The sequence below is a fragment of the Phyllostomus discolor genome, chromosome 6 (assembly GCF_004126475.2).
Source record: "Phyllostomus discolor isolate MPI-MPIP mPhyDis1 chromosome 6, mPhyDis1.pri.v3, whole genome shotgun sequence".
Taxonomy (NCBI): Eukaryota; Metazoa; Chordata; class Mammalia; order Chiroptera; family Phyllostomidae; genus Phyllostomus; species Phyllostomus discolor.
This window is the reverse complement of record NC_040908.2, coordinates 13,676,206-13,820,384: the sequence shown is the minus strand read 5'-3', so window position 1 is coordinate 13,820,384 and position 144,179 is coordinate 13,676,206. Positions and strand designations below refer to the sequence as shown.

At 44.2% G+C, this 144,179-nt stretch overlaps 3 protein-coding genes and 1 pseudogene across 4 annotated transcripts in view; 2 read left to right on the top strand and 2 right to left on the bottom strand.

Moving 5' to 3' along the window:
• The window catches only part of HADHA (hydroxyacyl-CoA dehydrogenase trifunctional multienzyme complex subunit alpha), a 35,027-nt gene extending 1,808 nt beyond the window's left edge, over nt 1-33,219 (top strand). The window contains exons 2-20 of the mRNA XM_028516669.2: nt 5,041-5,082; nt 5,175-5,245; nt 6,471-6,604; nt 8,422-8,560; nt 9,752-9,871; nt 11,147-11,249; nt 14,998-15,120; nt 15,764-15,882; nt 17,799-17,855; nt 19,584-19,693; nt 22,509-22,643; nt 24,550-24,721; nt 28,054-28,140; nt 29,584-29,724; nt 30,152-30,220; nt 30,970-31,165; nt 31,868-31,982; nt 32,498-32,643; nt 32,731-33,219. Of these exons, the coding sequence (XP_028372470.1) occupies nt 5,041-5,082; nt 5,175-5,245; nt 6,471-6,604; nt 8,422-8,560; nt 9,752-9,871; nt 11,147-11,249; nt 14,998-15,120; nt 15,764-15,882; nt 17,799-17,855; nt 19,584-19,693; nt 22,509-22,643; nt 24,550-24,721; nt 28,054-28,140; nt 29,584-29,724; nt 30,152-30,220; nt 30,970-31,165; nt 31,868-31,982; nt 32,498-32,643; nt 32,731-32,876 (2,225 nt within the window). The 3' untranslated portion in view covers nt 32,877-33,219. The remainder of the gene's footprint in view (nt 1-5,040; nt 5,083-5,174; nt 5,246-6,470; nt 6,605-8,421; nt 8,561-9,751; nt 9,872-11,146; nt 11,250-14,997; nt 15,121-15,763; nt 15,883-17,798; nt 17,856-19,583; nt 19,694-22,508; nt 22,644-24,549; nt 24,722-28,053; nt 28,141-29,583; nt 29,725-30,151; nt 30,221-30,969; nt 31,166-31,867; nt 31,983-32,497; nt 32,644-32,730) is intronic.
• On the bottom strand, nt 32,959-47,953 carry GAREM2 (GRB2 associated regulator of MAPK1 subtype 2). 2 transcript variants are annotated; one of them, XM_036027739.1, is made up of 6 exons: nt 47,708-47,953; nt 44,729-44,869; nt 40,193-40,344; nt 38,409-39,434; nt 37,335-37,504; nt 32,959-36,785 (listed from the first exon to the last, which is right to left on the bottom strand). In XM_036027739.1, exons 1-6 carry the CDS (start codon nt 47,817-47,819, stop codon nt 35,759-35,761), a joined length of 2,628 nt encoding a protein of 875 aa, XP_035883632.1. In that variant the 5' UTR covers nt 47,820-47,953; the 3' UTR covers nt 32,959-35,758. The 2 variants fall into 2 exon arrangements, with proteins under 2 accessions (XP_035883632.1, XP_028371921.1); XM_028516120.2 differs by having other exon boundaries at nt 40,193-40,323.
• Nucleotides 47,954-68,776: 20,823 nt separating this feature from the next.
• On the bottom strand, nt 68,777-134,350 carry RAB10 (RAB10, member RAS oncogene family). The gene is made up of 6 exons (XM_028514579.2): nt 133,700-134,350; nt 83,024-83,084; nt 78,177-78,315; nt 74,848-74,937; nt 73,637-73,738; nt 68,777-71,340 (listed from the first exon to the last, which is right to left on the bottom strand). The coding sequence occupies exons 1-6, from the start codon at nt 133,824-133,826 to the stop codon at nt 71,257-71,259; spliced, it is 603 nt and encodes a 200-aa protein (XP_028370380.1). The 5' UTR covers nt 133,827-134,350; the 3' UTR covers nt 68,777-71,256.
• Nucleotides 98,447-99,353, top strand: LOC114498590 (annotated as a pseudogene).
• Nucleotides 134,351-144,179: the final 9,829 nt, after the last annotated feature.

Sequence of the window (144,179 nt, the reverse complement as noted above, 5' to 3'; positions counted from 1 at the left end):
CTAACTGCATGACTGGGCAAATACCTTACTGTCACTGGGTTTTATTTTCTTCAACTGTAAAATGAATGATTGAGACTGTGAATTTACTTTCAAAGGAGAAATTTCCTCTCAGAAGAGTCTGGATTTCAGTCTGGCTCCGTCTTTTACTATTTGATGATTTGGGCAATTAATTTCTATCTTTGTTCTCACTTGTGAAATGGAGAATAATCTCACCTTGTGAGCATTAAAGGAGTCACTCTAGATGTAAAGCACTTTTTTTAAAGTGCTCAGTAAATGTTAGCTATTACTAACTTCCTGCCCTGAGGAACTATGATTTCATATATCCGAGAATTTTTGAAAAGAATTTTTACATTTTACATGTGTAACTAAGTTACAAGCTTAGTTTTTCTATTTTTTAACACACAAATATATACACATACATTTTTACATTTTGTTTTCACCAGTAAGAAACTATGGCTCATTATAGATACTGCCACTTTTAATAGCAATTTACAAATTTTGAAAAAATGTTTAGAGAGTGAATTGTAACAAGTGGTAAAATGTTTTCATAGGAAATGGATTAGAGGCAAATACTTTAGAAGGCATATTTAAATTTAACCCTTACTTCTTAATCCTAGTATGTTCTTGATCCTGTCTCTTTGAATGTTGAGGAAAACTGTTGGTTGTAACAACCAATGTAACATTTTCATATTTGAAATTTGTGTCAGCATAATCTAACTTTCTCTACTGCTGTAGTCTTAACCCTTGGAGGTGTCTTCTTGAATTACATTGTTAAAATGATTAAAAAGTGGGACAAAGGTTTCTCTCTTGCTGGCATGAGAGATATAGGCTAAAGGTCACGGGGCGGCTCTCACGTACCGTATTTTTAGGACTATAAGACGCAGACACACCGGACCATAAGACACACCTAGGTTTTAGAGGAGGAAAATAGGGGGTATTTTTTTTGAAGCAAAAAATGTGGTGAAATATGTAATAACCTGTGACTCCGCTCCACTGCCACCCCCCCACAGTGAGCCAGGTAAGCTACATTCAGACTATAAGACACACCTCCTTTTTCCTCCCAAATTTGAGGGGAAGTGCGTCTTATAGTCCAAAAAATACGGTAAGCTCTGTGGGTTAAGTAGTAGGTAAGACGAGATTCCAAAAGCAAAACTGACTTGTACTACAACTTGACCGTGTTTTGGAATTCTTTTCCAGATACGTTTTCACACGTACTGATTTTTCTCTTTGTTTTTTTATCTCAGTTGATTTAGAGGAGGTATTGTGTATGTGCTAATTCGTGTGTAGGCAGTGAAGGCAGGTTAGTGGGTAAGAGTTTAAAATGGTTTAAAATATAAGCTAATGAGCACCAACCTGTTTTCCCAAATATCTGGTCTTTCAAATAGCAACCCATGCCCAAGCCCCCCCACCAGCTCTATTTTCTTTTCTGTGTAGGTACTTATCTTTTAACATACATATTTACATATTTGTTTCTGTTTTTTAATCTGCCTTTTCACCCAACCCTCCCACTGCATTCCCAGCCAATCCATTCCCCCACTTGAATCTGCTTTACCCTGTTTGAGTTAGAATTGCCTATTCTAGGCAGTTGCCCCTCCCGCTGAAATTTCTACTTTATTGGCAACCTGCTTTTTATGCCAGGCTTATTTTCACCTCTTATTCATCTCTACTGAGTAGGAACTAACTCTTCCCAGATATCACTTCACCTGCTGCCATACAGTTGCAAGCTCCACAAAAGCAGGGACTGTTGTCTTTGCCTGCTCCAGGTGCCCAGAGTGTGTGGCACTTGGTAGGGCACAGTGCATGTTTTGTTGTTGCACGAAGAATGACCGTGAGGTGATGTTGGAAAAGACAACGGTTCAGGAGGGGAAACACCTGCTACAGATTCAGTGATTAGAGAACAAAACGGTAGATCATGAAGATAAAATGTTTCGCAGAGAAGGGAAAGAACATTGTAGACGATTTGGAAATAAGGCTCTGTGGGAAAGGTTGGAGCCAGGATACAAGTATAAAGAAGGAAGAGTGAAAAATACAGATGATGCAGATTTCAAGCGATGGAAAAGCAAAGAAGGGACACATATCATTAGTCAAGCAGAGGCACAGGGGATTGAGGAAGTAGCTGGCTGCTTCTCTCCGTTTACTTTGGTGTGGCACTGTGACTTACAGAAACTTCACAATCGTTACGTGACTTGTATTCTTTATGAGAACACTGAAATGCACTAAGAGAGTTGTGTGTGGCCAGTCAGCTGGTAAAGGATAAACCTGACGGTCAAGCACAAGCCTTTGACCTTCAGGCCCCTCATCTTTGCTCTAGAGGGGCCTGACTTGGATTGCTTGAAGAAGCAATGCCAGACACCACAGGTCACATCGTTGTGGTTCTGGTGCCATCTACACAGTTTTCTTTTCCTTTTGAATAACGTGTTGCTTTGCCTTTCAAAATAGCAAGATCCTTGGCTACTATTTATGGCCCTCTCCTAATCCACTCCCCTGTCAGTGGGTTCGGATCCACAGTTTCCATGGGCCCACATGTTTACTATCTACTTCAGTTAACCTTTTTTTAAAAAGACAGATGCTGAGGCCCAGTCCCCTTAAATTCTGGTTTTGTGATCCCAGGTTATCTGTCACCCAGGGATTCATGAGTATACTCGAGCCTTCCCGGCTGATTCTCATACCCAGCATGGTTCTGGAATCACTTTTCAGCGCTGCTCTGGGAATCCCAGACCTGCTGGATATGTTAAATAGCTGTCTCGTGTGTAACAGTTTGGCCCTGTACGACAGTGTTCCGCCCCAGAGGGGTCCCTGCCGCCTGGGCAGATGTGGACATTCTAACTCAGGAACCGGGTGTGGTTCTAGAGTTTGTTCCTAAGTCACGTAGACAGACCTTTTGGTTGAGTCGATTTCTAAAATTGCATTTAGAATACCACGATAACATAAAGCGACCAAAAGTCATTTGATTTTATCGTCCATTGTCCTTGATTAGCATTACATGCTAAGGCAAAGTCTTATTAGACTCTGGGTTGGACGTGCCAGACAGAGGGAGGGATTTAGAGAACGAGAGGGCAGGAACAGAGAGACAGACAGCCACAGGCTGGTGCAAAGGTTGTAGGGATTTTAGCTTTAAAAAAATAATTATAAAAGTACTCCTAAGCTAGTAGACATTCCACACTCTCCTAAATTATGTTTGGGGATTCCAAGACTATATAGCCCCTAATGTAGCCCAAATGTAGTATATTTTGATGAAAATTAGAAAGTTTTATTTTTTAATTCTTTTTTTAGATTTTATTTATTTATTTTTAGAGAGGGAAGGGAGGGAGAGAGAGACAGAGACAGAGACATCAATGTGCGGTTGCTGGGGGCCGTGGCCTGCAACCCAGGCATGTGCCCTGACTGGGAATCAAACCTGCGATGCTTTGGTTTGCAGCCCACACTCAATCCAGTGAGCTATGCCAGCCAGGGCAAGAAACAAAGTTTTAATGCCAGTAATAAAAATTAAATAATATTTAGGGAAAGCTGGTATAATTAGAGGAGATACCCGAAGAAACCACTGGTTATTATTTAAGTACTAGTTCTTTACCGCATCCAATATTACTTTCAAACTCACACCTTTTCCCGGGCACAAGTGTTTCATGTGTACTGCTGTTACAGTTGTCAGTTACTAAGGGACGATTTGTTTTTATTTTTAGACCCAGAGAAAGAGAAAACTTTTTCCTGTGACGATTGGACAAGATTTGGAAGATGTGTGTGGGGAGGAGTAGGAGTTAAAGAGGTATATAGGAGATAGGGTTTGAGGTTGACCATACGTGTGAAAGGCAAGGGAAGAAAGAGCAGGGTGGTTTGGAAGTTGTAATAAGGGGTGTTAACTCTGTGCTGGCCTCGGAGCATCTGGGTTACAGCCTCGAGCCAGGTGTGCAGATGACAGCACAGCAGAGGTGAGCCTTTAGTGCTAGAAAGGAGGTTGGGTAATGCCCAGAGCAAACGTGGAGTGTTTCCCTAGAAATCCCCAGTGTCCGTTCCTTCTGCTCAGAGTCCAGATTGGAGGACCCTCGGTTGGGACTTCTTGTGATGGTTTTTGCTCAGAAGATCGTCTCAGCAGCAGCGGGCTGGAGAGCCTTAAGTGGTGCAGTGGCTGGGAAAGAGGAAGGAGAGCAGCTGGTCCTCGTCATCCCCAGATAACAAAGTGTCTTTGGTGGCGAGCATGTAGACTTTTCTCATTGAAAATGCTTAAAACAACAAAGAGTGATGTGGACTGTTTTATTTATTAGTCCCTAGTGCCCCTTGATTTTACTTTTGATAACACTGGAAACTCCATCTCTCTGTAAAAACGCAAGAGGATGTGGCTGAAGAACAGGGTTGAGATACATTTGGAATGCATTTGGAACTGACACTATGGATTACTTTGTAGATAAGTTGTTTCTTAGTGTATACATTTCCTATCGGAGCCGTAACAAGTTCCCTCAAATTGAGTGTCTGAGACACTACAGACACTAATTCAGCCTCTGGCAGTTACGGATGTCAGAAATGAGTCTCACTGGGCTCAAATCGAAGGTGCTGGCGGGGCTGCGTTCACTCTGAATGCCGTAAGAGAGGATCTGTTTCCTTGCCTTTTCTAGAGGCTGCCTGCATTTCTCAACCTCTTCGAAGCCAGCAAAATGCAACCAGGTCCTCCTCGAGCTGCCATCTCTCTGGTGCTCTTCGCCTCTCTCTCTCCATTCGTGGTCCCATTGGGCCCAACTGGGTAACCCCGGATAATCATCCTACGCTTAAGGTCACCTCATGAGCAACCCTGATTCCCCTTTGCTGTGTGACCTCACGTACTCTCAGGTTCTAGGGACGTGGACGCCTTCGAGGGGCCATTCTTCTTCCTCCCACACTTGGTATCCAGATAATCGTTTGACCTGGTCATTGAAACAAACAAAGATACGACAGTGGTCACAGTACGGCCTAGAACGCATTGTCCTGATGTTGTTTTCCTGTTACGTATAACAGGTACTCCGGAAATACCGCTTTGTGAAATAATTAAGTTTGAACTCTTTTTTCTTACAGGTTATATTTGCCGCAACTTTACAAGGTCGTCTGCATTGCTCTGTAAGTTTAATTTCTTACTAACACATTTACGTTGCTTTGTAGATTTATCTAGCAATAAAAATGTCTACAAATGATTTTCTTTCTGTTTTTAGCCAGAACCCATATTAACTATGGACTCAAAGGGGATGTGGCAGTTGTCCGAATTAACTCCCCCAACTCAAAGGTACCTACTCTAACTCGCTGTGGTTCGTTTCTCCTAACTACCTTTGTGAACGCGGTCCCCATTGGAAAGACAGAAACCCACCAGTCTGGCGGTAACCTTCTCATAGGAATTTACGGTTTTGGTGGTTAAATTAGTTTGACAGGTTGCCACAGGAATAGAGTTTTCTGAGGCAGAGGTCCGTGTTTAAGAATTCTTTCTAGTTGACCTCAGGTGTCAGATTAACACCAAGGATGAATAAAACCAGCCTGCTGCTGCAGTGTGGAATGACGACTGATTAGATAAGAGTTGACTTATGAAATAAGAATCAAAGGACAGTTTTTGTCTGGGAGAATCAACACTGACCACCTTAACTGTGAGACTGTTTAACCTGGTTTCTTGGTTACCTGCCTGACGGAAGAGTCAGCTGGGTTAAATGTGGTCGTCAAGCTTCCCGAGGGACTTGGACGACTCAGTGGGGTTCATATATCGGAGGTCAGGTCTGTGCAAAGTGGAGCTGTATTTGTTTCCGGCAACTTCAGCAAAGCACATAGCATTAATCTGGTCTCTGCCAAGAAGAGCTTTGTCGCAGGAGCTCACGAAAGCCCCATCTAAAGTTGCCGTAAAGATTTCGTATTCCAGAACTCTTGGCACCAGAGGCCTAGACGAAATGGGAGGACCTCGGTGGAAGCAGCAAACAACTGTCACAAGTCAAGGAAAGCGGATAGGGCCCCTCCCTGGAGGAGCTCTGGGCGCCCACTGACCCGTGGTTCCAACAACACAGCTGTGGTAGGGCATGTTAAAACGGTGAAGGGAAAAATCCCTTCTGTCTCAAACCCATAAATAACTACTTTTAACATTTAATCCACTTTCAACTAAGTGTTTATGGAATTAAGATCACACTATATACCTGATTTTGATTTTTTTTCCCCTAATGTTATGTAAATTTTTTCCACGCCAGTCAATATTTGTAGGCTGACTTATAACCTGTAAGCTCTTAGGAATGTGACCCTGGGTTCCTCCTTGGAGTGGACCTGTTTTTAAGGCTGGGGTTGCTCATAGTCATCAAAACTGCCTGAACAGAAAGTCACTGGGTATTGGATTTTTTCCCACTGCCTCTCTTTCTTCTAACAGTGCATTTCTGATGGATAAACATATTTCCTACCATCAAAATAGCAGCTGATGGTGGCCTGTGCCTCTGGTTCTTCAAATTTAAACCCTTAGATTTATATGTATTTCTCTTCGACAGGTAAACACACTGAATAAAGAACTACAGGCAGAGTTCATAGAAGTAATGAATGAAATCTGGGCAAATGATCAAGTCAGAAGTGCCGTCCTTATCTCAGCAAAGCCAGGCTGCTTTGTTGCAGGTGCTGACATCAAGTAAGTTTTAATAAAGTTGATTTAAAAGCCAGGGGCAGCGGGTAGGTGGGGCTGGTTGCTTAAGCCATGTAAGACGAAATATAGACTTTCCTTAAAGAATTTGAAAGCAGTTCAAATTCCTGTTTGAGTAGAATACAAAAATACTATGAAATTAGACTAACAATGAGATGCCACTTCAAAAGCTTGAAAATATGTTAGCAAGGACTTGGGGAAATGAAAAAGTTAATATATTACCGGTAGGAATGCCTGTCGGCACAGCCACTTTGGGAGCAGTTCAGCAGCATTTAGTGAGAATGCAAATGCAGGTATCGTAAAATCTAGTGATACCTCTTCTGGGTATGTTCGCTAGAGAAATCCTCCCCTTTGTGTTTAAGGACCCATGTACAAGGGTGTTCAGTCCCATGTAGCCCAAACTAGAATTTGAAACAAGCTAACTGTCCATCATTAGGGCAAAGGATAAGGAAAATGTGGAACAGGATGCTACAAAACAGTTCGAAGGAATTAACTAGATCCACGACATCATACTAGAGGTCAAAAACATCATGTTAAGTTTTTTTTTTTTTTTAAGGCAAACTTATGGAGTGACTCACACAGTGTATACTTTACGTAAAAGTCTTTAAACCACACACGGAACGCTTCTCTAATACCTGTGGGCGCAGACGGGTGGCTGCCCTGGAGGGCTGGAGGGCGGGCGCACACAGACGTGAGCGCGGCGTCTCCCGGCGAGTGAGGGGCGGGTAGGCCCCGAGGAGCGCGTCAGAGGGGACCTGACTGATGCGGCCAGGAGTTTCTTTCCCTCGTGAAATGACCGACTGCGCGCCTCTGAAACCTGTGTACAACTCTTTAAAGCACATATAAGGAGAAATGCTACATCAGTGTTAGTTTAATGGGTTGGATTTTAACACTTAATTCTGCCAAAATATGGGTACTTGTTATTCTTTGTACTTTAGGCAACGGAAACTAATATTGCCAGCTTAGTAATTTGTCCTTAAAGTGCTTGTATATCTTTAAACCGTGCTGTGCATTGCGTGCCCTTTTTTGTTTATGTAATTAGAAATTTACAAGCGTTCTGTTCAATGTTTAATTTTTAGAAAAACTTATCTGTATCAAATGCTTTGTCTTGTAGCCAAGTTATCTGAACCCAGTGAGACCCTGATGTGCTGCAGCTAGCCACATCCATAAGGGGATACTGCGGCTCCCACAAGGCTAGCTGAGTGGTGCCCGGGATGTAAAATGACAGGAAACTGGTTGTCTTTGGGCACAGGTGCAAACGTCACAGCTTAAATGTGTTCAGAAACAAAGCAGGCAATGAAGCAAACTGAAATTAAAGGACACTGATTCCTTTATCATAGCAGATCTTTTTTGGTCCTTAGGGGATCTATTGAAGATTTTAGATCCCTCTCATCGATTTGAGAGCTTTCTTTTTCTGTGATGTGGATTGCTGCTTAATCTGAAACCTACCTGATAGAAAAATATCTTTAACCTGATAGTGGAAGTATTTACCAGAAGATGATTTTCTCATGTTCAGAGCTTCAAAATCTAATGATTTGTTCATGGGAATGAAAATAAAATTGCGCAACATGTTCTGTTTCACGTTCTCTGGATCCAGAAACTCAGAGCACTCTATAGAGAGAGACGGTGGTGTCACTGATTCTAGTGCTGAGGCAGAACCTTCCTTAAACTTCCGAGTGTTCGAAGGTGCGCCGGCACGCACCGATGTAGGGTCAGATGAGGGAGTGGTGCACGAGGTCTTTGACAGGGGAGGCCACCGTCTCATCTCCGGGTTGTTTCTGCTCTTGCTTCCGTGCTCACTGCAGCATGATAGCTTCTTGCAAGACCCCTGAAGAGGTGAGAGAACTATCACAGGAAGGTCAGAGGATGTTTGAGAAACTCGAGAAGTCTACAAAGCCTATTGTGGCAGCCATCAGTGGATCCTGCTTGGGAGGAGGCCTCGAGGTACGTACGCATTTCTTACGGAGGCACTGCTCAGCTCATCGGGAGGGTGCTCCAGCGGTAAAACTTCAGGCAGTCTTTTGCCAGAGAAAAGTCCTCGGAGAACCACCTTTCTTTTTACTTAGTAAACTTCTGGATCTGTTTTAATCCTTGTTCTCATGGCACAGAGCATGTGAACCAAAGTGTGAGGTTTTCATGTATAAACAGAAGATCTCTACTAGATCTCTTAGGTCCCTCTTGATTCTGAAAATTGGATTCAAGTTTGCAGGGTGGAGATTCAGAAGTATGATGTGTGCTCTTGAGCTGCTTAAGCCTGGCTGAGACACACAAAGCCTAATGCACACTGCAGTGCTCTGTGAGCAGCAAGGATGGCAAATAGTAAAAGATTTGATGGAAGAGATGCTTACTAGACTGGGGCATGTAGGAAAAAGGAAAGGGGAAAGAAAATGACAGTCATCAAGCATCTCTCACATGCGGGGCTCTATGCTGGACACGCTCGCAATAATTAATTAGGGGAACCTGTGCCTGGCCCTCTGCAATCGGCAGAATTTGATTACCCGGAGCGTTCTGCATATGGTGAGGTGTGGGCAAATGCAAGGATAAGTAAAGCCTCTTAGGACATCCTAAGTCGGCCTCCTTTATTGAAAAGGAGAGTCTCGAGGGTACAGGGCCTCTTAACCTGTGGTACATACACGGTTGTGTGTGCGTTTTTCCACTGAGAGCTTCCATAGCTTTCAGCAGAATTTTCAGGAAATCTGCAACCCAAAAAGACGTTGATAAATTAAGGGAAAAGTATGACATGAAGCTGGGAAAGGTAAATTGTGGAAAGCATCAAATGCCAGCCTAAGGAATTACGGCTTATTCTGTGGGCACATTCCTGTTCTAAGGAAGTCGTGTTTGGCCCTGACCGCCGTGGCCCAAGTTGGCCGGGCGTTGTCCCACAAAGCGAAAGGTTGCCAGTCGGAGGTCTGGTCAGGGCACATGGCAGGGTTGCAGGGTCGGTACCACAGGCAGCCAGCCGGTGTTTCTCTCTCACATGAATGTTTCTCTCCTTCTCTTTCTCCCTCCCTTCTCCTCGCTCTAAAATAAATAAAATCTTTTTTTTTAAAAAAGTAAATTTTAAACCCTCACAGATCCTAAGGTGTTGTAAAGTTACATTTTCTAACATTCTAATTTCCTTTCATTTGTTTGCAGCTTGCCATTTCATGCCAATACCGAATAGCAACAAAAGATAAGAAAACAGTACTAGGCGTCCCTGAAGTCTTGCTGGGCCTCTTACCAGGCGCGGGAGGCACACAGAGACTGCCCAAACTGGTGAGTGTAAACCGTCCTGTGAGCTTCAGAACCTTGGTGCTAATGTGCCCCTTTAGGTCTGTGTTTGTTCATACGAAAGGCATAAACATGTGCATTTACTATAGAATTTAGAAACCAAATAAAATATTAATATTTAGGATCAAGAACAGATTTCTGTTTTGGTATTTTTTCAATTCTACTTTGAATTTATTTTTTTTTCAATTTCTTGATTATAATTACTAATCAGGGTTCTTTGTTAGTCCCTGAAGAAGGATGAAGATAAATAAGATGCATGTCTTGCCTCTCTGGTGCTTATAGTTTCATCTGTTCCTTCCGTGCACAGTACCACCTCACCAGTTTTGCAAATCCATGGGTCATATTTCATAATAAATAGAAGGGGCAGACCTTTTCCCCGATTTGGATGATCTCGTCGTTGTATTCTATAGAACCAAAAGAGGCCCGTTAGAGTCTTAAATTCTTAAGGAGAGGAGGAGGAGGGTCAGACTGTCCGTCTGGAGGCTGCAGAGCGATCTTAATGTCAAACTCCAGAGCTCACCAAACCTCACAGCTTCTGGCGCCATAGGTTCCTTGATGAAAACAAGGCTCAGCAGAAACACTCTTTGGAGGGAAGTTGATACGTGGTGGGCACAGGAAAATAGGAAGAAGGTTTTATATGTTAATTCCCTGATAGTAAATAGTATACATGCCTTCATGGGAATTGTCAAGAAGATTTATCCAAAGAATGATTGATTAGCCAGTGTGCGTGTAGAAAATACTGCCAAGTTTCTGTTGTTTTACTGTGGTTGGTATTTGAATGTTGCTAGGAGCCATTCTTCTAGTATCTACATAAGAAACTCTTGGCTGAGTTCAATTTTTGTTAAGCCTAAAACCCTTTCTAAAGATGTTGTCAAAACAACCAGGTTTCTCAGAGTCTCTCCTAGTTCCCACAGAGGAATTTTAAATGTTATGTACTATGTGATAAAGAAGACACTTAGAATGCCGTGCATACACAATTTTAGGATACGTGAAATTATTTCTCCACTTTATTAATTGTATTAATAGAACTCTTGCATATTGAATTAAAAGAAGAGCTATAAAAAAAAAAAAGCTATAAAGACATTGTTGCTTTAGCTGAAGATTTCTAATCCCAGAAGTTACCTAAATGTGATAAATAGCACAAAAATTTGGTTTGCCTTTTCTCACTTGAGTATTTATTTTGCTCAGTTGAATGATTTGTAAACTGTAATTGTCACCGATACTTTCTCCTCTGTGCCCTGACCCTTGCCTGCATGTTAGGTGAGCATACCTTCCGCTTTTGACATGATGCTGACTGGCAGGAACATCCGTGCAGACAGAGCAAAAAGAATGGGACTGGTTGACCAATTAGTGGAACCGCTGGGTAAGAGTGGGCATGCCTTAGAATTGAGTCTTATACACTTATTTATTTTCTTAAAGAGTTGATATCTTGAATATTGATTAGACTGAGACTCAAACTCTTAAGGAGTGAGTCATCATTCTGAAGAGTGAAGTTTCCTAAAAATTATGAAACTAAATCATTTCAACATCACCCAAGTTTCTATTTTACTTTATTTATAATTTGGACATCAGGAGTACAGAATTGAATCGTCATTATTTTTGGTTATTAAATTACCTGTATCATTATCCATGATAACCCACCTTCCTTTTCTGTTTCTATTTTAATAATACAATAAACTCATGAAACAACCTGAGAATATTAACAATAATTGTCACCTCCTAATGTACTACTTCCCCGCATATAATTCCTTTGCCTCCCCTCACCCAAGGAAACCACTATTCTAGATTGTGTGTTCATCACCCTCTTTTATTTCTTAAAAATCAGCATTATGGAGATGTTATTTGCGTAATAATAAATTCACCACTTTTTGAAGTACAATTTGAATTTAGACAAATGTATGTAACTGTGTAAACACAATCGTGATCATTCAATAGAACATTTTAGTATGTAGGGTTTTTGTATCTTTCATTTAGTGTAATGCTTTTGGTCTTCATCCATGTTGTTGCATGTATCAGCAGCTTGTCCCTTCTTACTGCTGAGGGTTATTCCATTATGTAGCTACACCATGATTTGGATACCCACTCACCAAATGATGGACAGCGGGTTGTTTCCCATTCGCGGCTGTTCTGAATGCGGACCTGTATTTCATTTCTATTTGACAAACATCAGAGAGTAGATTGACTGGACCATGTGATAGATGTGTGTTGAGCTTTTAAGAAATGGCCAAACTGTTTTCCCAAAGTGGTAATACCATTTTGCACTCCTGCCGGCATCATTTGAGGGCTGGCAACATGGGTTCTATTACAGTTACCAACCACTTGGCATGGCCAGTCTTTTTTAATTGTAGACATTTTAATAGGAGTGTCGCGCTGTCTCGTTGTCGTTGTAATCTGTACCTTCCTGATCACCAAAGACACTGCGTTTCTTTCATGCGTTTATTCGCTTCTGTGTATATTCTGGTGAAGTGTCCGAATGTTTTACCCATTTGTTTGGGTTTGGTTTTGTTTTTTTATTGAGTTTTCAGAGTTCTTTATATATCAGGATACAAGTCCTTTGTGAGATTCGTGATTTTCAAATATTTTCTCCCTGTCTGTGGCTTGCCTTTCATTATCTCAAAGCAGAAATTCTTGAATTTCAGTGAAGTCCAAAGTCCTCATGTATGGATCATACTCTTGGTGTTGCATCTAGGAGATCTTTTTCTAACAAGATCACAGAGATTTTCTCCTGCGTTTCCTTCCAGAAGTTTCGTAGGTTAGCTCTTACGTTTTGGTCCATGATCCTTTTCAAGTTAATTTTTGTATATGATGTGAGGTAAAGATTGAGGGTGTTTTCTGTTTGTTTGTTTGTTTGTTTGTTGGCACAAGAATATCCAAACGTCCTCACACAGTTTGTTGGGAAGACTCGTCTTTCCCCACTGAACTACCCGGACACCTTGGTTGGAACCAGTTGACCCTCTGTGTTTGCGTCTGTATCTGGATTTCCTGTTTCCAGTTCCCTGTGTATCTTTACTCAAGCCAGTGGCACGCTGTCTTGATGGCTGTGTTTTTTTAATAACGCTTGAAATCAGGTAGTGTGACCCTCTCTAACTTGGCTCTCTTCTTTCAAAATTACTTCACCTCTACTAGTTTCTTTACAGTCTCACATAAACTTCGTGGTCATCGTAGCCCTGTCTGTGAAAATCCCTGCGCAGACTCTGACTGACACTGCACTGGTTCACTGTGTCCGATGGGGGGACGGACATCTTTAAGATGCTGAGCCTTCTCGTCGGGAACGTGGTGTAGCCTCTGGCTGAGCCATCTGCAGTTTCTCCCAGCAGTGTCTTCTCCTTTTCATTGGACAGATCTTGCCCACACTTGGTTAAATTTATGCCATACTTTACTTTTCTACTTTCATTTCTCATTACTAGTTACTACTATGTAAATATAATTGATTCTTATACATATAGACCTTGTTTTCTGTGATTTTGCCAAATTGACTAGTTCTGTTAGCTTTTTCTGTAGATTCCTAAGGCCCCTCTGCATAAATAATCACGTTGTCTACAAACAAAGACACTTTGACTTCTTCCTTTCCCATCTGGACATTCATTTCTCTTTCTTGGCCGGCTGCAGGTGGCTCAGACCTTCGTCGGGGTGACACTAGTTAGAAGTGGGAAGGCGGCTGCGGTTAACATGCCCCAGTGTCAGGGGGAAGCGTTCACCCTGGTGCTGTGGGGCGTGTAATGGCAGCTGGGTAGCTTTTTCTTGGTGCCCTTGATCAGATTGTGGGGTTCCCTTTCATTTATATTTTGTTGAGAACAGATGTTGAATTTTGTCAAATAGTGTTTCTGCTTTTATTGAGATGATTGTGTGTTTTTTTTTTCTTTTTTTAGTCTGTTGGTCACGTCAGTTACCTTGACTTTTGACTGTTGAACTAGCTTTGCATTCCTGGAATAAGATCCACTTAGTCGTGATGTACTGAATTGTTGGCTGGATCAGCCAAAATGTGTGAAGGATTTTTATGTCTGGTTATGAGAGGTAATGGCCTCAGCGATAGTTTTCTTGTGATATTTCTGCCTGCTCTTCTTATCAGGATAATGCCGGTTTCATAAAATGGGTTGGAAAATCTTCTCTTCTCTTCTATGGAAGACTTTGTGTAGAATTGGTATTATTTCTTCCTTAAATCCTTTATAGAATTCACTGGTGACTCTAAGTCGTAGACTTGGAGTTTTCTTTTGGGAAGGTTTTCACCAATGAATTCAGTTTCCCTGATAGATACAGGGCTATTTGGGTTTTCCATTTCTTGAGTGAGCTGTGGCTGTATGTTTTGAAGTGATTTTGTCTGTTTGATTTCACTTACCAAAGTTATTGCAATAAAGTTTTTCATAATACTTCAAAATTATTCTTTTAATGTCTTTATACTCTGGAATGATGTCTCCTTTTTCATTCCTGACATTGATAATACATGTTTCCTCTCTTCCTTATGAGTCTGGCTAGAAATGTATTAACTTTATTGATCTTCTTTAAGAACCAGCTTTTAGTTTCATTGATATTTTTTCTGGTATGTTTGTTTGCTATTTTATTGGTTTCGGCGATCATTCTTTCTTTCTGCTTGCTTTGGATTTAATTTACTCTTTTTCTAGTTTCTCAAGGTAGAACCTTACATCATTGATTTTAGGCCTTTCTTCTTTTTAACATACACATTTAAAACTATAGATTTCCCTCTTAGCATTACTTCTTTATCTGCATGTTTTAATGTTATGTTTTCACTTCCCTGAATGTCAAAATATTTTCTGATTTTTTTTGTGATTTTTTTCTTGGACCCACGGTGTGATTTAGAGGTGTGTTAATTCCCAGGTATTTGGGGGATGTGTCAGGTACCTTCCTGTTATGGATTGCTAGTCTAAGTTTGTCGTGGCCACAGTGCAGTGCGTCCTCACCTGCCCGGTCCCAGGGGTCCCCGTCTGGGAGGCGTAGTCCATGACTCCTCCCCCTTCCGGTCCCTGTCCTGACTGACACAGAAAGCAGCACTGGAATCGAGCACCAGTGCCTCTGGCTTTGGCCAGCTGGGCGTTTGCCTCCCTGGGACTGATCTAAGCCCGGTTTGCATCCCAGTCTGTTGTTCCCTTTTACAGGACCAGGAATCAAACCTCCAGAGGAACGGACAGTTGAATACCTAGAAGAAGTTGCAGTTACTTTTGCCAAAGGACTAGCTGATAAGAAAATCTCCTTAAAGAGAAACAAGGGATTGATGGAAAGTGAGTGCTGTTGTTAAAAAACAAGGCAATGCTTCTTTGCAAGGAGTTTAACTTTATTTGCTGTAAATTTTAAGTGAGGAAGAGGTAAGCGAATTATTTACTAGAAGCCTGAGGTCAGCTTCAAGGGGCGCAACAGCTCTGCTCTGGGTCAGGTCCTGATCCTTGCACTGCCTGGTTAAAAACATTGTTTAGCCCTGGCTGGCATAGTTCAGTGGATTGAGCGCGGGCTGTGAACCAAAGTGTCACAGGTTCGATTCCCAGCCAGGGTACATGCCTGGGTTGCAGGCCATAACCCCCAGCAACCGCACATAGATGTTTCTCTCTCTCTATCTCCCTCCCTTCCCTCTCTAAAAAATAAATAAATAAATAAAATCTTTAAAAAATATATTGTTTAAAACCTTCTTCAGAAAATTTTTAACATGAGTACAAAAGGAGAATACTACAAGACCTAGCTTTAGAATTTATCAACTAATGAAACTATGTTTAAAGGAGTGCTTAGATTGAAGGTTAGATTTTGTACATCAGAGTAAAGAGCAGTCCTTTCAGAGAGCTGGAACTCCTGCATTTTTATGGCGTTGACAGGACAAACTGACAAGGAATTTGCTCGTTGCCGGTAAGTATCTAAAAGCATTTTACCTTCCAGGGCTGACATCGTTCGCCATGAGTATTCCGTTCGTCAGGGAACAAGTGTACAAAAGGGTGGAAGAACAAGTACGAAAGCAGACCAAAGGCCTGTATCCTGCACCTCTGAGGATAATCGACGTGAGTCTCTTTCCCGCACTCTCAGGTCCCGTGCATTTTCTGCCTTGGTGTAGCTCAGTGCCCTTCGTGGCCGCGCTGGACTGCGTGTGCCAGCACAGAAGTTCTTCGTTCTGCTGTTAAAGTACCTGCCAAAAATAAGGGAAGAACACAGCAAGCTATAGAGAGTCTTATAAACTGATGTATTCGGGGATAACACATCATACTTATTAGTTGATGAGTTTAAAGCCGTCAGTTATAAACCAGGATGGAACGTATGTCACGTCAGTGTGACAAGGCCAGTAAAATACTGAGCATTTACAGAAAGGTAGCTGAAACAAAAAATGGTGGCTGTATTCTATCCTTTGTCAAAACCATCGTCGGTACCTCCCGTGTCTCCTGAACTTCCTCACTGCCATAATTACAGAAAAGCTGTAACGATGTTGAGAGGTTCTGCACAGAACAAAGAGAACAGATGAAATGATCATAGGGCTGAAGAAACTTTTGTCTAAAGGTAGACTTTGAAACAGAACTCTTTGATCTGGAAAATCTAAGATTAAGAGAGCATATCACTGAGGACCTCAGAACTGGAGCCTGGGTGAGTCTCCAGGTATACCTTGAGCAGGAGACACCATGGCACATAAATGTGAAACGTGATCCCCTACCTCCATTCAGTTCCCAGTCCGGGCCGGGGAGCTGGGACGTGTGTATGTGGTGAGGCAGACAACAGTGGAAGTGACATTATAAAGTACCGTCGGAGTTTCGCCAGGTAGTTGGGACAGAGGAAGGTTGCCGAGCACGGCGGAGGGAACAGTCACCGTGAGCCGGAGAGCTCGGGAAGAGCGGAGCTGGGCCTGCGCCCTGGGAAACAGGGAGGGAGTAGGTGAGGGAACGTGGCTCCAGGCAGGCAGAGCGCGCGTTGTGAGCACAGTTACAGGAGGTGGGAAATGGTAGGCTCTTCAAGGGACCTAAAATGAGGTCAGTTTTTGTAGGAGGACAGCGAAGTGTCGGCAGAACGGCAGATCCAAGCTAGATTTCAGAAGGCCGGTCAATAATGCATAAAGAAATTTGACCTTGGTTCTGTATAGACCACAGAGAACCATTTTCATGGTAGTGAATAAAAAATGGATTAGAAATGAGAGCCATGAATTCAGAAGCCACCTTGGTAACCCCGACTCGAAGTTCGAACAAGACCCTGAGATGTAACAGTAAAAGCAGGAAGGCAGTGAGAGACGCACCAAAGGCAGGCAGGAGGTAAGTCTGAGAAGTGCTGAGTGTAGGTATTTGAGGAAATTCAAGCGTCAATAGTGGAGACGGAGACGTCAGTCAGGGTGTAGGTCTGTTTGTTTGTTCTAATTTGTCATTCCCATAAGCTCCAGTGATTGAGTGCGGGCTCATTTCTTCACCTGTTCTGTTTGCCATTGCACTTAGGATAGAACTCACCCCAAACATTAAATTCAGTTTCATTCAGTTCATGACTAATGTGGTCAGCTGGGCGAGGAGTCCGAGGAGGAGAGCGGGAGGGAGAAGAGGCCGAGAGGGCGGCCTTGGGGATCTGCCCGCCTGCTCCTAGAGGACGGGCGAAAGGCTGGGCGGGCCGTCCAAGCGGACTTGGGAAGGGGCGGCACGACTCTCTCTGACCGAAAAATAGGGTTCCAAGGTGGATGAGGAGGTGGAGTTCGAGCTATATAGAACCTCTTTGTTTTCCTATTCTGACTTTTTTTTTATTCTATCTATTTCCTTCCATTTTCTGATGGGCTTGGCTCTAGCTTCCGAGACAGAGAAGGAAGTCAGCCTAAGTAGCCACCAGGCACTAAGTCCTCTCCTTTTCCTCACTCCAGTCCAGTCTTTCAAAACTACCGCTAGCGGTTTTGTTCCGCGTGCTCGTGCATCCCGCCGGTCCACTCCAACAGTGAACACATGTTCCGTGTGTTTTTTAGGTGGTGAAAACGGGGCTTGAACAAGGGAAAGAGGCTGGCTATCTCGCCGAATCGCAGGTAAAGCTCTTTTTTCTTTTTCCGATTTTTTTTTGTTATTAGATACAAAAAAAACACAAAGATCTAAAATGGTATAAAACTGAAAAAAAGAAAAAGCATCCAAAGTCTAGTGAAACTTTTTCTCCAGTGGTTAACATTTCTCCCGGTAGATCTCAGCAGGCAGGTGGCTGCAAGAGAGCGCTGGTGGCCCCGGGTGTTTGAACTTGCTCTCAGTGACGAAGGTAGTGAGAATAACCAGGGAGAGCGGGGGCCGAGGTACAATCCTTTCGGAATGAAGCGTGGACGTTTTGTTCTGTGGTCAGGCCAGTCTTGTTGTGATAAATTGAAAACATCGGTAGATAAGTCCCATCCTTACTTGTTTGGGGCTAGAGATACACTTTGAAGCCCAGCCTCTCTCTGGTGAATGAGAAAGTGAAAAGAAATGTTTCGTACCCGCTAAAAGAAAGAAGAGAAGAGACACAGGAACCAGCCTCACTCCTTGCATTTTCTGAGTCAGCGATGTGGCACATTTAAGTGGTTTGGCTTGTTTCTAAGTTTTAAGCCATCACTGAAGAATGATTATTCTTTGATAATAGAACAAAAAGTCTGCAAAGAGCTTAGGACAGGTTCCAGAAGAAACATGCCCTGTACTTCGTTGCTTATTGCTGTGTACTTCTGCTTCCTCCTTTCCTGTCACAACCAGCTGTATGTAGCTGTCTGCACAGGAAAGTGGAAGCATGTTTTATGAATCAAAATTGTGAGCGTCATACTCAGTATTTCCTGTCTATTGTGCTTTGCGCAACCCACTAAGTTCATGACTGCTAATAGATTTCTACCCACAGTTTGAAAATTGCTGGGGGGTTTTCTTTATTTTTTATCTTTTTGAAAATCACTGGTTTATTGAATAAAACCTACTAAGTCAAGATTAGTAAAGCATTCATTCTGTAGAACATTGTTTAATGTTTTACTAGGACCTAATAGCAACTTGATTAGAGGGATTCCTTCTTTGAAATGCTATTTGAAACCATTTAATTATACCAATAAATTCTAGTGTTATTGCTGGTGACAATAGCTAACACAGAGACCCTAGTCATTTTCCTGGTGTTCTCATTCAGTCCCCCCACACTGTAAAATAGGCATTGTTTTTCCGTTTTGTAAGGATGGAGCAAGCTCCACAGCTGGAAAATGGCAGGGCCAGGGTTCAGACCCAGCTCTGTCAAACCCAGGCCCTAAATCTCATGCTCCCCCACACTGGCCTGAGACTTGTTCTCCGTAAGTGGCATGGGGCTCTTTAAAGGTGGCGTGGGCCACCTGCTGGGGGCCAGCGGAAAGAGCTGGAGGTGGACGTCATAGCGCTCGGGTCCCCCTTCCATCTCTGTCACTCTGAGGCAGCGTGACTCTGAGCAGAGTCACTCAGCGTTCCTGGGCCGCCTCTTCCCGATCCTCAGAAGGAGGGGCGGGTTGAGAGTATCATGAAGATCCATTTTGGCTCCGACACCCCCGTTCCATGAGAAGGGTCACCACGGCGCTAGCGTAGAGAACGGGAGCGCAGCCGCATCCAAAACCTTGTCAGAGCAGCGGTCGGACAGCGCTGCAGATGGGCGGGGAAGGGGCACCCGTGGGGACAGACCCCGCAGCACAGGCGCCGCCCGACCTAAGGAGCTGCAGCTTTGCACACGTTGCCTCTGCTTCCCAGAGAAACCGAGACTGTGACGTTCTACCTCTTTCTGTGCCTTTTTCACATTTCAGAAATTTGGGGAGCTCGCGATGACCAAAGAATCAAAGGCCTTGATAGGGTTGTACCACGGCCAAGTCGTGTGCAAGAAGAATAAATTTGGAACTCCGCAGAAGGAGGTCAAGTAAGTTAAACTCCACCCGAGAAGCCCTCTTGGGTCTCGTGATGCGCTAAGCTTGCAGCCGTGTTTGAGGGTCTGCAGAGCTAGGTCTGTATCTTCAACTTGCCGTAAACTCCTTCTGTCCTCCTGAGCACATCCGGTGCCCCTTCCTACCAGGAGCTTCTCGGCTGTCAAAGTGCGGCCCGTGCCGAGTTTTCTCCAGCCCTCCCTGGTGGTTCCTGTGCGGGCTCCCTTGGCTCGCCACTGATGTTCCCGGGGAGTCTGGTCTAGGTGCCCCCTTCCCGAACCAAACACGCACACTGTGCCGTTGGATGATCTCGTCTCTCCCCGTGACTTCAGATGCCGTTTCTGGGAACTCCCACCTCTGCCCCATTAAAGAACATAAAGCCTTATTCTAACTGCTAAAGGCTCATTCTTCTTTTTGCTTACAGCCTAAGCATCTGAGACTCTACTTGCCTGTTTCACATGTATTCTCTGCAGCAAGCCTTTCAATGTTACGCTTCCTAACGAGCTCTTCAGCATTTTTCATTTAATAACACCTCCAAACTCACCGTCTCGCTCAGTGGTTCTCAGCCTGGGTGGCGTTGCTCACCAGGGGACATTTAACAGTGTCTGGGGATGTTTTGGTTGTCACAGGTGGAGAAGGAGGGATGCCACTGGCAAATAGTGGCCAGGGGCCAGGGATGCTGCTAAGCATCCCGGAGTTCAGCCCCCCACAGCGAAGAATCATTCGGTCCAAAATGTCAGTAGTGCCCAGGTTGAGAAATACTCTTCTAGATGAATGACAGTGAGGGATTTAAGAAAAGCAGCTAATGTTACCACCATCTCTGTCCCTTCACCTTCAAGGAGATTTCAATTCAAAATAGAAGGTAAAACAGGCAAGAAATCTGGATGACAGATGAGAGGGTAGGCTTCCAGACAGACTGTGAACTGCGGCTGTAACTGCCCGGCACACGTGGCAGCCAGCATCCTCTGGGTGCGTTCGCCTCACCTAGCACGGGCAGCGTCTTGCGTTCAGTGGGCGAGGTCAGCTCCTTCCATGTTGACGGCGGCCACCTGAATCTGCACCTGCTCACGGGTCCTGCAGAAATCACACAGATGGACAGGGACGACAGGGCCACCCATTCCCCATGCACGGCACAGACAGAGCACAGCTAGTGCTGCTAGATTCTGTTATACGAGAGGGAGAGGCTGCGCTTCGCAGTAGAAGAGGGTGCTCTTCAATTTACAGACCTAAGTAGCCGCTCCAGCTCCTGTTCCTGTCTGCCTGTAACACTACGAGTGTGTGCACCTGGAGAAGGTGGTGGTGTGTGCCAGATACAACAAAAAGACAGGCAACAGCCATGTAAGACAAATAGAAGAAGAAAAAAATGAGGATCAGAATACTTCAGCTTATGAAAATTCTCCCCCAAAAAATATCCACAATGAAGAGGAAAATTTATGACAGAACACTTCCAAACTTGAATTAAATATCCTTAAAACAAGCATTTGCAGATAAGAAAACAGAATCACCTGACCCAAAATTTAAAACTCAGAACTAAATGGGTAGAAAAATGTGATCTAAGAGTCGGCCTAACTGGAAAAATAAATTGAAGAAAAGGTAATATCTAAAAATGAAGAATGGATTATAACGCACCCAAGGCAGAATAGGTTGAGTTGAAAATCTAATAAAAAGCATTGAAAAAAGCGTGCCCCCCCCTACTTTCCCAGTCATTTGGGAGTCATTTATGAAACAAATTTTAAATTTTGAAGCAGTAAATGTATCAATCTTTTTTCAGCCCCGTTCTTTACATTTCTCCACCCTATTTTCTCATAGTTCTCCAATTATTTAACACTCACGTATAAGTACTTTTATTATTTTAAAACTACATTTGAAAGATGCTCCCAGGACTTAAAATTAAGTTTCCTTGTGGGTCATGGATATGATTTTTTAATTATAATCAGAATTGTTAGGAATGAAATTTTATCCTGCATTATTGTGCTATAAACTTGGCCTTCTCTTATGAAGGAAATTGTTGTGGGAAAAATTTATGTAGTTGCTATGGGACTGTCCATATTGTTCCAGAACTACAGAAAACTAAAAGTAACCAGATACAGACCCTCAAAAATCTTAGAATGTAATTGAGGAGACAAAAATAACGGTCATGAGGCCATTCCAAGATACTGTCGAGTGAGCCAAGCAATCCTGACAAGTTCAAGAGGAATTCGGGACCGGACGAGGCAGGATCTCGCATGGATGCGGGTCTGGGGGGGAGGGGGGAGGTCTGGAAGCAGAGAAGGCACCAAGAGACTCTGGAACTAATCTGAGTAAGGGGTGATAACGGCACACATTTCGGGAGCAAAGAAAGATGACTGGGAAGTGGTAAAATCACTGAGGAAGATGGAGCTGGAGGAAGAGCAGCCAGTCTTGGGGCACGTCACTGCACACAGCGGGCTTTTCTCTGGCAAACGAAAATACTTCTGTCAACTCAGGCATAAACCAAGTTTTCAGTGATCTCAGGCATGACGGAAGACCAGTTTTTCTTTTTTTCTTTCTTACTGGATTTATTGGGGTGACATTAGTTAATCAAATTATATATGGGTTTCAGGTGTGCAATTCTAATGGGTAGGCCCATTCTTGTAGACCTAGTGGATTTTTGCATTCCACTTAGGAAAATCAGTCATTTATTAAAGGTGTATCCTTACAGATAAAAATTATGGGAAATGCCTTATTGTTGTGCCTGCTTCGGTTGGTCTATTAAATGACAACGGGGACGGCCCCCCACTTGCACTGAAAGGGCTAAAAGTTGCTGAAAGTCCTTCCGTCCTTGCCTTCCAGGCACCTGTCCGTTCTTGGCGCAGGGCTGATGGGGGCCGGCATCGCCCAGGTCTCCGTGGACAAGGGCATAAAGACGACGCTCAAAGACGCTACGCTGGGCGGGCTGAGCCGAGGACAGCAGCAGGTGTTCAAAGGGTAAGGCCACCTTCTGCCTTTGCTGGGGGTCAGAACAGTTTGGGGGGTGTTTTTGCCATCACAGATTCCTTTTTCCTGAACACAGTGAAAACGAGATACTCCATAGTGAAGTTTCCTTTGATTTTTGGGAACACTAATGCCTTCCTTCACTTTGTGTTGGTACAGGTATTATTAACCGTTAGCATCATTAAGTGTGGAAAAAAAACTTTTAGATATCTCAAAATGCCATTTACTTTGGGCTTGGAGGTCAGGCTAGAACTCTAGCCTGACAAGTGGCGTTTGTGAGTGTCGACAGTTCCTGTGTGAACAGCTGCGTGGCTGGCGCACGCTGAAGCGGCAGGGCTGTCCCCGTGGAGGGAGCTCGGGTCTGGGGGTCAGGCAGCGTGGGGCCACTGCACGTGGAGGCAGGACCGAGCTAGGGCTCCTGAACTCGTATTTGTTGACCGGCGTTGCTGTAGAGGAACAGGTAACTGGTTTGGTTCCGCAGTGTCCGAGGCTTTACAAGATTGTCTCCATCTTCTGAATTAGCAAGAATAAAAATTGTTCTCCCTCCCGCTTGCCCATCCCTTACCCCCCCTCCCCCCCACACACACTGCCTGTTCTGCAGAGGGGAAGCGGGCAGCGGCAGCTTCACCAAACTGGGGGTTGGTTTCGGCTCAATTCTCTGCTCCCCTGTCATAGGCTAGCTGGCTGCACTTGGACCGTCCTGCACGTGACTTTCAGCTGAGTGAGCATTTTTTGTTTCTTAAGTGGACTGTGTAGCTTAAGCATGGTTTCACCCCTTTTGTGCAGAGCAGCTCAGATGTTGTCACCATAATGCTTTCCAGGACCTGGCGGGTTTAATCATTTGGGCAGATCATTTTAAGATAGCAAGGAGTCGGAGTCAAGGAAAGGGTGAGTGCTGGGTGCAGCGTTGCCTGAGACCGGACCGCAAGCGCCCCGCACAGCACTGCACACAGCCCCGTAGAGAGAGCTTGCTGCCATCAGATAGCTCCTGCCCTCGACCCCTTTTGGGTCCAGGTACTCTTGTGTCCTTTTTGCCTTAGAAACATCAGGCTCTGGTGACTGTCCCTCAGCGGACTGCTGACTAGGGAACCAAACCTACATTTGGTTTCATTAGGCATTAGATTTAGAGCAACTAATAATATTTTGAACTTCTGGTTCAAAATATTTTGATTGCTGACCACTGACATGGTTGTCGGCAACCAGCAGTTTTGAACCCATACTTTTAAGGCTTGAATTCTTCTTTGAACTTCTTTGAATCGTGTGGCTTTTTTTTTTTAAGAGAATTTTATTTTAATGAAAGTATTTGCTTTTTGAGCTAGCTCCTTCCCCCACCATTAGAAAGTAGTTTTATCACTAAAAAGCAATTATCTTGTAGTTTTAAGGAAATTAGTGAATGGGTTTAGCTTCATTCTTCATTCAGAGGAAAACTCGCAGCCATTTATTCTGAAAACGTGCTCAGATGACAACCTGAGAAAGCCTGTCCTCCTGGGCAGTAAGAGATCATCGGGTAAGTGTCTGCGTAGCAGGCACCCTCCTTAGCCCTCTGTGAGAAACGAGGAACCTTGAGCTAATGTTTTATGCGATCACTACAATATGCTGTTAGGCATTGACCGGGATGCAGATTAAGAATATAAGAAATAATTCTTGGTCTCTGTCCTCTAGAAGATTGTAATTACAGAATAACAGAATGATGTATAAGCAAGTGTAATGTGGGCCCGGGGTTACCTGTGTGAACCCTGTGCCCTGCTAACCTGGTACCTGGTCGCTTGACCGCAAGTGCCCTGAGCCCTTCCGCCGTGCGAGCTCCCTCACAGCGGGGGGTGCTGCCTGGCCCATGGGCACTCCATAAACGTTCGTTTCCTGCTCTTCCCCTCTGACTGGAAATGTGGTTTTTTCCTAGATTGAATGATAAAGTGAAGAAGAAAGCTCTGACGTCATTTGAAAGAGACTTCATTTTCAGCAACTTGACTGGGCAGCTTGATTACCAGGGTTTTGAAAAGTCCGACATGGTGATTGAAGCCGTTTTTGAGGACCTCAATCTTAAGCACAAAGTGCTAAAGGAAGTAGAAGCGGTAAGTACGGGGCCGGTCGTGCTTGAATCCTGGCGCAGTGAGTGTGCGGAGGACACGGGGACGGCGTTGTTGAAGGAGCTGTTAGAAGCTCGCGGTTCTTTCTGTAGGGCTCTTCATTTCCAAGCCTGAGTTTCTATTGAGCTCGTACACACTGCATGTGCTATAAAGGTCAGTTCTGAGTCCTACAGGGAGAAAATCAAGTAGCTTTTTATCCTAAGCACAAGGCTTGCTAGCTTCTGTCACCCAAACACACAAGTAGCCTTGTGGAGGACAGCCAGTTGTCTCGCTACTTGGGGGCGGCCATAGCCATAACCAAACTTCTTCAGGTCTGAGCGGCAAAGGAAAGGGGAGAAGCAGCTTCTCCAGGCAGGGTTCAAATGTCTGTTTTGTGGAAATACTGCTTTCGTCTTTGTTCCGGAGGCTCTGCGTAGCCAGTTCTTGAGATGCGGTGACGTGAACGAAACAAGTACTTGTGGGGTAGAGTCTGGAAGAGAAGAAAGGGCTGTGGCCCAGGCGTGAGACAGAGCCAGGCCCAGCCCGGCCTGCACGCGGGAGAACAGACTGTGGCTGGTAAACCATGTGGACGAGGCGGCCCTGACTCGGCAGCATGCTCGGTGCCCTTGAGCTGCTTGTCGGGGTGAGGGCTGCCCCTGCTCCGAAGACCGAGTCTCAGGAGGGTCAGGAACCGAAGGCAGGCAGCTCGGTTTGGCACAGGTGCCACTCGTGAGACACAGGTTCCTCGGATCCTTTTCTTTAGACACAGTGCGATGCTGGCTGTCGCTGAGGAACAGAGTTCAGGGAACCTGGGTGGACTTGCGTTCCTTCTCTGCTGGGTGGCACTGCAGCCCAGATGTGTAGCTGACGTTCCCAGGGCCCCGCTGAGCCAGTGACAGGTAGCCTGTGGGGAGCGGCAGAAGCAGGCACGGCCGGAGTGGAGGGAGGGGAAGCTACCAGCTGACCAGGTGATGATACTTGCTTTTGGGAAACCTGGGTTTGGGAGGATCAGGATGGAGGAAAGTTTGTTAGTTTAGCCGTTGGGAAGCCAGTGGTCAAGGAAACGGGAAGAGAGACCAGATCGAGGGAAGCACAGACTAGGACAGATCAGTAGAGCAGTTCCCATGGAAACAGAGAGGGTATCTTTGGAGGAAAGAGATGGGCGGAGCCTCAGAGGGAAAGAGAAGCAGAGCAGGGGGCGGGACATGAGGGGAGTGATCAGAGAGAGGGGAAAGGGAGGGCTCTCAGGGAATCACCGATTTTTAGTAGACAATAAGAAGAAAAGAGGTGCTAGCTTTGGGGAGGAAGATTATTACTAAAGGTAAAATCCAAAATGCTGGAGATCTTAGTTTCTTATGTAACATGTCAGATGCCTGTACTTTCTTAGTGAAGCTAGTGAAATCATCTAAGGTAGGAGATACTCAAAGTTACTCAGAGAAGAGAAGAGAAGAGTGAGGTCTTGTTAGGAGGTCATCAAGGTCATCAGAACAGACCGTTAGGTCAAGTTCATCTTCTCATCTGCATTTTCTATGTGAGAAAAACGTACAGCTGCATGTCCATGACACTTTGAGGATTGAAAACGTCTCTTCCTCTTCTCAGAACTAAACTCACTCCTTTGACATTCTTCAAAATCCTTGTCTCCGGGCCCCTCACGGTCCCGATGGTCCCTCCTAGTGTCTTCATCACGTCCCGGTGCTCTGTGTCCGTGCGACAAACCACTGCGACCACAGTCCACAGCTCTGCAGTGTGGGCGGGGCCTTGTAGCGGCAGCTGGTCCTTCACTCCGTGGTTTCGCAGGCAGCTGAGAGCCTGGTCGGGGCACGCAGTGCTCCTCCGAGTGGCCTCCCTCCGAGTGGCCTGTCCTCACTTGGCGGTCTGGCCAGGCGTGGTGGTCTGTAGCAGGGCCGCTGGCTTCCAGGAGAGCAAAAGCAGAGGCTACCGGGCTCCTTAGGGCTGGGCCTGGAGCCAGCACGGTCACTTCTGCCGCGTCCCATTGGTGAAAGCACGTCACAGGCTAGCCCGGGTGCAGGGGCCGGGGAAACAGACTCTGCCTCTGGGTGGGGGTCTGACAGGCACGTACGGAAGGGGAAGAGCTGTCGCCACCCACATTCGGAGACGTCGGTCTGCTCTTCATGAAAAATTTTACCACTGGCCTGGGACACTGTAGCGCTGTATTGTAGCTTGAGACTAGTTAGCTTTCTTACAGCCATGCTCTGCGGCCAGCTCACCTCATACTTGGATTAACCCAAGTCGTGGGATCTTTATCACAAGCTCACTGCCAGTTCAGGTCTTGTCCATCAGGTGCCTATCCAGTTCTTCCCGCCCCCCACCCCCTTTTCTTTTTAAATCTTTATGCAGTACTTTATTACCTTTATCCCCATTACAATTGATCTTATTTTACACTCAGCTTTCCAGTGTGCCGACGCATCCCGAACCTTGACTCTCATCTTTGTTAGGATCCTGCCAGTCCTACATTCTCGCAGATGCAAAGTGTGCTTTCTATGTCCGCACGAGGCCTCTGAACGCGATGAGAATAAGTTGGGGTCGTGGACAGAATGCTGGGAGGGGCCACACAGAGACTCTTCTCCAGGCTGATGGAGCTAATAGTTAACAGACCCGTCGTGTCCTGGAGATGCTTCTGCGGTGCTGCACCGCCTCCTAGGGACCCAGAGTGCCAGTGAGATGGGCGTGCCCCTCGTGGCTTATTCTTCCAAAGGTGAAAGGTGGACGTGTCGTCAGCTCTCATGCTTGAGGGCAGATCCAAACAAGGAGAGGGATTGACACCCATGTTGGATCTTTTTTTTTTTTAAAGATTTTATTTACTTATTTTTAAAGATGGGAAGGGAGAGAGAGAAACACAAATGTGTGGTTGCCTCTCACACGCCCCCCTAATGGGGACCTGGCCTGCAACCCAGACATGTGCCCTGACAGGGAATCAAACTGGCGACCCTGTGCTTTGCAATCTGGTGCTCAATCCACTGAGCCACGCCAGCCAGGGCCCATGATGGATCTTGAGGTAAATGAGATTTGATTCAAGGCCGTCTTCTCAGTGTTTATCCAAGGTCTCTCACATACCAGCTGTTGGGGTGCAGTCTCCAGACTAGGATGAGGTGGTTTGTGATGGGCCGTAACCAGAGGGCTGGACGGGAAGGAGCGAGGCCAGCACAGCTGCCCAGCACAGCTGCCCCGGGAATCGTGGATGTCGGCGCGTGGGGTCTGCCGCCTGAGCAGTTCTGGCTGAGGCGACAGGCTGTGCCTGGCAACACTCCTTAGCCTCCTTGGACTCGAGTCATCTCCCAGGCCTGCTCGACACACTCTTAGACACTACTCCTCCGCAGGTGATCCCGGAGCACTGCATCTTTGCCAGCAACACGTCGGCTCTCCCAATCAATGAAATCGCCGCTGTCAGCAAAAGACCCGAGAAGGTAAGTTCTAAAGAGAGGAAATCCCTGGAAGGCTTTACGGCTTCGGGCTCACTGGTGAAGGGAGTGGTGTGGGTTATGAAGTGAATGCGGGTGACGGTGTGTTCCCCAAAACTGGGCACAGCAGAGGCTAGTCCCACGACCAGCGTGCCATGCAGGAACAAGTGACGCACAAGTAAAGATACCTTTACAGGTGATTTGCAGCCCTACTGGGTGTTGTTATTCGGGTTTAGACTGTGAAACCTACCCTTACCACAGTTGGACAGTGAAAGGCAGGCCCTGAGAGGGGGGTCCTCCAGAATGTCACCTCAGCTCCATGGCGGACTCCGGCGACCATCCAGGGTAGAGTTGGTTCTTACTCCGGGCTCAGGAATGGAGGGTCGGAGCGCGTGGTGGGATGTCCCCCTGTGAGGTAACTTCGGCCTTCAGCCCAGGGCATGAAGCACTGGGGGTGGATGCACTTTCGGCAACGGGAAATGAGGCCGAGAAATTTTATCTTTGGGCTTCTGCTGTCTGCCAGAGCGACCGAGGGAAAGGAACGACACTCAGGGAGAAGTAACACAGCTCAGCTCTCGGGAGCCTCCAGTTGGCCTCACCTGACCCGAACCAGCCAAGAGCAGGCGGGAAGTATTTGAAGGATTTGAAAAGGCTCACACATAATCCATGCACTAAAAAACACAGAAGCCGCCTCATTCCTATTGCAGTCGCTGTTTCCTAGCAGTCAGCAGGTTAGGGCCTGGTAGAGGCAGGCTCGGTGATGGCAGGGAAAGGTCCCAGGGAGATGTGGCAGCTGACAGTGTGACACTAGGGAGGGCACAGAAGCAGCAGGAAGGCAGGTGGACAGCCCTGGCCGGGTCTCATCACTCGGAGCATCTCCGCCGCAGTGGAAACCGGCGAAGGCGGTGTCTCGTTCTCCCCGGTGGGGTGGGGTGAGCATCGCGCTTTGCCATCCAGCCTGCAGGTGTCCTGGATAACTGTTATCACCTGCCAGCCTTGTAGCATTGGCATTTAGGGAAGGCCAGAGGGGACAAGTAGGGTGACCAGCCATCTCAGTCTGCCAGGGTCTGACAGCTTTCCACCCACCCCCTTCTCCCCCCAAAAAGCTGGACCCTCACCTAAACCGTCAGCTTTGTTAATGTGAGTGGGACCTTCACTCTTCCCTCATGAATCCAGTTTGGCCTCCAGCTGTCGCTTTCGTGCCGGTTGTTGGTAGGATCAGTCGCCCTTAGCAAAAAGCCCAGGGAGCGGATGGAAGAGGAGTCCAGTGAGCGCCCCCTGACCCTCCGACCCTGGGCCAGAGAGCCGTGGAGCCGACCCATGTGACTGTAGCAAGCAGTGTCCCTGCACCCCAGCCGCCTTTCTCCCCACGGCTTTCCCGGCAGAAAAGGGTGCAGCTGGGCTCCCTTCTCAATGCTCAGTCTCTTGGCTGCCTGTTCCCCGTGCCAGGTGATCGGCATGCACTACTTCTCTCCTGTGGACAAGATGCAGCTGCTGGAGATCATCACAACGGAGAAAACATCTAAAGACACAAGTGCTTCCGCTGTAGCCGTGGGCCTCAGGCAGGGGAAGGTCATCATCGTGGTTAAGGTGAGGCTGTGTAACAGCGGCAGGCTGGGGAAGTTTTATTAAGACCCCTTATACCTCCGGGCTTGTTTAAAACTCCTCCGGGTCAAACACACCAACTTCAGACATGATTTCCCCCGGTCGGCTACAACCTGGATAGTGGTGCTGACTGTACCACCGAGTCAGGGTCAGAGTGGGGTGTTGGGGACGTGGCAGGCTCCCCCAGCTGTTCCAGACCTTTCGGGCGACCGTGAAACCACGTGCTGTGCTCTGGGATTCAAGCCGTGCCACCCTGGCTGTGGCCTCCCTCTCAAGTCTCGTTTAAGGATTCTGATTGAGGTTATAATCACGTTGAACTTTGAAATGAGGTCTGGGGAAGGGAGGCTGCCTTCAGACTCGGGTAGTGCCCACAACAGAGTGGCCACCAAGTTCACGGTCTCTCCCTTGGCAGGACGGACCTGGCTTCTACACCACGAGGTGTCTCGCACCCATGATGTCTGAAGTCCTCCGAATTCTCCAGGTTGGTGTTGCGCTCGGAATGTCTGCGGTGTCTTCCACTCCTTAGACCGGTCCTCCGCACCGGTAGTGTCAGGAAGAGGAGCAAGCCGCCTCCTAATACACCAGCTCCCGGCTCTTCTCCAAGGAGGCCCGTGTGTGCCCTCCCTTTCTGCAAGCGGTGGGAAGTCGTGGGCGGGCGGCAGCATCTTAGCTCTGCTCCCTTAGCTTCCTCCCTGCTGCATGAGGCCAGAGGCCTCCCAGCATGCTCTCCCGTGCTGTGTCTGCACCCCCGTTGAGTCAGGGACCGTCCAGAACAGGGTCCACCTGGCCTGACTGGTGCTACATCTGCCTCTGTGCAAGCCAGCCCCTCCGGTGGCCGTACGGATCATTCGCCAGGCCCTTAGACACAGGGATCCCGGGGCTCCGCGGCACTGCTCCTCGGCAGTGCCTCTTCTCCCAGTCATGGAAGCCAGCCCAGTCTGCCATGGAATCTTGTTGCTACTGAGATTCAGAATTGCAGACAACAGGGACATGAAATATTTGCTCATCTCGAGCCTTCCTTAAAGGGCTACAGGTTAGGGAAGGCTCAGACATTGCCCTTGTGACTCCTACGCGTCTTACGTTTCCCCGAGTGCAACAGCGCCGGCCCTGGGCAGCACCCAGAGGAGAGGCCGGTGTTGTGCAGGGCTGTTTCTGAAGGCGAGCACAGGGAGCCCTCGTGGGGGTCAGAGATGGCCTTCCCCTGAGGTCCCCGCTTCCCTTCCCATTCAGGAAGGAGTGGGCCCCAAGAAGCTGGACTCCCTGACCACAAGCTTTGGTTTTCCTGTCGGTGCTGCCACGCTGGTGGATGAAGTTGGCGTGGATGTAGCGAAACACGTATCGGAAGATCTAGGCAAAGCCTTTGGGGAGAGATTTGGAGGTGGAAGCCCAGAACTGCTGAAACAGATGGTGTCCAAGGGCTTCCTGGGTGAGTAGCCTCAAAGAAACATGACTAGCACCATTTATCACAGAGTTCTGAGCAGTTTCTTGAGACCAGAGAGTTCCAGAAGGCCCGTGTGTGTTTGCTAAACGTGGAGCCTGCTGTCACCAGGGCTTTCAAAACTGATTTCATGACCACGCTCCTTAGCCTGGGCCTGCAGATTGGGGACAAAGGCAGAGCTCTGGCCTCCCGAAGCTCCGCCATTACTGGCCCAGGTTACGCCAGATCGACAGGCACTTTCCTCCCGCCCAAGGCCTCTCTCCACCTGCTCCCGCACTAGCAAGCTTGCATCGGCCTTTACCATGTTGTCTGGCCGCCCGTGTGCAGAAAGGGAAACCTCTGCACAGTGAGTCCACAGCTGAGGCCCACCAGAGGGAGGCGGCTCTCTCTTCTGGCAAAGTAGCAGCAGAATGGGAGCAAGGGCCTGAGCATCCTAGGGCCTGGGGTTGCACATCTGGACACTAAAACTCACCCGCTGGCCTTTCCCGTCCAGACGCACAGATTTCCAGGAAACAAGATCATTTTCCTTGTCTGTGAACTCTCCTGACACACACTAGCTTCCTAGGGGTAACTAGAAATACACATTCAGGAATACAGGAGAGAGGCGGGAGCTTTACAGCCAACCAGCAAAAAAAGATCCTGCTCAGGCCCAGGCTCTGAGGGTTTTAACTAGACCTTTCCTGCTTTTAGGTCGCAAGTCTGGGAAGGGCTTTTATGTCTACCAGGAGGGCGTGAAGAGTAAGAACTTGAATTCCGACATGGACAGTGTTTTGGCGGGTCTGCAGATGCCTCCTAAGGCTGAAGTGTAAGTCAGTTTGAGTGGCTGGCGGCATGGAAACATTTCTCATCAGCCCAGAGCTCCTGGGCCCCCTCCCACCTTGGTTACAGTCACTGGGCCTGACCCAGAGCACGCCCCCCAATGCGGGCCCAGCACTGTGCACTTGGGCCTTCCGCGCGCCAGCTCGTTCTCTGCCACCACCCAGGGAGCGGCAGCCAAACCTTGGGGAGGCCTCTGCTCCAGCCTTCCCACCCAAGGTCCTGGAGAGCAGCTTGGGGGGCTGAGTACCCCAGGCCCTTAGGCTCCAAACCCCTTCTCGTCACTTGGAACTGACCATTGCTGACGTCAGGGAACACGGGTTACCTGCTCTGTGGCAGGCCCTGTTCTGGGGGCCCAGTTTCTGGCTGGTTAGGGCATCAGCGCTGTGCTGCAGTCTGCAGTCCTTCCCCGGGACGGGCGGGCCCTTGCCTTTTCCCGAGTGGCTCCTGCTACCCTCCCCTCCCGCTCTTCTGCCACCTGAACGTCTCTCTCCCTGGGGACAGGTCCTCTGACGAAGACATCCAGTACCGCCTGGTGACCAGGTTCGTGAACGAGGCTGCCCTGTGCCTGCAGGAAGGCATCTTGGCCACCCCCGCAGAGGGAGACATCGGAGCGGTCTTCGGGCTCGGCTTCCCCCCCTGCCTTGGAGGTCGGTCGTGCGGGTTGGGAAGGCAGCCGGCTCTGCCCCGGAGCTCCTGTTGCTCTCCGCCTCACCCGCGTCCTGTCTCCCCCTCAGGGCCCTTCCGCTTCGTGGACCTGTTCGGCGCGCAGAAGGTCGTGGACCGGCTCCGGAAGTACGAGGCCGCCTACGGGAAACAGTTCACCCCGTGCCAGCTGCTCATTGACCACGCCAACAGCCCCAACAAGAAGTTTTACCAGTGAGCGGCCGTCACCCGCCCGCCCACCCACTAACCCCGACTCCCAGCAGCGCTGGCTCTCCAGTGGAGTGGCGTCTCGATTTTCAGTAACCTCAAGGGAAACAGACTCTGGCGTTGGGTGTGTACCTTGATTCAAGTGCCTTCAGCTACGACTGTCCCTCCCTCCTGGTGAAGTCTGGCTGTGTTTGCACTTCATGTTGGGAGGTGGGACCCGCTGTCCTTGTGAATATGTAAGCCCCAAGACCCGGAGTGGCCGCTTTCCTGCCTGGAGGCGGGCCGCGGCCAACAGCGGTATATGCATTTGGCCAAACACAGGATAACAATAAAAACCAAACTTATTTATCAGCCTCCCTGCCTGCCTGTTCCTTTTTCTCCTGTCTTGTGCTTCTGCTTTTGCTTTAAACCCCTCCTTCAAGGACTGAGCTAGAACCAGCCCCTGTGTGTGTGGGATAAGAAGTGTTGAAAGTTCTACGCAGCACCTGAAGAGAGAGACTGTGATGATCAAAGGTGGTGCTTTATGAGGCTAAGCCTTTTAGACCTGACTGTATTTAGCTGCTTTGGCTGGGCTTCTGCGTACAGCGGGGACGCGGCCCCGGCTAACCGGAGCAGCAGCAGGGCGATAGGTGTGGAGGACCAGGACGGAAAGCAGACTTCTCTCCCAGCACGGCACCTCCTTGTCACACAGTTTTACCCAGCTTAACCAGAGGAGAGAGCGTTTCCCTGGCCGGTGCATCCTGCACATCTCGGCTGCCCCTGAGCGTGGAGACGGCCTGCAGTGATCAGAGGCAGCGTGGGGGAGCCCACAAGGGCGGCCGAGTCAGCCCCCCGCCACCCCACTCTGCTAGACCCTCCACTCCGCCCCTGCCCCCCCGGCATGCAGTTTCCCCACACGTGTTCTGGCAGAAGCGGAGCCCAGTCTGGGTAAGCGGCATCCGGGCTCTTAACTCCGTCTGGCGGAAGGATCTGCGTGGAGTGTGCAGAATCAAATCAAGTCCCATCACTGCGCCTTCTGGACTTCCGTCCGGCCTCTGTTCCGATTGCAAGCACTTCAGATACTGCCCGGCCCAGTTCTGCTGATGGCACTGGCAGGCAAAGTCCTTTAACCCTGGCCCTACCGAACACCGATGCTTGGCGGCTAGGAAGCCAGGCTCTGAGACCACGTCATCTCTGAGCTGGGGTTTTCAGATGACCAACAGAAGACAGAGAACTAATCCCTGGCACCACGGCCACTCACAGGCTTCTAAATGTGGGGGTCTGAGAGCCCAAGGCAGGCGTTCGGCCAGCACAGGGAGTTGAACTTGGGCCCCGGCTGGGGGCATGGAGCTTTGAAGTCGGGCCGCGTGTGCACACACCGTCCCAGCGTCCCATATCCATTGCTCCTCCAAAGGAAGAAAGCAGCCGACACCCAGAGCCCCGCCTGCGCTATCCCTCAGCGGTCTAGCGTTTATTTCACCAGCCCCGGAGGGTTCATTCGGTGCTGGGCAAGGAAACCAGAAGTCTCCACATTGGGTTCTGTGCTCTATTTCCCCATCCCCCTTCCCTCAGAGCTGAGGCAGCCTGCCCAGGGCACCAGCACCAGCAAGGCTTTGCTACACTTGAGACAGAAAAAGGAAATAAATACTTAGGTTGGCTAGGTAAGGCAGAAGAGAAGGCCGGCACCTCTGCAGCCTGGCACTAGTGAGCGTGAGGATCGGTGTGGTCCCGGGCAGGTGAGGCAGGGATGGGCAGGGGGGTGGGGAGTTGTACACAGTGGCCAACCTGCTCTGGGTGCCAAGCAGGTGACCGCGCTGGAGACCCAGGGCACCAAGACCTGCCCTGACACATGTGAGGGGGTGCAGGGGGCCTGAGCTCCAGGGGAGAAAAGGCAGGTTTTTCCAAGCCACTGAGCTTTCTCTCTCCCACCCGTACCCCCTGTGCACCAGTGACAGGAAACCAGGGAAGGACGCTAGGGGTTTGCCCGAGGCGAGGGGTGGGGGCAGGAGACGGGTGCAAGTGAGAGTGGTTGAAAACCACTTGCCTTTAGGATCAAGGAGCAGCGGACCAAATCCACCTGCTCTTCCACGGAGTCAGGGTCTTGGCAGACTGGCCCGACCCGGCAGGACAGAGCGGGGCCTGCTGCATTGAGTTCAAGGGAGAACCCAGGACATGAGCGGAGCATCTGCTCCCCTGACTAGACAAGTACCTCAAACGCAGAGCTGTGCTCCTCCAAAGTCATCACCCACGAGCCAGAGCCCAGGGGTGGAGCCTCGAGCTGTGGTGGCATGGGCTTGTCCTTGATACACTTGTGCTCAGGGCCAGGGACCGCCCCATGGTAGAGCAGAGGGGGAGGGGGAGGGCGTGGCAGAGGTCCCAAAATTGACACCCCAACTCTGGGGCAGCTTAGGCCAGAAGCCCCCAGAGCTCAGGGGAGAGAGGGCACTTGGGAGTTTGTGCTTAAATTACGGACCAGCTTCCCTTGTCTCTAACCTGAACCTACAAAACAGAAGTGCCCGATGTCTATGAAGCCCTGCAGCAGGGCGTGGGAGAGTGTGAGGTCCCACGGAGGCCACCTTTCGACCCCACCGTGGGAATCGCAGCAAATGCCTGACCAGGTCTGGGTGCACCCCAGGGCCTCCCGCCCTCTCCCCACCTACTCTGCACGCACAAAGGCAGGCCGTCCCCATGCAGGGGTGTGGCCCCAGAGGACCCCATTCCTAAGGGTGTCTCCCCTGGACTCACAGATAGCTAGCTACCTAGCATCCTCAGTCTCGGCACAGATTCTCCCCGCACGCAGGCAGGACCCGCCCCCGGGGTTCCCCACTGCAGCCCCGCGGCTGGCCAGCGTTCTCTGGCAGCCCCGCGGCTTCTCTGCCAGCGTTCAGGTTCTGCAGCTCCAAGCCGGGAAGGTCAGATCTTGGGCCGCCAGCCTTTGATGAACTGCATGATCTTCTTGACCTGAAGCTTGGTGAGGTGGAAGTCGTCTGCCAGGATGTCCTCACTGAGCTGCACAAAGATGCTGCCGTCAATGCGTTCTCGGGCAAAGAAGCTCACCACGTCCTCCGAGAGCCCGATGAAACGCAGGCTGCGGGAGACCTCCTCCAGGGAGAGCGCAGACAGGTCAGCGGGGGGCTGCCAGGAAGGATCCCGGCCTCCCCAGCCTGTGGCCCCGTCCCGGGGACTGGCAGGAGGCCCTTCCAGGCACCCTTGGTTGAGGAGGAGTCGTGCTCCACCTGCCTTGGGCCCCTTCAGGGCCACTGGTGACAGTGGCGCGGACGCCTGCCGCAGCACTAAACCTTCCGGCTCTGAAACCTTGGGGGGTCCAAGCGGTGAGAGGCGGGGTCCGGATCCAGGTACCCCCACGGCTCTGGGCTCCTGGCAGCGCAGCACCTCAGGCTCCGGAGAACCACCCTGCCCCAGCTCAAAGGGATCAAAGGGCTCCAGGGCTGGTTCCTGCCACTCAGAGGAAGAGGAAGAGGAGGTGGGGCCCGAGGAGGTGGAAGCAGCTGAATAGGCCTGGCCTGGCGACCCTGGGCCTGGGGAATACGCAGGGCTGGAGGTAGCCACGGCCCCCGAAACGGCTGTGGGCCCAGAAGAGGGGCCCGCTGAAGGGCCCGAGGGGTACGCAGGCCCAGAAAAGGGGTTGAGAGCTCCAAATGGAGCAAAGCGTTTCTGGGGCTGAGAGGGCTTGAAGAGCGGCGGGCAGCCATGGTAGGTCTTGACGGGGGTGTCGGCCCCCAGGAGGGAGGCAGCTCGACTGCTCAGGGGCTCTGCAAGGGCCCGTGAGGCCTGGCTGGGCTGCGTGGTGGAGGGCGGGGGCCCCGAGGGTGGGCGGCTGGAGGACTCGCCCACTTTGCAGTCTCCCCAGGTGCATGGGTAGCAATAGAGGGAGTAGGCATCTGGCGACGGGGAGCCGCTGCCACTGCGGGAACCCGTCCTGTGGGCAGAGAGACAGACACACATGGAGGGGTCGGACAGAGCAGGGGGCAATGTGCCGGGGTCACACGTGACACTGCAAACCACCGCTCTGCCAGCTCACAGAGGCTGCCGCCCTGCTCCCTGCAACACGGGCCCGTACCCCAGCCCTCAGGCCCGAGCCCCTCTGGGGTTGCTCGCTTCTTTCTTCAGGCACCCCCAGCCCCAGGAAAAAGGAAATGAAACTGAACTGCACAAAAAATTTAGACAGCAAGGAACACATCATCCTGTGGCAGAGCTCCAGTCTAGAAGGGCCCAGAGCAGCGTTCCCGTCCGGTCCTCGCGTTCAGGAAAGCAGCAAGCTGACGCAGGACAGTGGAGAGGAAGTCGCTGGGCCTCGGGCCCCCAAACCCAAACCCCACTGCCCTCCCTCTCCGTACTGCCCAGGGACTTGCACCCCCTGGACCCCCAGGCCGAAGTCTTCCTCTTCCCCAGCACTGACTCCCTCCCTGCTCTCCCCTGCCTCCAGCCACTGTGGAGGACCCAGGACCAGGAGAAGGAAGGGACTCACCCATCCTGGAGGCCAGAGGAGTAGTAGGAGAGGCTGGAGCTGGGTGAATGGACGGGCTGTAGCTTGGGGAAGCGCGGGGGCACTGGGGGGCTGCCCGAGAGCCGCCCGCCGCCACTGCCACCCCGGGGGGGCACAGGCGGGGCGTTGAGCAGGCGGCACTCCTCCTTCACCTGCGGAGGAAGAGCCGTGGCTCCACCTGTCCCCAGGCAGCTGACACTCCTCATCTACCCCTTCCCAGCAACCGGGAGACTGACACTTGGCCCCACTTTGCAAAGAGGCTGCCTTACCTTCCACTCCACCTCCTCACCCCGCCACCCTCCCCTCCACCCCTTCTCCTCTCTCCAGCCTGCCTCGCCTATCAGGGGCCCACAACACAGTCTCCTCCTGCTTTGGAAATCCTTCATGAATGTAAAAGAATATAGAAAAGTGGGTTCAAAAACAGTCATAAAAAAAAAAGGAAAGGAGAGAGAAAATGCATGAGGGGGCGGAACTACAGTAGCTGCCATCTGGATCCCTTCCTTACAGGTCAGATACTCAAAGTGGACACCCTGGGATGTCCGTGGACGCCGTCCACATCCTGCGGACAGGGGCGGCTGGGAAACCGCACTGACCACAGACGAACAGGCGTCCTCAGTGCGGGATTCTCAGAGCCCTGACCTGCGGGTGCTCTGGGACTCCGAAGGGAAGCAGAGCGGAGGGCGGAAGTCCCACACTTGTTTTCTCAACTTGGTTCCCCGTAGACCCTTCTTCTCCCCAGACAACTTCCAAGGCTGCTCTGCGGAACCTTCTGGGTATCGCTGTTCTGGACTCATCGCCACTTTTCTGTGGCTCGGGACCTGCTCGCATTCCCGTCCCACAACTCCCACGCCACCGTCCCTGGTACCCCGAACTACACATGCTCTTGTGACCCTTTCCCCTACATATCGGCCACCCTCTGTCACACACTCCAAGGGTTGGGCGCCCAGGAAAGTTCCCTTTTCGGGCCCAAACGGAGCGTCCTGGCGAGTCCCTCCCTGGAGGACAGAGCTCGGCGCCTTGCCCTGCACCCTTCAGCCCTCAACCGCGTCCACTCACCGCCTCGGATTTGGGAGGCACGGGAGGCGGCTGCGTCTCGGGCTCCAGGCGTGGCGGCCCCGGGGCCCCGAAGGAGATGAGGTCGGGCCCCGGGGGCGGCCGGGTCCGGCCCTCGGCAAGGCCCTCAGCAGCCTGGTGTGCCCACAGCTCCTCGTAAGGGATCTCGGCGGGCGAGGCTGTGGGCTCTGGCGCGCCAGCCCAGTCGGGGCTCACGTACTCCTGGTCGCTGTCGCCGGGCGGGCTGGGGGCGCGGGCGGGCGCGGGGGCGCGCTGGGGCGCAGGCAGGCACAAGCGCGCGCGGCGCGGGCTGGCGCAGTCGTCGGCCAGCTCCGCGGGCGCCTCGCGCACCGCGGTGGAGTACTCGTCGGGGTCGAAGCGCTCGCGGCAGTAGGAGGCGCTGTCGCGCACCAGGCGCTCCACGCGCGGGTCCCCGGCCAGCAGGCCCTGCGGCAGCGCGAAGCGCGGCGTGTCGGTGAGCAGCAGGAAGTGCAGGGGCGCCGGGCCCTCGCGGCGCAGCGCCAGCCCCAGCACCACGGTCTTGGAGATGATGCTGACCAGCTTGTAGCAGTGGCCCTCCCGCACCGGGTGCAGGTCGTAGGGGTTGCGCGGAGGCCGGCTGGGCACCAGCACGTTCACGGGGAGCCGCACGCGCTCAATGATGGCGCGCACTGTGTGCTCGCCCTCCTGCATCTGCAGCTCCAGCGGGCTGCGTGTGCTGAAGCGGCCCTGGCACTGGAAGGGCAGGCTCAGGCTCTCGTTGGTGCGGTGGTTCATGCAGATGAGGCACGGCATCTTGCCTTTGATGGGCCGGGCGCCCCCGCCCGCGGCCCCTGCGCCCCCTGGCCCGCCCACTCCGGCCAGGGCCCCGGCCCGGCCCAGCTTGCGCAGCAGGGTGGTGAAGCGCGAGCGCTCCTTGGTGGTCTTGGCGCACAGGATCTCGGCCTGGCCCATGAGAGTGAGCTCATCGCCCGCGTGCAGCGTGAAGTTGTACACCTCGCTGTCCTCGCTGAACTCTCCCGACACCACCTGGGGATCCCAGAAATGGCGAGGCCTGAGCCAGGGCCCCAGGGAAAGCCAGCCCTGTGCGAACCTCCAGGACCCAGGAGGGGAGCCTCTGGGTCCTCCCAAAGCTGGGACCAGATCTATAGCACTTGACAAGGGGGCGCGAGGGTGACGGGCGGGGTCAGGGGCCCACATCCCATCCTGGAGAGGCCACACAGTGGCTGTGCAGCCTTCAGTGAGTCACCTCTGGGGCCTTAATGATCTAGTAACACTTGGAAGAGTTGCTCTAAGGGCTAACTAGGCTACATGTATAGCAACATACTTCAAACATAATAAGTGACAACCTTTATCCTTATCTTTATAATCTGGATGATAATAATACTCCATCCACTCAACAAGGCAACTGAGCAGTGAATTGTTGGATAAGAAAAGGGTCTGCAAAGAGCTCCGGTACACAGTGGAGGACAGTCTGCACCCATCACCCCCACTGGTGCACACCGAGGACAGGCTTCCCTGCAGGTCTCTAAGTCAGGGCAGGACCCTCCGCACTCTTCCTCCTGCTTCATCACCTCTCGCAGGAAGTTCTTTGGCCCACTGGGCCGTAACATCCGGCTCCTCTGTCATGGCCTGATTTTGCCCGAGGCCCTCAAGGGGCTGTCAGAAGTCACAATGGGATCCCTGGTAACTCCTGGACCCTAAGGTAACCCTCCAGCCACGGTCAGAGTTGCTCTGAAGGGAAGGGGCAGCCTGAGGACACCATGCCTGGTGCCAGAAAGACTGACCTTGACACTGAAGGTGATGGCTTCCATCACAAAGATGCGGTCGGGGAAGACACTGGCCACCTCCTCCACGCTGCTGAAGTACCTCACTGGCTCCCGCACATCCCGGGCCTGTTCCAGGAGCTTGAACTTCCCTGCACGGGAGGAAATGCAGGCTGCTAGGGTGAGCCTGCTTGCTGGGATCCTGGCCTGCATCCCAAGAGGCCTTGTGGCCCCTACTTGCTGTTCCCCTCGCCTCAGCCAGCCCCTCTGGAACTCAGGAGGGCAGAAGGGTGGGTTTGCACCAGTACGGGGTAGAAGGAGCTGGTTAGCTGGCTCAAGCCTCAGCAGGAGGTGAGCACAGGTCCCTAACAACGAGAGCACAGCTCTGTCCCTGTGGAGAGCTGTGGGTGTGCAATGAGGCTGGCGACTGTCTTCCCAGAGACGCCCAAGTGCAAACTGGAGCCCAAATACTTGGACGCAGAGCTGGCCTTGGACCAAGCATCCCTGTGGCATTGGGGGTGCTGGCTCCTAGCTTGCTCCCAGCCCCACTCTGACTTGCTACGACTCTAGAAAAGTCCCGTCCCCTCTCTGGGCCTCCAAGTCCTCATCTGAGGAGGTTGGGACAGATGGCATCGGGCCCCACCTGGACCTGGCATGCTGTGCATTTGCCTTGGGTTGCTGATGCACACCGATACACTGGGCAGACCGGGGCCCAGCCCCAGGCCTTGGAGGCCCAGGGAGAGCCACTGTTCCCAGAACCCGCCCTCGTCCAACACCCAGCTCAACTGTCCCAGAGGCCTCTCGTCTGAACCCAGCAACGCCTCCTGCAGATGAGGCCTTCCCACCCGCGGCCTGGGGCTGTGTGGTTTGGCTGGCTCAGCAGACGCCTCCAGCAGACTCGGACTTTAAAGAACGGCGATAATCCACAAGGCTGACACCCCTGAGTCACTGTCTCACCCCACTGGCCACACACACTCTACGTGCCCGCCACATGAGCACAGGGACAGGCCGTGCCCCGCTCTGACATCTGGACAGATGGCTTCTTCTCAGGCCTGACACGGGAGGAAGGGTCTCGTCTAGGTGAGGGGACAACAGGCTGAGACAAGACTAGGTGACTCTTCAGCTTCTGTGGCCCTCTGGTGGTTGCTTGGGTCACCGTACATTCATCTGCTCACTCCGCAGACATTTATGGAGCGCCCGCCCGCCCGCCTGCTCTGTGCCAGACCCCAGGCTAGCCCGACCGAGGCTGCAGATCTGTGCAAAATACAGCCAGCTCCCCAAGACTTCCAGATACAGTGGATGTGACCGGGGGCACCCAGTGATGGCAGGATGTGACAAGTGCTACAACAGACTCGTGACAAAAGAGCTAGAGGACCACCGGACTGGAGGAAAGCTGCCTGGCAGTTTGAAAGGACCTTAAGAATGAAAAGAGTTTCACAAAACACCAGTCCGTGAGGAAGAGAATGAGTGAAAACAGAATCACAAGAGCAGACGGCCTGCCCCTAGTGGGGGGCGCCCGGAGGGTAGGACTTCAGGAGAGCGATGACAGGGGGGAAGTGGACAGCCCCTTGGGCTGTGCCAAGAAGCCCACAGAGGGAGGTTCATCAGCCTGGGGTGACTCACGAGGGGCCGGTGGGAAGGAAGGGACTCGGGCTACCAGCCTGGTTGGAAACGGAGCCAGCAGGGCTGTGAAGCAAAAGTGGAGCCCAGAAGAATCAGGCCGTGGGGCAGGGGCTGGGGCAGCCTGGCTGGAAGCACAGGCTCAAGATCACACGCCCGCAAGAGGCAGGGAGTGTGGCTCAGAGAAGATGAAGAGAGGGTCTTAACCCTTTGGGGGCTCTCTTCCCAGAAAAATGCCCAGTGTACTCCTAGCATGGACACATGCCATTCTGCACATGGCGCCAGGGTTCCTGGAGCCCCCAAACCCAGAGAGAAACGGAGAGTGAGACCCAGCCTTCCCCCCAGTGCAGGGTGCGAGCGGCAGAGGGCCAAGGACAGGGCCTGTGGCATCGACATCTAGCAGCAGGAAGAGACGTGAAGTAAAGAAAAAGAAGAGGAAATGCCCAGCATAGAGCTGGGAGGAGAGGCCCCGGCTCCTGCTCTAACCACCCTGAGACCCCGGTGGGAAGAGGCCCAAAGGTGCCACAGCTCTGTCGGGTGGAGGGATAAACTAGGGAGAGGACCGGGCAAGGAGCCCGGATCTGGGGTCAGGGGGCAGGAATCAGGCTCTTCTACCACCCAACAGCGAGTAGTGCCCCGCCCCCACCCGACCTCCTCCCACCGTATTCGCACACAAACCCCCCAACCACAAGCAGCCAAGTGGGGAGAAATGCCCGCTGCCCCCCTGTGGGGAGCGCAGGAGCCAAACCAGGGCTGGAGCCAGGGGAGGATGTGGCAGGCAAGATCGATGTAACCATGGTAGCCAGCACCACCCCCTCCGCTGCAGCCTGGGGCCCAGCACCGGTCATTACTGCCCAGAGGAAGGAAGAGAGACCTCCCGGGAGTGATGCTCCGGCCCCTGGAAGCCTTTTCCTCCCCCTGCAGCCCCCCCAGGGGCAGCTTCCTCTCCTGCCTCCCCCTGCGTGAGACCCGAGGTCCCCGCGACTCTAGGGACCTGCCCAACCCGAGCCCGTCCATCCTCCCCTGTCCCTCTTTCCCAGAACACAACTGTGCTGGCCGGAGGACCCCGTCCAGCCTGAAAGGGAGTCGCGCCTACCACCCCTCCTCCCAGCACCTGACCCACGGCAGACGCTCGGTAAAGAATGGAGGAGGACATATGCACAGAGTGTGGGGTCAGGACGGGCCAGGTTGAATTCCAGCTCTGCCCCCGACCAGCTGTATGACCTTGAGCAAATTACTGGGTCTCGCTGGGCTCGCGTTTTCCCATCCGTAAAATGGAAGCATGCTACTTAGCTCCCAGGGTGCGTCTGCCCGGGCTCCTACGGGCCCTGGGCCGACGCTGCGGAAGCAGCCTGGCCCGGCAGGGCGGGTGCGGGGCTGTCTCGGAGGAGCCGGGTGTCCCCATCCCCTGGGCAGCGGGCGGGCTGAAGACCCGGCCCCTCCGCCCTCCTCCCCTTCCCCAGCTTCGTGGCCGCCGCTCTCTCCGAGGTCCGAAGCCGGCCGCCCCTGCCCACACACACAATTATTAATTCATTAAGAGGAACCAGTTCCAAGCTGTGCACTCAGCTTCCTCGTTAACCCACCAGCCGCCCGGCCCCTCCCCCTCCTAGAGGGCCTCGACCTCCCCTCCCCCACCCTGGCCGACCAGTCCACCGGAAAGACGGAGTGGGCGGCCGCATCCCTGCAGCCAGCTGTCACCCCACGACCGCGCCGTACGCGCGCACTCGGGGAACAAGTGCTAGGAGCCCCGCCCCCGGACTCGGCTCCTTAGAAGGCTCCGTGCCTTGGTTTCCCAGATAAACTAAAGTGGCACAGTCCCTTAAGTCACATTTCAGTCGATGAGGGCTGTCTTTGCTTGTTTGATCCCAAGAAGACGACCTGGGTGGGACCTCTCCCAGGCTGGGAGTTCCTAGCTCCGGCAGGCCCCCTCGAGGACCTCAGGCCCAGCACAGAGCCCAGTCCCAGGTCAGAAAGACACCTGAGAGGGCACCCCAACCTCTTCGATGTAAAGAGCAGAAGTTTGTGACAGCTCAGTCCCCGCCCTCGGGCTCGGGGAGACCCAGGCAGGACCAGAGGGGGAACAGCGGTGCCAGCGAGGAAGGGACCGTGAGCCTTCCAGGCACACAGGGGCCGGACCTTGGGGGGGGGCGGGGAAGAGGGGGGGCGGTTAACACACAGCACTGAGCAGGCTACTGTCGTTCCTGGGGCCTGTTTCCTTGTGAGTTCAGTGGGAGGGCTGGACTTTCTTTTTTTAGCAGCGTGATCCTTTCTTCAAACAAAATCGTACACCATGTGTCACCCAGCCCAAAGTGGGAGTTCACTCGCGTGATCTTAGTTAAAAGTCTAAAAGTTTAACACTCAGTTATAAAGCCAATCAACGAAAACAATGAGGTTAACACTAAAATTGGGGGAAACCAGATCAAAGCGTTAACCCATGCCACCCCAATAAACTCCATAAAAGGAGAAAATGGTAATAACGGAAGATGAGAGCTGACGCATGCAGCCCGATGACCAGCCCGGGCACCTCTGGGTCCTGAGGGGTTTCGGTCGCACAGCACCGAGCCGCCAGGGTGGGGGAGGTGTCTTCTTTGAGGGTCGTACAGAAACGGGTTAATGAGGCAGCTCCGGGTTGGATTTGTAGCAGTGTAAGACTGTGGGTATCTTTTTTTAAATCAGTTTAAAACCTACTTTAAAATAGAATGTGAATCAATGCTTTGCAACCAGAAACTGGGGGCTGCACCCAGGAGTGTGAAAACCACTGGGCCCTAACCTTAACCCTAACCCCAACCCTGACCCTGACTCCAACCCTACCCCTAACCCCACCCCTGCCAGCCCTGTCCTCCCTCAGCCCACAGCTTCCCCCACGCCTTCCCTCCCCCCTACCCTCCGGCCTACTGCCCCCACCAGCTCTGCACCATCTGTCCCCGGCTGGCACACCTGGGTACTGCAGGGGGATGTCAATCTTGGGCCCGATGACGTAGTGGCCTTCCTCCAGGGTGTGGGCTGTCACTGTGGTCCACTGGCGGCAGGAGTGAATGAGCAGGATGTCTCGCTCACTGACGCCCTCGGCATACTCCCCTGGGAAGGGAAAGAAGGAGGGAAGAGGAAGGGAAAAGAGAAAACACTAGGAGGGGCAGAAAGAATAGGCAGGATGACCTGCTCACCTTCTCACCAAGACCCTCCCCGGGGATGGCACCCCCACCCCGTGATCCCTGTCCAGGTCGGCAAAGCAATGCTCTAGGGACAGGCGGACTGCCAGCTGTGGCCTCAGGGCAGAGTCAAGCCCCTCTCGCAGGGCTCAGGCTCCTGACGGGGCCCTAGCAACCAGCCCAGCCGCTGTTCTTCATTCATCATTTGACTAGTCTGCCTGCTGTCCCAGGCCCCGTGCTGGGGCCAGGGCCTCCCAGCAGATGAGGCCGGCCCCCAGCCTCCAGGACCCCTTACGCTCGCCCGTAGGGAAGTGGAAAAAGATGCAAACAAAGAATACAGGCCAAGTGTGAGGCACGGAGCGGAGGGTGGCCAGGCTCGCAGAGGAGAGCACAGACTAGCTGAGGGTGGGGTGAGAACGGGAGACGCTACTGGGCAGCAGACACTCAGGTGGGCCTCAGCACCGCCCCCAAGCCAGTGGCTGGGCCGGGCAGGAGGGTCTGGCCGGAGGACTGGAGAGACCCCTGGTGGGGCCGTCTGCTGTAGGTCCCAGCTGAGAGGGCTCCCCTAGAGCCTTGGGCCACTTGGACCAGGAGAGGGGCAGGGCTCACAAGAGCTGACTCCTCGGTGTCTTACGGCAGCCCCTTCCCCCCATGCCACAGGGCTCTCCTGCTTTCAGGGGACCTCAGAGGAGAAGCTCTTTCTTGGCCTTCCCCCTGTCAGCCCCTCATGCTCTCAGTGTCTGGAACGCAGCGATGACTGCAGGAGAAGGGGGTGGATTTAGAGGTGAGGAGGGGGGCTGGTTCTGGGGGAAGAGGCACAGGGGCAGAGGTGCTGAGGGGGCCCTGGGCCCCTGGAGGCTCCAACCCCAGCAACGGTTTCCAGGGGAGCAGGAGGGGCTGGCCCGGCTTCCAGGAAGCTGGTGGAGCTGTCTCCTGGCTGCAGCTGGTGGGCAGGGTGGGGGTGGGGATGCCTCCTTCCCAGCCCCCTCAGACACAACTTACCAAACGTCTGCCATCCCACCCAATGGGAATTGATTGCTCTCATGGCTAGATGCCCCATGAAGGGGGCGTGGGGGATGTGCTCAGGGCTGTGGGGAGACCTGGCGTTCCCACCGTGTGTGTTTTGGGGGGATCTGGGCCTGCCTTCTGGGGCAGCAGAAGGTCTGCTACTCTGCAACCTCCTCTTAAAGCTCTCCTAAGCCCCAGCCCACCCTTCTGCACACCCACAGCCACGGGTCGTAGTAACAGTTGAACCAGCACAGCCACCTGGCCCACAGTGACAGGGGCTTGTCACTCCAGTGGCCCAACTCGATCCTATGGTCCCACTAAGAGGCCCCTTCTAAATGCATATGGCACACAGGGACCTCCAAGACACACTTTCGATCACATATTTACACTCACAGTGACAACAGCCACAGACACCACTGTCACAGACAGCTGGGCCATCCCACCAGTTGCTGGTTTGCTCTCTCATTCATTCATTCACTCAGGGGGTCAGCCCCGCCACAATGTTTGTTGGGCAGGATGCCCCGCTTGTGGATCCTGCAGCCCAGTGCGAAGACGACACACTAACCATTTATATCAGGTGCGCACAGTCGGAGCGAGTCGGGGTGCCAGGAGTATCAAGGGAGCCCAGAGGAGGCCCGGCCACACTGAGGAGCTCAGAAAGGACCCTCCCCAGGAGAGAGAGGGATGCCAAGGAGGACGTGTGGGAAGGGGCCGGCAAATCCCTTTCACGCGCCGACGTACACATCCCTGCTGCCGACAAGCACCGTCTCGGGGTCACATGCTGATGGTCCCAAGAACAAGACGTCGGTCTGCAGGGCACCCCTGTCCGACGGCCCGGGTATGGTCGCTGACGCTCCCTGTGCCCACTCCGGGCCGCCGCGGGTCGGAGGAGGGGCTGCCGCCCCCGCGGAGAGGAGAGGAGACTGTGGCCTGGGCCCCATTAGCATTCAGGGAAGCGAGTGTGCCAACGCGGGCCAAACCCCTATTCTTCTCACACACAAAACCCCCGGACTGGCTGCCAGCCCCGGCTCCTGCCCCTCCCCCAGCCAAGCGGCCACCCCCCCCCCCCCCCGCAAACTGTCCCCTCGCTCCGTGTAGCCTCCAGGCGTCCCCTCTCCGGCCCCCAGGCGAGGTTCCATCCTCAGGGCAGCCCAGGCCCTCGCGCCCCAAGGAGAAGTGGGGCAAGATGTGGGGGGAGGGCTAGGGGCTCCAGGACACGCCCGGAGGGAGGACTCGCTCGTTTGGGCCTCTTCTCCAGGTGGCCTGCTCGCCCCGGCCCAGAGGTGCTCCGGAGACGCGCAAGGAGGATGCGAGAAGGGTCCCGAGAACGGCCGAGAGGGGCTGGGGGGCGGCGGCGGTGGGAAGACGGGCCTCAGGGGTGCGGGAGGTTTGAGGTGAGAGGTGGGAGACAAAGGGACGGAGGGGGCGCGGCCCAGCCGGGGGTGTGAGGGCGGCGAGGGAAGGGGCGCACCGACGGGGCGGGCGCGGTGGCTCGGCCCTGCTCCGGTTCCAGCTGGGCCGGCACACTGCGTCGCAGGCCCGTCCCAGGCCGTGTCCTGGTTTCTGTCCCAGAGCCGTCCGCGGGGCGCCGGACGAGGCAGACCCTCGGTTGGTGGGCCCCTGGTCTCCGGCGGAGACGCGCCAGGAGCTGCGCAGCGCGCGTGCCGAGCGGGGGCGCATGGGGGCCCCGCCGGCACCTGCCCGCAGAGTTCCAGGCTCCCCTGCGGACCCCGGCCGCCCTTCTCAGCGCCCCCGGTACCTGGCCCGAGGCAGGCGAGCGTAGGCAGGCGGCAGCGGCTGACGATGAGGTCCAGCGGGAAGGCGACCACGCTCCAGCGCAGGCCGGCCAGGCCGGCCGCCAGCTTGTCCATGGCATGGGCGCCTCCCGGGACGCCGTCCCGGGCCCCCGACGGCCAGTCCCGCGCGGCGCGGGCTCCTGCGCCCGCCGCCACCTCCTGGGGCCGCCGCGGCGCTCCCCGCCTGGCGGCCCGGCCGGGCTGCGAGAGTCACGTGGCCGGACTCCCCGCGGGGCGCCGGCCCCCGCCCCTCGCCCCACCCCCCGGCCCGCCGCCGCCGCCAAGTCCCGCCTCTCCGCCGGCCCCGGCCGCCCGCCCCCTCCGCGAGCGTCCAGGTGACAGCCGGGGACCGAGAATCCGAGGCGGGAGCCTGGAGAGAAAACCGAGACGCGAGGCGGCATCTGCGGGGCAGGGTGGGGGGGGTCGGCCTGCCCCGCCCAGCGGAGTGGGTCGGGGTCGGGGTCTGCCTCTCCCCGCCGGGCCGCGAGCGGCGCCACCCTCTTTCGCTGAGCCGCGGCCTCCCGGGGCGCCGCGCCCCCGCCCCGGATCCTGCTCCGCTTCCCACGGCTCCTGCCCTGAATTCAGCCGCTGCAACCCCAGCAGCGGTCGCTGCCCCTGGGACATTTATCATGTCCGGCTTCACGCAGCCCGGCGAGGCCGCCGCGTTAAACCCACTTACTGACCAGCAGACTGAGGCTCCAGCGACAAGTGGCCGCGGGGACTTGAATCTAGTTTTGGCTACACGTCCTACTGCCTCCCCTGGTCGTCGCCGCCACCTCGGCCCCCACCGCAGAGCAAGTCCCAAGTTTCCAGCGCCCCGGTACCGGTCTTCCCAAGTCCTGTGAGCCACCGGCTCCCACTTGGTAAGTGAGGAAAATGGGGTGCAGGGGTCACCCGGGTGGCGTCCCCTCTCCGATGGTCCCGTCTCTTAATTTGCTCTTCCTTTTCTGCTCTACTCACCTCCTCCGTGCAACCCTTCTTGTCTTGGGCTCCGGGGCTCCTCTCGAGAAGCCCTTCCCAGAGGCTGCGGTGGCCCGGGCCTGGCCACCTGGCCTCCGCACCGCCTTCCCCTGGATGTGCCTGTGGCGCCTCTGCAGGCGATGCGGGCCGGTGCAGGCCTGTCGCGGGACGAGCCCGCAGCGACGGCTCCGTGGCGGTCCAGACGCTGCAAGGGCTCGGAGGACTAGTCCCCGCCTCAGTAGCCTGGAGAGACTCCCCAACACATGCACGCAAAGTCCCCTTTTCCCAGATGACTGACATCCCTCCCCCGGCCACCGCGCCTGTGGCCCGAGCCCCAAGACAGGTGGCGCCAGGTGAGATGAACACGACTTCTCAGCCCAAAGAGACAGTTCCCATCATCGTGCGATCTCCGTCTTTTGCAAAGGAAGGAATCGGAGACTCCAAGAGTGGAAATGCTTTGCTCCAAGGTCACACCGCAAGAACGAAGCAGAGCCATGATCCGAAGGCAGGTCCCTCGCGGCCAGCGCTAACTCCAAACCCGGGCTCGGCCGGGGCACCGCCGCGGGGGCTGAGCAGATGCCCGCAGGCCTTTCTCCGCCTTCCGCCCCAGAGGTGTGACCTGGGGTAACCCGGCTGGGCGAGAGGCCCACGCTCGCCTGGGTCGGTGGGAGGGGAGGTGGGTACCCTAGGGACGTGGGTACAAGAGGAGAAAATGAAAGCGTCTAGAAGGGAATGGAGGGTCTGAAGCGGGAGGAGGAGAAGGTGGAAAGAAGTCGGTGAATGAAAAGGGATTTAACTTAAAGTCACTTTCTTTTCCCTGAAGACTCTCCCTTGAGCAGGGCGACCACACTGGGACCCTTCTGAGAGTGAAGGGTTAGTTTTCACGGCTGTTTTTGTAGATTCCTTGAGACCATAAAGAACAATTTTACTCGATCCTCTCCAATCTGGACGATTTTCACTCTGTGCCTAACCGCCACGCTGGCACGGACCCCCAGGCCTGTGTTGACCGGGAGAGGTGACAGCGACGTCCCCGCCTTGTTCCCGATCTTAGAAGGAACGTCTTCGGTGTTTCACCGTTAAGTACATGTAGGGTTTTTATGGATGAGCTCCTTCAGTTTGAGAAAGTTCCTTTCTGTACCTACTATTTTATTGTTTTCTGTGCATCGCTCTTTTGTTGCTGTTGTTCCCTGGTTCTTCTGTCTGGTACCTTGTGTCAAGTTTTAGCATTTTTTCTTTACTGAATGTCTTGGTGTAACGCTGGCTAATAACATTACATAAATTTCAGGTGTGCAACTTTATAATATGTCATCTGCATACCCCGCTGTGTGCTCACCACCCAGACTAGTCTCCTCCGTCCACCTTGTCACCACATATGTGACGCCCTCTGCCCTCTTCACGGGTTCCCCGCCCCTCCTGGTGACCACCAGCATGCGTTGTCCATATCACTGAGCTAGTTGCTTGTTTTGTGTGTTCATTTGTTGCTTCTTATTTTATAGCCCAAATATGAATGAAACCATATGATTCTTGTCCCTTTTCTGTCTTATTTCACTTAGCACGATACTCTCAAGGTCCTTCCAAGTTATCACAAATAGCAGCATTTCATCCTTTTATGGCTGAGGAGTGTTCCACTGTATATATGTGACATATCTTCTTTGTCCAATCCGCTGTTGAAGGACAGTTCATTTCCATGTCTTGGCCATTGTGAATAAGGCTACAATGAACATAGGGATACATACATCTTTATGAACAAATGTTTTCAAATTTTTCAGGTAGATACTCAGAAGAGGGGTTTCTGGGTCATACGTTAACTCGATTCTTAATTTTTTTTTTACTTTTATCAATATTTATATTATGCTGAATTTATTTCCAGGCCATACGTTTTTGTTTCTTCAGTTTCTTCTGGCCTGAGCCCCAAGGGAATTTATTTATTTATTTATTTTAAGAGAGGGGAAGAGAGGGAGAGAAACACAGATGTGTGAGAGATCCAGCGATCAGTTGGATCTCTCACCCCCAACTGGGAACCTGGCCCGCAACCCAGGCCTATGCCCTGACTGGGAATCAAACCTGCAACCATTCAGTTCAGGGGCCCTGATTGGGAATTGAACTGGTGACCCTTTGGTTCTCAGCCTGCACTCAGTCCACTGAGCCACACCAGCCGGGCCCTTCTGGGATACCATATTCGTCTGTGCAGCCTCCTCTCCTGGTTTAGGGACAATCTGCTCCTCCTCAGGAAGGATCATCTCCATGTGGCAGGGAGGGCCCATGCGTGGGCTGGTCTGCCCATAAGCTCTGTAAGTTCTGTTCTAAGTTCTGTTCTGCATCTCAGGCACTTTGAACTTTGTTCGCCTGGATGTGCTTGATGACCACAGAGGCTACAGCCAAAGCGTTAAGTTCAGCATTACTCTCTGCATTTTTAAGCACGTGTGGCAGAAATTCAGCATTCTTCTTGGGCCACCGACCCTCTGTCCAGCCCCCCCATTTGCTCTGAGTGCACCTGCCAGCCCCATCGCTGTAACAGCAGAACAGCACACATTGCTCCTGTGAAGTGACGTCTTTCAGATACTCGGTGATTTTTCAGATGTGTATATGCCTGATGGCCTGAACAGTTTCATGACCATTCTTAAAGTGAGCACGAAGATTTGAACCTCTTGATCTGCATGATTTTTGTACGGTTTTCTGGGTCAAGGAAAAGCAAACCATTTTCAGAGGTCACCTTTGGCTACTTTCGGGAAGAACCTATTCCTTAATTTTTTTTAACCTTTTTTAAATCCTCACTTGAGGACATTTTTTCGTTGCTTTTTTAGAGAGAGAGGAAAGGAGAGAGAGAAACATCAATGTGAGAGACATTGATTGGCTGCCTCCTGTACACTCCTGGACCAGGGATCACATACATCCAGACCAGGGATTGAACCTGCAACCCAGGTATGTGCCCTGACCGAGAATTGAATTCGCTACTTTTTGGTTACAGGATGATGCTCCTACCAACTGAGCCATACCAGCCAGAGTAATCTTAATGTTCTGAGGAACCTCTGCACTGTTTTCCACAGTGGCTGCACCCGTCTGCATTCCCACCAGCAGCGTGTGAGGGCCCCCTTTTCTCCGCATCCTCCCTCCCCGCCATGTGCTATCTCTTGTCTTACTGATAACGGCCATTCTAACACGTGTGAGGTGGCATCGTTGTGGTTTCGACTGGCCTTTTCCTTATAACTAGTGATGTTGGGCATCTTTTCATATATCTGTGGGCCACCTGTGTCTTCCTTGGATCTTCTTTTTTTAAAAAAATCTGTTTTATTTTTCTATTGGCTTTTCAGTGAAATACTTATTTCCCCCTTTGGGGGGAGCTACTATAGGAATTACATTATCCATTCTTAAATGTTCACGGTCTATATAGAGTTAATGTTGTACTGCTTCGGATTAAATGTAGAAAATGTGTAACACAGATCCATTTCTTCCCTCTCCGGTGTATTGTGTTTAGTGCTGTGTGTAGTACCTCTACATGTAGTTTCTTAACCCCACAAGACAATGTCCTTAAAGAGATACACAGCCCTAACATGACTCCTAGTCCTGCAAAGCGAAAGGTTGCCGGTTGATTGCAGGGCAGGGCACCTGCCTAGGTTTCTGGTTCAGTCCCCGGTTCGGGCGTGTGGGAGAGACAACCAATCAGTGTTTCTCTCCTTCTCTCTCCCCTTCCCTTCCCCCACTCTCTAAAATCGATAAGCATGTCCTCAGATGAGGAATTTTTTCAAACCAGTTCAATTTGTTGATGTTCAGCCCTCATCACAGTCAGTCACGTGTGTGGGGTTTCTTTTTCCTCAGTTCCCTACAATGAAAAACAGTTCATCGGAGGTTTTCTTTCTTATTTCTGTGGTGAGAATTATAAAATGTCTTAAAATGGTGCAAAGTAGGAAATAACTATAATTTGATTGACTCCTGTAATTTACCTAATGCAGTTTATTATGCAAGGAAATACAGAAAGGACCCTATTTAGGGGGTTTTTTTTTGCATGTTTATATTTTATGATAAAAAAGAGAATGTTCCTGGCTGGCATAGCTCAGTGGATTGAGCGCGGGCTGTGAACCAAAGTGTCGCAGGTTTGATTCCCAGCAAGGGTACATGCCTGGGTTGCAGCCCATGACCCCCAGCAACCGCACATCGATGTTTCTCTCTTTCTCTCTATCTCCCTCCCTTCCCTCTCTAAAAATAAATAAATAAATAAATAAATAAAAATCTTTTTTAAAAAAGAGAGAATGTTACGGGGATAAAGAGGACTTGAAATCCAATCCTCACCTACAGATTATTCCTGAAATGCGCCTTTCTAAAAATAAGTAACTCATGAAATATTTATTTCAGGAAGCTAGAATTATGGTCAAAAGTGCTGAACACAGAAAATCAAACCATGCCTCTTACAAGTTGGGTATTTTTTAATGGATATGCTTTATTTTCAAGTGAATAATGCATGTTTATCTAAAACAAATAAAACATTTGACTCTCGGCAGTATTTCAAACTTAAGAAAAAAGTAATAAGCCCTGGCTGATGTGGCTCAGTGACTTGAGCACTGGCCTGAGAACCAAAAGGTCTCCAGTTTGATTCCCAGCCAGGGCACACACCTGGGTTGCAGGCCAGGCCCCCAGTAGGGGGTGTGCCAGAGACGATCACACACTGATGTTTCTCTCCCTCTCCTTCTCCCTCCTTTCCTCTCTCTAAAAATGAATAAAGTCTTTTTTTTAAAAAAGTCACATCTTAGTTTCTTCCTTTTTTTTTTTACTCTCTTGGAATGATTTTATTGATAACAAGTCTTATCTATTTTTATTTATTTTTTTAAAGATTTTATTTCTTTATTTTTAGAGAGAGGGGAAGGGAGGGAGAAAGAGAGGGAGAGAAACATTTATGTGTGGTTGCCCCTCAAGCGCCCTCTATTGGGGCCCTGCCCTGCAACCCAGGCATGTACCCTGGACTGGGACTCGAACTGGTGACTCTTTGGTTTGCAGTCCGGCGCTCAGTCCACTGATCATTGTTGTGTTTTTGGGGGTTGTTTTTTTTTAAGATTTTTTATTTATTCACTTTTAGAGAGGGAAGGGAGGGAGAAAGAGAGAGAGAGAAACATCAATGTGCAGTTGCTGGGCCTGCAACCCAGGCATGTGCCCTGACTGGGAATCGAACCTCGACACTTTGGTTCGCAGCCCGCACTCAATCCACTGAGCTATGCCAGCCAGGGCAATTGTTTTTTTTTTTGTTTTTTTTTTTAAGAAAGAAGAAAAGTAATAAATGGTCAACATGTTTTATTCTTTTAACTATTTCATATTTTTAATTCTGTAAATTCTAATTAAGCTTCGCAACCACTAAGACATGTTTTAAACTGAAGCTTCATTATCCTTTTCATCTCTTGCACTTAAATGGTGCTGTTTATTTTCACAAGCTGACAACTTTCAGAATCCTTCAAAAATGACTTCATTCAAACTGTTTCCCATAAGAGAGATGTTTGTGCTAGTTTTCTTTCATACCATTCAGAACGGCATTTGCCTAAATAAACATTTCAGATGGACTTGGTGTCATCAGGACCCAAGGGACAGCACATGATGAAGCAAAACTATAAAAATTGCTCAACATCATCTGTGTAAATCATTGAGAATGAACTGAGGATCTAACAGATTTGTTTGCTGAGAGGGATTGTCCCATAACCCAAGAGCAATGGAACGAAAGATCAGTGGAAGAAAATAGAGAACCCAGAAAAACACACACAAATATAACAGCTGATCTTTTTTAAATTTTATTTTTCAATTACAGTTTAAACTCAATATAATTTTATTACTTTCAGGTAATCAGCTGATCTTTGACAAAGGAGCAAAGGTGATTTAATGCTGAAAGAAAAATAACCTTTCAACAAATTGTGCTGGAATAGTAATAGGACATTCACATAAAAAATAATCTAGACGCAGACCTTACACCCTTCACAACATTCATCCTAAATGGACCCTAGATCTAAACATAAAACACACAATTATAGAACTTGTAGAAGACAACATAAGAGAAAATCTAAGTGAACTGGGTTGGCCGATGACTTTTTAGAAACGACCCCAAAAGGACAACCCATGAAAGAGATTGGTAAGTTGGACTTCGTTAACATTAGAAATGTCTGCATTTCCAGTCTGAGAAACAGACCGAGCTGGGGCAATATTCATGGGGCAGAGCGTTCGCGCCCTCCAAGATCTGAGGCAGGGCAGGGCCTGTCAGAGGTCAGAACGGGAACAGGGGACACGTTGAGGACTTCGGATGTTATTCCGAGTGAGACAGGGAGCCTTTCAGCTATTTCCAGAGGAACCTCGTGGTGACCTACATGTTTTCAGGGTCATGCTGTCTGCCATGTGGAGAAGAGCCCGTGGGCGAGGGAGGAAGCAGACCTGTTTGGGCTCTTGGGTTGTCACTCACTTGGATGGCAGATGGGCCAGGTAGAGCCGTGGCTGGCAGTGAGACGTGGCGGGCTGTGGGCACCGTGGAACGTACAACCCCATGGGATGTGCTGATGAGCTGGACGTGAGGCGTGGGCGAGATCTGAGGGTGGTCAGAGCACTGGGAAGGATGGCACTGCCCTTTCTGAGATGGGGAGGCTGTGGGAAGCCTTTGGTGGGGACTTTGTTTTAGGACAGTAAACCGGTTGGGGAGTCATCGGGACACACATGGCGTCTAAAGACATGAACTTGGAGGAAGTTCCCTGGGGCATGGGTGCAGATGAAGTGGCCCCATAGCTGAGTCCTGAGACACTGCAACACTCAGAGGTGGAGAAGATGCAGACACCAGCTGGACTGAGGAGGACCAGTGAGGCGGGCAGAAAGCAGTGGCCTGGGAGCCAGGTGAACGAGGGTTTTAGGAAGGAGAGGGATTAAGTGAGCCAGCGTCTCAGGTTGGGCACCGAGGCTATGACCCTGGTGAGAGCCCCCCTGGTGTGGCAGGGATGAAGCCCCGATTCTAACGGACAGAAGAGGGAGAGCGGGAGAAGGATTGGAGGGGAGTATCCAGATGGCTCTTTCAGGGAGTTTTGCCGTGAAAGGGAACAGAGAAATGGGGTGGGAGCTGGAGGCGGAGGGCTGTGGGGTCTGGAACCAAGGGAGAGTGTTTTTATATTTGATATTCACGATATCTCAGCAAGTTTCACGTTGGTCATTTTTCCTACTCCTGTGTGAAGCACTATGCTCTTAAAAGGGATTTCCCCTGTGACCGGGGGCCACATCAGTCTCGCGGTTGCCTTCAAAGGGCTGAATATAACTTTAGGACTGTATAATCGTAACTACTCCGTAACAGTTAAGCGAGAGCTTGGCGCTGCCCCCGGGTAGAAACGAGGTGCTGAGCCGGATAAAACAAGATGAAGGGCCGGATTCCACCCGCGGGCCTTGTGTTTGCCACCTGTGCACTAGACCGTGACTTGAGCCCACTGATTTGCCATGTCAGCAGTTCTGCCAAAAACATCTCTATTGTCCCCGATAAGGAATACTAGTTTGCTTGTGCTGTCAAAATGGAGTGCTGTGTTGTGGGTGTGAACAACATACGTTTTCACTTATACAGTTCTGGAAGCTCACAGTTTGAGATCAGGTTGTGAGCTGGATTGTTTTCACCTGAGGACCCTGTCCTTGTCTCGCAGGTGAGCGTGTTTAAACTTCTTGTCCCCAGGTGTTTCCTCTCTGCTTCTCTGCGACCTGAGCATTTGGTAAAGGCTCCACTTTTATTGGACTAGGACCCACCCAAATGAACTCACTTCACATGATTTCCCTAAAACTCTCAATCCAGATACAGGCACGCTGTGACGTAAAGGGCCTTTAGACTTCAAAGTGTGAGTTTGGAAAACACATTGGAGCTCTTAACGCACTCCCCTGCTCGGCTGGAGAGACCTACACAGAAATGAGGCTGCAGGTGGAAAGATGTGCATATGTAACATATTCATATTTACAGATGGATAAAACAAGGTGGAGGGCCGGACTGGGCCCGCAGGCCTTGTGTTTGCCCCCTGTGCTCCGTACTCTTGTGTGTCAACTACAAGAGGTGGAGCGGGGGAGCGACGGAGAGAGATCCTCCCTGTTCTAAGTGGGGTTTGCAGCCCCTTCTCTAGAAAACATTTTCTTTCCGAATTATCCACTCGTTTTTGTCAACACGAAACATTTGCCGGGAGGTTATAACAGCGTCCTCTGCCATTACTGCAGCCAGTTTAAAAAGAAGTCGAAGGGTTTTTACCCCGCTTTCTGCTTCTCATCGAGTGCGAGGACTGGCCAGAGCCCGGGAGAGAAGGTTTTACTCTCTCGCAGTGTCTGTGCCTCGCTGCGCCAGCTCTCGGGTGAGTGCAGAGGCCCTGAGGCAAAGGGGGAACAGCCTGGCTGAAGGAGAGCCACCTGGATGCCCAGCTCAGGTACTGTCAGCTGCGGGGTCACGAGCGTGTCTTGTGGCAGCATCTCCGGGCGTCTGTAAACTAGAGCCTGAAACACGATGTCTAAGTGGCCTGTTTGTCCCTTTGGTGGTTCTTGGTTTCTTAGAACTTGACTATGCATTTAAATGCATGTTTTTCTTGTATTTCTAGGTGTCTGCAGTGGGGGAAAGGAAGCTGGTCAGGTTTGCTGCTGGACTTAAAGCATGGACGGACGTGAAGCTTGACCCACCGTCGTTCATTCACTCGCTCATTTAACGTTACTTACTGAGCACCTACTGTGTGCCAGGAGCAGGTCGGCTGGGGGCCCCGGGCCAGCAAGGCCGGACCCGCCCTGCCCTCGGAGAGCCTTCTCCCTGACTGATGGGAAGCTTTCCTCATTGTGTGCACGTGGTCCCCCAGCTGCGTAACCTGCGTCAGCACAACCTCCTGCACGTGTTTCCCTGGAGACCACGACCTCCCTCCAGGTCCTCCCCAGGTGGGCTGCTTCCCGGCCGGCCGGCCGGCCAGCCAGCCACACAGCCCTCCAGCGCTGGTTTCCGGGGGCTCAGCCTCCCTCCTTCCCCGTGGACTTTTTCATTTTGCCGGAGTATGTCCTCTAGTGGATCCCCGAGCAGGGGAGCGAGGGGGAAGCACGTATCTGCCGCATTTCATGTTTGACAGGTGATTCCAGTAAGACTAGGATTCTACATGGAAAGTTCTTTTCACTCGGAATTTTGAAGATAATCCCCATTGTTTTCTAGGTCTCCAGATTACTTTAAGAAAATTTATGCCGTTCAGGCTCGTGATTCTTTGTATGTGATCTATTTTTTCCCCTGTGGATGCTTTTTAAATTTTTTAATTGTTTACCCAGGATGTTCTGAAATGCCAAGATGGCTTTCCTCTGTGTGTGCCTGCGTGTGCACGTGTGTGCGCACGCGTGTGTGTGCACTGGGCCCTTTCAGTCTGGAGACTAGTCCTCAGTTTGGGGGTGTTTTCTTGTACTCTCCCTCAGACAGTCACCCTCCTTCTGCGGTCCTCTATTTTCTTTTTCTGGACCTCCAATAATCCAGGGAATTTGGCCCTCGGATTGGCTGGCCCTCTACAGTTCCTCCTCATTTCCATCTCTCTGTTCTGTTGGTTTGTGTTTTCCTTCCTGGGACATTTCCTCGGCTTGTGTCTTCTCTTGAACTTTTTATTTCCACTGACAGTTTTTATTTTAGTGAATTACATCTCATTCGTTGTTCCTGTAGCATCCTATGCTTGCCTTATGCATTTCATGTCATGCCATATCCAAAAACATTAATTAAAGTGAGTGTGGGGTCTTTCATTGGTTTTCTGCATTTTTTTATTTCCTTTTTTGTTGTTTTATTCTCTCTTTTCTGTTAACACAAAGCCCTGAATGTCTGAATGAAAATATCTGCTAAATCTGGGTGTCAGCTGTGGGAATCTTCATGTTTTCTATACTTTCCTACATGTTAGGGTGATGTCCTATGTACATGTGCTTTGGGCAGAATGGAGACTTCAGGCATGTTCTTCTGCCTGGGTGGCAGGAGACCTTCAACGCGGAATGATCTGCAGCGAGCTGGCCTCGTAGTTGGTGAACTTCCAACCACCCGTGTTGAGTCTCTTGCCTTGAGCCAGGTTTTCCAGAAAACACCTTCCTGAGTCTTCTTCTACCTTTGGTACCTGGGTACCAAAATCCTGGGCAAGGGAGAAGGAACGAATCTGAGGGGGCCTCACTTGAGAAGCCACTGTGGACTGAACCCCTTGCTTTTGGTCCGGTGCCTCGTCTCCACTTTCCCCCGTGTCTGGCGTTCTTGAGCCTGGAGGCTGTGTCGTTCCGATTCTGCACATAATAAACATCTAGGAGGGGTGGTGGCAACTCCGAGCTGCAAAAGGTGGAAAGGGGGGGGGGGTCCCATTACTTAATACAGACTCTCTACCCACCCCCCGTTTTTAATCTACCGCCTGCCACATGTCCGACTTCCCCGTGGTAACTGATGTCTCTGAATCCTGGAGCTCTTGGGACTTGGGGAGAATTTGCCCACTTTTTATCATGTTTCCCCCCTTGACACAGCTAGGCTGCAACTTCTGTCCCACAGCAGTTAGCTCTGTCTGTTTTCCATCTCCCATTTTCTTAGATTTTATTTATTTATTTTTAGAGAGGGGGAAGGGAGGGAGAAAGAGAGGGAGAGAAACATCGATCAGCTGATCAGGAATTGAACTGGTGACCTTTTGGTTCGCAGGCTGGTCCCCGTAAATTCTTCATGATGGGTCTCAGACTGATGGGCTCAGAGGAAGTGTGAGGTGACACACTGAAGACATGCAGTTCCCAAGAATGGTCACAAGGTGGCTCAAGGACTCTGTTTAATTTACAGTTTCTCCATACCCAGCCCTGCCAACCTGGGAGTTCAGAGTATTGTGTGTTGGTTAATCCAGCAGAGGGGAACCCCGGAACCACAGAGTATTTACACTAGACTGAGTCTCCAAGGACTTCCTAGTCCACCTCCCAGGATCAGAGATCCACAGGACACAACCCATGTATCCTGTATCTGGAGATAGTTGGTAGGAATAGCCTTGGACTTGAATGTTAAGGTTCTTTTAGTTATATTCGAAGTTGCTTTTAAATTGGAATACAAATGTGAGTGCATGCAAGTGAGGGTGGGTGGGAACAAGGAGGCCAGCACCACCCCTGCTGACTGTGCTCGACAGAAGGAAGCAGGAAAAAAAGAGTCTCTGGCTCATTTACCCTGAGTCCCCGAGCTCCCGCGGCAGGGGCACCCACGCCCTGGGTGCTGTGCAGACACAGAGCGGATGAGAGAGAGGCCCCGCCCACCAGAGTGTACAATCTGGTGAGTAGATGGGTCAACAGAAGACAGCCACAAGGAAAGAAGTATGCAATGAATGCCCAACACAAATGCAGGGCAAATGTGCTCTTACCGGTATGGAGAAGGGAGAGGTCACTTCCCTGCTCAGGAGTGGGGAGTATTCTTGCTGGTGGGTCTCGGGAAGCCCTTGGAAGAACAGTATGTAACGGCCCTTCTCAAGTTTAACTGTGGAGTCTAATTCACTAGGGCTGTGTGCGTGTGTGCCGAGATTCTGTGTTTCTAACAAGCACCCAGTTGCCTCCGGTGTGGCTGGTCTGAGGACTGCACTTTGAGTGGGAGGGTGTAGGCATTGGCTCATGAACTTGGCCACAAACACGTATCACACAGGAAGTGAAAAACAAACAAAAAGCAAAAAGCTACTGACATGCCAATCTCACCCTAGAGATCCTGTGTTAGTTGCGCTGGGGTACAGCCTTGGCACTGATATTTTTAAAAGCACTTCCCAAGTGATTTTTTAAAAAATATTTTTAAATTTTTCAATTACAGTTAACATACAATGTTATATTAGTTTCAGGTGTACACACCAGTGACTAGACGTTATACAACTTACTAAGTGATCATCCCAATATGTCTAGTACTTGTCTAACACCAGTTATTAGAATATCATTGACTATATTCCCTATGCTGTACTTTAGATCCCCATGACTATTCTGTAACAACCAATTTGTACGTCTTAATCCCGTCACCTTTTTCGCCCATCCTCCCACCCTCCTCTCATCTGGCAACTGTCAAAATGTTCTCTTGTATTTATGAGTCTGTTGCTGTTCTGCTTCACTTATTTTTTTTAGATTCATTTATTAACAGATATGTATTTGTTGCCATTTTTTTTTCACATTTTGTATCTTTTTCTTTCTTCTTCTTAAAGAAGACCCTCTAACATTTCATATAATACTGGTTTGGTGATGAAGAACTCCTTTAGCTTTACTTTATATGGGAAGTACTTCATCTGCCTTTGATTCTAAATGATAGCTTTGCTGGACAGAGTGATCTAGGTTGTAGGTCCTTGCTTTTCATCACTTTGAATACTTCTTGTCAATCCCTTCTGGCCTGCAAAGTTTCTGTAGAGAAACAGCCAACAATCTTATGGGAACTCCCCTGTGGGTAACCAACTGCTTTACTCTTGCTGGTTTTTTAAAAAATCATTTTTAAGTGCATTGATTGTGTAAATATGTGAGAGAGAGACACACACACACACAGAGAAACATTGTCACTTCACCCACATGTGCATTCAGTGGTTGACTCTTGCATGTGCACTGACTGGATGGGACCTGCAGCCCTGGCGCATCAGCACGATGCTCCAACCAGACGAGCTACCCAGCCAGGACCCCTTGCTGCTTTTAACATTCTCTTTGTCTTCAACTTTTTGCACTTTCATTATGATGTGTCTCGGTGTCACCTCTTTGGGTTCATCTGGTTTGGGATTGTCTGTGCTTCCTGCACTTGTATGTCTAGTTCCTTCACCAGGTTCAGAAAGTTTTCTGTAATTATTTTTTAAAACAGGTTTTCCATTAATTTCTCTTTCTCGTCTTCTGGCACTCCTATGATGCAAATGCTAGTACTCTTGAGGTTGTCCCAGAGGCAACTTATACTATCTTCATTTAAATTTTTTTTTCTTTTTGCTACTCTGCTTGGTGCTTTTTTTTTTGCTTCCTTATATTCCAAATTACTGATTCAATTCTCAGCTTCATCTACTCTACCCTGTAAATTATTCTTTCAGTTATTGTGTCCTTCCTATCTGGGTTTTTTTTTCCGGTTGTCCTTTTTGATGCTGTTGAAATTCTAAGTTCATTTACCTTCCCCTAAGTTCATTGAGCATCCTTATAACCAGCGTTTTGAACTCTGCATCTAGTAGATTGCTTGTCTCTATTTTGTTTAGTTCTTTTTCTGGAGGTTTTTTTCTGTTCTTTTATTTGGTCCATGTTTCTTTTTTGTCTCCTCATTTTGGTAGCCTCTCTGTTTGTTCCTGTGTATTAGATACAGCTGCTACATCTCCCAGGCTTGGTAGAATGGCCCAATGTAGTAGGTGTCCTGTAGGGTCCAGTGACACACCTTCCCTGATCACCCAAGCTGGTCACTCCAATTGCGTCCCCACCCCCACTGGGCTATGTACCCTCTCCTGTTGTAGTACTGCCTTCATTGCTGTTGGCATGTCAATGGGAGGAGTTTACCCCCAGGCTGATCCACTGCAAGAACTGACCTCACCACCAACACTGTGGAGGACCAGCTGTGCAGGGGCCCGCCCCCCAGAGCAGGGCTTACTTCAGCAGGGCTCTGGTGCCTGCCGAGTCTGCCCCTTGAGTGTGTCACTGTGGAGGTGTTTTTGTGGTGTTTCAATGTGGTCTGAAGCTGTCCACTGGGTGCGCTGGCTCTGGGGCCTCCCTGGAGGTGCAGGGCAAGGTCGGCTGCCGCTTGTGTTCTGCCCAGGGCCTCCCGGTTTGAGTTACAAAGTGATTTGCAGCTGCCTGCTATCTTTGCGTGGCCCAAGCTGCAAACCATGGCCAGCTGCTGCTGGCTCAGGCCTGGGGCCTGTTAGCGAGAGGTATGGGGCATGCTGAGGCCAGATGCCACCTGTTTCAGGGATTTTAGGAAAGTCTGAAGCATGAGCCCAGATAAGCCATTCATATGGAAAGGCACTGAAAACAGCTTGGGTGGTCTCAAAAGTTTGGTGGGGCGGGGTCTCAGGGAATCACCAGAACAGAGCAAACAGTGATAGCCAGTTTGATGGAGACTCAGATATAGCACCCACCTGCCCTCTCTTGGGGGAGGACTCATCAAAGCAATAATGGCCCCTGCCAACACTTCTGTTTGGGAGAAAGTTCCCCAGCTCTCGCCCCGGTGCCAGACACTTCAGCTCCTCCCTACATGTCTCTGGTGCCTTTCAAGCTGCTGCCCCAGTGGTGGAGCTCACCAGGAGTGAGTCTGAGAAGTCTGAGCACAGGCCCTTTAAGGGGAAATACCTGGGGCTCGAGAAGCCATCTCACTCAGCCTCTATCCCCATCAGTTTTTGCAGCCAGAAGTTACGAACACTTTTCCTGGCACTGGAACCCCAGACTTGGGGGCCTGGTGTGGGTCTAGGACCCCTCACTCCTCAGGGGGCACCTCCAAGCTAAGATATCCCTCCTGATTTTTATCTGCCATACATGGGTGGGGGACCAGCCCCTTCTGCTCTCTGCCCCTGCTACCAGTCTCCACGTGGCTTCTTTAAATCCCTAGTTGTAGGACTTCCATTCATCCAGATTTCAGGCAGTTCTGAATGATGGCTGTTGTGTAATTTAGCTGTAATTCTGATATGGCTGTGGGAGGATTCAAGTAGCGCAGCTCCCTACACCGCCATCTTGACTGGAAGTCACCTCAGGTGATTCCTATATGCAATTAAATTTGAGCATCACGAGCAGAGCAGACATTAGTCATTCTTTTTGTCCAACCAGCACCTGACTCCATTGCAGCATCAGAGCTCACCCCTCACTACTGAATCTGAAGACAAGATCCTCCTTCCCCCACTCCCCTGCCATATGGAACGTGGGCACCTATTCTGGGCTTCACCCAACCAAACCACCCGACTTCGCAGCAGCAACTACTGAAACAAAACAGCGGAGGCGACCCAGCATCCACCTTATTAGCAAGGATTTTGCATTGGTGGCAGCTATATTTCCAGAGGTAACAGGGACAGTTCTTGGAGCGTAAGGCTCAGCCGCAGGGACTGCAGGGCCTCGGCCGACCCATTTTGCTGAGCCTGATCTTGAGCTTTGGTCTTGGCTGCGCAGACTCTGAAACCGTTTCTGTGGTCCCGGAGATTGTGAGCTACCCGATATAATTTTAAACACACACAGAGCCTTTTATGCTTAAGTATAATACAAGATTTAAAACCCACACAAAACAAATGTATAGATTAGTGAATTAAGACAAACTCCTCTGTAAACAACATCCATGTCAGAAGACAGGATTTAGTGTCCCTGACAGTCCCTTTATAACTCTATTTATAACTCCTCCCTCCCTGCTAAAAATAGCCCTCTCCTGACTTTGAAGGTCATCATTTTCTTAATTTTCTTTACAGTATATTACCTCTGCATTTTTCTGAACACATAAAGGTTTAGTTTTGCCTGTTTTTTTTTGTCTTTTATTTGCATTCTCTTTCTCTCCCCACTAAAATTTCAATGTTGAAAACAGTGAATCAATTATTCCGCAAAATTTATCAGTATGTTGTTTTTTTTTTACTTGATGTAGTCTGGTATGTTCCTCTGTCCTCAGATTTCCTATAAATTGGTAGCAGGGTCTGGAACAGAGGAGTGATGTGGGCTGTGACACTTTTGGGCACGGTCTCATCATAGGAAGTACTTACTGTGCACCTTAGGGCACAACACGTCTGGATGTCTTCATTTCATTGGGTCTTTGTGATGGTAGCAGCCATCCTTAAAAGGGGCCAGGGCAGAAAGGGCATTTAAAATGAATGACTTTTGGGAAAGATAACTGGACCCTTAGAATACATAGGAGATAAATACTTTTCGGTACTTAGTACCAAAAGTACAAAAGCATGGAAGGCAGTGCTTTGGGGTGTGGTACAAATCTCTCCAAGAGATAGGAGTCGCTCCCTTGGGGGTGTTTTATGACAAATGGATTGTTTGAGGAGGCATGCTTTCCCCCAGGGAGATGAGGAATTTCGAAAACTCGAATAACTTCAGCTCAAAATAACTGACATGCCATGATAGTTTATTCTGTCCCCCATCACTGTTTGGTTACCAGCAGTACGGTCTGCTTAGGAAAGTGTGGACAAAAAAGGGGTCTATGGAAAGGAACCTCAGAAGGTGATCTGATCACAGACTGAGCAGGTCTCTAAGCAAGCGGGTCATGGTGGGTAGTCATGCCCCAGGTATACAATTTATCTAGCAAAAACGTCTATCTTTGCCTCGAGCAAGCCCTGTCCACTGTTTTGGTGTTCAACTCTGAAATGTCTCTTTTCATATCCCTCAAGAGAACAGTCTTCACTACCTTGTAATACTTTTTCTCACCTGCACGTCACCTCCCTTACTTCCCTCCAAATGCATAAAAGAAGCTGACTTCTTTCCATGGGAAAAGGGCCCAGACTATCCAAGTCTTCACAGAGCGTAAAGTGGATCCCACGTTTGCTTGCTATGGAAGGTTTAGCCACTGCTCTCAAGTTGGCTTGCACAGGATTCAAGTTCCTGCTGGTTATTTTGGCGTTCCACACATCGCACGCCCCTTTACTTCCCTGTGTTCTTGTGCACAGAGGCTGATGTTACGCAGCTCCTGTGGGTCAGACGTTCGTCCCTACCCGCTTGTGCTTGGGGGTTTGTGGGACTACCTGTCAACTAGTTTTGCTATCCTAGTCACTGTTTTTATGAATTTGTGCAAAATGAAAAATCATGCCACTACCACCTTCTTATAAAAATCCAACTTAAGTATCCTTTTAATAAACGTTCTCCACTGTTTAAATGAGCCAAAGTTAGGTTTTTACCACTTGCAGCTAAAGGGCCAACACTGTGGCAGAGGAGTGCTGATAAAGCAAAGGGGTGGGAAAAGCGACTCTGTTGCCGGACCCGTTTTGAGGCCTGCGAGTAGCTGAGTGGGTTGCGTAGCACTTCGGTTGAAAGGTAAGGCTGTCACAATGGGCTGGGGGCTGGAGAAGGTCCCCAACTGTTGGTTGGATCCCTGACAGATCCTGGCTGTCGGTTCTGGAGCAGGAGACGGGGCGTTCAGAAGAGGAACATTCTCACCTGTGCAAGATGGACTGGCTGATCCGTGAGGGGATTAACGCAGTGGCCCGGAAGAGAGGTGCAGGTACCAAAACCCGACAGCGGGAATGCCAAAGGGAAGACAGAAGGTAACGTAAGAAAACTGAACAGGACTAGATGACCGTGAGGGGAAGAGCCCCATAGCTGAGTGATTAGAAAGTAAGACAAGCACAAAACTATTCATGTAGCCTCCCACACGACTGACCCAGAATTTAAACTTGAAAAGCCATACCTATTCTAGGCAAACAGAGCTAGCCCGTGCTAAGGGGGAGGAGTGACCAGCTCACGGCCCAATGTTCTCACAGCTGCGGAACGTGCACATCGTAAACAAAGGCCCGGAGCAGCGGCCTCCTACCCCACAGATGACTTCAAATCTGCCTCCCTCACCGCAGCCAGCTCGCCTGGAGGAGGTGCCGCTGTCTCTTCGTCCAGGTAATTGCACTCCAGTATCTGCCTTCAGAATCTCCCAGACCTGAATTGTCTGACAATGTGAAACTCAGGAGGCCTTAATGGGATCCTTCAGGCCCTTCATAAGAGGCACAGTTGCCCTGCCCAGGTAGGTCAGTTGGTTAGAGCATCATCTGGATACCCCGAAGTCATGGGTTCGATCCCCCATCAGGGCACATACAAGACTCAACCAATGGAGGTATAAATGGGTGAGTCGATGTTTCTCAACTCTGTAATAAAGTGATGACCTCTCCTTTGAGTCCTGTCATTGTTCTAGTAATATCAGCTCTGCTTCCTGCACTTCTGGTATCTAAAGCAAATGGCCCCTTCCCATTTAGTGCTGAAACCCTGCACTTGGAGCGCCCCTCTGGGGAGTTAATCTTGGATTGATTCCTCTCTAGCTCCAGTCAAAAGACCAATTGAGGCCATTTCACAATCTAGTAAGAATGTGAATTACCCTTTCTTTCAGAAGCAATAAACTGTCTATATCAAGTAAAATCACCATAAAACTACAAACCTAGACTTTTTAAAGCTCCCTGTAGAAACATCACCATCAATTCACGATTTACTCTTGCATTTTTACTGAAATTTTTAAAAAGTGATAGAGGCATATGAGCAATTTTTTACATTTTTATGAATTTGCATTGGAGGCATTTTCACTTTGTGAATGACCCTTAATGGTATAAAGTTATGAATTTTATGCTATAGGTTTTCTGTCCTTGTCACCCGTGAATGCTCTTTAACTGGATGCAATAGGAATATATCACCTCTCCTCTCTCAATGCTGGAAATCTCACACCTGAACTCACATGTCCCAGAAAAGCTCAGAGCCCTCGTCTGCCCTCCGTGACCCTTGATCTTACATTGAGGCATCGCATACTGCACCACCAGTCTTTATTTAAACGATTGCAAAGCCATCTGGGAAGCCAGCATAAACTATATGCAGCTGCCTTCTTCCCCCTCCCCTATATTTTGAGTTATTTCACCACTGTTACTCATTCAAAAAGACCCTCTCCAAGTTTATCCTCAGGAAGCCAATGAAGACAATTGTGAAAAGCAACTGCCTTTGTTACTTTCAGCCAAAAGATGGTGTGACGGAGGGACACACAGAATTAAACAGGTGGTGAGAGGTAGGTAGTGGGGTTTAAATAAAGCAAGAGCAGTAAACTGAGCTAAATACTTTTCAAGGGCATTACTCTGTTAGAAGGTACCAAAGTTAGGCTAAATGGTTCCATTAAATAGGTAAGATTACATTCTACCACTCTGTCCTGCTGCCGGCTCCTGCACGTTTATCACCACACTTACAATCATGAGGACCAAACCACAGGACCGCATCCTGAGAAACTGCCATGAGTGAAGGCCCACTGGTGTCAGGCGTGGCTTCAGAACCCAGCTCCAGCACCAACTGGCTGTGAAACCTTAATCTGACTTTGTAATAACTTAATCTGACTTTGTACACCGGGTACTACTTCACCAGGTTGCTGATGACATGACCCAAAGAACCTGAGTGCCATAGCACCCAGCAAGCTTCTACTAGGCAGGACTTTCCCCTTCGCACATTCCCTAGAACCCGTTTCTCTTCCAACCTCCCTAGACTTGTTTTCCTCATGCTGCTGCCGAGGCGGCGTATCAGGTCTCCCAACTGCCTATCACACTGTCCAGTTGGACTTAGTTTCTCACGTAAGTATGTTTCTGATCTGCCCATGGGCCTTTCTAACCATAACCCTCAGCCAACCAATCCACATTATCTAAGAACCCATTCACGTTCTTCCTCCCTCAAGAGCCACCCCCACTATTCTTGCTCTTTATTCTTTCAACTAGTTCAACTGGACTTGCTCTTCTGTTAATACAGCACTTAAAATCTGGATCACAACTATCTGGCTCTTGTATATGCACAGCTGATTGTTAATTGCTTTTGCTTCTAAACTAGCTTATGTATTTCAGAGTAGAGACCACCTTCTACTTTCCCGTACCAATCACAGAAGCAGAATCCCAGGCCTCACCCAGACACAACAAAGCAGAAGCGCGCGGGGAGTGAATGGGGAAGCATTAGGAATACTCCGGGTGATTCTCATGAACAGTATGAGAAAACCTCTACACACCGCCCTTCCAGCAGAGAGAATCTTGTCAACCAATCTTCACTTATTGACTAACAGGGCCTTAATACAGGATTAAACATCTCCTTCCCCAATATTCTATATGAAAAAGATGTCTCATGTTATGGTTCACAAAGAAGGTAGGAAATACCTCGCTCTTCAGCTACGAGTCACTGCAAAAAGGATTCGGCCTCCAGTCTGGCGAGTCTGCCTCAGTGCCCAAGGGTAGCCGACTCCAGCGTGGCGAGCCGGCAAGGGACTAGGACTGTGGTGTATGTCTTCTGACGCCAGGATGCTTCTGCTTTACTGTCCTAGACGTAAGGCTACTTTTTAATGTAGTTTCTCACCAAAGGTACTTCTTGCAGTTGCCTTCCCAGTTTTCCTGAAGTTGAGAAAGTTACTTCCTTTCTTTTTCTGCCTTCTAATACTCATTCTACATTGTTCCCAAAGCAATCCTCCATTTTCAACTCCACAAATAAATGAAAACCAAGCCACACAGTTGGAAATCAAGTTTTGTTTTTATATGAACAGAAGTAGACCATCTAGAAATATTTCAGTTTATTTAAATTGTTAAGTAGAATATGAAACCGAATTTGTAGCTAGTACCAGAGAATGGACTGAACTGTTTGGTATTTAATGAGAGAGAACAGCTTCTACACAGGATCCCAAGAGACTTACAGAAAAAGGGGCAAAGCCCTAATATTAAGCAAATAAAACTCATGTTTCAAACAGGTTATACAAAAATTGATTTATACTCCATTTCCCTTTTTTTTGATATTTAGAAAGTGCAGATTTAACAAAAGGTAGCCATACCCTTTCTATGTACAATGCCGATTATAATTATGCGAACAAAACTGTCAGTCCGTTACCCAAAAACTCCCAGTGCTTAGCTCTCAAACCTTAAGTCACTGACTGAATTGAATGAGTCAAGATTAAAAATAAAAAAAAAACTGCCACATTCCAGATAAAGGAAAGCAACAAACACACCAAAATTAATTAACAGCAGTAGGTTTAACCTTAAAACTTTTCAAGAAGCCTAACATCATTTCATTATTTTTTTTTTTTAGTGGAAAATTCGGGGTTATTTGGCAATGCTGCTTTTACTAGGAGTAAACAATGATAAAGTCAAGGGAGGGGGAAGCTAGGAACAACCACCAGCGGGGCATATAAACCTGCTTTGAGGGCACTATCTGAACACACTCGCAGGCATTCGTAGCAGATACGTCCCTACTTGTTTATGTGAGCCAAGGGGGCATTAAAATGCTGTCCACAACACAGAAAGGCTTTTCAATGGAAGCTGCTGTCCTAAACTCAGCCTCTGCTAGAAATGAATCATGCTATTCACAATTATTTCAACAAAGGTATCATCTTAGGATGCTAGCAGCGTAGCAAACTTAACTACCCTACCCTAATGATAAGCAATGAAGCAAAACTAGAAAAATGAAGTGAGGGACAGGGGGGGGGAAGGACAGGGTTAGAGATGGCTAGAGATCTGATCTTTACATGAAAAAGCCTTTTGTTGTCCTTTTTCTGACTCCATGGTAATTAATACAAGTTCTCCAAAGGGATGTGAGAGGACTTAAAATTAATAATACACTAAGGTATTTCTAAATCTTAAGGTGAAGATAACTTAACACTGAAAAAGTGTTCTTCGAAGGCCAAATCTCAATATATTTGGCAAACAGGTTAATAAATTTCACTCCTCCTTCCCACCTTTTCCCCCACAACCTTTACTGGGCTACCAAACTGCTAGAGGAGTTGCCAAAACAGAGGCTACCCAAATTCGGGTTACAGATTTACTCTAGGAAAGTGAATAGGCTATATACCTAATTAGAAAGACGAACCACGACACCCTCCAAACACTAGTGCATGCAATGAACTCTTCCATTTCATAAACGCAATGGCTACGGGAACCAAGAGGGAAAGGGAAGACGAGCATGAAGTTCAACAGCAAATGTTAAGGATCTGGGGCACAGATGTTAGGGGAGACACAAAATGAGGGGAAGACACAATTAACTGACATTTGAATAAGTAGGCAGTTAGAATTTTCTTTCAGTTTACTTAGCAAGTTAAATCAGTGCTTTATGTTAAACTCGACAAACCTACCAGTTTGCCCCTTCCATTTTAAAGTAACTCATACCACGAGGTGGTGGGGAGGGAAAAGCAAATAAAGCAGCATGCAGGAAGACAACAAACACAAGGAGAAAGTGGCCAAGAAGAAGAACCGGTGGCAGGAATAGTTTTAAACATCCAGGCCACTTAGTATGAGTCTCGGCAAACCAAAGCTGTCACTTCTGCGCTATCCTTTGTCCTCAATTAACTACTTGGAAAATTACAGCCAAGCGAACTATAAACATTTTAATGGTTTATGTTTGGATGTCTCCTGCACGTGCTTCCATCAAAACAAAACAAAACCAAACAAAAAAAAAAAAAAAAAAAAAAAAAAAGGAAAAACCAAAGTTCCTTTCCACATAAGGCACGGGACAAAATTAATCCCATTTACATATTCAAGGCGAAAATGAGTGTTTTCCTGGCTTTTGTTTCTTTCGCTATTACATGTCTATAGATTAAAGGGACTCAAGCACATTCTCCATGACAGAAAATTCCACTGTTGTACAAAATAAAATTGTTAATTCTAACTTTTATTCTTATACAATTTGCAGAATAGAGTTGAAATGATTGCTATAAGTTTTAATGTTGATAAGAACTGGACTATAATACAACTGAAATGCAGTGGTGAGCTGAGCAAGTACATTTAAAAATGAAGTCACAGACATGATTTTTCTATACACTTTCTTTTGTTTAAAGAAAATTATAAAGTCAGCAAGCAGTCACAGATGAAAGAACAAATAAAATAGGTGGACTGGATAGTTAAGATGAGGAACAAAAATAGCTATTTAGAGTTAAAAATGGACAGAGTGGTTTATTTTGCAGCAAGAGAAAACAGGGTGGTGGATGGCAACTGATGGAACGGGAGGGCGCTCAGCAGCATTTGCTCTTCCAGCCCGTCACGCCGCCTCCGCTGCTGATATCTACATTTTCGCTGTTGGGCTCTTTTACAGGGGTCTGCAACAAACACACAAGGAGAGCAACCCATGAAAAACCACTGCCACAGATAAATCAAGATTCAACAGAAATACTCTCATAAATGCTAATTTATGTAACAGAATGCAATTACAGTCATGAGACAGGTTTTCTCCCCTGTGCAAAGTAGAGATTTGGAAGCTTTATTCTTGGTATTCATTTTGCTTGCTTTCTCCAAGCTGTGAAATATCTAGTGGCCTCCCAGCACTCCTCTGAAACCTCTGAAAAGCTTCTGAAACCCTCCCTGCCCCTGACACTTCTGCAGAGCAATGTGTTAGCTCCCAGCCCCTGACCCCTGAGGACTTAGCACTAAAAGGCATTATCAGGCATGTGCATAAAACTAATGTCAGGTCATGTCTAACTTCAGAAAAGTGAAACAGCCCTTTTCTGTGTGGCTGCTTGCCTTCTGAGACTGAAGTCTGCATTACAAAAATGATTTTTCTTTTATCAACTCAGGAGAAAAAGTACTGCACAAAAAGTTGCTAGTCAAAAACCACCACTGTGTTTCACACCTAATGTTAAGCAAATTTATGTTTGATGTTTTAACTCAGAGTACCAGATTGAAAAATGTGTGAAAAAAATGCTACCTTTATCTGGGCCTGCCTACATGGGAAAGATGCTACACTGAGATCTTTATTTATTGGTGTAGCCATACTTTTTAACCTTTAATATGAAAACAAGGAAGATCTACCTCAGTGGGACACAGATCACACAATGACAATACAGCACTATTTTTTTTGATATAGCACTATTTTTTAAAAATGCAAAGACTGATGAGAAAATCAAGGAACACAGTACGGGCAGAAATAAAAAACAGTAAAGACCAAATTATTCAGAAAGAGAAAGAACAGAGACAAGGGTATTTCAACAAGTTTGTGACAAGTTCTGTAAATCCTGGAATAATTTTTCACTGTGATCCACCAATCTCTGACAAATACTTTCTACCAATTCAGGATGCTGTCCTGTATCGCCCTCCTCTTCCTGTCACCGCTGCACTGGAGGAATCAGGATGTAAGAGTTCACATCCTTCCTTCCATCTTTGTTTGCTAAACATAACCAAATGCTGTGTGACCATGCCACTACATTATGATGCTAAACATGTGTGTGTGTGTTGAATAATTTAAAAAATAAGATCACACTACACAATTATATCCTAACTTGCTTTTTATTGCTCACTTAACCTGCAGGATGCTGGCAGACGAGGAAGGGCACAGGCTTTGTTTTACAGTCACTCTGAACAGCAGTGACTGAGGCCTGTTTTACCCAGTTCAAACACTCAACCATGGTTAACAGATACCATTTCACTCTGAAAATTAAGTTGCTTGGTTTCTCTGAGATCTTACTAGATTTTTATTTGATATTCTACCTCTATTGCAGTTTACATTGTGTGCATGTGCATACATATATTTTTAAAATATTTGGGTTGGTTTTTTGAAAAATAAAAGCTGAAAGGTTACCAGAAGCAATGAAATTTTCTCTTATACAATGTTTCTCCTTTTAAGATTTGTGTCAGATTTTCTCTAATTTTATTTGCATATAAATTACTACAGACTGAACAGAGAATTCAGGACTCATAACCAAATCTACTCATTTGAGGGAAAATATGAAAATCAGATCTCCCAATTTTGCCACCAGTTACTTGCACTGGTAAGTTTTGGGGTTTTACAAATGAAACACAGAAACTAACCTTGAGGTAAAATGAATCCCCTGAGATCACATTTTCAGCCTAATTTTTATTATTCTTTTTACACGACAGATTGAAATGACTGGCTAAATAAAATCTGGGGGTGGATCTACTCTGTTTATTCTGCATATAATATATACACACCCTTTACTAGCACATGAGAATAACTATACAGAAGAATAGTGATTCTGGAGCAATAACTACAGAATATTCACCTCTTATCTTAAATTTTAAAAAATGATCTATGGAAATGCAAAGGAAGAGAAATGAATCCAAAAGTAAACAGAAAAGCAACAACACAATGGACCAGACAAGAAGCTGGGAAAAAGAGTAGGCACTTAGGGACTAGAGAGTAAGTGTGGGAGCTCAGGACAGGAACTATTACTACTGACTAGATCCTACAGAGTTCCACATGGCCCTCTGCTCTCCCAGTTCCTTAATTCGCTTTCGAGGATTAGGTACTGGTGATGGTTAAATGTTCCAAAACAGTATCACCCAAACCCACGTTTTGTATGTAAATCTAGTACTTAGAAAAGACCAGGTGTTTAACTATGAAACTGAGTGCCTTAACTGTAAATAAAAACAGGAACTTACCTTTCGAAGGATATCTTCAGCTAATGTGAGAAAGGCCTTTTCGATGTTTATATTTGCTTTTGCACTAGTCTCAAAAAATCTAATACCATGCTCCTTTGCAATCTAAAATAGAAGCAAAATGTCATCACGAAATTATCAAGTACAGGTTGCCAACTGATGACTTTGGCATCTTAGCGCCAACAATAATATTACGGTCAAGGCAGCAGTTCCTAGTAGCTTACATAACACAGTTTATTTCAATGGGTCCACATTCAAACAGTCAAGCTCTTTAAAAATAAACAAACAAAAATAATAAAAGAATCTTCTAAGAGCTCACTTCAGGTATTCTAAAACAAGTACAGTTGAATCCTGAACAACACGGCTCTTGGGTGTGCGGACTTTTTCCACATTTGGCCCTTTGGATCCCTGGGTTTTGCACCCGCAGATGCAGGGCCCACTGTATGCATTATCCTATGCCATTTTATGTAAGAGACTTGTGTCTTTGGATTCTGGGATCCACAGAGGGCCCTGCAGCCAATTCCCTGCAGATACTGAGGGACAACTGCAGTCAAGTTTTTGGGGAGTCTAAAGTCATACATGGATTTTCAACGGCACAGGGGTGAGGCATCGGCACGTTGTTCAAGGGTCGACTGTATCTTACTCCAGGGGGAAACTTGAGAGAAGTTCAAAGTGACTTAGGCGGTGTCTAGTTTCTGCTTGTCACAGGCAACTGATTATCAATCTATGGAATCATTAATTGATACATTTCTCTGATGTCTTAAATCTTAAAATTTGACAATCAGTAACTTGTATTTTCCCCTTTGTAGCTTAACTAAGGCTAAAAATGGTACTGCCACAGATTTAACTCTATAACTGTTGGACACATACTGAAGTAAGTTCACTCATAAATGACTCCTTCCAACAGCATTAAAAACTGACGCGCACAGCCTGGGGCACCCCATTATCACTACTGTAAAAACAATCATGCGCAACGCCATCTTCACAAAGAAAGGGCAGCACATTAGTTTCATTCAGAGCTTTTTTTTTAGTTGTTGATTTTTAGAGAGGAAGGGAGAGAGAGAAACATTGATTTGTTGTTCCACTTATTTATGTATTCATTGGTTGATTCTTGTATGTGCTGACCGGGGATTGAACCCGCAACCTTGGTCTGTCAGGGCTACGCTCTAACCAACTGAGCTACCCAGCCAGGAAGCTCATTCAGAACTCTTTACCTGTTCTCCTTTTCCTTTAGGTACAACTCTTTTATCATCCATATCACACTTGTTTCCTAGTAACATTCTTTCCACATCTTCATTGGCATGCTAAAATGGAATAAAAATTTTATTTACACAATCCCATGAATTATGACTAACTACCCCCCCACAAATGACTTTCCCTCAATATATGATATCAATAGTCTGAAAGTTCTAAAGGAATTACCCCCAAATCATCCCATGCTAAGAGCTTATACAAATTCTTAAATTACCCAGGAAAACACAACGAAGACATAATCCCTGTCAAACATTATTTCCCACGGCACGAGGCTGCCTGATTACTACATATGTTCTCACCAAAAGAAGAGAGAGGCAAAAGAGAGCTGAAGCCGAATCTCTCGTCCATAATCCAAATCCAAGCTGGATCACGATTTTAGGTAATGGGTATAATCCTATAGAAGCATTAATTAGAAATTCTACAGAGCCCTTAAAGTCTCAAAAAGCTACTCTGCTAAGGCACAAGAACCCATGCAGAAGAATCAGTTAAAAACAAGTGTGTGTTCCATCAAAATCCTAATGAAATCTTTTGCACAAATAGAAAATTCATATGGAATCTCAAGGGACCCTGGATAGTCAAAACTATCTTGACAAGGTATAAGGTTGAAGATTTATACTTATTTCTTCATTTCAAAACTTACTGCAAAGCTACAGTCATCAAAACTGTGCTACTGGCATAAAGCAGACATACGGATGACCGAAATAGAAAGCACAGAAATAAACTCATATATACAGTCAAATGATTTTGAACTCAATGACAAGAATCTCAATGACAAGAATCTCAAGACCATTCAATGGGAAAAAGATAATCTTCAACAAATGGCGTTAGGAATACTACATAGCAACATGTAGAAGAATGAAGTTGTACCCTTAACTTACATCATATATAAAAATGAACTCAAAATGAATCAGACCTAAATATGAGTGTAAGACTTGTAAGTATAAAACTCTTAGAAAACACGAAAAGTTTTATGATTTGACAATGATTTACTATTTGACAATGATTTCTTGGATATAACACCAAAAGCATAAGCAAGAAAAAATTATACTTCATCATAATTAAAAACTTGAGTGAGTCAATGGTAATGTTATCGAAGTGAAAAAACCACCCATGGAAGGAGAAAAATAGCTGCAAATCACATGTATCTTTGGTCCAATGCACCTGTCCCCGAATGTCCCACTGCCGAGGCAGTTAGGTTCTCTGGATTCCAAGAGTACTTTGAGTTTCGATTTATCTTAAATTTGAATCCATCACACTCTTTCCAGCAGCCCCCTTCTTTATCTGGATGACTTCTACTCATCTCTTCAGGCCTCAGTTTAAATGTCATTCCTCATTTCAAGATGGTTTGGCTATTCAGGGCCATCTGCATTACCATATGAATTTTAGGATGAGCTTTTCAATTTCCACCAAAAGCAGTTGACTGGGATTAACTGAGTTTGTAGATCACATTGGGCAGTGCTGCGATCTTAACAATATGAAGTCTTCTCACCGATATACATGGGATGTCTTCCCAGTTATTTAAATCATCTTTAAATTCTTTCAATGTTTTACAGTCTCAGTGTACATATCTTCCTTCTTTGGTTAAGTTTTCACATTTTTTTGATGCTTTGGTAAATGGAATTATATTCTTAATTTCATCTTTGTATTATTCAGTTCGAGTGTACAGAAACACAACTGATTTTGTATACTGATCTTGCTCCCTGCAACCTTACAGAACTTGCTAACTGGTGGTGCTAAGATAAGTGGGGACACCCCTCACCCCCAGAAATGGGGGAGGGATTTGAGCTGCGCATGCGTGACTGGAGATTTGGCCCCCCTGTTGAACATGGCAGCTGGAAGAGGAGCAAAGGCCAACATGGCTGATACTGGCCCTCACTGGTCGGAAGGCTGGACATTCCCACTGGCTTTCAGCATGCATGGGATTCTGGGAGAGGACTTTGGAAGCCGAGTGTGCCGGGAAGCAAAAACGCTGTTGGTTCTTTCCCCTTCCCCAGGCAGGGGGCATGTCATTGGTCCCCAGAGCGCCTGTCAATGATGGCCAGTACAGGCCTACGAGCAGAGGCCTGGGGGCACAGACACCGAAAGATGCCTGAATCTGAACAGCAAACAGAGACCAGCTAAGCCACCCATGTTTATGATACTTCCGTGTGGGAAAAGAGGTTCCTGGTGCAACCCTGAACTGGGCTGGCAGAGGGTCACAGGGTGATTTTTCTTTGGGTCCTTGGAGGGAACGGGCTTTGAGGCAGAAACTCGCCGTCATTTCCAAAGACCTTGTTGGTAACAGTCAGCACTGTGAACAGGTTTTAGTTCTTGTGTTATTTCCAGTTCTTGAACCTATACAGTCGTTGTAATGAGACTGCTTTTGTTGTCATGCTCTGACTTTTTCGTTCCCCTTACTTCTGTTACCCAGATATTTTTGGCAGAAACTTTCCATTAAATAAAAGATTCCTTTCTTTTCTACCCACCTCCGTCTTTGGAGGTTTGCCTGGTAGACAGTGAACCCCATACTGGGTGGGGTCGGTAACACTCGTAGCTGATTTTTTGTTGTATGTGTATGGATTCCTCGGGACTTACTATATACAAGATCACTCAGAAACAGACTTTAGCTTCACAGTCTTGGTGCCCCCGTTTGTCTGTCTGCTAGAACCTCCAGTACAATGCTGAAGAGCAGTGACCAGAACAGGCATCCCTGTCATTTTCTTGATCTTAGGGGAGCAGGTCTGACGTTGCCTGTGGGATTTTCACAGATGTCCTTTATTATGCTAAGAGAGTTCTCTTCCATTTCTAGTTTGTTGAGTGTTTTTATCATGAAAAGGTGTTGGATTTTGTCAAGTGTTTTTCCTATATCTTTTGAAATGATCACATGGTATTTCTGTTATTCATATGGTAAATTACACTGATTTTTTGATATGTTAAACCACCCCTGCATTCCTAGGTAAATTCCTCTTGGGGACCCTAAAGTCCCCACAGCCCATGGTTGGGGGATAGGGGAAGGAGATGATACAATATTGAAAATACTTTGCATAACAAAAGGTATGTAAAACCATTGGTAGCTTCTATTTGGGGCCATCTTACAGGATAGCTATAGAGAGTTTTTGGGTAGCTTAGTAATTGCCTTGAATGAAGTTCTAGATAGACATGCCCCAAAATTTAAGAAAAAGGTAAAAAATATTAAAAATTTAAAAAGTAGAAATGCTCAATAATAATACATTATATACTAAAGATCAAGTAGAATACTTTTTCTTCTCAACCAAGCACATGAAGGGTTTATGCAATCTTTAGGTCTCACCTCATCTATGTTTCTAAGCCATTTGCTGATGTTTTCAAAGCTTTTGCCGTTGGTGATGTCGTATACTAGCATGATACCCATTGCTCCTCGGTAGTAGGAGGTTGTGATGGTGTGAAATCGCTCCTGGCCCGCCGTATCCCTGAAATAAACAACAATAATGTGTGAGCATTTTGATATTACTATATTCTAGATAAAAGGTGAAACTGTAGAATAGTTTGTTAGAATATAGATTAATATCCACTCTACGCCAAACATGCAAAATACAGCCACCACTAACTTAATTCTTAATTGGTAAACCATTATGGTTATTCATAAACATGTATGTCTATATAAAACCTTTTAGTCAAAGCAAATTAATGACCAACCTATACTGGATGAAAAACTGGAAGGAAAACAATAAAAAGTGACCAAAAAAACCTCCTGAAGTTATGTTAAAATAAACACCAGTAAATGTGATAAAAACTCTTGGAGTTCCATTTTTAAGTGGTCTAGCTCTATAATATAATGTGGAAATTTTAGAACATTAAAGGACTACACCAAAGTATAACCACATCTACTTTTATAATCATTAGAATCATTTTAAAGATAATCTTATTTATAAATAAGACAACATGTAAATAGTACTTTTCAATACCTTCAAAACCAATGATTTAAGACATATAATTTACTCCTTTAATTTTTCCCTCTTGTTTGCATCACCACTTTCTTCCTTTTATAGATCATTCTCATCAGCACAAACATGTTTTGAAGATTTTATTTATGGACCCAAAGAAGACCACACGAAAACACATCATAATTAAAGTGCCAAAGGTTAAAGATGAAGAGAGAATATTAAAAGCAGCAAGAGAAACACAGAGAGTTACCTACAAAGGAGTTCCAGCAAGACTGTCAGCTGATTTCTCAAAAGAAACTTTGGAGGCTAGAAGGGACTGGCAAGAAGTATTCAAAGTCATGAAAAGCAAGGACTTACAACCTAGATAACTCTATCCAGCAAAGCTATCATTTAGAATCAAAGGGCATATAAAGAGCTTCCAGAAGCTGAAGGAGTTCATCATTATGAAGCCATTATTACATGAAATGTTAAAGGGACTTTCTATTTAAGAAAAAGATCAAAATTATTAACTTTAAAATGGCAACAAACTCACAACTATCAACAACTGAATCTGAAAATACAAACTAAGCAAACAAGCAGAACAAGGTACCCTTGTCCTGAAATCTCATTATACCAGTTCATATCAATTGTTAAGGCAATTAACAATGTACTTCAAACCAGAACAGAGCCCTTGTCCCACTACTCCTAGGCTAATTGGTGACCCTTTGCCCAGGACTAAAAATAGTCACAGCTGCTTTTTCATCGGTCAAGTTATTTTTAGGTTTGCCCACACACATACACCCAGGTCTAAGGACAGTAGGTTGATTCCAATAAGCAAAAGCAGATGTTGAATTATAGTGACAATGTTTTTATGTCACCATATAAGGTTTTTAAGTCTGTTGACAAAACTCTGCACTTGACTTTCCTCTTCCATTAAGTTTTTTTTCCTTCTAAGCCTATGTATAATAATCAGGTTTCTGAAATTATAAACCAATGATGATAGAATTCTCATTACATAAACAGATACAGTTGAGAGAATATTTTTTCCCATTGACATATTACAAAAGGAGTGATATATTCCTAGCAACAAAATAGCTTATTTTCTTAATTATTAGGCCCACAGAGTCAAGGAAGCTGTGTCCTCTAGCTGCTATCATGACAGTTATTTTTAGTCTGGGCACCAACAACACTGGAACAGGCCAGAAACATTATTAATCTGTTTTGTAAGTCAAGGACCCCATGTTTAAATTAGGATGTCAAATTTCTCAGGCTCAGTTTTTTTTTTAACAAGATCTGGATTTCCTCATCGATACGCAATGTCTCCACATCCAAAATGCCCTAAGTTTAAATTGCCTGGTGTCTGCCTGCCCTATGGAGTTTACAATTCTGTGGGGACAGGAATAAACAAACAAATATATGATCCCAAATTGTGACAAATGCCAACAAGGTAACCAGGGTGGCATGATGAAGAATAAGATAAGGAAGGAAGTAATCTAGATAGAATGATCAGGGTGGTCCTCTCTATAAAGCTGATGCTTAAGGTAAGAAATATGAACAGAAATTAACCAAAGTCATTCTGTCAACAAATACTTACTGAGTATATACATTTGCCAGGCTCTGTTCTAGGTGGTGGTTATAGAACCACAAACTAAGACAGATGGGACCCCACCCTCAAAAAGCTTACATTCTGCCCTGATTGGTATGGCTCAGTGGGTTGGGTGTAGTCATGAAAACCGAAAGGTCGCCAGTTCGATTCCCAGCCAACTGGTGTTTCTCCCACACATCCACATTTCTCTCCCTCTTTCTCTCTCCCCTTCTCCTCTCTCTAAAGATAAGTGCATAAATCTTTTTTAAAAACGCTTACATTTCAGCCAGGGTACATGCCTGGGTTGCAGGCCATAACCCCCAGCAACCGCACATTGATGTTTCTCTCTCTCCCTCCCTTCCCTCTCTAAAAATAAATAAATAAAAAATCTTTAAACAACAAAAAAGTCGCTTACATTCGAAAATAAACTATGACAAAGAGAAACTAGGATAAACATGATAGTGCTGGGAGGAGCAGGCTACTTTAGCTAGTTATCACCAAGTCCTCTCTCCGAGAGTACACTGAATTGAGATCTGACTGAGAGAAGACAGCAGGGCAAAGATGTGATAAAGAACATTTCAAGTAGAAGAAACAGTTGATGTGCAAAGGCCCCGAAATGGGACCATGCCTGGCATGCTCAAGGGAGAAATGAAATGGCCATAGTGAGCAGAGCAACGTTGGTGAGAGCCGAGGTCAGTGGGGCAGGAGCCAGGACCCGGAGTGAACTGTATCCCTGCTGAAACAGGAAGTCTCTGGACTAGAGTGGTACTGCAGAATGCTCAGTCTAGCTAGTGCTGGGAGAAGTGCACGGTTAGGGGGTTGAGGATCATCTACAGGGCATGTACTAAAGTCCTAAACTGGAAAAGCACGTGCCTTTTTCATGGAATTGAAAGGAGATCAGTTGTAGGCAGAAATAATGTACACAAAGGAGGTCAGAAATGTGGGCAAGGACCCACTCTGTAAACTGTGGTAAGAAATTTGGATTTGGAATTTGCACTTTTATTTGAAATGCAATGGAAAGTCAAAACGGCTATAAATGGGGGAAGGAATGAAAACCATGACTAGGATTTATACTTGAAAAAGGCTGCACTGGCCATTCTGCAGAAAAACTACTGGAAGAAGGCAAAAGGGAACAATGACCTGCTGGGATGATTTGAAGAAGTAATGTAATGATGCCTTCGACTAAGGTAGGTAACAGTGGAGAGGGCAAACAAACTGTGTATGAATTCTAGATACATTTTGGAGGCCTGCTAAATTAAATGTTGGGGTGAAGGGAATGAGAAGCAAGGATGACCTAAGTCTCTGGTACCTGACAAAGGTAAACAGGTAATTCTTCTATAATGGGACACTAATGATTTTTGGTGACTATGGCAAGCGTCTCTGACCACCCCCTCAAAAGGAAGGGAAGGGAAGGGAGGAGAAGGGAGGGGAGGGGGAAAGGGAAAGGGAAAGGCTGACTTGAAGTAACTCATTATAGCTGTTTTCCTGGCAGGAACTGCCATTCCATGGAAAATGTAGATCACAGAAGATACTGTGGTGGAACTTTCTGGAAATCTGGGATTTTAAAAGCTGGAGAAACATTTCTATCAGCCAAACAAGCTAGTTTTAGTCCCACAGACGTGTGCCGTGGCCAGGGTGAGACCCATCCCCACCCCTGTGCAACACAGACTAAAGAATCCTAGAAAGAAAGCAAGAAAGGAAGATCATGCGAATAAAGAAAAGTAACACATTAATGAGACATGAATTGTGCCTCAACAGAAACTAGATAAACATTTCATAATAAATCATTGTTGTATATAGTAAATATAAAAGAAAAAAGAAAAATAAGACAAAACTTGAGCATAGACTGAAGAAAGTTTCCAAACCTAAAATTTAATAACAAAATAGGAACTTTTCATGTTGAAACAAGAATCTGAATATATGCATTTAAAATTACTAGTTTAATTTTAAAGTCTATGATTCATACTTGGTACAAACTTAAAAGAATTTTATTGTACTTCTAGAGGGAGCAAACTCTATAGAGACTAACAAAAATAATGTCTATAGGAAGTTACAAATGCGTTAAAGAAAATAAATATTTTAGCTTAAGCATGTCAGAGCATCAAAAGAATTATATTGATTTTTTATGTCCCCCCGGCAGGGTAGCTCAGTTGGTTAGAATGTCATCCTGATACATCAAGGTTGTGGGTTCAATTTCCGGTGAGAGCACACACAGGAATCATCCAATGAATGCATAAATAAGTAGAACAACAAATTGATGCTTCTCTCTCTTTCCCTTCCTTTCTCTAAAAATTAGTAATAAAACAACCACCCTTTTATATCGAGTGTGAGCAAAGTATGTGCTAGAGGCTTTACAAAGATTATTTCATGAAATCCTTGTAACAATCTTTTGAGATGGGTGCTATTATCTCCATTTTCCATATGAAGATGTAAGTGTCTCACAGTGGGTATGTAACTTGCCCAAACTCACACCGTAAGTGGAAAATATAAAATACTCAGCCAGATCTCATGGCCTCCAAAGTCCATGGCAATAATTTCCATACTTTACTTTCTGAAAGGAGGCCACCTGATGGCTGGCTTTAGAAAGAAGTCTCCCAGAATCTAAACAAGTGATAAGGCCTTCAGGCTTGGCATTCTACTACATAAGGTGAATAAATTAGCATCACTTACCATATCTGTAGCTTGATCTTCTTTCCTTGTAATTCAACTGTTTTGATCTTAAAGTCTATTCCTACAACATAGAAAAAAAATAGGTAAAAATTGTATCTGAACTGTAGTATACTAAAATTAACTGGAATAAAAACACTTTTAAAATCCTTTTGTGTATGTTTGGCCCTGGATATTCACTAAGTATGCAATTCTGAACAAATGTGTCACATTTTAAATCCAAATGATAATAAAAGATCCAAGATGGTAGATGAAATAGTTATATAGAAAAAGTTGGTTCTTACAATTAGAAAATAAAAAACTACAATTTAAAATATTTAATGCAAAGGAACAAAAAGTTTCCTAGTAGGAAAAAATACAGTCTTCCTAGCCTGCAGAGCAAAGGGAATCTATGAGAAAGAAAAATCTTTAGTTTAGTCCCATTATGTTTCCCATACCCAACAAAAAAAGGAGGGTTGGGGAGCATTTGCCTGACATTTACAAACCTCAGTTTACAAAGTCTCTAGGCTCATACTGTGTCTGCACTTGGTTTAGCTTTTATAAACACCGGTCTTTGTCTGTGGACAAAAGAGTTCTATGGAAAGAAACCTCACAGGGTGATCTGGTCATCAATTCCTAACTGGGCAGGTCATGGTGGGGAGTCACCCCTAAGGCTTACAACTTCTTTAATAATAAAAGGCCTATCTTTGCCTAAGAAAGCCCTGCCCATAGCTTCTGTCCACCTAGGTTAACACATCTTTGCAATGCCTCTTCTCAGACCCCTCCCTCTAAAGCACGAGCACCCTTCCAGAGAGTACACAATCTTAACTGTCCTGTAATCCAACGCCCACCCGCCTTCATTATCTTCCTTACATTTGCTTCTTAATCCCAAAAGCATAAAAGAAACTACAAGAACTAGTAGTCTCTGAATCATTTGAGAGCTTGCTTTGTCGTGGGTTTTGGCTCAAATAAACTCTTATGAAGAATATTCCAGTTACACATACAATTTGTTAACTAATCCCAATGACAAACGTGACAACAAATATTATTTCAGAAAATTTTTCTGAAGAAAGGTTAAATTAGGACACAGTCTGAAAACTCTAATCCCTCTGGGATGGAAACCAAGTACAACCGGAAAACGTCTAAGAATTCAGGCGGTTTTAGACAAAGGCACCTAACTGTTTAAGATACAAACCTCATACTAGATTCCTTGAGGTTCCCTCTGACCTCACGATCTCACTGTTGTCCATCCTCAAACTAATTAGTAGTTGAAGCAATTCCTCATTCTTTTCTGCACAAAAACTCTCCTGGTATGTTTACCTATCTGGTCACTCTTCAATCTTCATTACTGGTTTCTCAACTCTCTGACCTTTTCTAAAAATTGCAATGAACTCTTCTTTTCTATCTTCATTCCCTTGATTTTCCAAAATTTCATGGCTTTAAATTCCACATACACACTGATAACTCTCAAATTTGATCACCGCCCTAACCTCTCCCCTGAACTTCAAACTTGAGATATCCAACTGCTCATTGCCTACCTCCAAATACCATCTTTCACGAAGACTAGCAAAAGTGCTTAAAATAGTCTATAAAGCCCTACACTCTCTGCCTACCTCCCCTCCCTTTCCACCCTGTCCTCATCCTTTCTTACATCTTACCCTCATCTAGCTAGCTGTATTGGTGTCCTTGTTGTTCCACACACAGAACTGGCAGACTTCCACCTCAAGGTCTTGGTATATATGGTTCCCCCAACCCGAAATAGTCTTCTCCATCATGGTGCCTTCCCTTAGCTCCCCTATCCGAAGCTGCAGTGCTTTCCTATGTCCCCCACCACATGTCCACTGTCAATACCCCCTAATCTCTCTTCCTTTTTTGAAAAACATTTATTTATTAAAAATACAGCCATTTTTCAAGTAATTTTTTCAAGATTTTATTTATTTATTTTTAGAGAGACAAGGGGGGAGGGAGAGAGCAGGGAGAGAAACATCAATGTGTGTTTATCTCTCACATGCCCCATATGGGGGCCTGGCCTGTAACCTAGGCATGTGCCCTGACTGGGAAGCAAACCAGAGACCCTTTGGTTCACAGGCCAGCACTCAATTCACTGAGCCACACCAGCCAGGGCACCAGTGAGCTTTTCTACAATAGACTGCGCTATGAACACAGTGAGTCAAAGCAGCTCTACCTAATACACAGAAACAAACACAGGGAGGCTGCCAAAGTGAGGAGACAAAGAAATATGGCCCAAATGAAGAACAGATCAAAACTCCAGAAAAGGAACAAAATGAAATGGAGATAAGTAATCTATCAGATGCAGAGTTCAAAACACTAGTTATCAGGATGCTCAAGGAACTCACTAGGTACTTCAACAGTATAAAAAAGACCTAGGCAGAAATAAAGGGTACACTAAATGAAATAAAGAAAAATTTATAGAAAATCAACAGTGGAGTGACGAAGCCGAGAATCAAATCTATGATTTGGAACATAAGAAAAAAAACATTCAATAAGAACAGCAAGAAGAAAAAAGAATCCAAAAAAAAAAAAAAACCCCCAACAAAACAAAAAACAAGGATAGGCTAAGGAGCCTCGGGGACAACTTCAAAAATACCAACATTCAAATCATAGCAGTGCTGGAAGGATAAGAGAAAGAGCAAGAAATTGAAAATTTACTTGAAAAAGTAATGAAAGAAAACTTCCCTAATTTGGTGAAGGAAACAGACATACAAGTCCAGGAAGCTTAGAGAGTCCCAAACAAGATGGACACAGAGAGGACCACACCAAGATACATCATAATTAAAATTTCAAAGGTTAAAGATAAAGAGAGAATGTTAAAAGCAGCAAGAGAAATGCAGAGTTACCTACAAAGGAGTTCCCATAAGACTGTCAGCTGATTTCACCTAAGAAACTTTGCAGGCAAGAAGGGACTAGGCAAGATGTATTCCAAGTGATGAAAACCAAGGACTTTACAACCTAAATCACTCTATCCAGCAAAGCAATCATTTAGATCAAAAGCAGATAAAGTGCTTCCCAGAAAAAGTAAAGCTAAAGGAACTCATCATCACCAAGCCATTATTACATGAAATATTAAAAGGACTTATTTAAGAAAAAGAAGATCAAAACTATGAACATTAAAATGGCAATAAATTCATAATTATCAACAACTGAATCTAAAAAACAAACTAAGCAAACAAGCAGAACAGAAACAGAATCATAGATATGGAGATCATTTGGATGGTTATTGGGTAGGAGGGAGAAGGGGAAGATTGGGAGGAAAGAGGTAAAGATCAAGAAATACAAATTGATAGGTACAGATAAAACAGGGGATGTTAAGAATAGTATACAAAATGGAGCAGCCAAAGAACTTATATGCATGTCCCATGGACATGAATGGAGTGGGGGGACTGCTGGAGGGAATAGGGGTACCAGGTGGAAGAGAGCAAGGGGGGGAAATTGGGACAACTGTAACAGTATAATCATTAAAATAGATTAAAAATGAAAAAATAAATCCACTTGAAACAATTTTGTTAAATTGGTGACAGCTGTCATCGGCGTGCATTTAAAAAAACCATAAAAATCAGGGAATTTTTGTGTAGCCATTTTAACAGTGAAGATGGAAGGAAACAAGCAACATTTTGGGCATATTATGCTTTACTAATTCAAGAAAGGTAAAAATGCAACTGAAATGCAAAAAAAAAAAAAAAAAGGTTTGTGTGGTGTATGGAGAAGGTGCTGTGACAGAACGAATGTGTCAAAAGTGGTTTGTGAAGTTTCATTATGGAGATTTCTTGCTGGACGATGCTCCACAGTCAGACCAGTTCAAGTTGATAGCGATCAAATTGAGACATTAATGAAGAACGATTAATGCTTTACCACACGAGAGATAGCCACACACTGAAAATACCCAAATCAAGCATAGAAAATTATTTGCACTAGCTTGGATATATACGTCAATCGCTTTGATGTTAGGGTTCCACTTAAGTTAAGCAACAAAAACCTTCTTTGACCATTTTCCACATGCGATTCTCTACTTCAGCATAATGAAAACATTCTGTTTTAAAAACAAATTGTGACGGGCAATGAAAAGTGAGCAGTTTACAATATGTGGAACAGAAGAGATAGTGGGGCAAGTGAAATGAACCACCACCTACCACAGCAAAGGCCAGTCTTCATCCAAAATATTGGAAATGTGTATGTTGTGTATATGAAATGTACACTTCACATGAAATGTACACTTCATATGGTGAAATTGGAAGGGGGTTCTCTATTGCGAGCACCTTCCAGAAAAGCAAATGATTAATTCCAACAAGTACTGCTCCCAATTAGACCAAGTGAAAGCTGCAACTGATGAAAAGTGCCCAGAATAAGTCAACAGAAAATGCATAATCGTTCATCAGAATAATGCATGACTGCATGTTTCTTTGATGACCAGGCAAGAACTTGTTACACCTTGGCTGGGAAGTTCTGATTCATCTGCTGCTTCACCAGACATTGCACCTTCATGCTTCCATTTATTTCCATCTTCACAAAGTTCTCTTAATGGAAAAAATTGCAATTCCCTGGAAGGCTGAAAAAGGCACCTGGAACAGTTTTTTGCTCAAAAAGATAAAAAGTTTCAGGAAGATGGAATTTTGAAGTTCCCTGAAAAATGGCAGAAGGTAGTGGAATAAAACGGTCAATGTTCAATAAAATTACTGGTGATAACCAAGAATGTATTTTATTTTACTTAAAACCAAATGAGCTTTTTGGTCAAACCACATCCCCCCAAATAAACACACCTATATCTGGAAAAACTTATATTTAAAGTATAGTAAAAAGGGTTTTGATAAAATTTAAAAGATTAAAGCAAAATCAATAATTCAGCTATCAAAGGAAGCTATAAAAAAAAAAAAACAGACAAAAAACCCTAGCACCTCTAAGATTGTGCCAGGAGAAATAATCAGATTCTCCTGCAACATTATTATTTGCTAAATTACTACAGACTAGGGCAATCAGTGTTGATCCAAACAATGATCTTTTAGATTTTGCTTATAAAAATACAATCCAGTTCCACCCTGGCTGGCATAGCTCAGTGGATTGAGCATGGGCCTGTGAAGCCAAGGGTCCTGGTTCAATTCCCAGGCTAGGACACATGACTGGATTGCAGGCCTGGTCCCCAGTAGGAGGCATGCAAGAGGCAACCACACACTGGTGTTTCTCTCCCTTCCCCATTCTCTAAAAATAAGTAAACAAAATCTAAAACACGCACACCAACCCCCTCCCACAATATAGTTCCTTCTTTTTTATAGCCTTGTAGTATTCCACTGTATAAATGTACCATGGCTTTTTAATCCACTCATTTACTGTTGGGCACTTGGGCTGTTCCCAGATCTGGGCTGTTGTAAAAAAATGTTGCTATGAACATATGGGTGCATATATTCTTTCTAATTGTGTTACAGGATTCTCAGAATATACTCCCAGAAGTGGGACCGCTGGGTCAAATGGCAGTTCCATTTTTAATTTTTTGTGGCAACTCCATACTGTTTTCCACAGTGGCTGCACCAGTCTGCACTCCCAGCAGCAGTGTGCTAGGCTTCCCTATTCTCCACATGCTCGCCAACACTTGTTGATTTGTCGACAGCCATTCTGACAGGTGTGAGGTGATACCTCATTGTAGTTTTAGCTTGCATTTGACGACTAGTGACATTGAGCATTTTTTCATGTCTATTGGCCATCTGTATGTCTCTTACCCTTTATAACAGCATCGATTATTAATAGCTGGGAGATTATTATGCTAAGTGAAATAAGCCGCTCAGATAAAGACTAATACATATGATCTCACGTATATGTGGAATCTAATGAACAAATGAAACTGAGGAACAAAGTAAGACCAGAGGCTTGGAGACATGGAACAGACTGACAGATTGCAGAGGGGAGGGTGACAGCAGGGACCGGAAGAGATTAGCCAAAGAACACATATGCAGAGCCACAGACAGAGCCCACAGTGTGGTGAAGGCCGGGGGCGGGCGGGGGGTGGGAGGGGGGGAGCTGGACGAAAGAGGGCAAAGGGGGAGAAAATGAGGGACATCTGTAATAGTGCCTACAATAAAAAAAAACACAATAGAGGAAATCCTACTCTGTGTGTGTGTGTGTGTGTGTGTGTTTGATTCCTGGGACCCAGTTCAAACAAGTATTTCAATTTACTGCAGGTCTAACTCATTTATCAATTTCAGTGGCTCAGAAAAGTAAGAAACAGTATCAGCCCAAACACTTGCTTTAATGATACTGCAGAAGCACCATCCAGTGGCAAGAGGAGCAACTGCAACTTCTGGGCACTACAAATGTCAGTTTTCCAAGGCTTGACTTCTGATGACACATCAGAGTAATTGATGCAAGCAGAAATAGCCTGTATAGTAAATTCTATACAACCAAAATTTAACAACTTAAATAGCTAAATGATCATATCTGTGATTTTTAACAAGTGAAAAATCAGTGTTTTTACCACACCAGTTAAAGAGGAAAGAATCACAACCTATGATCTTTTGAATGTAGCTTAGTCTGAAATTTGAGAGACGAGGTTGTAGTCCTAGCTAGCTGTCATTACTAGCACAGATTTTGAAAAGTCCATTTTCCAATGTGGGCATTAGTTTATCTGGATGCAGATGTGAAAATGCAGAATACAAAAAAGTTCCCTCTAAAAATCCTTTCATATAATATGGTATATAGCTTAGTGAACATTCAGAATTTACAATGTGCCTGGTACTGTTTTAAGCGCACTGTATGGATTAACTCATTCAATTTTCGAAACAATCTTTTTTTTTTAAATTTTATTTATTTATTTTTAGAGAGGGAAGGGAGAGAGATAGAAACATCAATGTGTGGTTGCTGGGGGTTATGGCCTGCAACCCAGGCATGTACCCTGGCTGGGAATCGAACCTGGGACACTTTGGTTCCCAGCCCGCTCAAAACAATCTTAGTCCATACTATTTGGGTTGGTCAAAAAGTTCATTTAGTTTTTTTCTGTAAGATGCCGCTAGAAGCACTTAGTTGTCTTCAACTTTATTCGAAACAATTTTGTTAGATTATATTGTGACAGCTGTCATATTAGTGTGCATTTAAAAAAAAAAACTTATCAGCCCTGGCTGGTGTAGCTCAGTGGATTGAGTGCCAACCTGTGAACTGAAGGGTTGCTAGTTTAATTACCAGTCGTTTAATTACCAGGCATGTGCCTGGGTTGTGGGCCAGGTCCCCAGTTGGAGCATGTAAAGAGATAACTGATTAATGTTTCTCTCGCATATCAATGTTTCTCTCCTCCAAGAATAAATAAAATTTTAAAAAATTAAAAATACATCAAAATTAGTGAATTTTTGTGTAGCCATTTTAACACTGAAGATGTAAGAAAATACACATTTTTGTCATATTATGCTTTATTATTTCAAGAAAAGTAAAAATGCAACTGAAATGCAAAAGAAGAAAAGATTTGTGCAGTGTATGGAAAAGGTGCTTTGACTAATCGAATGTCTCAAAAAGTGGTTTGTGAAGTTTCATGCCGGAGATTTCTCGCTGGACAATGTTCCACAGTTGGGTACAACAGCTGAAGTTGACAGTGAGCAAATTGAGACATTAATTCAGAACAATCAACATTATACCATGCAGGAGAGAGCCGACATACTCGAAACTTCCAAAAATAAAGTTATTGGTGAAAATGAAAAAATGTGGCCTTTATTTTATGGAAAAAATATACGGACTTTTTACCCAACCCAATATTATATCTATTCTACAAGTGAAGAATAAAAAATCAGTAGTAGCAAAAAAATGTATTTAAAAAAACCTAGTAACATTTACTGGATAATTACTAAGTGTTCCAAGCACATCACGTACGCCATCTCATTTAACACTAACAAAAATCCTGGGAGAAGGCACCAATACATCTATTTTATAGGAGAGAAATTTGAAGGTAATTTACTTAAGATCACAGACTTAACAGGTGACAGACCCAGGACTCAATTCCATGTCTGTTTAACTTCAGACCATGCATGCTCTTAATCTACATTAAGTTACATAATTCCATTTTGAAAGGACTTTTTAGAATTTAACTTTATTTTTGAATTTTTAGAGAGGGGAAGGGAGGGAGAAAGAGAGAAACATTGATGTCAGACGGAAACATCAACTGGTTGCCTTCCGAAGGCACCCCGACTAGGTTTGGAACCTGCAACACAGGCATGTGCCCTGACTGGGAATCCAACCAGTGACCTTTCCGTTTTCAGGATGACACCCAACCAACTGAGCCACACCAGCTGAGGCCATTATGCCATTTTCATTTACCTATTTTCTATTGAGGGAAAAATTACATAAAATTTACCATTCGAAAGTGTACAATTCAGTACATTCCTAATGTGTGTGGTCACCACCTCTATCCAGTTCCAAACATTTTCATCACCTCAAAGGAAATTCCATACCCATTTAGCAGTTGCTTTCCATTATCCTCGCCTGCAGTTCCCTGGAAACCACCAGTCTGCATTCTGTCTCTATATAGATTTGCCTATTCTGGATACTTCATGTAAATGAAAGCACACAACATTTGACCTCTTTTGTGTCTGGCTTGTTGCATTTAGCATGATGTTTTCAAGGTCCACCCACAGTGTAGCATACATCAGTACTTCAATTCTTTTTTTTTTTTTTCCAATTCTTTTTTATGACTGAATAATATTCCATTTCATACACCATAATTTATCCATCCATCTATTGATGGGTATTTGGGCTGTTTTTACCTTTTAGCCTCTTTGTTGCTATGGACATACGTGTACTTTTATTTATGCAAGTACCTGTTTACAAGTCTTTGAGGTACACATTCTGGGTCATGTGGTAACTCTATGAGTAATTTATTGATTTTAGAGAGAGAAGAAAACATTGATTTGTTGTGCCACTTATCTAAGCATTCATTGGCTGATTCTTGTATGTGCCCTGACCAGGGATCAAACCCGCGAACTTGTCATATAAGATGGTGCTCTAACCAGCTGAGCAACCCAGGCAGATCTAAGATTAACTTTCTTTGAGGAACTGCGATTTTCTATAGCAGCTGCTCCATTTTACATTCCCATTAGCAGTGTATGAAAGTTAAATGTTTCTACATCAACACCAATACTTATTGTTTTGTTTTTCTTACATTTTATTTTAAGCCATACTAGTGAGTGGGCATAAAGTGGTACCTCACTGCAGTTTTGATTTGCATTTCACTAATGATCAATGACACTGAGCATCAATTCATGCACCTGTTCAACATTTGCATATATTCTTTGGTGAAATCTTTATTCAAAGTCCTTTGTCCATTTTAAAATTAAGTTGTCTCTTTGTTGTTGAGTGGTAAAAGTTCTTTATTATTATGGATACCAGACCTTTATCAGATACACTATTTGCACATATATTCTTCATTCTGTAGACTGTACTTTCACTTTAATATCCTTCAATGCAGAGTTTTTAATTTTGATGAAGCCCAATTAAAATTATCTATTTTTCTTTTGTTGCATAACTCCATTAATTTTAATTTTTGAAATCTGTGAGAATGGAGAAATTCTGGGAACTGCAAAACTGACAGAACCAAAGCTAAGTTCAACTTTTCCCAACTACACTGTAACATGAAAGAGAAATAACACAAGCATTTCTAGTGTGTGTGTGTGTGTGTGTGTGCGCGCGAGCGTGCATAAATACAGGGAGGGTCCAGCAAAAGTAAGGTTTCCTTGAGTGTGGTTGGTAGGGCAATAATATGGGTTTCATAATTTATAGTTTTAATTTGAATATTTCACCTAAAATGTCAGATGGTATGCTTGGGTATGATGTGGTTATGTTACAGAATTACATGCTTATGATTTTGTGATAAAAGATTTTGTAATAAAAAAGACGAGTTATTTGTGTCAGACCCATATAGTCTACGAGCTACTTAACATTCTAGTAATACGTGTCCCAGCAAAATAAACCACGTTCAATACACACTTAGCACTGAATGCAGTAAACAAAGCCCTTCAGGTTGAGGGAATTTTCATTCCAGAGAGGTGAGACAAAATAAAATAAAAACGTTAGCATTCGCTGTGATAACGCTATAGGGAAAAATGAAAGGGGGAGCTACTTTCCATGAAGAAATCAAGGAATGCCTCACTTGGAAGACCTCTGAGCACAGCCCTCAGGAGGTCTGGGACAGAACAAGCCATGTGAATATCCGGTGAGGGTGTTCCAGGTACAGAAAACGGCTAAGTGCAAAGGCTCTGAGATGGAAATATGCTTGCCATGTTCAAGAAACATAGGTAAGAGTTTGAATACAGTGATGTGTGCCATTCTAATCCATGAACATGAAAGAGTTCTGTTTATTTGGGTCTTTAAATTCAATTCTCTCAGTAGTACTTTGTCATTTTCAGCGCCTAGGTCTTGCACATATTTTGTCAAAGTTATCCCTACTTCATTTTCATTTTTGGGATGCTACTGTATACCTTTGTATAGAATATTGTATACTATTGTGTATTAACCTTATTTCCTGCAACCCTGCTATATTAACATTAATTCTGGAAGAGAGGGTAAGGGGTTGTTTCCAGTTTTCTATGTATAAAATCAGGTGGTCTGTAAAAAAGCACTTTCATTATATCTTCCTTGCAAACCTCTATGACTTCTTTCTTTTTTGTTTTATTGTACTGGCTACAACTTTGTTTTTATTATTATTTACTGGTTTTTAGAGAGCGAGGAAGAGAGACACACACACAAAGGAAAAAAACATCAATTTATTGCTCCACCCATCCATGCAGTCATTGGTTGACTTCTGGTATTAGGTATATAAATATGATAAATGGACATATTTATCATTTTCAAAAGAACCTTCATTCCTGAAAAGACATAGCCCTTGTTCTGAAATCTACTTTGTCTAATATTAATACAGTCACTTGAGCATTTTGATGATTAGTAGCTTATTATATATACCCATTAAGTGCTTTTGCTAGGGTTTACAATATACATCTTTTTAAAATTTATTTTTATTTTCCCTTTTTTAGATTTAATTTATTTTTAAAGAGAGGGGAAGGGAGGGAGGGAGGGAAGCATTAATATGTGGTTGCCTCTTCAATGTCCCCTACTGGGAACCAGGCCTGAAACCCAGGCACATACCTTGAGCAGGCTTTGAACCAGCAACACTTTGGTTCACAGGCCAGCACTCAATCCACTGAGTCACACCAGCCACGGCTATAATATACATCTTTAATAGCACCATCTACCTTCAAACAATTTCATACTGCTTTGTGTATTAATATTGGATCCTTAGAGTAGTATACTTCCAATTTCTCCCTGCCATTATGTGGCCTTTAGAAATCTTGTATTTCTACATGTTATACATCTACATTTTACTTCTAAATATTATATATCCTATAGAACATTAAAACAGTTTGCTTTAAATAGTAAATTGTCCTTGAAATAAATTAAAATTTGAAAAAAAATGTATTTCCCCACATTTTTACCATTTCTTATCCTCTTCATTCCTCTGTGTAGATCTGAGTTTCCATCTAGAATGATTTTCTTCATCCTTAAAAACTTTAATATTTTTAATACTGTTCAAGACTGCCAGCAAGAAATTCTCTCTGCTTTTGTTTGTCTGGAAAATGTCTTTATTTTGCCTTCATTTTTTTGAAAGATATTTTTGTTAGGACTGAATTCTGACTTGACGGTTTTTTCCTTTCAGAACTTTAAATATGTTATGCTATTGTATTCTGGCTTGCACTGTCCCCCCGCCTTTATCCTTTTGGGAGAAATATAAATTTAAGAACCTTAAAAAAACGGTTTTACAGAAAACTTGCAGATATAGTACAAAGTGCATGCATACTTTTTATTTACTTTCTCCTAGTGCTAATGCTTACACAATCACTGATCAGGAACAAGAAGGTAACACTGGTACAACAATGCACCTTTTCTGAGCACTCTTTGTTTTCTGACCAACAATGTTCCAGGAACATGTTGCCTTTCTCCTACTCCAGCTCTGGGAATCAACCAGTTCTCAGAAGAGCCCTGGTTCCTTTTAATGAAGATTTGTACAGTCCGAGGTCTAGGTACTAGGTATGCTCATTGCTACTTTGAGTGTCACTGCTTTGAGTCCTTCCCAGAAAAGAAAGTGAGGAAACATGATGGGGGATCCCCCCCAAAATATGGTTATCTCTTGGAAGGCAGGCCCCTTGTAGTACAGACTTCCCCTACTAGGCAAATGTTCTAGGAATCCATTTCCATCTTTGTACCAACTGGTGTTGTTGTGAGAGGCTGTGTTCCACTTCAGTGAATTGTTTTAAAGACTCTCTCAATGCATTTGCCCATTTCATGGTGGGTGATTTACTAGCACACCTTCCCACAATGTGCTGAATGTTCAGCAGTTTTTGACCAAAAACAGTATAACCCCTGTGCTCCACCCTCCCTATTCACTCAATCTTGCCCCAGCAACTTTTTTTGTTTCCCCAGATGAAAAAAGTCCTCAAAAGGAAACGTTTTGCCATGTGGAAGAGGTAAAAAGAAAAACAACAGGAGCACTAAAGGGCATCAAAACTGGTGAGTCCAAAAGCAGTTTTGAGCAGTGGAAAAAACGTCTCAATAAGTGTATTGCATCAAATGGAGAGCATTTTGAAGGTGAGTATGAAGTTTAAACATGTAAGAATACGTTCACAATTTTTTATAAATAAATTGTTTTAGGGGCCCCTCCTCGCATTTATGTATACTAACCCACACATATACACAATCTACAACTCCGTAACTATTTGTATGTATATATAAAACCATGAGTCCATACTGACACCTCTGATTCCAATCTGACATCACACAGTTCATCTACACTTCGTTTCATTACCTGTAACTCTCTCCTTTAACAATTAGAAACCTGGTCTCATTACCTAAAATACATCCAACCCTAGTATACAGTAAGTCTTCTCGTAATGTGGTCAATAGGTTCTTGAAACTGAGACTTTGACACACAAACAGCCACACCCACTCACACCGGGACAATTTAGACGTGTTGATGCACCTGGGGAACCAAAGTACTGGGAGGACACCCCTATGTACATTGGAAGAATGTGCAAAGTCCACACAAGACACTGGCCCTGACCAGGCATTTGTGTTTCTCATCAATGTTGTAATGAAACATTAAACAAAACCACATAATTTGAGGACCTGCTACATATGTAAAGTAGTTTCGGACTTGCCAACCCATGGCCTTACGAGAAACTAGATTTGCTAACTACAATACCTGTATACAATTCTTTTTACCTTTAGTCTTACAGTATCTGATCAAAATACTCTTTTCTAAGTTTACTTTGATTATTCCTTTCTCCCTCCTCAGTATGCTTGTTATTCACTTATAAGTTAGGTTCATTTGTTGGCTTACATTGTTGTTGGGTTTTTTTCCATGAAAAGTCAACAATTGTTTTTACTTTTGTCCCTATAAAGTGTGTGTGTATACGTACGTATATAATGTTAGAAAATATAAAATGTGGTCTTTTTTTCCCCTCTGGCTTCTCTTAGGATTTCTTTTTATAACTGGTTGGATTAAGATATGCCTCAGTGTATCCCACCTGGTTCATGAGGTCCATGGCACTATCACTTTCAGTGTACTAGGCAATTTTTCTGCCATTGTTTCTTTAAATACTTCTTCTGCATCTGCAGCTCCCCAACCCTCAGCCCCTAGTCCTAGACTCCAAATGCACATATATTAGACCACTTGACAATGTCCCACATATCAGTGAGGCTCTTCCCCCAACCAGCCTAGAATTCTCCCCACTGTGCTTCATTTGGATGGTTTCTATTACTCTTTCACTGATCTTTTCTTCTGCCGTGTCTAATCTGCCATTAACCCTATCAGCTGAGTTTTCCACTTCAGATATTGTATTTTTCAATTCTAGAAGTTCTAATGGGTCTTTTTTATAACTTGTATTTCTCTCATGTTCATGCTTTCCTTTAAATGCAACATCTGCCTTCTAAATGTATAAGCTCTGTCATTTCTGAGTCTGTTTCCATCAACTGATTTTTCTCCTGGTTAAGGGTTACATTTTTCTATTTTTCCTTCATGTCTAGTTATTTGGGATTAGATAAACACTTTGTATATTTTGTCAATGTATGAATTTATTTTTTGTGTGTTTAAATTTTTTTCTTTTATTGATTTCAGAGAAAGGGAAAGAGAAGAAGAGAGAGAGAAAGAAACACTGATGTGAAAGAGAAAACACAGATCAGTTGCCTTTTGCATGTGCCCCCAGAATGGGGGCTGAACCTGCAACACAGACATGTGCCCTTACCAGGAACTGCACCCGCAATCTTGGTTTGTGGGATGACACCCAACCAAGCCACAATGGCTAGGGCATTTTTGTTTTTGTTTTTAATGTGTGAATTTTTAAAATACTGAGTTTTGTTCAGGTGAGCAGCTAAATTAGTTGAGAATGAGCTTAATTCCTTAGAGACCTCTTTTTTTTCTCCCCAGCACAGTTTGGGGGTGGGAGCTGGAGTAGCCTTTCTCTAGAGTTACTTTAGCCCTACTCATATAGGAATGCCATTTTGGGGTCTCTCCCATATGGTCCTGACAGTCAAGGAGATCTCTCCGCTCTAGCTGGTCAGAACTAGAATGTCTCCTAACTCATGTAAATCCCAATACTTTTACCTCCTCTCTGGCAGTTTTCTTCCCCCAATAGCTGTTCTTTACCTAGCCCATGGAGTCCCACGCAGCTTAATACCCAGCCAAAGACTCAAAGAAACTCCTCTGCAGATTTCTAAATCTGTCTGTATAACTCCATCTTCTATGGTAATTAACCCTGCAAACTCCAGCCTTCACAGTTTTCCCAGACTGATTTCTATCTCCAACAGGACTGCCTTGCTTTGTTTGGATCCTGCACTGGAATCTAGTTTCAGACAGAAAGTGAGGGAGATAGCAGGGTTCAATTCGTTTTCCTTCTCTCTGGGACTGCAATCCTGCCCTGCCTGTTACCAAATACCTAAAACACAGTTGTTTCATACATTTTGTTCAGTTACCTAGCTGTTCATGGCCAGAGGGTAGTATAGGACCAGTTACTCTAATATCTAGAAGTGGAAGTTCTCGACAGCTTTAATGTCTTCTGAAGATCAAGCAATCCTTAATCTCTTTAGGAATATGTTCAAATTAATTTGAGAACCCAATGAAAATCATGGATCCTTTGTCCATGCCCTTGCATCAATGTATATACATACAAAATTTGGAGAATTTCAGGGAGTTCACAGTTTCTGCCTTCTATTGTTCTGTGCTATTATGATTTCTAGTATTGGTGTATTGTACTATCATTCTATCAAGGTTTTAGGTTCAATTTTTATTTACTGAAAACTTGCTAAGGCTACAAATTCAAGTGTTTGAGCCAAGAAAAAAATTTATTTTTACTTTTTAAAAATAAATATCTCAATTTCAGGTCCCCAATCCTTGGCCATCTGAACCAGGAGGGTATCAGGTTGACACCTGCAAGGATGGCAGGTGAAAAAACTAAGAAGCTGGATACTAAGGAGAAGAAACCCAAAACCCAGAAGGCTGATGCCAGCATAGGTTAAGAAGGGTAACCTTAAGGCCAAGATGCATATGAAGGGGAAGTCCCACTGCAGCCAAAACCCTGTGCTAGTCAGAGGAACTGGCAGGTATTCCCAGTCAGCTATGTATTCCTGAAAGGCCATGTACAAGAAGAAGTATTCTGCAGCTAAATCCAGGATTGAAAAGAAAAAGAAGTTATGACTACTGTCACAAAACCAGTTGGTGGCAACAAGAATGGTGGTACCCAAGTGGTTAAACTTCTCAAAATGACTAGATACTACCCTCCTGAAGATGTGCCTTGAACACTACTGAGCCATGGCAAGAAACCCTTCAGTCAGCATGTAAGAGAACTGCGGGCCAGCATCACTCTCGGGACCATTCTGATCATCCTCACTGGGTCACAGAGGCAAGAGGGTGGTTTTCCTGAAGCAGCTGAGCAGTGCCTTGCTACTTGTGACTGGACTTCTGGCCCTTAATCGAATTCTTCTAAGTAGAACACACCAGAAATCTGTCATGACCACTTCCACCAAAATTGATATAAGTGGTATGAAAATCCCTAAGCATCTCACCAATGCTTACTTCAAGAAGAAGCTGCGCAAGCCCAGACACCAGGAAGGGGAGATCTTTGACACCGAGAAAGAAAAATACAAGATCACAGAGCAACGCAAGGTTGATCAGAAAGCCATAGACGCACAAATTCTGACAAAAAAAAAAAAAAGCTGTTCCTCAGCTCCTGGGTTACCTCCACTCTGTGTTTGCTCTCACAAATGGCCTTTATCTTGACAAAATGAAGTTCTAAATTTCTTTTGAAAAACCTAAATAACTGATCTGTTAAATAAATAAATAAATAAATAAATAAATAAATAAATAACTGTCTCCTTTGAGCAAACAGTAAGTACAAAGTTCGGGGGCGGGGGGGGGGGAATCCAGCAACTATTCTTTCTACATGTGTGGTAGACATTTCTCAGGTATCTTCACAGTGACACACTGGCTGTTTGATACTACAGACTGCAAAACAAAGCCAAAGTAATCTGAACTTTGTACCCAATTTCTTAATTTGCTTTCTTTCATTATGTAATTATTAAAAAGAAAATTATTTTTATTTTACTATCCCAGACCTAGCCACCAGCAACAGCAATAGCAATACTGAATTATAAATATATATGGTAATCCCCCTTTATCTGTGGGGGTAAGTTCCAAGACTCTCAGTGGATGCCTGACCTATAGATAATACCAAACTCTCTCTATATAATGTTTCTCCCTATTCATACATACCTATGATAAAGTTTTATTTATAAATTAGGCACAGTGAGAAATTAGTAACAATAACTAACAATAAAATTAGATTATATTATAATAAAATGTATGTGAATGCAGTCACTTGTTTTAGCAGATCCCTTGCATAAGTCTTCATACAGGCTCAATGCTTTCTGGTGCAACATGCTGCCATCAACTGGAATGCATTTTCTGTTCATGTCATCCACATAAACTTAATGCTTTTTCCAAATTTAGCACTTAACATGCACTGTGGCCATAATGTTTTGAGTTTACAGTACAAAAAGAAAATTAGCATGCATTTCTTTTTCATTCTTCACAATTCCAAGGACAGAAGATTCATTCTGACTATAGATCTTAGCAACCTCAGAATATAATTTTTTTCTTTCGTTATTGAGAACTCTCACCTTTTTCTTGAACACAGTACTTTCTCTTTCAAGTTTTTCTTTAGCATATCTGAATTGCCAGCATCACTACCCTTGAGTTTGGGGGCCATTAGGTAAAATAAGGGTTACCTGAACACAAGCACCTGTGACACAGCAGCAGTTGATATGATAACCGAGGCAGCTACTAGTGGCTAAGCGACTAACTGAGAAGGTTGAATATACAGTGCTGATACTCTGGACAAAGAGATGATTGATTCACTTCCCAGGTTGGACAGAGCAAAACAGGACATCATGAAATTTCATCACTGCTACTCAGAAAGGCGCATGATTTAAAACTGAGTATTTCTGGAATTTTCCACTTAATGTTTCTGAACCAAAGTTAACTGTAGGTAACTGAAACTGCAGAGAGCAATACCACAGATAAGGAAGCACGGGGGTTATACTTACAGTATGACTACTGTATTTCATATACATATATTCATTCTTCTCTAATTACTGTTAAAAACTGGAACTTTCTTAGTTTTCTAGTCCTCAGAGCACTAGCTAGCCCTGTCAGGTCTGATGCATGTGAATAAACGTCAACTCAGAAATCACCCTATTCCAACATACTCAGCAATAAATACCTGTTCATTTAAGAAATGGGAGGAAATTAAGAAGGTAGAGACAGGGAGTGAATAGAAAAGGAGAGCGTTTTAGGGTGCTCGATACTTCGGACTCTCACTCACTTCTAATCCACTGGTCTCTACGTCTCTCTATGCTGGTACCACACTGTCTTAATTACTGGAGCTTTCCTGTAAATTCTGAAATCAGATAGTGCGTCTTCCAACTTTGTGCTTCTTTTTCAAGATTATTTTGTCTATTCTGGGTCATCTGAATCTTAGGAGACACTTGTCAACTTCTGCAAACAAGCTAGTGAGGATTTTGATAGGGATTGCAATGACTCCATAGATCAATTTGAGTAGTACTGCTATCTTGTCTTCTGATCCACGAACACTGGGTAAATCTTTAATTTCTTTGAAAGTGTTTTAAGTATACAAGTCTTGTACTTTCATGTTAAATTTATTCCTAAATACTGATTCTTTTTGATGGCATTATAAATGGAATTATTGTCTTAATTTCATTGCTAGTGCAGACAAGTACATTTGATTTTTGTATATTGCTTTTATATCCCACTTATAGACTTGCTATTCTGAAATACTTGTACATTACATTAAAACTACATTACAATAAACAAAAGTCATTCTAACAAAAAAGAATTTCATCGAAGTAAACAAAAGAACCTGGTATTACAGAGTAATATATAATAGAGCCCAAGAACTGCTGAATCTCGAGGTATAAATCAAGATGAAGTCTTGTTATACACTAATTTTAAAGACACTCCTCTAATTCATAAAGGCATTAAGATTCTCAGAAGTAACATAGTTAGAGAAGACAGCTGGGAATCTGAGAAATTCCACAATACCCGTTAATAGACAATAATATAAAAACAAGAGAACACCACAAAAACAGACAATTAATGTTTCTCTATGCACCAAAGATATAATGCCTTTTCTTACCCAGTCAGAATAAGTTAAACTTTCTTATTTGAAAAATTATCATTTCCTTTAATACCTATATTTGTAATACTTATATAGTGTTATAATTATTTTTATTGATTTGAGAGAGAACAAGAAACGCTGATTTGCTGTTCTACTTATTTATGCATTCCTTGGTTGATTCTTGTATGTGCCCTGACTTGGGATCAAATCCACAACCATGGTGTACCAGGACGATGCTCTAACCAACTAAGCTACCTGGCCAGGGCTCCATGAAGAGTTTAAATATTTATTAGGCACTTGCATTTTACTACATATCCATCCAGTAAAAATACAAATATATATATATTTGTATTTTTATATATATATATATAAAATGTATTTTTGGCCCTGGCTGGTGTGGCTCAGGGAACTGAGTACGGGCCTACACACCAAAAGGTCTCCAGTTCAATTCCCAGTCGGAAATAATAATGGCACCAATAATTTACATTCCTGTGGTTTTAGGATTCACAAAGTGCTTCACATACATGCCTGCCTTTGATCTTGCCTTTTACAGAGCATCTTTGGTCCCACTGTACAGAATAGCAACCCCAAACCCAGAATATTTAGACAGGAATTTATTTCCAATCACAGAGCTTGTTGAGCTCTGATAACAAATGAGCTCTGATAACAAACGCCCCAGTTTGAATCCTGGCTTTATTACTTATGAGCTATGTGACCCTGAGAAATTACCTAACAACCTCTCTTTTGATCCGGGGGGAGGAGGGGGGCAACTGATTGATGTATTCCTCGCACATGAATGTTTCTTTCCCCCTTTCTCCCTCCCTTCCCTTCTCTCTAAAAATAAATAAATAAAATATTTTAAAAATTTTTATTATTTGTTATCTCACAAGATATCTGAAAAATCAAAAGCTCTGATGATAAAGTAAAACAATCACAATTACTATGTCTTAATTATTTTGAATTCAAAATTAGTGTAGCAAAAATTAATGAGATTTGCTTTGTTTCGTAAAAGTCATAAGATTTACTTCATTGCAATTATGTATTTCCAGAGGTAGGTGTTTTGTTTTTTTTTTAAAGCCAGTCAAATTGAGTAGTGGGGGTTGTATTCCAACTTTAGTGACACTAACTTTAGTTGAGTTCTGATAACCCACTATTGGACCAGCCTCCAGAGGTAGTTTTTAAATTCGATATGTTGTAGTTAATACCTTGAATCTCTAATGAATTTCCTCCATTTCCTTTATTCCTGAACTCTCTTTATATGCTCCTTTGACACTTTTCTGAGAAAAGGAAGAACTTTTCCATGTCCAACAACTGAGCAGGTAGATTCTATGATAAAACACTATGTTGCTGCTTTTGCCATAATTTCCACTACCCAAAACTCTGGAGACACCTTCCAGAAGATGGTGTTCTCCAGAATCTTCTTAAATTATTTGGTACCCCAGCATCAAAAGTAACACTGCCTAAAATAACAATCTTGATCCCTACAAAGCTACTTCAATCATATTTTGATGATCTGTTAAGTTATATACTACACACCAATAAGAAAAATACAAGTACAGTGTGAATTCACTTTAGGAACTAAGAAAGGCAGTATGAAGCACAGTAATTAAGAGGATGCAGGCAAACATGGTCTCTGACTCTGCCACATACTAGCTGTGTTGCATTGGGTGAAGTTTTAACCTCTCTGCGCCTACCTCTGGTTCCCCCAACTACAGTAGGAGTTTTTATTTCCATTTCCAATATGTTGTGAGGATTAAATGAGGCCAAGTATAGAAGTCTATGTACATAAAAAGCTCTCACTTAAACTATTAAATTGGTTTTGAATACTAATCTAGCTACACAGTTTCAGCCTTCTCCCAGTCTGTGGTCCATCCTCCTTTTGGCCTGCCCTTGTCTGATTTTCCTGATTATGGCTCCTTGAACCGGTCCAAACTGTATCCCAAGCAGCAGTATGACTCTCAGGTCAGTAACCCTCTTCTGAATTTTCCCTGAATTTGCTCACATATCTTCAAACCCTTTGTTAGCTTTCCACTTCCCCTCCCCCTTTATGGATATAAAAACTTTATCTAACTTGTCACACAATTAAACTTTGTCTAAATTGTTACAAGGATATACTATCTTTAAAGGCCACCAAATCTTCAGAATCTAGGGCTTGTTGATTAACTGTTTCAAACTTATTAATCTATTACACTTACTCCCCACTCTCATGACAACTTGTCATCTGGTCATGATACTTTTATATCAGAATACTTTGCATGGCATTCATTTACTCTATATTAGAAGAAACACAGCTACTTTAAATTCCTGCTAATTTACTTCCACAAACCTTTACCACCTCCTCACTTGTAGCTTCCAGCTCAGGTTTTGCTTTGTCTAAAAAACAACAGCAACAACAAAAATCCTGTCAAGCAACCTCTTTTCTGGCTTATTTATCAGACGACAAAACATCTGATAAACAAGTTAAATCTGCACTGACCCATTTTTAGGACACCAGCCAAAGCACAAAACCATTTCATTCCAACAGAGTAGTGGAATTTGAATACTGTTGGTATGTCTCTCACCAAATAGTTCCAATAACACAGTGTAAACTTAACTACAAAAAGAGACGGCAAATCCTGTAAAAGATGCAGTGAAAAATGATAGGGAGAACTGCTAAGCCACTGACAAATGAAGAATAAATGCAGGAACAGAAATAGATAAGAATGACAGCACAAGTGGACTTAAAATTATATGAACACAAAATTAAGAGTCCCTTAAAAATGAATAAGACTTTTAAATATATTTTAATGACTCTATACTCACACCATAAAAGTCAAAAGTAAGGTTAAAGGATCTTATTTATACAGTTTTGTCAGAAAAAGTATGCCAGCCCTTCCACACTAGAGTCTGTCTCTCAGTGCTAAATGGTACCCAAGAATTAAAATTATAATCTAAATTATAGACACATCCGGACACATGCCCGGATTGCAGGCCAGGCCCCCAGTAGGGGGCGCATGAGAGGCAACCACAAATTGATGTTTCTCTTCCTCTCTTTCTCCCTCCTCACTTCCCCTTGCTCTAAAAATAAATAAATAAATCTTTTAAAAATATTTTTCCAGCCCTGGCTGGTATGGCTTAATGGGTTGAGCGCTGGCCTGTGAACCAAAGGGTTGCGGGTTTGATTCCTAGTTGGGGCACATGCCTGGGTTGCAGTCCGGGTCCCCAACCCTGGGGATGTGTAAGAGGCAACCACATATTGATGTTTCTTTACCTCTCTTTCTCCCTGCCTTCCCCTCTCTAAAAATAAATAAAATAATTAATTTTTTTTCCAAAACAAAGATAAAACAGTGAGAAGAGTGGCCTGGATTTTATAGTTTTATAACTTTAATGTCCAGCTGAACAGACAACTGAATTTTCGTATCTGCTTCTGCAACAGATTCAATCTGTTGCAATAAGCTAGCTGCTTTGGTTGAAACACATGAAAAATAAAAAGTACATATATGAAGAAAATCTAGTCGCATAGATATGTAGCTGGTAAGGAGAAGCATTTTAAGAGCCTATTTAGATAATTCTAAATATTCTTCGACACTATAGAAGTAAGTGATACTTTCTTAAAGATTAGTTGCAATGTGAAACCATATCAATGAATTTTCATATTCTATTACATTGAATTCATCTGTTAGTTTACACTTTGAGTGGATCTTTTCATCCACACATGATTTTATAACATCATCTATTGGTCATGTGAAAAAATACTGGTTCACTACACAGTTCTTCCTTATGCTAACACATCTTATTACACAATATGAAAAGAAACATATTCATAAATATTACCATGGACCTCATCAGGGGAATCTCTTATTGGAAAGCTGTCAAGTTCAAGGAGGAAAACAAAAGTTTTCCAGAATTGTAATTTTCATTTAAAAGCATAAATTATTTCATTGGCAACAAATATCATTTCATTCACTTGGGAAAGTCATCTGCCAAATACTCAAGTTTGAATAATGATAGTGTACCAGTAGTTCTTCCAAGAATAAATGATATTCCACGAAAAAGGTGCCCAATTCAGCCCTGGCCAGGTAGCTCAGTTGGTTAGAGCATCATCCCAAATACATCAAGGTTGCAAGTTCAAACCTCCCCGCCCCGCCCCGTCAGGACACATACAAGAACCAACCCATGAATGCATGAATAAGTGGAACAACAAATCATTGTTTTTCTCTCTCTTTACCCCCCTCCCTTCTCCTAAAATGAATTAATAAAACATTTTTTAAAAGGTGGCCAATTCGATTTCACAAGATATTAATCACTGTCTCATAATGAGGCAGAAATAGTTTAGTTACTTCCCATTTTGTCACACAGGAAACAAAGATGTTCATTCAAGAGTAAAGATTTATTAAAATTAAAAGTTCCGTTTCACTGAGGACGTTCTTAAGTGAAATTAAGCTTTGCTTTTTTTCCCTCATGTGAGTTCACGGTGGTACAGAGTATAGTAACTTTTCCAGAATTTACATGCCATACAATGTGTCCAAGGAGCCTGATCTGCACAATCAAGGAGGTTCAGTAGAAAATGTGGGTGATAATGCAGAGAAAAGATAAATCTAAGATTGACACTCACACAGAAGTTCTGTGTCCCCACACCAAAACTGCTATCATCAGAACTACCTGAACAGTTAAAGTTTTTAAATGCCTTGCAATTTAAGGCATTAATATCTTCAAGGTATGCCTCAAAAAATTTAAATTATAGAAAAACAAATCTGTAAGTCCTGAGGAACACTGCAATCCAGCATTATTCCTGGGATAGTTAGGATTATCTTTTTTTGACTACAGAGGCAAAGATACAATTCTACTGATGAACTAGGTAGGGGCCTTCTACTGGTGGCAGGCCCATTAGCTTCAACCATGGTTCTGCTGCAGAAATTAAGACCACCTCTGTTAAAGTGAACTTTTTTATGAGGAAAAAAAAGTCAAATTTTGGGCATAAAAATCTCTACCTCAATGCTGTTTAGAAGGAAAAGAGGCTATAATACATAATGAGATTTTATTATCAGATGAAAACGTTTTTAATGTATGAGATTATAGTGAGGCACAGGGCAAATCAGAAATTCTTAATTTCAAAAACTTCCATTAAAGTGGAAGGAGGGGCACCCTGGTTCAGGTGGTTGGGTGTCATCCTGCAAACTGAAAGGTTTCCAGTTCAATTCCCTATCAGGGCACATGCCTGGGTTGTGGGTGTGGTCCCCAGTTGGGACATGTGCAGGAGGCAAGCAATCAGTGTTTCTCTCTCACTTTGATGTTTCCCTCCCTTTCTTGCCCTCTCTCTAGAATCAATCAAGAAAAAAAATTTTTAATGCAAGGAGGTACATTGGTAGTCATAGATATTTTCTCTCAAGAAGGAACCTACATGAACTAATACACTAGTTGCTCTGCAAAAAAACCACTTTAATTAAAAAACATAAATAAAATACATATATAAAACAACTTTCTTTCCTGACTTCTACAGAAGAGGTATGAGATGTCATTAAGTTTGCTTAGCTGGCTTTAATTAAACCTTGCCCACCTAGTCTGAGAAAAATGACTCAGCAAGATTCAGCCCATATGTTAACAAGAGTTAAGAGATTAAACACTTTTAAATTAAACACACATTTCTTTAACATGTTCAGTTTACATACACTTGTCACTAAAAGATCATCTCCAGAAAAAATTAAAGGCTCATAGTCACTGATAGGTCCTTTTACACACAGTCTCTCATGCTCCTTAAACATTAAACCACTCAATGTACATATAAGAGTTAAGTATATCTTCTGTGAGTCTTTAACTAGAAATTCCAACTACGATCCATTCTGCACCTTATCTGGGCCAGCCATCTTTTAAGAATTTAAACATGTCATATCCCTGCTCAAACCCTCAGCAGAATTCAAACCCTTAACGAAGACCATCAGGCTCTGCGTGATCTGGCCAACACGTGCTCTTCGACACCTCTGCCTCTGTTCTCCCCACTCGACTCACATCTGCAGCACAGACCTTCTTTCAGGTCTTTGAACTCCATAATCTTCTTTACTCTCGCCAAAGACCTTTTTGTGACTATTTCCTCTGTCTGGAATGTTCTTCCTCTCTCTTTTCTCCTACCTAACTTCTAACATCTCAGATATCAGCATAAATGTCAGTGCCTTAGGACAGCATTTCCTGTGCTACTTCCCCAGGCCCTGAAATAGGAAAAGAGTAAGAACCACTGTTTATTCTGATTCCACCATGTATTTTCTATTCATAACAATTATCTAACTAGACAATTATTCTGGTTTGGTGTTTTTCTTTATTTCATGAGCATTTATCATCCCACCAAACTGCTGCAAGTATGGTGGTCACTAAGTCCGTCTAACCAGAAAAGTCTTCATTTATCATGTTTTCCAACATCCTGTACACATTTACTGTCTCTGACTCAGATTAGACTTTTAACACAGTTGCTTTAAAGTAAGTGGAGAGGGCTTGGTAGACCTTTGGTTGGTACTACACACTCTTGCCAAGGTCTTATGTTGTTGTGAGATAAATGTGCAGTGTCAACAGTTACCACTTTTTAACATATGATTCAATCTAAAAAGATGGCCAGTGATAACCTGTCTCTATTTCCCAACCCTCTACAAATGCAAAATAACTGACATTTGCCCTTCTAGCACATCTAGCTGACTATCAAATATAATAAAAGGCAGCCATCTCCTTCTGGTCTTAACAGATGCTAGGGAGAATGTTTAAAGCTGCTGCCTCAACAAGATCCAAGTCATCAGGTTACCTCCCAGTAAGTGAGATAAAGAGGAAACATGGAAAATTATAGGAGTATGTACAGATAAAATGTGCATAAGCAGTCCTTTCAGAATATACAGAGAACCCTGACTTGTGTGGCTAAATTGGTTGGATATCATCCCGCAAAGCAAAAGGTCACCAGTTTGATTCCTGATCAGGACACATGCCTGGGTTGTGGGTCAGTTCCCAGTTAGGGCACACATGAGAGGCTACTGATCGATGTTTGCCTCCCTTTCTTCCTCCCTCTCTTCCCCCTCTCTAGAAATAAATTAAATCTTTTTTTTTGTGCAAGTCACTTGACTAATACAATTTTTTTTAAAGATTCTATTTATTTATTTGCTGGGGGTCATGGTCTGAAACCTGACTGGGAATCAAACCTGCAATGCCTGGTTCGCAGCCCGCGCTCAATCCACTGAGCTACGCCAGCCAGGGCAAGAAATAAATGAAATCTTAAAAAAAAAAAAAAAAAAAAAAATATATATATATATATATATATATATATATAAATATACAGAGAGTATAAATGCATTTGCAACATTTTATCATTTATTTTAGCATGTATATCTATAACTAATGTATATATTTTGCAATAAGCTCTTTAGACAATTTACTCAGAAAGTTTGTTTAAAGAGAAAACACTGACATGAAGAAACAAATCTGCAGAAACGTCAGCATTTAATTCAAAGGCAGCAGTTACTGTAAGACTGTGTGTCTGAACATGAAAACAACACTTACAGCTGCAAAAGATGCCTTTAAAAACATTCTGTGATAAATTAATTTAATCAGATGAGTATTATAAAATATTTTTTTCATGATTTCAATTCCACGGTTTCTTGTCCACTTAAAAAAAAAAGGAAAAAATAAGTATTAATCTGTCAGATTAATAGAAGAATGAATCTGAATACAAAGAGAAGAATACAAAGAGATCATAGATACAAGTGTATCAGTATCATGTTTCAAATAGAAAAGCCATCATCCCACTGATGGGATGGACTCTTTCATCCAATTCATAGGAATCAACATAATGCTTTTGAAAGTTTATTCTGTTTAAGGCGAAGAATCTGATATTACTATGAATACTTGAATTGAATTGATTTTAATTGAATTGTGAATTCAATTAAAAAATACGCAGTGTTGCAGGTTCGATTCCCAGTCAGGGCACATGCCTGGGTTGCAGGCCATGACCTCCAGCAACTGCACACTGATGTTTCTTTCTCTCTCTCTCTTTCTCCCTCCCTTCCCTCTCTAAAAATAAATAAATAAAATCTTAAAAAAAAATATGTAACACTAAAAATACATTTTTTCTTTTAGTGATAATGAGAAAATAAATTCTAGTGGTGTACAGTGTCATGGTAAAAACAATGATCACGTTAAACTAAAGAGAAACACCAAACCCTATAAAACAAAAAAATATACTTGGAATAGCTGTGGAATACACATTCATAGCTGCATATGAAAAGGCTACAATATTTTAGCAACAGAAAAATAAGTTAATGTTAAAATTTAGGAATTCATAGTGACTTAACTAGAAAATTTGTGATCAACTTGATGATGATCACACACACAGACACATGAAAGGCAGCTTGTGATTTCTCTATTAACATGTGTCATCTATCATTTTGGAAATGTTTGAGCCTGTAAAAAATTACTTTGGCCCCAGCTGGTGGGGCTCAGTGGATTGAGTGCCAGCCTGAAAACCAAAGGGTCGCTGGTTCCATGCCCAGTCTTGGGCACATGCCTGGGTTGCAGGCCAAGTCCCCAGCAGGGGCATGAAAGAGGCAATCACACAATGATGTTTCTCTTCCTCTCTTCCCCTGTCTAAGAATGGAGAAGAGGAGAAGAGGAGGAGAGGAAAGGAGAGGAAAAGAAAAGAACTACTTCGTAAATCTACCTAAGTGTCCTACAATGGTAATTTTTATAAATGAATCTTCTAAACTTTGTTTGCATTTTTAAAATCAGTTAGAAGTATTAATTAAAGAATTCAATGAAATGAAATGAAATGCTCAAAGCATCTTTGGGTTTTTAAGTCTTTGGTAAATTGTTGTTGCTGAAAACAAAAGAATGGAAGGACAGATAAAGTGCTTCTCAGATGAGGTCAAGTTAAAGGAGTTCATCATCACCAAGCCCTTATTATATGAAATGTTAAAGGGACTTATCTAAGAAAAAGAAGATCAGAATATGAACAGTAAAATGACAACAAACTTACAACTACCAACAACCGAATCTAAAAAACAGAAACAAAAGCTAAGCAAACAACTACAACAGGAATAGAAATGGAGATCACATGGAGAGTTACCAGCAGACAGGAGGAAGGGGGAGAATGAGGGAAAAAGTACAGGGAATAAGAAGCATAAATGGTAGGTACAAAATAAACTGGGAGAGGTTAAGAACAGTATAGGAAATGGAAAAGTCAAAGAACTTACACGTACCACCAATGGACATGAACTAAGGAAGGGGAATGCTGGAGGGAATGGGGGTACTGGGCAGAGGAGAACAAAGGGGAGGAAAAAAATGAAACTGTAACAGTATAATCAATAAAATATACTAAAAAAAAAAGAGAGAAAAGTTTGCAAACAGTAAGTATCAAATGAAAGTGTCTGCAATCTCCAATTTATTAGCCCTAAAATACAGCTTATGAGGACTGCAAAAGTATTACATGCCCAGCAAGAGTCATATGCTCCAAAGTTATGTACTATAGTACCCATATCAATATCCTTGGAATCTTACAATTCAAGGATAATTATTTATTTTTGAAAACAATTGAACCAATATTCCTGAGGTAGTAAAATGAACTAATTTAATTTACTTCAGATTCTTAGTATTCACTCAAAAACTGAATACCAACAAATGTCAAAATGGAAAATAATGGGTATTGAATATTAACAAGTAGTAGGTAATAAGTAATAGGTAATAAGTATTATGCTTATAATAAGTGCACTAAAACATTATTTTTGACAAAAAATTAACACAACTACCATGCAGATACAGAAAGGTATACATAAAAGTGAAAATAACAAAAGTACTTATATATATATGCCAATACATAAAATTATTTATGCAGATAATTAAGTACAAAATATGCCAGAAGAAAAAGTAAATAGCTGTTCCATTACTCAGGCAAAGGAGTCATCTGTGTTTGTACATATGGGTGCACATGAGTGACTTCCTGTTAGTTGTTTTAACTGCCCTTAAAAAATACATCAAGAAATCATAATTAGAACACTAAAAAAGAAAAGCATATTACAGAGCCTACTAAGGAATATCAGGACTAAAGAAACATACATAGTAAATAAAACAAAAGACTTACATCTCCAGAATATTCACCTTGTACAAGACAGAGTAGCAGCAGGGACTGTGAAGTCAATGTATCTTGGGCTCAAAGTCTTATATTCCACAACAGGAAATCAACACATAATGTCTAAAATTGATAAATAAGTAGTAGTATAATCATATTATTTAGAAATAGAATGGTAAATACCAGGAGAATTAGCTAAGAGTTGAAAGAGTTGCACAGGACAGCAGAACTTGTAATAGAAAGAGTGGTACAGGGTACTCCATTGTCATTGTAAGTCATATACTAGTACTGTTTAACTTTTTAAATTATGAAATTATCTTCATTAAAAGTCTTTGAAATTGGTTTAAAATATAAAAAGACTGGAGAGAGTAGATCAAGGAAGGCTATTATGCTGTGTAAGTAAAAAGTCAAGAAAACACTTGTTTAAACATGTCCACATTAACACAATTGTGGCTACTGAAATGTAAACAAGTACTCTGAACAAAGGGCTTCTGGTCAGAGTTTTTATGATCTTAAAAAAAAAAAGGACTGAAAGATAAACACTGTTTTTTGCAACATGAAATGTAATAATAACTGACTCATTCATGGATCAAACCACCAGGCAAAATGTTATTGCAGAATAAGACAGAAACACAGTCTCAAAGAATCACCCTATTACTTATTATAATTACAAAGGGGGAAAGTACTTTCAATGGAGAAATGTGGCCAACTGTATCTTACCCAAGGGCTCAAAGTTATTATCTCCAAAGTAACACTGGAGATAATATAACATAGGACAAAGTACCATTATGCACTTCCTGATGTGAGGCACTGAGGAAGATATCCCCAAGGTAGTATTTTGCCAAAAAGCTTAATTTGAACCCCAAATATAGGGGATTTTATTAACAAAATATTTAGACTCATTCAAAAATGTCAATGTCATGATATGATTTGTTCTAGATTAAGGAAAGTAAAAAGACAGGACAACTAAATTCAATGCATAATTCTGAACTGGACTCTGGATACCTCCACTGCCAACCACCCCCCCAAAAGGGCAAAAGTTAAGTAGGTTTAAATAAAAATTATAAAGCATACAATATTATTGACTAATATTAAATTCCCTGAGTAAAATTATGATTTGTAGTTATATAAGAGACCATTCCTGTTTTGATTCTTGTTGAGGAGATACATACTAGAGTATTTAGGAACCCACCACTGTGATTGGTATCTGCAGCTTACTTAAAAATCTTCAGATGATCTAGCAAACATGAGGAATACAAACACAAAGAGTGTACACAAATGCAACAAAATGTTAATAATTAGAAAATCTACATGAAGGGTATATAAGGGTGAGAACAGTTGCACTCTTCTTCCAAATTTTCAGTAGGTTTGAAAGTTTTTCAAAACAAGATGCTGGAAGGGGAAAAGAAACTGCTGCAACTATCTCCACACCACGAGGCAGACTAGCCTGAGCACAAAAAATTGACTAAGACACAGGATGGAAAGATAATCTGAGTTCTTGGTGAGGTTGCTAAGCCACTTAATTAGCTAAATGTAAAAAACTGGCACATCTTCAAACTTTCTGTTGTTGTTTAAGCCAGTCTGTGGGGTTTCATTTGGGAGGCAAGGGGCTGTTACTTCCTAATATACAAATGTATTTAAAAGAAGTACTGGCCCTGGCTGGTATGGCTCAGTGGATTGAGCGCTGACCTGTAAACAAAAGGGTCGCTGGCTCAATTCCCAGTCAGGGCACATGCCTAGGTTGTGGGGCAGGTGCACAGAAGAGGCAACCACACACTGATGTATCTCTTCCTCTCTTTCTCCTTCCCTTCTCCCTCTCTAAAAATAAAAATAAAATCTTTAAAAAAAAGTATTGTCACCAAAATTATATTGAGGATTTGGAGCAAAGGAGGGATATCATAGTCCAAGACAGAAAGGACTTATCCTTTCTATCTTATACAATCTAATACTGTATTTTTTAAACTAACAGTCATTACTTTTTAAAATTGTGTTTTTTAAATTTATTTTTTAGAGAGGGAAGGGAGGGAGATAGATAGATAGATAGATAGATAGATAGATAGAGAGAGAGAGAGAGAAACATCAATGTGTGGTTGCTAGGGGTCATGGCCTGCAACCCAGGCATGTACTCTGACTGGGAATTGAACCTGGGACACTTTGGTTCACAGCCCACGCTCAATCCACTGAGCTACCCCAGCCAGGGCTAAAATTAAGTTTTAAATAAATATAATTCAAATAAAAACAGATTCACCCAGTATTAGAAATTACTTTCCTGACATAGGAATAAGAGCACTTACTATAGTCATTTACCACAGGGTAAAAATATTCCAAACCAAAGAAAATGTCACATACAGAACCCCCAACTCCACATCTTTTCTGAAAGCTCCTAGAATCGTAAACTGTTGGTGATTAGAGATTTTGTGGTTTCAGTGTGTTCCATTTAAAGGGGTATGGTGTTTGATGTGAAAGAAATGGCTACTTATTAACATTAAAAGAAGTGATAAATGAAAAAAATCTCAGCTAAATATCAGCTTTTTCAACCTAAAAATATGAATATCAAATCAAGCTCTTTGTACATAAACAAGTCTGTTTATAACCATCCTCAATACTATGTATCCAAAGAAACCACTCAGGTGTTAAGATATTTTTCAATAAAGTTTTTTAAGCCACAATATGGCAGCCCAATTGCCCTTGTACTAATATTTTAGGTTTGACCAGCACTATTGTTTTAGTTTTTCCCTTTTTAAGAAGTCTGCATTTCCAGCCTCTCTAGTATAAAGTACTGGAAAGAATATAGGCTTTGGAGTCCAACAGATGTGGATCAACAATTCTGATTTCACCACCACTAGCTGTGCACCTTCTTGGTTCAGTCACCTAATGTTCATAACCCTTAACTTTCTTATTAGCAAAATGAGGATATACAATTTTCCTCAGAGGATTACTATGAGAATAAACTGAAATAATATATATAAAAGCACTTCACACAGTGCCAGGCACACAGCAGGTGCTCAATCAGTTATTTCCTTCTCTTTCTCCCTCCACATGAGAGAATTCACAGCATTCACATATACTTCAAACTCTAAATTTAAAAAAAAAAAAAAAAGCTTCTGTATTAAAGGAAGATTTTGGAAAATATTGGCACTAAGTTATCTGTTTCTACCTCGTATTCTAGTTTTTTTAAGCATTCTTCTATTTTATCTATTTATTTTTTAGAGGGGCGGAAGGGAGAGAAACACTGATGTGAGAAACATGGATCGGTTGCCTCTGGTACACACCCAGCCTGGGGACTGAATCCGCAACCTAGGCATGTGCCTTGACCAGGAATCAAACTGGTGATCTTTCCATTTGTGGAACAACGCCCAACCAACTGAGCCACACCAGCCAGGGCCATTCTAACTGTTAAGAGGGCTTAGGACATGACCGTGTTGTTATGGTCTGAACTATGTATGTTACACAATTGCAACCCAGTTATGATAATCTTTGTGTGTGGTTAAAAAAAAAACCCACAAAATTTACAATCTTAACCATTTTTAAGCGTACAGTTCAGTAATGTAGTATGTTCAGTAAAGTATGTCCACACTGTTCAACAGCCCTCCGGAACTTTCTCATTTTGCAGAACTAAAATTCTGTATGTAGTGAACAACAACCCTCCTTTGCCTCATTCCCCCAGATCCTGATAACCACCAATGGACATTTGGCTTCCTTCCACCTCTGGCTGTTGTAATTACTGTGCTACTATGAACACAGTGTGCAAATATATTGTTTGAGACCCTGCTTTCAATTCTCTGCGATATATACCAGAAGTGGTATTGCTGCATCATATAGTAGCTCTATTTTTAATTTATTTTTTAGTAATAATGATCATCTTAAAGTATGGTCTTTACCACAATAAACTCTTGGAGTATTTGCCATATGGTTTCTCAAATTTTGCATCCTGATTAAAAAAAAAATCCCTCACATTATTTGAATAACATACTGTGTACTTTATCCATGCTACGAAATGTTAGAAGTGAGTTATACTCTACTATGTTGTCTATGCTTGTGTTTGACATGTCTGTCTCCCCCACTAGGAGATAAATTCTGTAAGGGAAGAACTTCATTCAGTTCAGTGCCATACTCCCAAGATCTAGCACAGTAGGCACTCTCATTCATATATATATGAATAAAATGAATATTTTAATTTATATATTCATCTCATTTATATATAAGTAAATATCTCATTTATATATATATAAATAAAATGAATATATTAATCAAACAAATACACTGCTTCCCCATTTCAAGTGTGTTAGGGATCCTAAATAAGTAGTGCACTGTTAATGACTAGGAAGTACAGATTTCCAAACTGGTAAAGCAAAGATTCAGCAATTAGTGCTTCAAGCTGCAACATCAACTAACTTTTATAAAGCACCCACTGTGTGCAAGAAACTATATTACATATACATAGAGCTGTGTTAGACAGTCTATGATTTGGAGTACATTAAAAAAATTAAGTGACTCTTTTGTTCTTTCAAATATTTGAGAACTTAAAGCATTTGATATATCACTCATAATATATCAATTAAATGTTAATTGATTTATTGTAGGAGTCTTGTCAAGGTAAAGACTGGACTGTAAAGGACTTAAGAAAGGATGCAGGGGGATCACTTAGGTTTCTACAATAGCCCAGGCAACATGATGATATCATGGACCAGGATACTGCAGTAGCTGTATAGCAAGAAGTGGGGAGATTCAGAATGCTGAGTCAAAAGAATCTGCTCATGAGGGATGTGAGAGAGGCATTAAGGATAACTCCAAGGTTTTGGGTCTTAACAAATATCTGAATAAATGCCTATTATGGTCCATGCCCTGCACTAACTGCCACACATTCCATTTATTACAATTAATTGAGGCAAGTATATTGCCCCCTAAGAGAAGTTCAAAGAGATTTTAAAACTTTCCTGAAGTCAAACAGTGGCAACATAGATATTAATTAATTTATGTTCTTTTCACTACACCATTCCCCCCTTACCACTCTGGCCATTACTTCTTAATTTGCTTGCTGGATTCCTATCCTGTCTACACTTAAATGATATTGGTATTCCTTACATTTTGGAGGTTTTCTCTTTTTACTCCATACTCATTGAAGTCACCATGACTCTGATTGCTTTTATTTCCCCTGGCTACATTCCACTTCTTACCTTCCAGAGGAACACAAGTGCCTCCCGGACATATTAACCTAGATATCCAACAACCACATATTCCAACTCAGAAACTTATTATCATGCCTACGAGGTCTGCTCTCCATGGCACCAACCCACCCAGCCAGGGGCACAGATCTAATCCTTCCATTCACCACTTGATATATAGGACAAAGTACAAGCTTGTTGCCAAGTCACATAAGGCGCTTCACAGTTGGCACCACATAGTTTCTAAACACAACGCTTCAGAGCCAAAATGTCATAAACAGGGGTCTGGTTGACTAAATTCTGATACATCTAGTGGAACACTACACAACAGTTAAAAAAGTGAATAAACTATTTAACGTTGATAGGGATGGTCTCCAAGATACATTATAGGGTAAGAAAAAAAGTAAAATACAACTATTTCTATGATGTATTTATTTAATAGTATAGCCTTGTTTCTCGAACTCGAACTTGTACCAAAATCACCTGGAGGGCTCTGTCAAAAACACAGGTGGCTGAGCCCTACCCCAAGGAGTTTCTGATTCAACAGCTCAGAGTGGGACAGGAGAACCTGCATTTCCAGCAAGTTTCCTGGCTATGCTAGCCTAGCACTGCTGTTAAGAAATCCGCGCTTTGGAACTAACGCCTTCACAAGCAATGCACATTTCAAAATATGGATCATTTTTTTATCATCTTTAAAGAAAACCAACCCACCAACCACACATTATCCAACTTTTATAATGGTTGAGGAAGGCCAAATACTGCCTAAAAGCCAACCATTCATTGAACCAGACCATGGCTCAATGAGAAAATATAATGGACAAACAGCAAGGAAGACAAGAAAAGCTGAAAACTATTCTGTGGTACATTTCAAAATCTACAAAAAATATACATACATACACATATACATACATACATACATACATAAAACTATGCAATACCAAGCAAGTTCAGAACACCATTGCTCTCAGGAAGAAGTGTTTTAAAGAGTCAAGAACAAATTAACAAAAATTCTGATTTACTTTTAAAATTAAATTAGCTATAATGCTTTCCTTAAAATTAATGTTCAAAATGTCCAATTCTTTCTTTCCATCAGCCAACAAATATATTCACCTAAGAGCACATGATAAAACAAACTGCATTTAAGAATACAGTTCCCTAAAAAAAAAAAATTGAACTGAACAATTTTAAATTCAGTAAATTTACTAAAATCCAATAGAAAATTGGAAAAAAGGCAAAATGTTTGAAGAAACAGTCCATTTGGCAGTAACATTTTTATGCGGTTAAAGTATTCCAAGGATAGACAGAATGCCAAGGATGGACATGTTACCCAAATCACTGCTGGAGTTGGAGATGATCACCATTAAGTAGGGAGACTACAACCTAGGGCAAAGATACACACACACACACACACACACATACTCCCTCACCACCAATGTCCTAAACAGTGCCTCCTAAAACGCATAACCTAGAAAAAGGTCGAAATCAGCTCCAGAAAACATGTGCTGAGAGCTAAGTTTAAAATAAAATGCTGTGTTAAAAAAAAAAAAAGTCCTGTAATCTGTGGCACTTACACACGAAAACATCTGAATAAGGAAAATCCTTCAGAAGAGAAACTGAAGAAAAACTAAAGAGGTAAAGTCATATTAGGAATAGTTAAAAATCAGTTACAATGCAGTTTATCAGGTTAATGCTGAAATTATTTTTATTCCCTTACGCACACATTAACCATGAGTCACAAATTGCCCCAACAAAGTAAACAGTCCATATGTTGCTTAATTTATAATTACCTACGTTATATAAGATACTGCTATTGAATATTTTAATTAATATTCTTTATTATACAGAGAAATGCAAACTCAAAACCCTGCTGACTTATAACCTAAAAAGACCACTATTCTTAAGAGAGGCAATATTAAGTTAAGAGGAAGGCTGACCTCCTGGAAGTCCATCTTTAAGGTTAGGCATAAGCCAGTTTCACTGAAATGCTATTTATGGCTCTGACATTTACACACTGGTGCAGACCCATTTGAATCCAATTAAAATAAATAGATTATTTTTTTCAAGGTATTATTCAATATAAAAAAAATCCTTATTTATCCCCCAAACTGGTCACTCACATTTCAAATGGTAATCCCCACAACAATATTAATACTTCAGAACTGGTGAGTAAGTCTTAAGTTTACTTTACCCAGGCTCATATTTTGTTTGTATATTCACCCTCAGACTTCACTTTTCCATTGGTGTATCTCAATTTTTTAAAATGTTAACATAAGAAGTCAGTTTTGCTATTTTAAAATAAGTCGCTTATTCAGCATCTTGTGGGCAAACCATTCCATTAAAGTCTAATTATACTTATGGCACTAAAACTTAGTCTTTCAAAAATTGATATGTGTCCAAAATATATCAAACTTTCTACCCTGAGACTACTGAAGATAAAAGAATTTCTTCTCATTGATCACATAATCATCAACTCACAAATCTGTAACTGTATAGTGTAATAATTAATACAATCTTTAATCTTCAGTTTGGTTTTCAGGTCTCCTCCCTAAATGTCTATCTGGTCTAATTTCCATTGGCTGGCCACATTACTTGGATAACAGCAAAGTCTGCTGCTTCTCAAATGCTTTGGACTTAATGAAATAGTATTAAATATCGAAGTCAGTAAGGCACTAAGAAAACACTTTAATTTAGGGGACTTGTGAATATATGATTTGTTTTGGTCTGAATGTACTTAGAGATTGATGGAAGACTACTCTCTAGATAACCATAATGTTACTAGCTGACTGTTTAAAATTCGACATTTCTGGAAGTATAGCAATTATGACTATGTAAAATAAAGCAAAACAGAAAAATAAGGTGTCTTAAAAGTAACTACTCACTACTGCATCCCAGGTACTCAAGACTATGATTGTGACACATTGTGTAAAACCTCAAAAAGTTTTTTACTGAACAGCAATGCAAAGGCTTACAGCTTAATTTCCTATATTATTCTTTTTAATAACCATGTTCCGCTTAAAATAAAGATCTTTAATTTATTTTGAATCAGGCACTACATCATATGCAAGACTTTTTTTTTTTTTAAGATTTTGTTTACTTTTAGAGAGGGGGAAGGGAAGGAGAATGAGAAGGAGAGAAACAGCAATGTGTGAGATACATCCATCGGGGCAGCCTTTCACATGCCCCCAAGTGGGGACCTGGCCTGCAACCCAGGCATGTGCCCTGACTGAGAATTGAACCTGTGACCTTTCGGTTCCCAGGTGGGCACTCCACCCACTGAGCAACCCCAACCAGGGCCAAAATAAACTTCCTTAAGAGACATAAAAGCAAATAGCAACATACTGACAATTGATAAATCTAGAGAAAGGATATAAAAGGATTCATTGTAATAAGTATCTTTTCTGTAGATTTGAAATTTTTCCAAAGAAAAAGTTTTTAGAACTATTATTCACTCAGGCAAAGAGCTTACATTTGAACAATTACTTTGACGTTATATTTACCTTTCATCTTCCACAGCACTCTTACCCATTTTAATTATGCTAAGTATATATCTACACACACAAAAATATGCAAAAAGACACTACTGAAAAATTTTTTTAATTCACATTTATCCATTAACACCTAATCTAGGCTTAGATTTTTAAGACTAAGAGTGTATAAAGAGGTAAAATAACAATACTCCCCTTTCATTAAGCACAAGTGTTCACAAGGTTGTTCAAACCATTCAAAAAGTCAAGTGTGAGATGCCTTATTCTTCAATGCCAAGTGTTCAACCTACTGCAATACTGACAGATTATCAATTTGTTGAATCATCTGTTCAGTATCCTATAAAATAACATACATCAAGAATATAAAACTGAAACTTAATACTACAGTTACACTTTGTCCAAGAAGTAAAAATACTCCTTTTCCCCAAGTCAACCAATAATTAATTACTTGTCTAAATTAAACCTGTTTCCCTCAAATGACACTTTTCTGAACAGTGGAACTACTCCAATGCCTTACTACATTCATTTGACCATTCTAAGTAACAAAAATATCAATATTTTTAGGATAGACTGAATAAATATAAAAGAGTTGCAAAATATCCATTCAGAATTACTGGATGAATTAAAGAGTCGAAATCATTTGGGCTCAAAAATTACTTCAAATTCTAGTTAAGATAATGGAGAAAGGCCTCTTTTACCCCTTCTTTTCAAAGTCATTTCACAAAAACAGTAAGAAATACAAGATATAGAAATAAGTTCTACCTTGATTTCAATGAATAGATATTGTAACTAACAACAAAAGATGAAGACAAAAGCAGCTCAGAAACCAAGGAAGATACCAATGAGGAAACAAGCCAACTCATGTCTCAGAACCCTGGAAACATTTAGCAATAGGAGGTATCAGGTACCAGGCAGAAAGTGAGGGCCTGACTAAAAGTTTATATAACAACATTCCAAGAACTAGCAGTAGTCTAAAGGCTTATTCTCTAGAAAATTTGAAATAGATACACTTTAAAGGAGATTGAAAAGCCTTGTCCATGCTCACAAAGCTTGCAAACATCTTTTTAATAAGCTATTATTTTTTATGACTGCACACCATGATATCACCAATCATCTGAAGAAGGCCTCTAAAACATAGGTTAAAAACAAACAGATAGAGAGCACCATTGAAAATGTCAGGCTATCCTTTAAGAAAGTATAATATATTCATGAAACAAGAGCAGGATGCTTTAAAAAACCATTTATGTAATAAAAAAAAAGCAAGGAAAAGCTACTAGAAATTTTAAAATATGACAGCTGAAATAAAACCTTCAATAGAAAATTTAAAATCAAAGAAAACTTCCAGAAAGTAGAATGAATTAATCAAGCTGCAAAACAGGAAATTACACAAACAACCCAGAAAGGACAACACCCAATTAAAAACAAAATAAAAAGAAAATTATAGGGCAGGGAGAGGAGGGGATACAAATAACTTCAAAAAGTAAAAGACCTGCCCCCTGGCTGGTATGGCTCAGTTGGACTGAGCCCTGGCCTGCAAACTGAAAGGTCCCTGGTTCGATTCCAAGTCAGGGCACATACCTGGGTTGCATGAGAGAGGCAACCATGTATCTCTCACACATCAATGTTTCTCTGTCCATCTTTCTCCCTCCCTTCCCCTCTCTAAAAATAAATTTTAAAAATCTTTAAAAAAGAAAATTTCCCTCTGCCATGCACCCTTTTTGCAAAGAAGCTACTAGAGGATGATATACTCCAAGGCAGTAAACTCAAAACAGTTATCACACACAAGACAGAGGCTAATGGAATTCCCAAGGCAGTCGCTATGCAACAAGCTATCTATTAATAACCTAGTTAATAACCTATCTATTACTGAAGCAGGAAAGAGAAAAGGTCTAGGAGATATGTCCAGGGGGAGGGTTAAAAAAAAAAAAAAAAAGATCTCTCTCATGGTTTGTGTAGAAAATCATTTTGAGAGGTCATTGGAGAATCTGACAAGGGGTAAAAAGAAATTAATCAAATAAAGGGAATTAAAAAAAACTTATTTAATCCTTGCCCAAGGATATGTTTTTATTGATTTTAGAGAAAGGGAGGGAGGGAGGGAGGGGTGACACTGATGGTTGCATCCCATCTGCACCCACTGGGGATTGAGCCCACAACCTAGGTATGTGCCCTGACCTGAATTCGAACCTGCAACCTTTTGTTGTACAAGAATGATGCTTCAACTAACTGAGCCACCCAGCCAGGGGAGGAATTTTTAATTTCAGAGAAAAGGAAATATAGTTATAATAGACTATTTGGCTTGACAGGGCATATTTACATGTGCATATCAATGTAACCACTGGATATCAATTTAACAAAAAATTGGGATAAAGAGTGGGATGAAATTACAGGTTAAAATTTTCATCTAATATTAAATCAGTGACTCAAGAATGGCTGTATAAGCACATCACTTGAAAAGACAGAGGTATGTAACAGAAGAGCTGGAAGATGTCTCTTTTAAAGAGCAGGACTGGAGATGGAGAGGGGGCAGGACAAGAGATTGCTTTTTTTAGTCACCACAATTTTGTAAAAGATTTTATTTATTTATTTTTAGAGAGAGGGGAGGGAGGTAGAAAGAGAGGGAGAGAAACATCAACTAGTCGGCTCCTGTATGCCCCCAACCGGGGACTTGCCCGCAACTCAGGCGTGTGCCCCAACTGGGAATCAAACCAGCAACCTTTCAGTTCGCAGGCAGGTGCTCAGTCCACTGAGCCACACCAGCCAGGACGATTACCTTAATTTTCTAGCAATATTTTATTTCAAATGTATAGATATCATTGATAAAAATTAATTTTAAAAAACTTTCAAAACACAGTATAAATTATTATAAAAGAGCCAACCACTAAAGTCAACTTTCACACCTATATGGCCATACACAATTTCTGAAGCCTTCAGAACATCTGCACCACCTCATTAAGTATATGAGATAAAAAAGAAAAAAGAAAAAAACCCTGCCATATACAAGAGACCACAGGCTCACATGTAAAATGTAAAACTATAAAATGTTTAGAATAAGCATCAAAACATCTTTAGGATCTAGGACCAGAGGGAATTCTAAGACACTAAAAGCATGATCCGTAGAAAGAAAAATAAATTAGACCATCAAAAATGTTAAATTTTGCTCTGTAACAACCCATGTGAAGAAGAAAAGACAAGATACAAACTGTGCAAGCCACATATCCAAAAACAGATTAGTATTTAACATGTATAAAGAACTCTCAAAACTCAAGAGTAAAAAAACTCTCAAACCCAGCAGTAAAAAACCCCAAACAATCCAATTAGAAAAATGAGCAATTGACTCAAACATTTCACCAGAACACACACAGACAGCAAATAAAGACATAAAAAGATTTCCTAACACCTCTGGCCATCAGGGAAATGTAAATTAAAACCACAATGATATTGTCACTACACACTTACCAGAATAGCTAAAATATAAAATAGTACCATCACCAAATGCTGCTGAGGATGCAGGGAATCAGATCACACACACTGCTGGCAAGAATGTAAAAAAGTACAGCTACTCTGGCAAGAGTCTGGTGGCTTCTCATAAAAATAAACATACGACTTGACTTTCAGGCAAAATGGTGGTGTAGGTAAACATGGTCCACCTCCTTGCACAACCATAGAAAAATATTGCAACTAACCTACAAAGCAACTATCACCCAGAATCATCAGAAAATCAAGCTGTATGGAAGCCCAACAACCAAGGACTTAGAGAAGACGCATTCATTCAGACCAGTAGGAGGGCAGAGATACAGAAGGGGGGCCCCAACCCACATGTAGTGGAAAATCAGGAGGGATACCTTGGGGAGTCGGGGATCCCCGCCCCAAAACAGACCACCGAGCCACGGTTCCACTGTCAGGAAGATAAATCCCCATCAACTTCTGGCTGTAAAAACCAGTAGGGGCTGGGGCAGCAGAAGAAACCGCAGGATTCTCAGGCGTGGGCCCACAAAGGACTTTAGACTTATGCAGACTCATTCTTTCTGGGCTCCAACTTGAAGGGCACCATGGCATATGGGGAGAAACTGAAGTGTCTGGCATCAGGGTAAGTGCCAGGGGACAGCTTCCTCCTGGACAAAACTCCAGAGGCCAGGCAGTGGTACTGTCCCCCTTCTGAGCCCTACCCCACACAAAGCCAGAGTGGCAACACCATGTCAGAGATTCCGTCAATTTGGTTCACAAGGGTTGCCCTACCATGGCAATTACCAAAGGTTCAGCCCCATCCAATTTACCAGTGAGCTTTTCTCCCTCCCTCCCTTTTTTTTTTTTTTTAAGAATTTATTCATTTATTTTTAGAGACAAAGAGGGAGGGAGAAGGAACGGGAGAAAAATATGTGGTTGCCTCTCTCATGCACCCTACAAGGGGCCTGGCCTGCAACCCAGGCATGTGCCCTAACTGGGAATCGGACCAGAGACCCTTTGGTTCGCAGACGGGCACTCAATCCACTGAACCACACCAGCCGGGGCACCAGTGAGCTTTTCTACAATAGACTGCACTATGAACATAGTGAGTCAAAGCAGATATACCTAAATCACAAACACAGGGAGGCTGCCAAAGTGAGGAAACAAAGAAATATGGTCCAAATGAAAGAATAGAACAAAACTCCAGAAAAGGAACTAAACAAAATGGACATAAGCAATCTATCAGATGCAGAGTTCAAAACATTAGCTATCAGGATGCTCAAGGAACTCACTATGTACTTCAATAACTTAAAAAAGACCTAGGCAGAAATAAAGGTTACACTAAGTGAAGTAAAGAAAAAAATTACAGAGAATCAACAGTGAGGTAGACAAAACCAAGAATCAAATCTATGATTCGGAACATAAGGAAGAAAAAAACATTCAATCAGAACAGCAAGAAGAAAAAAGAACCCCCCAAAACAAGGATAGGATAAGAAGTCTCAAGGACAACTTTGAAAGTACCAACATTCCAATCATAGCAGTGCTGGAAGGAGAAGAGAAAGAGCAAGAAATTGAAAACTTATTTGAAAGAATGATGAGAGAAAACTTCCCTAATTTGGTGAAGGAAATAGGCATACAAGCCCAGGAAGCTCAGCGAGTTCCAAACAAGATGGACACAGACAGGACCACAAGAAGACACATCATAATTAAAATGTCAAAGGTTAAAGATAAAGAGAGAATCTTAAATGAAGCAAGAGAAAAGGAGACAGTTACCTACATGGGAGTTCTCATAAGACTGTCAGCTGATTTCTTCAAAGAAACTTTGCAGGCAACAAGGGACTAGAAAGAAGTATTTAAACTGATAAAAAGCAAGGACCTACAACCAAGATTACTCTATCCAGCAAAGCTATCATTTAAAATCGAAGGACAGAAAAGTGCTTCCCAGAAAAGGTAAAGATAAAGGAGTTCATCATCACTGAGCTCTTGTTACATGAAATATTAAAGGGAATTACTTAAGAAAAATATCAATACTATGAATATTAAAATGACAATAAACTCACCACTATCAACAACTGAATCACAAAAAAACAAAAATAAAAACTAAGCAAACAACTAGAAAAGGAACAGAATCACATATATGGAGATTATTAGGAGGGTTATCAGTGGGGAGGGGGAGATTGGGGTAAAAGGTACAGGGATTAAGAAGCATTCCCAGTTTAGAGCACATGCCTGAGTTCCAGGCCAGGACCCCAGTAGGAAGCATGCGAGAGGCAACCATACATTGATGTCTCTTGTCTTTTCTTTCTCTCTCCCTTCTCCTCTCTAAAAATAAATAAATAAAACCTTAAAAAAAAAAAAAAAGCATAACTGGTATAAGTACAAAATAGACAGGGAGGTTAATAATAGTGTAGGAAATGGAGAAGCCAAAGAACTTATATGTACGACCCACAGATATAAACTAAGGGGAGATTGCTGGAGGGAATGGGGGTACCGGGCAGAGTGGGCAAAGGGGGAAAACTGGGAAAATTCTAACAGCATATTCAATAAAATATACTTTAAAAGATAAAAATTTTGATTAAAAAATGTATGTATAAGCACTGCTATTGCTATGAAAGAAACAAATCAACACTGTCCTCTGTTCAGATTTTGATACATTGTATTTTTTTAGTCTCCAGAATAATGGTATTTCCATTTTCTAACATTTTACAACCTTGGATTCTCTGTTTCTGGGTCAGACTGGAAACTTAATGTTCCATCACCAGTTGCCGTTTTGCTCAAAAACATCATTTTTTATCTCTGGGGAAAAAAGGATAAATACCAAGCACTTTTGCTTGTAACGTAAAATATATGGCACTGTCATCAAAGAAAATTTCTCATTTCAGATTTCCCTTCAGTTGAGGTTTCTTCACCAAAATTTTATTCTAATCATCTCAAATTCCTTTTCTTATAATTCAAACTACTTTATTAATTCCCAATATTTATGTATTTGAAGGAAACAAATCCACAATCTTTATAAAACTTTTATCAGTTTTATTGGTTTAGACAATGTTTTATTAATATTAACCTGGACACTCTCTGTAGCTCCTTTAAACTCTTCCTTTATGACCTATCTCCACAAGCAGTTTTCCCATGCAGAACTCCTTAGCTTACCACGCAATATATATTTGTGCTAAATAATTATTGTAAATTAAAACTCAACAAGACCCTGCTTCCCTACTCATCAGATGCTAGCTACCACACTGCAAACTGGATAGCCTTGTAGTTTTACAAGTTAAAACACATTGCCACTATTTCTCCTATTGGTCTCTCCCTTTTACGAACCACACAGAAATATTAGTATGTATCCTTTGCTGTACCTTGTACACCACTGTACACTATAATTCTTGAAAAGAAAATAATTATCCCTAACATTAATCAGCTTAACACTACTATGTTATGCTGTAAATTTGCAAAGAACAAGTAACCTGAATAAATCCCTTGATAGTTGATTGCTGACTTGTTACTTCCCCACCCCTGTCAAAACAAAACAACAAAAATACTGCAACTCCACTTTTCTTTTTTCTTTTAAAGATTTTATTTATTTTTAGAGAGAGGGAAAGGGAGGGTCAAACAGAAGGAGAAAAACACTGATGTGTGAGAGAAACAACCAATTGGTTGCCTTTCACATAGCCCCAAAGCAACCCAGGCAAGTGCCCTGACCAGGAATCAACCCACACAACCTTGGACAATGTCCAACACACTGAGTCACGCCAGTTAGGGCTGCAAATCCACTTTTCAAATTGAAATTGATCAGTAGGAGACCCACCCTATCAATTTTTTCAAATAAAACAATTTTGAAATTCTTAAAATAAGAAACATGGTTATGAACAGGATCAGATATGGATTCTACTCAAAACTTTTTCATTAATTAGCCATGTGCTCTTTCAGAAACTTCACTAGGCTGTTTCCTGACTCTTAAATTCATTATAGAGATCTTTCCTGCATTAACATTCCATGATTCTAACATTCCAACGAGTTTTGTAAATACACATAACAAAAGATAAATCTCTCTTCAATCTGAAAGTGCAGACCAATGATACTAAAAACCTAAGTATATCATAAGGATCCTCTTGACTCAATGACAACTGGTCAACTCTAACTATCACAAGGAATAGTGAGTAGCTAGCTGTCTGCAATAAAATAAAATGCTCTTTTAGAGAACTGGGTTAAGGGTTGAATAGTTTTTATTTGTTTGGTTTGGGTTTTGTTTTGTTTTGTAGTAAAATATATATAACATAACATTTACTATTTAAACCATTTTTTCAATTATGGTAAAAGAAAACACTTAACATTAAACTTACCATCTTAACCATCTTAAGTGTATGGTACAGTAGTGTTAAGTATGTTCACACTGTTGTGCAACAGATCTCCAGAACTTTTTCATCTCACAAAACTGTAACTCTATACTTATTAAACTCCTTTATTCCCATCCTCCACCCCCCACTCCCATTCTCGGGGTACTACCATTTTACCTTCCACCAGTCGACTTTCCATTTCTATGAATATGGCATTAGCTACCTCATTAAGTGGTACTTGTGTTTCTGTGTATTTAAACAATTCTTTAAAATATTTTATTTATTTTTAGAAAGAGGAGAAGAGAGGGAGAAAAAGGGAGAGAGAGACATGGAAGTTCAGGAGATACACTGATTGGTTGCGTCTGGCACACCCCAACTAGGGACCTGGCCCACAACCCAGGCCTGTGTCCTGACTGGGAATCAAGCCAGCGACCCTACAGTTCCCAGGCTGTTCCCAGGCCGGCACTCAATCCACTGAGCCACACCAGCCATGGCTAACAATTAAGTATATATAATTCAGTGGCATTAAATATGTTCACACTGTCATGCACCCATAACCACTATCCATTTCCATAACCTTTTCAGTCTCCCAAAATGAAATCTGTAAGTAATAAGCAATAATTTCCCATTAACTGAAACTCTGTACCCTTTAAGCAATAACTCCTCATGACCCAAGCCCCAGGCCCTGGTAACCATTATTCTATCTCATACATTTGTCTCTTCTACATACCTCATATAAGTGATTTCATACAGTATTTGACCTTTTGTGTCTAGCCTGTTTCACTTAGCACACTGTTTTCAAATACTGCGGCAGCATATATCAGACTTTCAATTCCTTTAAAGGCTAAGTAATATTCTATTATATGTATATAGTACATTTTGTATATACATTAATCCCTTGAACACGTGGGTTTTTTCAACATTTTGGCTACTGTGAATGCTGCTGCTCAACAAACAATAACAAATGATGCAGATGATGTGGAGATACTGAAATCCTGGTGCAGGGCTAATAGCAATGCATGACAGCGCAGCCACTGTGGAAAAGAATACAGTGGTTTCTCCAAAAAATAAAAAAATAAAATAAAAACGGCATTACCATATGGTCTAACAATTCCACTTGTAAGTATATACCCCAAAAGAACCGAAAGCAGGGACTTGAGCAGTATGACAAAATTCATTTTTGAGAAGTAAATCATCCTAATGGGTACGAAGTAACATCTCATAGTGGTTTTGGCTTACACTTCTCTAATGATTAGTGATGATGAACATCTTTTCATGGTCTTACTGGCCATTTGTATATCTTCTTTGGGAAACTGCCTGGGCAGTTTTTAATCAAACCTAAAAATATATGTTTGAATGAAAGAAATTACTCAAGGCACTGACATTCCTGCAGCATGAGCCACTTGCTGCCTGAGTATCACAACAAAGCACAGACACATTTAATATGACAAAGGTTTTGCTCATTTCTCTAAAACGCAGCTTCTCCATATAAAATGGGCTCAGTTCAACTTAGACAACCAGTTCTTAAATGCAGGTTAGTGGAACCATCCTACTCATCCAAAACTTAGTAAAAACACTCAGACAACAAAAAGGATGCTTTCCTTATAGCTTTCCTAGGGGCAAGAGCCTTTACCAATTTAACTTCTTACACAGAGCCCAGAGACTCCATGTCCCAGTGAAAGATATTCCCTATGGGAAAGTAATAGTAAGTCTAGGAGAGGAAGGATTAACAATACCAAAAGGTAACACATTTGGTTAAACAACTCACAAAATGTCTGCTTTGGGACAAGTCCACATAGTTACCATTATCACTAGAGTTACACGTACCTGAAAAGAAGGTTATGGCCAAATCAACCACTGAAATTTGCTTATCTAAAACCAGTAACTCTCTTTATCAAATACTTCTCAATCTTTGAATTTTACTCTAAAATTACTCTGTTACCTAAAGAGCTGTTCTTCTTAAGTAAAATCCGCTCCTGAGCTACATCACATATATAATCCTCAGAAAATAGGTAAACAAGAGAATGTTAAAATAAAATGAGCCCCAGAGAGAATCCTGGTTGTACTGCCTCTGACTGCCTTTCAATCGTTATCCATAGTCATCCATGAAATGCAGGGACTCTTCTAGGTGCTTAGCATCTGTCATCAACAACAACAACAAAAGGACAAAGATCTCTGGCCCTGGCCACTATAGTACAGTTGGTTGAGCGTCCTCCTGCAAAGTTAAAGGTTGCCGGTTCAATTCCTGGTCAGGGCATGTCCCAGGGCTTATAGGAGAGGCAATCAACAGATGGATGTTTCCCTCTCATTCTCTCTCCTTTCCACTCTCTCTACTTGCTTCTATTCAAACCTCAGGAGGTTTTAATAATGAAGTGACAACTCAAATTTCACTATCATTTATAATTAGAGAATGCTTTATACTTTTTTAAAAAAGCAAAATAGCCCTGGGTGGTGTGGCTCAGTGGACTAAGCGGCAGCCTGTAAACCAAAACGTTGCAGGTTGGATTCCCACTCAGGGCACATGCCTGGGTTGTGGGCCAGGTGCCCAGCTGGGGGTGTGCAAGAGACAACCTGTTGATGTTTCTCTCACACATCGATGTTTCTCTCCCTTTCTCCCTCCCTTCCCCTCTTTCTAAAAGTAAGTAAAATCTTTGAAAAAATAAAACTTATAAAGAAAACACAAAAAAAGAACCGCCCTAATCAACAAAGTGTAGTACATCCTAAAAGCAGTATGCATTCAAAGAATTTCTAGTCATTTGCGCATCAGACAACTGGCTAGTTTAAACTATCCAGACCTGCACTGTCTTTTTTACAGTAGCCAACAGCCACATAACTGAGCACTTAAATGTGCCCAAATTGAAATATACTATAAGCATAACATACATACTGGAAAAAAAGAATATAAAATATCAACAATTTTAACCTTGCTTACACAGTAAAACATTTTGAATAAAATAAGCAAGAATATATCATTAAATTTTTTTTATTTTTTAAATGTGGCTACTAAAAAATATTATGTTTGCACCTCACATTATATTTCTTTTGGAAAGCACTGATTTAAGACAATAGTAGACTTCTAAACCTTCACAGAGTTAATACACGTGTTGGAACTGTACTCAGAATTTTATACTTACATATTTACTCATTTCTCAGCTTACATTGTTCAACACACCATGTAACAAAAAGAATCTAACCTATCAAATACTTTTATATCAAAATATATGAAAGCCTCAGAATCTAAAGAGAAATTATTCAGCAGATCACTTTCAGATATTTGGGTGGCCACTGTGTGCAGAACACTCAACCCATAAAGTCACTTGTTCGGCCACCCTTGAGCAGCAGAAGGGTCACATATTCTACATTTAGCTCATAATGCATCGTGCCCCTACAGTGTGCCTGCCACCATGCTAGGTGCTCTACTCTCATTGACCCATAAAATCCTCTCAACTACCCTGTGTGGTAGGCACTATCATTAACTCTGAAGAAGAAACTGAAGCTGACAGGTTAAGTTACTTGCCAAAGTACCACAATTACTAATGTGCAGAACCAGGATTCCAACCCAGCAGGCTTTATCCAAAACCACCACACATTCTCCCAAGTAAAAGAACTACACAAAAAACATTGCATTATTATCTTACAGGACTGTATTTTAGTTGAGTGTGTACTCATTACAAAAAAAATGGAGTAAAGTTAATGCTTTACTTCCTGCTCTCCACCCCACCCTTCAATGGCAGGTTAAAGTTGACCACATGAATTAAATCCCAGATCTTTTATACAGGTTTATTTTACGTTCCCTTTCCCAGAAAGGTCCTAACCCACCTCTTTGGTCCCATTCCTATCTTTCCTTCAGGCTTCATTTCAGAGATCATCTCCATGCACGCCGACACGGACTTCCCACCATAGAGGCTAATCATGCCTCTTCCCCATGCTTACCCCTCCTGCAGCACTGTCCACACTCCACTGTGATTGTCTTCACTAGAATGCCCCTACAGGGATCTATTACAGTCACCACTTATCAGTGGTGCCTAAAACAGCGCCTAGCATTAGGTGCTCAATAAATATTTGCTGACCAATCAAACCACCGGACCCACCCAGCTAAAGCTTAAAAGTGGAATTAAAAGCAAACTTCGTGGTAGGAAGTGCTAACACACAGGCAGAAACAAGTTCTAGTTTTACCCAATTTATGATAGGTCAAGAGAACAGTGTAACACTTGGGCAACAATGATTAGGATGACTCCCCCTTCCAAAAAAAGGGGGGGGGGGTAAAATAAAAATCAATTTAAAACGATCCCTTGCCCAATTCAACTTCAGTACAATTTGTTTTATGAGACTGAATTAAGTAGCTAATTCATGTCACAAGAAATCCAAATCTAGGATTTCAGTAATGCTACAAATTGTTTGAAGTCAGGGTAATTTAGACAATTTTTAGAGTTCAAAGACTGCAGTTACTTCTAAAAACCACCTAAATATAGAACTAGTTACACTTTAAAAAATAAGTCTCATTGCACTGAGTGCTGGCCTCCAAGTAAGTGACAGAGGCAACCATGTGTCCTTCAAGGCATTTACCGGGAGCGGGTTTCACACACAATTCCCTTAACACAATTTTGCGTTAATGCCACCAACTTCTCCAGCCAGAGTCAAAAGGGGCTTTCCTGGAGCCTCCCCTTCTTTTCCTCAACAGGAAACCGATTTAAAAGGTCAATCTTTAGCTCTTACCTCCACACTAAGCAATTCTGAAACACAAGGTGAAAGTACTGAAGTCCTAGAGCTATGACTGGCAAAACACTTTCCTGTAAACTCTAGAGCAAAGTAAAATAGAAGGGAGAACTTCTGTCTTTCGGATTTGAGGGGAAAAGAAGAAGAAATCCTGATCATCCCCCTTCACACTGCTGTTCCTGCTGCTGTCTCAGACAGCACAGTTGAGGCAAACATGCCGCCGAGTCCCATCCCAGGCACGAGGAGCCTCCGATTGTTTGACACATCAATGGGTTAGTCAACGCGGCCCAACTCACTTTCCCCTTCCAATGTGCCTTAATTATTCCTCACACAAACCCTCAAGTTTACTCCAAGTCATGACCATATGGAATCTTCTCTCTACCCCGAAATATAAATCAGGCCTTTGACCGGTGACTATTCCTGCTTCAATCCCAACCACTAAAATTAATTCCTTACAAACATCGACATCTAGTAGAGCCACGCAAATATGGAAAAAGCCAGTCCACTCGTTTAAAGAAATAGAATTCTCTGCATATTTTGTAACAGGCACTGAGCAGAGTGGGAGACTCGAAAGCAAAAGACCATACAGAAAGCCTGGGAAGACCCCGCCCCGGTAAGCTCAATGCCGATTCAAACAGCAACTTGGGTTTGTCGCCTAGAATCGGAATCACTGAAACAAAGGCGTATATTACGGGAAGCAAGATGTCTGGAGTGAAAGAAACGGTTTGCAGCTCAAGAAACCATACACCATCCTCCCACAGGTCTTACCTATGGTGGAAATAAAGGTGGTATTGAAGGCATCATCCGAAAAACGAAAAAGGACGCAGGTCTTCCCCACTCCCGAGTCCCCGATCAGGAGCAGCTTGAAAAGCAGGTCGTACGTCTTCTTCGCCATTGGGAGGAGCGGCTCAGGCGCTCGCCGCCGGCGGCCCCAAGGGATCGGTCCTTCTCACTGTGGCCAACTCCTCACCCGGGCGTTCTCAGGCCGGAGGACCGGGGAAGCGTGGGGAAAAGGAGGACTGGAGAGGGCGCGGGCGACCTACGAACGGCCTCGCCTTGGAAGCACCGACGGTGGCGGCGTCCGGTGCCTCCGAGGGCGGCGACCGCGGCTCCGCAGCCTCTCCCAGCCGCTCTGCCCGGTTCCGGGGAGTCGGTCGGGACAAAATGGCCTCCCCTCCCCCCTCAGGGCTGCTCGGCCGGGACGCTCCCACGGGCGAGCCAGCAAGCTCTGCCGTCGAGAGCGCGCGGCGAGCGTGAGGCCAGACTCTCTCCCGAGCAGACACTCCGCGTTACGACGCGGCGATGGCAGGAGGACCCCAAGCAGACGAGCTCAGCTACATAGCCACAGGAAGCCGAGCCGCCCGGGCCAGAGCCACCTTTTCCCCGTGCCCTCTCACGCCGGCGTGCGCGCTGCCTGAGACGCACGCAAGGACGTACACCCGCCCTTCCCTCCAGCCCCCGCCCTGCGGTCCACCTCTGCGCGTGCGCGCCTGAGGATGTGGAGGCACGCGGGCGCGCCGGGAGGAGCTCCGGGTCTGCGGGCCTCACTCTAAGGCCTGAGGGTGAAGAGAGAAGGGAGGGTCGAGAGAGGGCGAGAGAGGGAGAGGCGGCGGGCGCGCTCCCTGTGGCAGGCTGATAGGGTGCCGGGCGTTACGGACACGCCCCGCGGGGGTGGCGCTGCCTAGTGACTGCGCAAGCGCGGCATGCTGGAGTAGCCCCTCAAACCCCTTTTTCCCTCCCAGGGACGCCCTCTTAGGTTCGCTGAGGATGTTCCGGGCTGTGTGTGCCGAGCTGGTCTTGACGCAGCGGCAGACTTAGGCGGCCCTGTGTTCCTGTGTAGCTAAATCTCATAAACGCGAGAGAAAACACAGCTCCCTGGGTCATTTAATAGCCTCCTCGCTAAAACCAGAGGCATCCCGGAGTGCCTCCCTCGTGGGCTAGTCGTGACAGGGGAAACATGCAAGTTCAATCCCGTCTTAAGGAGCAAGAGTTGGCGTTCCAGAGATTTGAAATGGAAAAACTGGCCACGCTGTTCTGGGTGGCATGATGTCATCTGCCTTCCAGGGCGAGGAAAGGAAGGCTGGGGCGCACCGGGGCCGGGCAGAACCTACCCACACCCAGTAGAACCTTCGGTGCGGTGCTCCACGTCGAGAACCCGCACCAGGCCTTGGAATGCGGAGCGCCCGAGCGCGCGGGGCAGAGAAGGCTGGCCCTCTCTCTTCCCCCCAGAGTCGAACCACGGGTGCCCAGAGCTGGAGGAGAGTGAAACCAGCCCCCACCCGACGCTGCCTCCTCTTGCATTTTCCTTTCACACGCGTACACTCTTCCCATCAGTCTTACTCACACCTCCCCTTTCCTCTTCTTCCTTTCGGCTCTGCCATCGTCCGTGGCCTTCATCTCTCCGAAGCTCTCCTGGGATGACGGAGTAGTTGAACCTGACCCAGGAGAAAACCGTAAGACGTCGGAAAAGAAACGGATTAAGAGAGGAGTCAAAACTACATTTTTACACTCCACCACCCAAACGTTTTGTGTTTTTTAAAAATATTTTATTTATTTATTTTTAGAGAGGGAAGGGAGGGAGAGAGAGAAACATCAACGTGCGGTTGCTGGGGGCCATGTCCTGCAACCCAGGCATGTACCCTGACTAGGAATGGAACCTGCAACACTTTGGTTCACAGCCCCCATTCAATCCACTGAGCTATGCCAGCCAGGGCGATGTTTCTGTGTTTGACAGGTAATTAAAATCAGTCTTGCGGGCAGTTAGGGTAATCTTATTTCAGTCTCCTGTTTTTTTGTTGTTGTTGTTGTTTTAAAGACTTGTTTTACGTGCTTCCTTCCCAACAACCCCTAAAGCTTCATCACTGAAGATGCTTGTCTTTTCTAAGTACATCTGGCTCCTCAGTTGGTGTCTGTGTGCGCTCTTTTTAGTCTTGTCACTTCAACATGATTCTTTCTTTCAGCTGGGAATGTCTTCAGGTGATACCAACAATTCTAGAACAGGCTAGCCATGGGGATCACGAAACGAGTTATGGTCAGTGCTTCACAGGTTTATTATCAGTTCAGAGTCAACATTGAGCCCCTCAGAAATATGTTGTGTTAGCTTGATTCTTCCTTTCAAAATAAGTTCTGTTGCGCTGGCGGGGTGGCTCAGTTGGTTAGAGCATTCTCCTGTGCACTGAAAGATGTGGGGTTCCATCCCTGGTCTGGGGGAAATACCCAAGTTGTGGGGTCATCCCCAGTCAGGGTGGATCTCTCTCCCGATCTCTCTATGTATCTATCATCTCTCTCTCCCTCTCCCTCTCCCTCTCCCTTCCTCCCCTCTATCCTGTCTCCCTTCATTCCGTCCTCTCTGTCTAAAAGCAATAAATATATCCTTAGGTGAGGATTAAAAAAAAAAGTTCTATTAACTCAAGCCTCGATGTTGTAAAGCATTTTAGAATTATTATGGTTTTTAAAGGTAGAGAGCCTAATTAATTTCCCTACATAAATTTGGGGGATAATGGGCAGCTAAAAATGAAAAACTAAAAAAAAAATTCACACCAACTATCCTTTATCCCAGTTGTTTCCAGCAGTTTTATCAATTAGAGCCTTGTCTCCATGGACTCCATAGTCTGAGACTTTAAGAATTAGTTACACTTATTTCTCTGGCTGGTGTGGCTCAGTGGATTGGGTGTCGCCTGCAAACTAAAAGGTCTCTGGTTCGATTCCCAGTCAGGGCACATGCCTGCATTGTAGACCAAGTCCCCAGTTGGGGCCATACAAGAGGCAACCAATCAATGTTTCTCACCTCTTTCTCCCTCCCTTCCCCCTCTCTAAAAGTAAATAAATAAGAGATTTAAAAAAAAGAGTTAATTACACTTATTAACAAGTTTTATTTATTATTGGGTCAGGATCTTAGAATTGTAGGGCTGTCATAATTTTTGAATCATAATTCAACTTGCGTGTAATTTACAGATGAGTCTAAAGCTCAGCAAGGTTAGGGACTTGCCAAAGATCATACTGTTAGTGGCAGAGCCGACACTGCTATATGGGCTAGGGGAAAGAGAAGAAAACCTCCATAGGACACCACATTGCATGAAAATGAGACTTGGGAGGCTCAGCCAGTACTTAATGTTTGGCTTCCCACAAGTTAATTAAAGGTTTTGCTGGAATGAGGCCTAAGCATCAAGCTATAGCTACCTGCCGCCTTCCACTGAAGGGAGTCCAAGTGATCAGGCATGGGAGAGCCCCGACTCTAGAAAAAAAGGAATAAAATGGGGGTCTATGTAGGTCTACAAGGTAAACCTGGAATTGGGAAGTAAGAGGCGATAAAGGCTGAAACTAAGTGAAAGAAAATTCCAATTTAGTACTAGCTAAGTAAACTAGGTTTGTGCCTTTTTCAAAATTGTTCTATAAAGAATCTAGTCCAAATATTTGCAAAGCCAAGAAAGAAAATTGGTAGGTATAGTTATATGTTTACATTATTAATTAAGGTATTATTTCTGTATTTTTCTAGAAAAGACAGAGCTGGCCAGCTCATAGTTCCAGTCTTCAGGTTCAACTCTTAGGACCTGCTTTACAAGAAATCTCCACCTCAAAAGGTATTGATTGACTCAGGATCATCTTTATCCTTCTTCCTGTGTATACTTTCCAGGCTCTGGATCTGATTTCTTTCTCTTTAATCTCTCCACCCCTTGCTGTCTCTGTTCTTCTTAAGAATGGGATGATCCCTTTCTTGAATGATAGCCCCACTGCTGTCATCAGCTTGCGGTAAAAACTACCCCTGCAGTCTCAGGGACCCTGACTATTTATATACTGCCTATTTACTGTGTCCACATTTCCCGTCTTCTCCCAGGGACTTCCATGAGATACTAACTACTGATTGCTAAGAGGTTACAACTGTTCTCATCACCACAGCCTGCCAATATTCTGTTCTGCCTGTGTATCTTGATGTAGTCCTACCTCCTGTTAGAGAGAATTATTGGCCCCCTGAGCCTTTCCCAGCCCACTGGATATGCTTATTTTAGTCTTCTCCAGGGATGCCTCAGCTCTGAAATGCTGGCCTCCTCATTCAGCCGTTAAGGGGCTCCAGGCCCTAGCAATGAGCTTTATTTCCTATATAAGCTTCCACACACTAGTCTCCAGACAAGTCCTCTTTCCCACAGTTACTATGTATCTTCTTGATTTCATGCACAGTTTAACCGTGGTTCTGTCTATGCAAAATGCACTCTCTTCTCACCCCAGCTACAATACATCTCTTCAGCCTTCAGCCTAAATGTCCTCTCTACAGCCTGTCTTGCCCAACACTTGGGAGAAGGAACTTGTTTCTCTTTTGAACTCCCATAGCACTTTTAAAAATAAATTATGTTCCCCCTTCTATTTCACAACTAATACATATTTATTTTTAGACACTTAGAACCTGCCAATAAGCAAAACAAAAAAAAATTTAATAATTAAAACTCCTACCCCCAACCAAAGGGATTTACCAGGAGGGAGAGGGTAGGACTGGAAGGGGAAGGGGAATACTTGTATAGTCGATAACATTGTGATAAGTTTACGTGGTCACAGATGACTGCTAGAATTAGTGGGTGATCACTAAGGTATAAAAATGTCAAGCCCTGACCTGGTAGCCCAACTGGTTAGAGATCATCCTGATAGGCCAAGGTTGTAGGTTTGATCCTTGGTCAGGGCACATACATGAACCAATGAATGAATAAATAAGTGGAACAACAAACTGATGTCTCTCCCTCTCTCAAAATAAATACTTTTTAAGCAAATAAATAAAAATATTGAATCACTATATTGTACACCTGAAACTAGTATAGTTGATGTAAGATTCCATACCAACTATACTTAAATAAAAAAATTAATTAAAAAAATTAAAAACTTCTACTCCCACAGATAACCACTATTAGCATGTTGGTGAATAGCCATGTGGATATCTGTCTATAGCTCTTTATTTAGACATTTTTTAAAAGTCCTCACCCAAGGATATGTTTATTGATTTTAGATTGGGGGGCAGAGCAAGAGAGAGATATACAGAAACCACAATGTGACAGAGAAACATCAGTTGGTTGCCTTCAGTACACATCCGACCAGGGATCAAACCCCAAAACTAAGTATATGCCCTGACTGGGACTCAAACCCACAACCTTTTGATGCATGGGACAATGTTCCAGCCAATTGAGCCACCTGACCGGGGCCCGACATTTCTTATGACACAATTTCTACATTTTATGAAAGGTACTTATGCACCTATCTTATTTTCTCAAATTGGAGTCTCCTTGAGGGCTGTGACTAGTGTATATATCACTTTGCAGAGTTGTCTTGAATATATTAGGAAATCAAACACATTTATTGAAGGAATAAGAAAATGAAACTCAGAGAGAGGTTCACTTTTCATTTCTTGGAAAGCAATACTAATTTGGAGAAAATTTCAAAAGGTTGGGAAAAATGAAAATTCAAAAGTGATGGAAAGATAAAACCTTTGGAGCAATATCTTATTTATTTATTTACTTATTTACTTACTTACTTATTTAAAAAAATATCTGAAGAATTCACCTGACTCCATGGTAGAGTTTATTTCTGTGAACAAGAAAAACTACTGAGGCTAACAGAGAAACTGGATACAGTGGAATGAACACTGAGCTTGGAAGCAGATCATGTAGACTCACAAACCTGCTCAGTCACTGACTAGCTCTGTGACAATAGATGATTCATTGAACCTCACTAAGCATATTTTTCTCTTATGTCACAAAGACATAGCACTTCTTGAGATTAGTTCAAACATTAAACAGGATAATGCAAATTAATGTGCTTTATGTAGCATAAAACACTATGCAAATACAGTGATTACTATTATTAATAAGAGGTAAGAGTGATGAATTGCACCACAAGGAACAAAAAGCAGAAAAATTACAGGGGAGAATACTTATAAATGATCAAAGCCACAAGGCGTCCTGGAAGAAAATCATCCCAAAGGAAGTTGAGCTAAGAACAGGAATAGGTCAGAAGAAGGAGAAATGAAAGATTAAAACTGGGAGAAGAATTGGAACTGACTTGAGCTGTGAAGATTCAATGTATCGTCAAAAGGAGTAATGAAACCAAAAGAAAGAAATTTAATGGCTAAAGACAGCAGAACCTCCCACAACACAGTAACAACTTCGTATTATCAGCTCCATCAGATGAATCCCAACTCGCCTGTGTTAGAGCAATTGGTGCAGCACAGTGGTTAAAAACATGGGCCTTGAGTTGGCTAAACCTAGGGTTACACAGCTGTCACTTGCTAAACAAAGAGACCTTGAATAAGTTACATAACCTCTTTACACCTGTCTCCTATTCGGTAAAGTGAAAACAGAACAGAAATTACCATGGGATTGGGTGAGGACTAAATGAGATACAGTGTTTGGCCATTAGTTAGTGTTCAGAAATGCTATCACTGCCACGAGAACTGAGAAAACTTTCTATTTGAGGAGCAGGAGAGTACTGCCAAAGTGAGGAAAGAGGGATGCTCAAGGAGAGACTTGGAACCCAAATAGAACAGAAATTAATTCAGGTTTAGCTATCTCTCTAGAACACTGTATCCTCAAATGTTGAGACCTAGAGAAAGACCCATCAGACTTAAAAAGACAATGATGAGGAAAATGCTTTAACCCTGTGCGAAGCCAAGAAGTGTGGAGCTACATTTATGACATAAATTCATTGAGTCATGGCATGATAGAACGGAGTCACAGTTGAATTCCTGTTCTGTCTTGAATCCCTGTTCTATCTCATTTTAACTGATCATCTTAGGCAATTACTAATCATTCAAACTTCAGTTGCCTCATCTGAAAAGTGAGGTTATCAGTAGCTAACAAAGCAAGCTCTTGTGAAAATAAAAATATTTCATTCAAAGAACCTGGCAGTGGGACTAGCAGTTTCTGAAACATTGATGCTCTTCCCCCTATAAGATGTAAATCATCTAAGGAGCTACTGTTTTAACTCTTATAATATCTAGCCTACTGTCTTACATGTAATGGGGGCTCAATCAATAGTAATTAGATTGAATTGCATCTGCATTAGAGGCGATCTTGGAAGCCATCTAAACCAACTTCCTGCTCCATGCAGAAATGCTCTAACTGACCAGTGGCCTGTCCACCCTCTGTGTGAAGACTGCTGGTAAGCTTGCTGATGCCGATAGGACTGACTGCAGGACTTGGTATTTCTAGCAAAACGATGTTCACATACTGTGTGTAAGTGTGCTTCCCTGTTAACATCACCTATTTGCTTTAATTCTGTCCTTTGAAGCAACACACAGAACAAAGCTTTTCCCACATTCACGTGACAGCTCTTCAGCTGTTTGAAGATAGCATTGATACTTTTCTCTAAACTTCTCTGAGTTAACTCTCTTCACATAGTCAACTCACAGATAACTATCAATGCCACCATTCGGGTTGCATGTGACCTTGTTGGAATGTGGCATTCATAATGAAACACTGTGCTAGAGTTGAGAACGCAACCCTGTGGAAATGCCCGGATCAGGCTAACACTAGCAGGTAATAGAAATAAGGGCCAATTGGAATACTCTCTGACACTGAGGTGATTTAACACCTGATTGAGAAGAAACTACCTTCCAGATGAAGCTTGCATTGTAATCATTTTTTAAGTTACTAGAGCTTTTCAATAAATTATGATAAAAGTTATATCTTACATATACATCTTACATATGCAAATTTAAAATAAACAAAGGAAAGGAATGGCAATTCACAGAAGTATGAGAAAAAATATAAAGAAATGTTTAAATTCACTTGTATTCAGAGAAACTGAAATTAAAACTATAATGAGAATGCCCATGAAAATGTCAAAAATTAGAAAGATGTTGGTGAGGATGTAGAAAGACAAGAGCTCTCCTGCATGGCTGGTGGGAATCTGCTCCAGCCACTCTGGAAAGCAATCAGCCGATATCTAATAAATGATGTGCGTGCCTGTGACCCAACAACACCACTCCTGGGTGTGTCTAAGAGAAGTTCTCATATAGGTCCATCATGGCTTTGATTGGGGCAGCTAGACGTTGAAATCAATCTAAGAATCTGTTGCTAGGGGAATAAGTAAACAAAATGTGGTGGATGCATATTGCATTACCTAGATCGCAAAGAGTTGGCTTGGGTTTGAAAATCAGCTAATAGGAGAACACAGACACAAGTCAAATTTGTTATCACTTCAGTTCTCTAGTAAATTAGCAAACAAGCAAAGCAAAGAATGACTTTTCTAGAATGACAGAAACAGGCCAAATTCTAATGATCAGTACAGATCATTTAGAGGGAAGAAATATGTCTAATGAGCTCAGAGTTGGGACTAAGTTTTTGTAGGATTAGGCTTGGGGAGGGCCTAGGTCAGCATTCAAGAGACCATCCAACATGTACGAAATCTCTGTTGTACAGAGAACTGAGCCTGTAACATCAGTCCATGGCTCACCCCACATGGTATAAAATGCTGTGTAACAGTATTAAGCTAATAACGCGCTGCTCGTACAGCAACATGAAGAACTGAAACAAAGGAAACAAAATGATTTATAGTACAATGTCATTCCTGTAAATTAAAAACATACAAAACTATTCCTTATGAGGTTTCATACATATTTAATAAAGTGCCTCAAACACATTAGAGTGGGAACCTATGGAGAGGGAGGAAGGGAAAAATATGAGATAAAATGAGCAGGACCTTGCACAGATTAAAAATGTCAGTGGTTGGTGTGCTAAGAAATGAGGATGATTAACTCAGTGCTCTCTCTGCCTCCTGGATCTAAATTTTTAAACAAAACAAAAGTGAGGAAGGGATTAAATCGTACATGGAAGTAGAGGAAATTGATATTGATACTCCTTATATATGTCAGAATAATAGAAAAGTGAGAAAAAAAACACTTGATTTGGTTTGATAAAAAGAATACAGATTCTAGCTGTTTGTTTTTATGCCCGATTGCCACATAACTTAATAAGAGTTATGCAAACTTAAAAGTTTGTGACAGATTTATTTGATTACATTGATTTGATCATGGAAGCTCAGACTTCCCGGAATTGTCTGTTCACGAAGCTTGGTGCTCAGCTCTCAGCTGTCACCTGTCAGCCCTTGCCCAACCCTGTCTGGTTCCAGCTCTTTAGACTAAACACGCAGTTATTTGCAGGCTGCCCCACCTCCTTCCTGGAGCCAGAGATAGGGTAGTAGCTCAGGGTATCAAAAGCCTTCATGCTATATGCCAATTGATTTAGACATTGCCAAGGTAACACCTGAGCGCAGCCATCTCTATTGTCCAAAATACCCCCAAAAGGAAGCCAGACCCTTGTAACTCACACATCCAGAGTTCCACTGCCTTTTGTCCTGCCTCAAGGCACTGGTGCCCCTGACAGCCAAATGGAGACCCTGTTTCTTTGCCTTGTTCCTACCAGGGCCAGTCTCCTACCCTTCACCCATGTCCACTCACTTCCTTGGATAATGGACATTTTCCAGATCTGTGGCTGCCCAGCACTGAATGCCCTTCCTTTAACAGAAAACTCTCCACTACCAGTTTTCAGTATTCAGAGCCCTCCTCCCACTATAGTCCCCTTCTCAGCTCTCACCTCCCATTGTACCCCCAAACACACATCTAGGCTGCGGGGACATGAGCTGGGCCCTACCAGTTTGAGGCACCAGCCCAAAACCTTGACACAGGGGCCAATGACACAAAGGAGGAGACACCCTGGAACATGTACTGAGAAGGCAACAGCATGTGGTTTCCAGGGCACCTGTGTATAATATAATATGATAGGTTATGTTATATTTAATAACATAATCCCCAGAGCTGGATGGCATCCCAGGTCCAGTGCTGGCCACAGTTATGCTTCAGGCTTTAGAATCTCTTTGGTTTCCAGTGGGGACAGTGACGGCCTCATTGTTTGGTCTCAACAGACTGCATCTGTATCCTGTCTCTGTCCCCCTAATTCTTAGCCCTGGTTATCCAGTCTCCCCAGTAATTCTGAGGGTTTCCCAATAGCTTTTCAATACATTTACTTCCTGCATCTATTTGCCAAAGTTGGTTTGTGTTGCAGCCAAGATCTCTGACTGACAAACTTATTTCTGATAGAATTCCTAGGGTGATTCCAGCTTTGCCTGACATTCCCACCGTGTCCACTCTCTCTTTTTCATTTTCTGCTGACCTTGCCACTTGGACCTGTCACACTCTGCTCAGTCTCGGCCCCCATCTGCCAGTCTCTCTCCCAAGACGGCTGTACATTTCACTCTTTCCTATGTCTCCACT

What these genes read in the sequence shown, in the direction of transcription:
- GAREM2 (XM_036027739.1), bottom strand. Translation starts at nt 47,819, where the DNA reads ATGGACAAGCTGGCGGCCGGCCTGGCCGGCCTGCGCTGGAGCGTGGTC. An exon ending in CATCCCCCTGCAGTACCCAG is followed by an intron (nt 40,345 to 44,728) that starts GTGTGCCAGCCG and finishes TCACCCTAGCAG; the next exon opens with CCTGCATTTCCTCCCGTGCA. An exon ending in TCCTCTGGCCTCCAGGATGG is followed by an intron (nt 36,786 to 37,334) that starts GTGAGTCCCTTC and finishes CTCTGCCCACAG; the next exon opens with GACGGGTTCCCGCAGTGGCA.
- RAB10 (XM_028514579.2), bottom strand. Translation starts at nt 133,826, where the DNA reads ATGGCGAAGAAGACGTACGACCTGCTTTTCAAGCTGCTCCTGATCGGG. An exon ending in CACCTTTATTTCCACCATAG is followed by an intron (nt 83,085 to 133,699) that starts GTAAGACCTGTG and finishes TCTATGTTGTAG; the next exon opens with GAATAGACTTTAAGATCAAA. An exon ending in AAGATCAAGCTACAGATATG is followed by an intron (nt 78,316 to 83,023) that starts GTAAGTGATGCT and finishes TGTTTATTTCAG; the next exon opens with GGATACGGCGGGCCAGGAGC.